The sequence below is a fragment of the Pelecanus crispus genome, chromosome 3, assembly GCF_030463565.1.
Source record: "Pelecanus crispus isolate bPelCri1 chromosome 3, bPelCri1.pri, whole genome shotgun sequence".
In the NCBI taxonomy this organism is placed as follows: Eukaryota; Metazoa; Chordata; class Aves; order Pelecaniformes; family Pelecanidae; genus Pelecanus; species Pelecanus crispus.
The window spans coordinates 132,512,115-132,655,851 of NC_134645.1; the positions used below are offsets into that span (position 1 = coordinate 132,512,115).

The 143,737-nt window shown below is 43.8% G+C and overlaps 2 protein-coding genes across 2 annotated transcripts in view; both read left to right on the forward strand.

Moving 5' to 3' along the window:
- Positions 1-3,006: 3,006 nt before the first annotated feature.
- On the forward strand, positions 3,007-58,417 carry LOC104029298 (dystrobrevin beta). Its single transcript, XM_075708416.1, has 8 exons — positions 3,007-3,073; positions 7,034-7,114; positions 9,105-9,318; positions 14,400-14,485; positions 24,135-24,289; positions 31,620-31,725; positions 45,378-45,544; positions 58,289-58,417. The coding sequence occupies exons 1-8, from the start codon at positions 3,007-3,009 to the stop codon at positions 58,415-58,417; spliced, it is 1,005 nt and encodes a 334-aa protein (XP_075564531.1).
- A 35,049-nt stretch (positions 58,418-93,466) lies between these two features.
- LOC104039232 (dystrobrevin beta) overlaps positions 93,467-143,737 on the forward strand; it is a 105,033-nt gene continuing 54,762 nt past the window's right edge. The window contains exons 1-11 of the mRNA XM_075707759.1: positions 93,467-93,577; positions 93,901-93,988; positions 95,203-95,241; positions 96,310-96,470; positions 113,254-113,354; positions 113,598-113,687; positions 121,217-121,304; positions 123,005-123,013; positions 136,724-136,812; positions 139,209-139,322; positions 143,653-143,737. The exon at positions 143,653-143,737 is cut by the window's right edge and continues 12 nt beyond it. Of these exons, the coding sequence (XP_075563874.1) occupies positions 93,467-93,577; positions 93,901-93,988; positions 95,203-95,241; positions 96,310-96,470; positions 113,254-113,354; positions 113,598-113,687; positions 121,217-121,304; positions 123,005-123,013; positions 136,724-136,812; positions 139,209-139,322; positions 143,653-143,737 (975 nt within the window). The remainder of the gene's footprint in view (positions 93,578-93,900; positions 93,989-95,202; positions 95,242-96,309; positions 96,471-113,253; positions 113,355-113,597; positions 113,688-121,216; positions 121,305-123,004; positions 123,014-136,723; positions 136,813-139,208; positions 139,323-143,652) is intronic.

Here is a 143,737-nt window from a genome sequence, read left to right on the forward strand (position 1 = left end):
GACTGTCCGTCTTCAGAATGTGTAACTGTGGCCCAGAAAGAGAATTTCCTAGGTGTTTGCCCCCTCACAGGTAATAGCAGGAAAGAATCAGCAAGGAGAGCTTGTGAATCTAAATAGTACCATTTGATTATTTTTGGTGAGCAGGTACAGGATTGTTGAGCCGTTCATCTAATGAAAAATTCAAATCTTTTGCTCCCTTCAAGAAAGGCAAGAGGCTTGGAGGAGGTCCTGAGACAACATTCCTCAGGACATGGTTTTCCTGAGACCATACCTGAAAAATCTACAAGATAATTCCTGAGTTATGGGTTAATCGGGCTTTGTTGATGCAGCACTTCATAATCGTGGAGAGACCAGTTTAGTTATTCAGATCTCATTTCAAGGACATTGCTGAACAGATAATTCACTCATTTGCTTTGCAGAGAGCATGAAGGGTAGTGCTAGCTCCTTTACAATTTTAAAAGTGTGTATCTTGGTCAATCTAAGCTATTTGGCCGTGAGTTATGTATGATAGTGTTCTATGACCGTGGTCCATGCAGCTTGGATGACCTCTTAAAAAACTCAAATCCTGACACCTGCAAGGCAGTAGAGATTGATGTCATGGTAATATCATGACTTTAAATGTACACGTTACCAGACAGCAGCAAAATTAATTGCAGCCCTTAATATACAGTATTAGTCTGATAGCCTGCTTCATCTCTGCCTTTAGCCTTTCCCTTTCCTCAGCCCCGTCTGCGCTACCTGCACAGCCTCTGGAGCGGTGGTGCTGAATGGGAGCCTCTGGCATCACCCCACGCTTTTCCTTGCTGGTTGGGAGCCCGTCTCTGCGCTTCCTGTGAAAGCACGCTAGGAAGCCCGTCTCATGGGTTTAGCTGGAATCCATGGGCTCCGGTAGGCAATTGCTAGGAGAAATGATGGTTATGGTATCTCTAGCATCACTCTGTCTTGCCGCTCTGACGTGAGGCAAGTTCCCCAGGGACTGGTTCCCAGCTTAGCAGAAAAATGAGATTGGCTTGGAAGCAGGGAGTTAGGAGCGTGGCATGAGGGACACATGCCCCCAAAGCCCAAGGGCAAGAAGATCTAATATTATCATGATTTTTTTTTTTGTGTGTGTGTTGCAGCAGATTCAAGTGGTATTGTCCCTTATGTCTTGATAAAAGAGTCTTTACTAAAAGCAATTTGAAAGATCAAATAACTAATCTACCCCTTGGAGTCCATCTGTTGTAGAATTTAGAGAGGCGCTAGCACTGGAAATAAAGCTGATTACTGGTGCAGTAACTGGCATTCTTCAAGATGACATGCATGTTTTATGTGATGAGGAAATAAAGAGAAGAGTAATTAGTTCCAAAAACTCTTAAGCTTGGGACAGGGTATGAGAATAGCTGGAAACTGTGGGTGAACAAAACGAATCACACGGGCAAAGTTTCCCAGTGCCCTGCTCTTTGCAGACCGAAGCAGATCTTCAGTGAAGAACAGCTTGAGATAATGCATTGTGAAGAACCTTCATTGAGAAGATAAGACGCTCCGTTTGCATATATGTATTTAACTTAATAAAATGAATTTATTTTAGGAAGATGGGAAAAAAAAGTTTACATATCTGCAAAAATGCCATTGAGGTTTTTTCCTGTTAAAAAAAAAAAAACCCAAAATACAGAAGCACGTTGGTTCTGAGTCTGTGGTCTTCTAAAGTAGGAAAAAAGAAGGAAGTAAAAAGTGTTTGCAGATTACTTTACACCACCATACACTTATTTTCCTTCTATGAACAGTTAAGGAAAAAGATTTTGGTGGCTTTCAAGATGAGTATGTGTTGCAAGATCTTCACCAGAGAATAATTAACAGGCAATGGACAACTGCTGAGGGAAACTGTTAATCAGAGTGTGTGTATTAAGTGCCAAGACACGACTTTCTTTTCCTTGGTTGGCATTTAAGCCTAATGAAATCTGTCCTGCCATGTTGCATGAGGGTGAGCTGACTAACTCCCTTAGAGTTAGATTCTGGTGTAATTGTAGAATAATTGTTTGGTATTTTTGCCTTTTTTTTTTTTTTTTGACATTTAAAAAAAACATATCTAATGAGTTGGTGAATCTGGTAACAAAATAATAATATAAGGTGGTAATTTTAAGTGAAATTTTACACTGGTACTGAATTAAGTTGCTTTTTTTTTTTTCTGGAGTTGACTGAAATTCAGCATCTGTCTTTTAGGACTACATAGTGAAGTAAGCCGTAAGAGGTACTAAATTGTCACTGTGCCTCCTTACCTTGGGGTGTAAGTTCCACTGTGTTGCTGCCGCTTCTTCAATGTGTTTTCCTAAGAAAGGGAGGCCTTTGTGACCAAGCTATACATGTTCTTTTTCTTTCCACCTTAATTATATTTAAGAGCTTTACTTCCCTGGCAAATATGAATTGACCTCAGGCATCAGGTTTCAAAGTTAAATGAATTCTTATGAGTTTTGTTTAAAGGCAACACAGTCCCCACCCCCAAACCCAACATCCCCACAAAAACCCTAGGCAGGGAAGAGGAGTGTTATTAATCGCTGTCAGCCAGGGAAAGGAGTGCGATACGCTTTCTCCTTTTGAACATCAAAGTCTCTAACATGCAAATCTGTAGGGCTCTGCACTTCATTGGCTCCACTGCTCGTGAAGAGGTCTTGCTTGCTTTGTATTTTGCAAACAAAATCTCTTTGAACAGAAGGGAATTCTTTACAGGGTACTGCTATATACATGTATGCAGCTCTGAGTTTTGCAAACTTCAATTAGCAACTAAAATGCTTAGAATTAATGTTTCCTGTACTGTGCACCACTTTGAAAGGTATTAACAAGTCTAAAGTGTATCTCTCTGTTACAGAATACAATTGTTATGAAGAGATGTCTGTCTTTCTACTGGTCTTTTCATTTACCAAATATAATCAAAACTGTTTCAGTTGAGGGATAAAATAATGTTGTTCACAGTAAGCTGCTCTTGTAACATAAATTCTAGCACAAACAGTGTTTGCTATTTTTGTCTTCAGAATGATTGAGGAGAGTGGGAAGAGGAGGAGGACAATGGCAGAGAAGAGACAGCTGTTCATGGAAATGAGTAAGTAAGAAATTTGAAGACATAATGTCGTTTATTCTTTACTGAGAGCTTCGCTTTGATAGTTTTACCAGATCATTTACATCTCATTTCCACAAGACCATTGCCTCATCTCCTGAAAAGCATCCTGGGTGCTCCTGGGTGCTGGTCAGGAGGAGAATACAAGAAGTGGGTCACGACTGCCTAAAAGGTCATTCATTTCTAGGTTTTGTGAAGCTCCTGTTTTAAGGAACATTCACATTTCTCATATATGGCAATATCTAAAGTTTGTGGACAGGTATTAAAATAAATCATGACAACAGGCAGATCACCTTTTACCTTAAAAAAAAAAAAAAAAAAAATTGCACCACGATGCTAGTGTGACCCAGAAGAGAAACAGTTTTGGGGGGCTGGGTTTTGTACAGGACCATTCCCTGAAAGAGAGGCTGTAATTGTTACTAGAAATCAAATGCCTGCCCAGAGATAATATAATTAATATAATTGAAAGGAATGAGACATAGCTTTTTAAAAAGATATGTGCAGTTAGAAGTAAAAGAGTGTATGTTTGTATGACATCATGTTATTTTACTTTCCCATGGGAACACAGGACTGAATGAAATTCCTAGGTTAGGCAAGTGTGTCCTATAATTCCAATTACAGGCTGATGAAGGGTCTGTCTTAAAAAAAAAAAAGTAGATTCATGCTATTTGGTTGAAGGAATTCCACAGTAACAGTCTTACTGTGGTTGTAAGCGTCTTACAATTTCAGGAACAGTTTCATTCCTGGCTATTTTATATCTGCTTCCTCTCATGTGAGACCAGTCTTGGATAGTATTTCTCCCCACGTTCCCAGCTTGTTTTGCATTTGAGTTTATAGTCATGTCCTTTTTGGCTTGCTCAACGTATGGCACAAGCTAACTCCTGTAGCTTCCCTGCTGTACACCTCATCTCCTGTTCTTCCCTGCCTCTGTTCGGTTTTATTTGAGCAAAGGTGACTGAATTGTGCATGGCATACTGGATGAAATCTCATTAGAACCTTTTAAAAGGACAACAGTTCTTCTCCACTAGAAATGCTTTGACTGCATCAGAGTATTACATTTGTCTTACCACTTTAACGTGTTGTAGTCATCTTGTGATCATTTAGTACAGAAATGGACTTGCTAGTTTTTAGCTTTGGCTAAATTGTTAAAAATATTCAGAATTCTTCTGCTTATCTTCATACAAGGTATCTCTCTTTGCAGCTGTGGTTCCTGCTGTTCATTATCGGTGAAAGTGCTGGTGTATAGGCGTTCCAGACTGCCTTTCGCTGTAAGGCTCTTTAGCATATCAGTATGAGAAATCTAAGGTCTTCAAGCTTCACCTGTCCTGTGGTGGAGTATTTCACTATAAAGTGAACACATAAATGTTTTCCTTTCTAGGTGAGCTTCATACACAGGGTACATGTGCGAAGTGTAAAATGGATGCTTTCAGTGACCATTTGTTGTTGGTCAACATAGAGATTTGCTGAAGCGTTTAGATAATTGCTCATGTGAGACAAGAGTAGCCCTTGGCATTCACCCACATAGGACATGCGACCCAAGGATGTGTTTGTTGGTTTTTGTAGTACTTATGGAGCTGTCTGACAGGCAAGAATTCCGTGCAAGCTATTCTAATTTTTCTGAACTGCAGAATGCATACGGAGTTTATCTGATGGAATGATCTAAAGAAGGTGGAGCAAGACTTTTCTCAGCCCAGTGGCAGGATACAAGGCAACGGGCACAAACTGAAACACAGCAAATTCCATGTGAATGTGAGGGGAAAAAAACGTTTTTACTGTGAGGATGGTTGAGCACTGGGAGAGGTTGCTGAGCGAAGTTGCGGAGTCTCCATCCTTGCAGATAGTCAAAACTTGACGGAACACAGTCTCGGGCAGATAGTGGTAGCTGACCCTGCTTGAGTAAGGAGGTTGGACTAGATATCTCCAGCAGTCCCTTCCAGCCTCAACTGTTCTGTGATTCTGAGCTATATGGATTGTCTTGAAAACACATCCCATTTTATCTTCAGATAGTTTAGAAGAATGACCTTGTTGAAGCTTTTGTGGTAACGTGACAGAGGAAGACAAGAACAGAAAATGGATGACTTTTTGTTTTTGCATGTAGCTGTTAAATGACCCTTTTTTTAAAATAGATACGCACGTATATTTTATATAAATCTATATACATATATTTTATATAGACAAAGCATTCTGTGAAGACTCATGATCTGTGGAAGTGCTTTCTGTGGTTTGAAAGATAGAAGTATGCACCCTAATTGAGAGTTTTGAAAGCATATTGTGTAGAAAATACAAAATGAGCTGTTCTGTTGCAGCCTTGGATCTGAATACTCCAGCTTATGTCACCTGGCCAAGTACTTTCCTGAAATATATCAGAGACGAGTTTTCTAAAGATGATGCTGGGAAATAATCCACTTAAGTTTGTTGCATCATACTATCAAGCAGAACGCTCCTCAGATGTTGGCTAGTCTAGTGCCACTCTTGGGTAAGGTGTCAGAGGGAGCCTTGGACTGGGACGTTGGTCAGCCTCCTCACTGACCTTATGAGAGTCTTTTCACCTCATGTTCCACGTCGGTGATGAAGAGAAATAATCCTTGTGTGTCACTTTCAAGACCCAGTACGTAGGTCTCTAGGAATAAGCAGATGCTTTGGCATGCGTGCAGATGCTTTGGCATTGTATTTGCAAAATTGTAATGAAATATCTAAAAGACAAGAATACTTTCTTAAATTTGCAACTGTGAGTCAGTGGGTGCATACACAAAAGTAATTCAAATGAGGTATTTGCAAGTTGGTTTCTGAATTCAGAATGTAGGAGGGAATAAGTTATCACCTTTGAGCAAGACGCCCCGATATAGCGTTCAGATGCCTTCTTCTGGAGGATGTGGGTTTGGTTTCTTGGTTTTGTTTTTAGGTATCTTTTAGAAGTCTGGATTCTGTAAGCCACAGTTATCCCTGTTTCTCAGTTCTCTACTCATCTAGGCTCTGGTTTTTGAGAGGAGTATGAAAGCCTGCAGCAGATCCTGCTCTTATGCTTTTATCCCATGAGAGTACATGAGGCGCAGGAGCCGTGTGCATCCATGCCATTGCCCACGTGCAACTGGATTGTTTCAGACTATGCCTTAAAACTGTATTGATTATAGGATGTAGGCACTAACGCTGTTGAAATGTGGGCCATTTAAAAGGCATTTTGGTTTATGATTAATGGGATTTTTGAGACTTGACTTGTTGGCTGCTTCCAAATTAGAAATGATCAATACTGGACTTTAAGCCAGTATCTTTTATCATCCCCATGTCATTTATCATCTTTGGTCAGTATAGGAGGTACGCAGGTCTGTTTGGCAGAGGGCTGACAGAGCTTTCTGAAATTGCTCAAGTTTGTAATGTTCAGAGTAATCGCTGGAGCTGGTAGATGTGGTACAGACTAGTGACAGATAACGGCACTCAAATCTTTCGTGATGTGGTGTTGTTTGAAGGTATAACACTTACACATCTTGAAGTGGGAGGTTGTTGGTGAAGATAAGATATTTTTTTTTTCTTTACTTCTATGCTTTTTCTGCTGCTTCTTACCTGATTTGGATCCATTTGGGAGCCCAAAAGCATGCTCCTGATGGGGCTGCAGTGCAGATGGTGGTAGGAGTACCAACCCACCCTTTTCTTTGTCTCTTATCTTTTGTGTCCATGTCTTCCAACATCAGTGCAATCCTCTTCCTTGCCCACTTGCCACTTAATTCTTGCTTCCTTTTAAGGTACTCATACCATTCTCAAACTTAGGTTGGTTTATGATACACTCCTGAAAATCACTTTACAGTGAGATACCCAATGAAAATCTTTGTCATGTTCATATGACAAAGATGATGTATGTGAAGAAACACTCATACCATTTTTGAAGTTATTCTCTGAGATAAGCTGAATGTTATAGAGGAAAGAAAAACACAAACTTTTTTTTATTCATAGGAGCACAGAATTTTGATGTCATCAGACTTTCAACGTATCGAACAGCCTGTAAACTGCGGTTTGTACAAAAAAGATGTAATCGTAAGTTATTATTACTCTTTATCTTCAAAAATTTCTCATGCATGACTGTTTCAAATACTCTACCCATGTGAATTTTAAGTATGGCAAGAGTAAGCAAACAGTTGATCAGACAATGGTAGTTGTTACTTAAACTAAACAGAATAAATATATAATTAAAAAGAGGCAGTGATCTTTGTCCAATACTCTATAATATCTTCAGTTTTATTCTTTAATGTTTGAAAAATTTAAAATATGTGGGCCAGCATGATGTATTCAGTTGCCCTAAGTGTTGGATGCAGGCAGTCTCAAGCTATTTGAGCTCCTGTCCCATCACAGTGTACCACAAACCACCCGACAGCTAGGGCACAGGTATGAGTGTGGTGAAGCGTAATACAGTCACTAGCGTGAAAGTGTCTGGATCTGATCGTGGTGGCATATATGAAATGCAGCAACCATAAAGAATTCTTCAAGTTCATACCATATTAGTCAGTGTAAGTTTTCTCATTCTCTTCCGTGGTCCTTTGACCTTGGATAGCTCACCAAAGCAAAGATTAATCCGAGGGTGGATAGGTGATACTGCTTTGCATTCTGCTGCCAGTGTAGAATTGGGCAAAGCAAAAAGCGGAACAGACTGATGTACGCAGGACTAGGTCCCTCCTCGCAGTGGAGTGGAATTAGCATGTGTCTGGTGTGGAGGAGGGCAGGAGAGCGGCTGAGGGGTCCTGCAGAGGACACGTGCAACTGCACGCTGCAAATTGTAGCTCCTCCACCGCGCAGCTGACCCCGAGGGGTGCGTGTCTCTTAGGGCTGCTGTGGCAGTACCCGCAGCGCCTTCAGTTTGATGGATGGCTTACAACTTTTTCATTCCGCTGGGAAAGTGTTAGTTCTTGTCTCTAATTCATGCTTTTGAATTAAAAACCTCTCTTAATCTGTAGAGAGGTATTAAGAAATGCTAGTTACAGTACATGGCACGCTTTGGGCCCAATTCACTGATGCCATGCATATGCCTTGAGTAACCTTTACCACACGTGTACGTATAGATGAGGCTGTGCCTTTGTGATCTTTGTCTGGGCCACAGGGTGATCCAGGGGCAGGTGCTTGGTGTGAATAGGTAGCTTGGCTTTTATCATTGTGTGCCTTTTATGTGAGAAATATAAAGATGAGTTTTATGTAAGAAATGTTAAAGATCACATGCTTACTTCAAACCCTTTTTTGTATTAAGGGAGGTAACAAAAGTTGTGAAGTTAGCAAGTGAGTCTGTCCTTTGTAACTATTGGATCATGTTCAGTTTGGACTGATGGATCGCTGTTGATCCTTAGATGTCTTCTCCCACTATCATGCATACCTTTCAAGCTTTGAAACATTTAAAAATACTATTTAATGTGGTTCTGCAGATCGCTTACTGTGGTTTTGGAAAACTTTTTCCTCTACGTTGTTAACACTTCTTAGATATGCGCTAAGATACGGCAGGGTAATTTAGGGAAACGCTTTGGAGCCCTAGACCTATGTTTACAAAGCATTATGCTTTGGACTTGGCAACTGGATCAACTGGAAACAGTCACAGTTTAACTGGAACATCAAGTTCCTCCTTCAATACTCAACTACTAGTCAGCATGAAGATGTTCAAAATTGTTGTAACCAGTTTGTAGTGGATTTAGAATATGGCTGATGTCTTTCTCAAATGAAAATATCTAACTCTGCTAAAACACACTGCATGATGATCGAAGATCGCTTTTCTCCTTTATGTAGTTTTTCTGTCAGAGCACCCAGATGCTGAAGGGTGGAGTAAAAGGCACGCAAGATGTCTGGGCACTGCTTTGTTACTTTAAAGTAGCTGACACGAACTAGGAGTATGAATATCAAGAGTCTGTCTCTCACTTTGAATACAAATTACAAATAAGTAACTGTTCATTCCAAAATAAAAGCTAACATAGTATTCAGAAACAGTACCATAAAAGTAAGCTTGCATGCATTACAGAATAGAAGTTAATTTTTTTTCCTTTATTTTTAGTTCATCTTGTTGATATCTGGAATATGATTGAAGCCTTCCGAGATAATGGCCTTAACACTTTGGATCATAACACAGAGATCAACGTGTCTCGACTAGAAACAATCATTTCATCCATCTACTACCAGCTAAACAAACGCCTTCCTTCTACTCACCAAATCAGTGTAGAGCAATCCATCAGCCTCCTCCTCAACTTCATGATAGCAGCATATGACAGGCTAGTAACTCCTCTAGTTGTATTCTTAAACTAATTTTCTCTTTTAGTTAGCTGAATGCAGCCAACAACTGCATGAGTCTCTGGCAAACTGTCCGCATGCTATTTCTCAAGTTCATGAAATTGTGTGTTGCACATACACACACACACGTATTTAATATCATAGTAGTGTCTGCAGAGATTTACATTGCCACAGCAGCAATGCTTTGTCTTAAAAATTGCTTTCGTAAGACAGATGAGTTAGTGCCTTCTGGAACTTGCAGACTGCTGTAAGCCGTGTATCTGAACTGAAGATGAAGTGAAACCGTGTTCTGCAGAATGTGGTAGAACATAATGTTAACCTCATGGTGGTATAGCATTGTTTTAAAAAGCGAAAGTGTTTTATTGAGTCTTGATCAACAAGACCATTTTATAATGCTACATTGTTTTGACAGTCAGCTTGGATCCTATTCTAACATGCTGTGACCCCATAAAGGCTAATTCTCATTTCTTGGCTGGGAGGAGCTTGATTTCTTGTCCAGGGTACTGTCAAGGCATTTCCTTGTCTCCAGTTTTATGAGTTTCTTTCACAGCCTCTTTCTTCAGGGTTTGGTCTGCTAATCTTCTTGAGTAGATGTGTCTCTCTGGGTCCTCTGAGTAGCAACTGCAAATCTTTCACTGTTGTTTAGCACTTCTTACTTTTTGTCTTATCTTTCTCAGAGTCAGCTATTATTTCAGTCTTATCTTTCTTCTGCTTTTGCCTTCTCTTCTAGCAGTAGAGAACTGCTTGTGGCCAGGAAGCTGTCACAGAGATGGAGGAGTCTTACCCAAGACAATCTGCAGCACTGAATATGCCAAATAGTTGTTCTGTTTGTAATGTCCAAACTTTGATCCTTTCCTAATGTGACGACTTCTTATTGTCACCAAACAGAAGCTAGCTTTCCCTCCAGAAAAGTCCAAGAGTTCAGAACAATCCCTATCTCACTAAGGACAGATAAAAATAACACAAAGCTCAGAGCAGGAAGACTGCTATGACAACAGAATCAAACATGTATTTTCCTGTTTAGTTCTGATTTGGTGTTAGTTGTGAGACAAGTTGTAAGGGTTAGCTGATGGGTTTAGTTATTCTGAGACAGATCACACTAGAAATACAGAAGTTAAAAATAGAAATGGTTGTGGTTTGGGGGACTGGCTCGAAAGATTGAGGCTTTAGTTAGAGATACGTTTTTCTCCCCCACTGCCCCCAGCCCTGCATGTTCTGCCTCTTCTGCAACCCAAGCAGCACGCTTGATCCCAGCACAGAGCAACAGCTTCTCTTTAGCTTCCTCCATCTGGCATTTAGGATTGAGAGAGGAGCTGGGATGCTGGGCTGCGTTGTGCAATGGGAGAACCAAGAATAAGAGGAGAGGCAGGGCTGAGGCTCCCTCTCCAGGAGTTCGTTAACATGGCAGACATATTTTTTTTTTTTAAAAAAAAGTACCCATCTGCGCTGGAATTGCATCACTGGGGTAGCTGTATGGTTGCTTGAATGCACATAATCCAGTAGCTTCTTACAAGGTGGTGCTGGTGGTAACATCACAAAGTCGTTAGCATTCCACCAAACAGGAATCAAAGATTTGACTAGCGTCTTCCCCGTGGAAATATTTGAGTTAGAGCTTATGTTAGGTAAGTATGAAAACCGCTCCCAACAAACACTTCACTGGGACCTGTAGAACACCACTGATCGTGGTGCAGAAATGAGGGCTCGTACTGCGTCAGTGGTGAGTTGTGAGGAGGAACAGCTTTGGTATGATGTTCTTTGCTGCTTTCTTCCACAGAGCTTTGCGTGGGTGTTTGCCAGTTTGTTCCTGGTCTGTTTTTTCCCGATAGCCTCTCATGGCTTTCCAAAGTCCCAGACACGTTACTGGCACCCCAGAGTAACGGCTCATTCCCTGACCCCATTTGAGTGTTTCAGAGCAGTCAGGTTTTTATTTCATCATTTCTAGACATTGCATTTAATTTGGCGGTGGGTTTAGTTGCTCCAACTCCTTTTTTCTTTTTAAATTGTAGGTATCGAACCACACTGTGTGCTGGTAATAAAGCAGCGTGCAATAAGGGGCAGGGAGACGATGACCAACAAACAAATGAGTTGGCAAGCAAAGTGCGGAGAGATGCGATTAGGAGGAACCTCGTAATCAGCACAGCAGAGCTGGCAGGGGCATGTGTGTATACATAAGGAAATGCCTACGGATCGGCATTATGCGGAAAGCTCTCGTACCTCTTCTGGGAAATCAGCATGACCGGGTGCCTCCCTGAAGTGGCTGCACAGCCTTGCGTGCAGCATGGGGAGCAAACGGGAGGAATCGGAGGCCTGACTCCTCTAGAGGGGACACGGTGGGAGAGCTGGCACAACTGGAGTGCTGCAGCAGGTCCTTGAGGAGGGCCAGCGAGGAGGGGGAGTTGGCCCGGACGTGAGAGAGCGGCTGGAGGGCATGGAGCTCTCCCTGGGGACGGGTGATGAGCCGGCTGGGGGGTTGAGGCAGGATTAGTGGGCGGACTGACACGGACATCGTTGCTGTGGGCAGCTGCTACGGCCCGCCTGGTTAGGAAGACGTAGAGGATGAGGGAGGATGAGGCTTTCTTCAGACAACTGGAAGAAGCTCCATGTACACAGGCCCAGTCTTGTTTAAACAAGTCCCCCCAGTTCTGTTTCCAGTCCTGAGAACTCCTGATTGTTATAGGAGTTTCAAAATCATACGGAAAGTTTTGTCCTTTTTCCTTTTGATAGGGAATTCAGCAGATTGAATAGCATTGGTACAAAAATAGGTTTTGGCAAGTCGCTTAATAACTGCACCTCTACCAGATTGCAGGGGGTAGTTTGGGGTTTTTCTTGATTAATAAACAGAATGTCAGCAGAGGCAGGCCTAATATCTGAAGGCTGTAGGATACCTTTCCAAGGATAAGATTGTATCCACGTGGAGATATTGATGGCTTTAGTCACCTGTTTTTTCTGGAAATTAATTCAAAGCTGAACTCTCTTTTGAGAGAAAATGAGTGTCTATTAAAAAGAGAAAGGGGAGGGGGGTGAGACTGTAACTTATGGAAATTTGAATTAGCTAGTAAGATTTGCTCAGATAAAATTGGAGGTCAAGGCTTGAAGAAGATGAACTTTTCAGACAACCAATTTCAGATGTAGTCAAATCTTAATTTTTTTTTTTTTTTACACAGAGAGAGAGTGCCAACTTACTCCATTGAGAAAGCTGTTTAAGAGAAAAGACAGAAACAAAGCAGGACAGTTGAGATTTACCTTGTTGCTACCTTTATAGCCTTTATATAGCTTGAAATAAATATCTAATGTGGTTAGTTTTCTCCCTTTGTTTAGTTTGTTTAAACAGTGGTTAAAAGGGTACTGGATATCACCACAGTGATGGCCTTTGAGTCACCATTCCTCTTCACAGATCTTCCTGTGGTTTAGCTCTAGGAGACATTGCCTCTCTTTTGTAGAGGGAATATTTGAAAGATACTCTGAGTCTGTACTGGAGAAATAGTATATTATATTTCAGATAATTCTCAGTCTGAGAAAGGTTGAGAGCCTTTACCTCACCATGGAGTGTGTGTTACCGGAAGATACTTGCATATTAACTCTGAATGTAGGAGGGGGACAAAAAGGTTATTTGGTTGCTTCCTGATGTCTCCATCTGGTTGCTCGTCTGTCACTGACATCAGACCTTGTCACTACTTCAATACTCTAAGCCAATACTGACTTCAAATAATTTTACTCTTAACACTTCCCAAGTGCTAGTCTTCCAAGCGCAAATGTTAAACAAGCATCTTTTTTCCACTGAGAAGAGTTCTAGAGTTTTTCTAGATATCTTCTAATGCTCAGTCGTGTATTTTCCCCGTCATCGTATTTCCCATGACAGTACAAATTATCTGCCCAATACATTTAATTACAGTTAGTTGAACATATTTTAATTCTTTTTCTCCTTTTATATGTGACTTTACCTTTCTTGGTGGCTTATCAGTCTGTACCACTGTTTATAGTTAAGGATAATGACTGTACGTTTCTGTTTGGCAGTAAGTCGCTCACAAGTCCAACAGCTTTTACCCATGTTTACACACATTTCTTTTGCCCTATGCACCGCTAACCTAATGTTCTACCAACTTCACAGTAACAGTGGATTTACACCGAGATCGCCACACTGTGGCTGTCTACTGTCGCGTGTTGGAAGCTCTCCGACTCCTGTCTTTATTGCTATGAACGGTGATAGAGAGATCCGGAGGCAGGGAGGCGGGATGCGTGCCTTCTGGGCCAGCACGAAGCTGGGAGAAGCTCTTACGGATATCAGCCGTGCTGTGCTTTAACCCAGCAAGCCGCCTTCCGTCTTCCTGGTGACTTGCTTCCCTCGTAGTTCCATCCTTCTCTTTCTTTCTGGTAGCAGGAATAATACACGTAGCTGTTTCTACATATCATGCCGTGCTGAATGGGCTTTTTCATACTTTCCATAGAGGCAAATTCATTTTCTCTTGCTGATATTAGAAAATGGTTCCCCAAATGTGCCATCTGTTCTGATAGCACAGCAGCTTTTTTGACTTAAATTAGAATAAAACGTTGTTCACGTTATTCCTGTGCTACGTGGTATATTCAGGATATCGTACAACTTCTCCCTTAGCTGTCGATTCCCGTACTGTTTTTAGAATAAAATGTGTATTTCAACATCAGAGTTTAAATCAAGGAGTAAAAATTTAAAGCAACTAACAAGGGGTAGCAGAGGAAAAAATGAGATGTTTTGCAGTGAACAAATGTATTTTAATGGAAAAAAATTAATTACCATGTTACTTTTTTATAGGACAGTTATGGGATGAACAAGACAAATGACAGTCTCTTTAGCTGTGCATTTTTCCTAATTCTGCAAGAAAATTTGATTTGTGATTAGACACTTGTTAACACTTCCAATATATTAAAAATGCTAGTGTTATCACTGTTTTAATGTTATATTAAATAGTTTTGGCAGATCTTAGTAGTTAATGGAGGGCATTTATGCATTTCCTTCCTAGGCCTCAAGTATTTTTCTTGCTTATCATTCTATGTAGTAATTCCTTACCATGTAATTTTTTTTCCACAGCGAGGGCCATGGGAAGTTGACGGTATTTTCAGTGAAAGCTATGTTAGCGACAATGTGTGGCGGTAAAATACTGGACAAACTCAGATGTAAGTATTTTCAAGCAAATCAAACCATTTTATGAAATATTTTGTTTCCATTACTGGCCACATGTTTTATTGTATTAAGTTCTGAAAGCTAACTTTTTTGCTTATTCAGCTATCCTTATACTGAAACGAAATGAAGCTTGCTGCGTTAATGTTTTTGTTACACATGCCATCTGCTGGCCATACAACATACTGGGTTTGTACTGAGTAGGCTTTACATGTACATTTGTGTGCTTTGAAATGCTTGGGCACTTCTTTAAATGTAAAACTTCAGGTCTGATTTTTCCGATAGTAATGTTGAATTTGTTGCCATTTCCCCGGTTCTGAGGATGGTAGGGGGGCTTCTGTACACCTGCTTCACCTGAGGCACTGTCTGCATCTTCGCATTCTGTAATTCCAGCTTCTCAGTTCTTATTTTCTAACTCTCCTTTTTATTATTCTCTTTTCATCAATCTTGCTTCTTTTTTTTTTCTGGTCTCCATGAGCCTTCTGCTGTATCTGTAGAGAATCAGTGATATCCATAAACATTGGTTTTGTCCTTTAGTAGTAATTCTTGTTCTTCTATCTTTCTTAGTGGCAAGGCGTACTGTTGTTACAGGTGTTTTTTTTCTTTTCATTTCCACCCTGAAAAGTTGGGGAGTTAAATCTTACTGTCAGTGCTAGATTTTACTGGTCAGGTCTTATCATTTTCACCTCACCCAAAATTCCGTTTATGAAAGTTATCTCGTAATAATTCATTTCTTCTGATCTCCATGGTTGTCATTCACTGTAAATAATTCTTTAGACTCTTCTACATCATTAAGCTTATTTATTATATTTTCTTTAAAACTAGCAATGTGAAATACTAGTGCGCTGAATTAAACTACATGGCAAGGTCTGAAAAATAGGTAGTGAGAAATGATTGCATGCATGTATTAATATTAAGTCTGCACATGTCTCAGTACCAGGAAATTCCAGGTTTTTTTATCTGGTAGTAACTGTAAAACTCTCCGATTAAAAACAAAGCTGCAGGTGACTAAAGATTAGTGTTAAATAAAGGGGACAGGCCTATATGACAGAGGATATTTAAGACCTTTTCAGTGTTTTTAACAGATGCATTACCTCTGTAAAATACATAAGATCAAACACTGGAGGAAAAAGACAGAGACTATATCTCCTCAGTAAAAGATTACATTTTGGATTTAATTAGGATAAGATTTGAGGAGGTTACAGTAAATGAGCCGTTCAGTACAGGCCTGGGACAGAAAAGGAGCCTTATTTCTAGAATTAGAAAGACAATACTTAAACACATGAAGAAAATGGCAGTGTGACCTTTTAGTGGAAAAGGCAATTAACCACTGGAATTAAATGTTACAGGAATCAGTAAACTTTTGAAGTTTTCAAAGACCTAGATAACGTTCTAGAAGTTATATTAAGCCTCCAGTTACTGACTCAAAAGGTAGCTAGTTAAGATGCTTTCACTTTAAGGACACTTAAGTTAATAGTCCTATTTAACAGGTATATCTAGTCTTAAAACTTAAAATTTGTGCATTTAATGTACTGCTTGCTCTCTCCTTTGTCTTTTCATAATGTCTGCTTTTCTTCATAGCATTTGAAGCTTCCTTTTTCCTTTTTCTTATTCTATTGGCTCTGTTTCCTTTGCCACTGTAACTTTCTTCTTTATAAAATTCTTAACTGATATTGATACATGTTGGAGGAAAGGCTTTTGACTACCTTCAGTGAATAGTGCTGCTGCTTATAGCTTTGTCATATTCTGGTTGTCATGCCTTTTACTTATTCTTTCTTGTATCTCACCAGCTGACCTCTAGTTTGCATTGTACTTCTGGGTTCTTTCCTCCAGCATCTGCTGTCCCTCTTTTCTCAGTGCACTTCTGTTTGGATGTGGAGCATCATTTTCAAGGAGCATGCGACTTCGTATTTGACGTGTTTTGGACAGCAGCACTTCTGTCTTTTTTTTTTTTTTTTTTTAATTCAGTGTTCAAACTCAGTTCCTCTCCTTGCCTTTTCAGTATGTCGCTCACACGGACTTCCCACCATTTGATGTTTCTGGGCTAGTCCTTATGACAGCACTAATTCTTGGCCACGCCTATGTAAAACCTGGTTTTGGTGAGGGTTTTTTTGTTGTTCTGTCAGGTATAATATCTTATGAATCAACTGCGCAAAAAAATTTTCTTTAACTGTAACAGTAATGCTGATTTGCCACTGCTTTGTAAGGTCATGGCACTTTCTCCACATGCACCATCTGCTGGGACACTCCTGTGCCACTTTTGGATGCTCCTCTGTCCCCTCATGTGCTCGTTGTTGTCTCTGCTTGGGTGGAGAGGAAGTTAAAGACTGGAACCAGCTCGCTTATTCTCTAAAATGCTCACAGTGCCATGTGCAAGGCTAGACACAGAGGTAGAGTCTTGGTGTGTGATTATCAAAATTGTCCAGGAAAGGGGGATTTTGGCTAATTTGGAATTGAGATTTTTAGTAGGATAGGAAATCTGTGCAGGAGGCAAAAGCTTTCTCTAAACCAGGATAGACTTAGGCTGTTGACTTTTCAAACAAGGTCAAAGGACAGCTTTCTGTGGAATGTGGGAGAAAATCTGAGAGTCAGGACAGTAGGATCTTGTAAACCTTCTGAGAAGAGCGGAGATGTATCGTATTGTTAGCAGAATAAGTTTCTGAGTATCGCCAGAACTCAAGAAAAGTAATAAAATAGCTGAACTATTAACTGCTGGTTACCTGTCTTTCTGAAGACTTTCTAAGGGGCAAGGGAATGGAAAGAAGAAAATGTCGTGTGAAGTTTGGGAGGGGAGATGTGGGGAGCTGCAGGCCTGTGTACCTGACACACATTCTGGGCAAGCTGTGAGTAACAAAGAATAGAATTAGCTGATGCATGGATAAATGAGATTTTGTTGTTGGGGGAAATGGTTTTTGTGAAGGGATGCTTTATAAAACCCCAGGACATTATTAAAGGGGGGGGGGGGGGGTGCGGAAAGAGGGACAAGGGAGTTCTGGCTGATACAGACTTCTTGGATTTCTGAAAAACATTCAAGAAGGTCCCTTATCAAATGCTTAAAGACATTTAAAAATTTGATGAAAGGTGGGGTCTTCGCACGGGTAGAAGGTTGGCTAAAAGGAACCAAAGAAAAGCAGTAAAGGTCCTTTTTGTGTATTGAGATTGGTAGATAGTGCTGGACCTAAACTGTTTTCAACACTGTCATAAATGATCTGGAAAAATACAGTGGAAGGTGACAATTCAATACAAAGTAAATCAGCGTAGTAAAAGCTAAAATAGACTGAAGAGTTGTAGTATCATCTGACAATGCTGAGGAACTGTGAAATAAAATGGTGGGTGCGATTCAGTGTGAATGTACGTAAAGCGGTGCATGCTGGAGGAGTGAAGTGTAATCCTACTGTGATGCACAGAAAGGTGGGCTAAGGAAGCTGTTGCTCAGATGAGAGATCTCGGAGCTATGCTTCTGTGAAGGTGTTGACACACTGTTTAGTAATGGCTAAAACCCATATGAAATGTTACAGAGGGGAAGGATGTGGAGAGGTACAGGCACTGTATAAATCCATGGCGTCTTTATGCTCTGAATGAGTGCTGCTCTAGTACCCTCGTCTGGTACTCTGCCCTTTCCAGTTCCGATACATCTTTTCTGAGAAGAACAGCAAAGATCATCAAAGGTAGAGAAGGCTTTCTGTACAAAGAATGTCAAGACAGAGCAGGATTCTTCAACCTGGAAAAAATGGTGTTGAAAGGATAGTGTTCTATGAAATGATGAGCAATGTGTTAGTGGTGAATAGGAAGCAGCTGTTCCTTTCCCCTTCCAGTTCAAGAACTAAAGGGCAGTAACTGAAGTTAGCAGTGACAATTGAAACAACAAAAACCAATACTACTTTAAACCTTAGCAAAGGATGTTGTTGGTATCAAACGCTTACACCACTTGATTACTCCTTGAACCAATTTCACTGAAGGCAAATTCATCAAAGGCTGCTGAACGCAAAGATACTCTCAGCGAGTGGAGGAATGTTCTGGGGAACGTGCTTGCCTGAGCCATCTGCTGTTGGGATAAACAGACTTTTGATCTGATCTGCCTCAGCTGTTCTCATATTCTTTATTTCTTCTGATCGTTACGAATATGCTGTCTTGGTTTTTTTTCCCTTTCCTGTCTTTCCCACCTGTCTTTCTGATTACTGACCCATTTCATCACTGAACTTCTGTTCCCAGTTTTCTTGTTCCCCTGATTCCACCCCCACTCCTGCACTGCCTCCACTCCCGTTCCTAAACAGGCTGTCAGCTCCCGAGGCTTTCCGGAAATCCTGGAAGTTGTAAATACTTCCCCCCCCCCCCCCCCCCCCCCATCTCATAAGTTATATGAATGATAGTAACTTGGTCTCTGTACTTGCATATGTACAGGCTTATTTTTTTAAATTCTGAAAATGTGAACAAATGGAGTGGTTTTCAGTCCATACAGCGTCTGACAGCACATATGAAATGGGAGTTGTTCAACACCACCACTTTGCTGTCTCTGCAAAAGATCATTTCCTGTGACATGACACTCTTTGCAAAGGAGTTCCTTTGCGTGGTGTGCAAGGTAGGAGTTGTAAACCCAGCCTACTGCTATTGACTTTATGGTTTTTGTCATAGCCTTTTAAGCCCAAGAAATGGCATATAAAAATGTCAAATTTTGGGGATTCAGATTACTTCATTTTGGCATTCAAGTAGATTCATTGTGAAGTAATTAGCGCTTCCTTCCATGTCATTTCTGCAAGTAAATTGCAAACAGAACTTCAAGTAAATCAAGACTCTGCCCTGCTCATTTTAAGGGCTGTCTGACTTCTCTAATGACTGGTTCTACCTGTGTGGTGCTCCTTGGCTCCCTTGCCTCACTAGCTCCTTTTTTCGTCTCGCCATCTTTGCTCTGATAAGCCTTCAGTGCTTACCGCAGTTCAGCCTAAAAATTCATACAATAAGGTATGCTAAATACTAGGTTTCACATAATAAAGGTCCTGAAAGTTAATCTGCTGTAGATAAATTAGCCTGATTGTGGAGTTTTGATTTTGGGGCGAGGGTATTTTGGTTTTTGGAGGAGTGGGGATGAAAGGGGAGTTACTTGTTTTGGTCCTAATCAGTGGACCAAAGTAGTAGTAGTAATAATAATATGTGGTTTGTTTTGGTATCACATCTATTCAAACTGAACAAGCTCAGTGCATGATTTTATCCAGGCTTGCTTACATCTCATTTGTTTATAACACATGTTAGGAGTTGCCACAACATCTGACCTGATAGAGGAAAGGCTGCAGCAGTGTCATGTCCCTGGTCCACCAGTGGTGAGGGTGGGCACGCGTTCCCGGTAGGAACACACGCACTCAGCCACATGGATCAACACGGACAGAAAACACCCATCTGAACACGAACAGCGCCAGCGACCTGGTTCTGTTCCCCCCTTGGCCTGAGTGGGATGCAAGTATGTTGGTGGCATAAATACATACACATATGCATGTGCCTGTACAACATGGATCCCTCCAGTGACTGGCCTTAGATGCTCATCTCTCTCGTAGCTGGTCCTTGGAGCCTCTTAGATCCTCTGGTCTCTGCAGTATCTGTCCCAGACTTATGACCTCTCTGATACCTAGCTCTCAAACCCTAATCACTAAATTTTCCTCCAAAAGCATCTTCATAATCTCCTTGTAGGTGCTTGGGTGGTTTTATTGGGTATCCTCAGTGTCTTCTCTTCTCCAGGCTGAACAACTGCTGTTTCCTCAACCTGTCCTCACAGAATAAGTGCTCCAGCATGCTGACCATCCTTGTAGCCCTCTACAGAGCTCGATTCAGTTTGTCTTTCATACTCTGTCTTTCATATGCTGTGATTCTCAACAATTCTCTGACTCTGCGGGGTCCCAAAGCTGGACACAGTACCTAGAGGAAGTCTAACAAATGCTGAGTGGAGGAGGATGGTCACTTCCCTCTACTAGCTGAGCTCCTGTCCGTACAGCCCAGGATGCCATTGGCCACCTTTGCTGCCAGAGTGCGCTGCTGGCTCCTGTTCAGCTTGTGACCTTGGAACCCACAAGGACCTTTCCAGCAGAGCTGCTCCCCAGCCAGGCAGTCCCCAGCCTGGATCACTGCCAGAGTCTCTTCCTTCCCAAGGGCAGGACTTTGCATTTGTCCTTTTTGAATTTCATACAGCTCCAGCCAGTCTGGGTCCTGCTGGGTGGCAGCCCTTGCCCTCAGGGGTATCACCTGGTCCCCCCACTTTGGCATCACCTGTGAACTCGATGAGAGCGCACTCTGGCACCTCTCCCGGATCATCAGTAGGCATGTTGAGCGGGACGTGTCCCAGGACACGTTCCAGCAGTAGCGCACTTGGTATTGGTCTCCACTTAGAGTTTGACCCATTATCCACTACCCTCCAAGCCTGATCATCCAACCAGCTACTTCCCCATCTGGCTGTTCACCCGTGCAGCCTGTGACATTCCAGCCTGGGTACTGGAATATTGTGGGGAGAAAAAGTAAAAAGCCTTGCTCGACTTGAGGTGAATGATACCTACAAATTCAGTCATCACGGAAGACAGTCGAGCTGGTCAGGTACGATTTACCCTCAGTAGATCCATACTGATGGATCCCAGTCCCCTTTTCTTTCATGTGCCCGGGAATGTGTGCCAAGAAGATCTGCTCCATGATTTTCCCAGGAACCGAAGTGGGGCCGACTGGCCTGTATTTCCTTGGATTGTCCTTTTGACCTTAATACATACTTTGGATTAATGCCAGAAAAACTTGCATGCACACACACAAGCACAGTCAAACTAATTCATCTGTTAAATTTGTTTTCTTGGCTTTTACTGATATTAAACCTAGTATTTAATAAATATTTTATGAATTTGTACAATAAAAATTGACAACTTCATAGGAATTGTGAGACGCAGGATACGCTCAAGGTCAAGACCCTAGAAAATGAGGGTGCCAGTTTTTGTTGCTTTGTTTTTAACTTACTCGGAGAAATGGTAGAGCCTTCAGCTGAAACGGTACAAAGCATCAGGCAAATGCCTTGATTGGAAAACACAGAACAGCCAATTTTGGCAGTTATAAGCAACTGAAAAGAGGCTCTCGAGGGAACTGTTGGGCAGGTTTAACAGGTGATATTATGAGCTCTGTTCTTAATGTAAAAGTTTTACTACAGGCATTTGAAAAAAGGAAATCGCGAGTTGCACAAGTACCATTGTACGTTGGTGTTTTGGGGACTGAGCAGTGGTTTTTTTGAAGTTCTAAATTTTTTATTTCCTCTGCTTTAAAAAAAAAAATGTTTATAGCATAGTAGCATTGAACTGAAATTTTACATGGGAATTAAACTATAATACCTTGTCATCAGGAAACTCTATTAGCATGCGCCTGTTGTGACCCTGAGGTGAGCTCTTGAGAAATTATGCTGTTAGCCGCTGTTTAGCTTGAGGTTTTCTCTTTGAGGGTAATTTACTGCCCTTTAAAAGGGTAGATGACTATAATTATATCCTACTAATCTTTATCTTTTCCAATTTCACTGGTAATTTCCCATGTGGAAGTTTCCCACGTAAATGAATTCAACTTTACTTTGACTATAAAACCATTTTTTAATGACTGCAAGATATAGGTTAGTGGGGTTTGGTTTGGTGGGTTTTTTTTTCTTTTTTTAATTTACCCTTGATATAGCCTGTTCTATTTTATCTAATTTTCAATTTATTTCCATAGCTTTAATTAACTTTCTCCTTAAAGTCATTTAGATCTTGCATACTGTTGAGTTCAGATTAATGGACTGTATTTACCCAGAAGATTTCTGTCTGTCTTTTAAATACAAGTACTGTCATGTTCCAGTCATGTTCTACCAGTCCCACATTGACAGATTTATTACGAGACCTTCAGTTTTGTGCATGTGCCAGTTCCGGAGTGATTCTGATCTAGAATGGATTAGGGTTCTGGAAGTTTGGCGCTCTAATTATTTTTAGTTGTTTCCACAGTTTTCATTTGTGTGCATTTTGACCTTGACTTTTCTTCCCCATTCAATTTTCAGGTAAAATTTAATTTTTTTGCTTGCCTTAATTTTCTAAAATACAGCATTCCCCCAAGACCCCATTTATCTTCCCCGCCCTGCCCCTTTTTTTCTCCCCTGTTATTCCTAATATGCCTTAGAAGGTTATTCAACAAGGGCTTTGGACCTTCACTTCAAGCTTGTCTGTTTAGCTGGTGATATAAATTCCAGACAGCTTTATCACCCTTAACTTAGATATTGTAGGCTTCTTCATGAGCTCGTTCATTCAGGAGATTGGAATAATTTCTCTAGTTTACTAGAAATATGCCTTTCTGAAATAGTCTTTTTTTAATGGACCTAGTTTTGATCAGTTAAATGAAGCTTATTTTCTGTCAACATATCCTTTTTGATGTTTAATTACTGATGGTGTCTTAAATAACCTCATAGATGACTCAGTGGCTGTTTAGTGGAGAATTCTGGTATCTGTCACATCTTGGAAAATTTTAGGTCTTACTAATGTTAGTGCTCTTATTAGAGAAATCTTCCTTTACAGAGTAATCTGATTCTGCAAGTATATCGGAGACGCAGTTCTGTTTGCGAGAGTTGTCTTTTCCAAAGAGATTTTCGATCCCAGGACGGTTCTGCTTTATCTGCATGCAGCTGTCCTAATATTTTATATGCCATCATTTTCTTATAATGCTATCTATACACCTTCTCCGATACTTCTACCTTTCCCGAGACACGAGAGCTGGGAGCTTTGGGTTGGTCACGTGGAATGGCTGGAGCAGAGGGGTTGGAGGAGTTGAGCCTGGTGCAGGAAGGGGATGGAGGAGATCCCGTACGGGAGATGCCCGTAGCTAGGAGCGCGGCGTGGAAGTACCGGCAAAACTGCCCTCCTCCCTGCCGCCTCCTGGGACCTCCCTCCCTCCCTCTCTTTTTCCATACGTACACAAGATTGCTGAACACCTTGCTCCATCCTTCTTTCGGTTTTAGAAATATATTTAGCCTCACATAGCTAATTAAAAAGCTTACCTCATCTCGTCATAAACATTTGCTTGTGTAAGGACAGACCTGTTCTCGCTCTTCAGCGTGCGCAGCGTCTCTGATACCAAATTAGAGCAGATTTCCTCTTCCCCGTCGACTCAGCTGCATGGCTTCCATGTTTTATCCTGGGAGATGGCAGTCGTCGCACCCCGCTTTCCGACTGCGTCTCTGCTCATGCTGCGTTACTTAAATTCAACATGCCGTTGATGTGCACCAGATTTACCAGGAGTTTTGCCTTTGTGATTCTTACAACTTTTTTAATTCTAGGAGACTTCTCAAAGGATTTTATGTAGTTTTATTTTGAAGGCGTAAACATGAAGATGTAACGTTCTGTAACTTTTATAATGCCTCCTAGCTTCTGCTTTCTTGCTCTCACAGTTAATGCGCTGGCAGAATCTTTTCTCAAGAGTGGGTGAGATGGGATGGAGGAAACGGGAAGATTTATATCATAACACGTTTGAATACATTAATTTATACATTTCATCTTGATAGCAAGTGATAAGAAATGTTCAGAATAAAACAAATTTCTTGAGGTTTAAGCAGATTGAAATAATTTTTTTCTTTTCTGTAGCAAGCATGTATTTACCGTAGGGTTTTATGTTATTTTCTTACAGATATTTTCTCTCAAATATCAGATTCAAATGGACTAATGATATTTACCAAGTTTGATCAGTTTTTGAAAGAAGTTCTAAAACTTCCAACAGCCGTGTTTGAGGGGCCTTCTTTTGGATACACGGAGCATTCTGTACGGACCTGTTTCCCACAACAAGTAAGAGCTGGCAAAGCAGGGTTTTGTGTCGCGTGTTAATGCAGTGCTTGCTTCTAAACCCCGCTGGCTGCTTTGGTTGCAGTCTGTATGGGGTTTGGAGGGAGCGGGGGTGGTAATATGCACTGTAAGAGCTAAGCAGTTTTAAGAAAGTCTGAATAATTTAAAATAGTATGTCTAAGTTTGAGGCAATTAAAGGATTTTGCACAATTTTAGTTTGTTCCCCCTCCTTGAAGGGACACTTCTGTTTCCCCATCAGAAGAACAGCAAGCATGACCTATTTCTTTTCTAAAACATGAAACTCAGCATTTTTACTATTTTCCCTTGTTTTTTTTTTTTTTTAAGCTTTCCCATTGTGTTAAGAGTATTAGTTTCAAGAAATCACTTGCTAGTTGCTTGGGTCTGTACAAAACAAATACCTTGTGTACACAGAGTTTATTTTTAGATCAATTTCACTGTTGTGCTTATTGGTATATCTTTTTTTTTTCAAAAATATTTCCATTACATGTAATGTTTAGAGTAGATGTTGTAGTAATGATCTTAAAAGAGCTTTTTAGTTCTTTATACACTTTAGTTGTAATTTAATTGTTCCAAGGATTTGTTTCTAATTTGAGATAATGTAAATAGTATAAATAATCCTTAAATCAACTGTAAGCATGAACCTAGATAATCTTAGGCCTAAAATGAAATGTGTAGACTCTGGTCATGATTATGTTCCAGAAGAAATATTTCTGAAGTATTTAGATTTAGAATTTATAGTCACTTTTGCTAAATTAAAGTTAATTAGCAATTAGTGTATTTGAAATAGAACACACTATGAAACAGCCTTTGATTTAGGAAAAGATGACATCTCCAGCTCATCTCTGAGCTACTGAGGACAGAGGTTTGCTTTAGTAACAGCGTAACTAATAAATAAAAAAATTTTCTGGTTAAAAAAAAAAAAAAAATCTGTTTCAGCTCTGGCTGCAGCATTTGTGGGCCATACTTGTGCCCTCAGACGGGCCACCCTTTCTGTGATGTCAGTGCAAGCTGTTCGTGCGTGCAGGGAAACCGATCCGACCGAACCACATTTCACGCAAGTGGCACCGCTGTGGAATGTCAAACCACAGCCTCCTCTGGAGCTCTGAAAGTCGGGCATCGGAGTCTAAGCTCTGCGTGCTCTTGCCTTTGCCTGCAAAGGCAATGGGGATGGGGGTTTGTTTGGCTCTGAAGCCTACGCTCTGGAAGCCACCATTTTCTCTCTCACCCATGAAGAGAGCCTAGTGCAGCTAGCTAGACCTTGACTGAGATTTCTAAAACGCTTGACGCAAATCTCACCGTGGTAGCCAAGTGAGGTATAATAACCGCTCACTTGCGCGGGGCTTGCCTGCAGCATGTCTTAGCGATCTTTGACTTCGGCTTCTGTGAACAAGAAAGCTAATTCTTCATATTGATTCACTTTTAGAAATTCCTTTGCTTTAAATTATTCAGCAGAACAAAATCACTAGTGTTAGGCCAGATTTGTAGAGGGTGGTAATGTTTTTTTAAATTAATCCAGATATACACTGTACCCCAAGACAATTCTTTCATTTATTTGAAAACATTGAAACAAACAAGTCCTGGGAAGTAAATGCATAGTCTGTCTTAGATTTAATTTCATTTTCCTATGCCTCCCACGTTTGAAAATAAGTTTCCCAGAGGTACTTCTGTGATACTCTCCTGTTACAGGCTATCATTTGGCTGAAATTCTCTCCAGATGGCATTGGTAAAGCTGTGGGGTTTCAGACTTTGGCATTTACATGACAGACGTATAAGCTACATCTGTACTAGTTAACTAAACAGTGCCAGGAGCTGTTCTGTGGCCCTAAGGCCAACTGGAATGGTCTAACCACCTCCATACCATTAAACTCTCTTATTCCCTCAAGCAGGGTGGCTGTATGGAAACTGTTCATTAAAAATGATTCCTAGCTGATATTAACACCTGATCTGGATGCTGGAATCTTTTGGGAGAGTGAGTGGTTAAACCAGGCGCAGGTTTAATAACATGAAAGCGTGCATGATTGAGTTTTAGTGCCAGGAACATTCCCTGGTGTTACTGAAACTACCAAGAGACAAATCCTTCCTGGCCAGCTGTGGTTCCTGGCTATTTGTGGAGGTCCTGGTTCTGGGAGCCACTTCTCTGAGGTGCAAAAGGCTAGTAATCTGCTGCTGTCTGAGTGGTGAGAGGGCAGAAAGGCCAAGTGTCAGTGGTTGTATACGCTCCACAACTCTCTTTCATTTCTTGGGTCACAGATGGAATAATTCAAACTTGTTGCCCATGCAAAATGGAGTTTATTGGGATGCTTTTGGCAAGAGCTGCACTCTTTGTGATGGCTTCCAGATGTATAAAGAGCTTCCAGTAATAATTTACTATTCTAGGTCAAGTGGGGGCTTCCACAGATGTAAGCTATCGTGTCATACTTCTCTTAAGACTTTTGTTCACTTGGCCGCAGTCCATCTATTTGTCCTAGAGATGTTGTATCGCCATGACATTCCCTGCCTTAGAATCTTTCTGTGTTTATGGCACAGCCTGTCCTGTCATTGCAGAGGTGTGTCCGCTTTCCACCTCATTTACAGGGCAGTTTAACTGCAGGCTTTCTACTGAGCTGGGAAGTTTACTTCAGAGACTTGGGAGCCGGGAGCTCGGCTTCCGTAGAGTCAAGCTGCACTTTATTCTGTTGAAACTCAGGAGCACAAACTCTACAAGCAGGCCTAGCTAGGCGTTGATTTGTCCATACGTTACTCACATAAAAACTGCTACAGCATTGGCTGACTTAGGCTTCATGGATGATGGCTGAACTGACTGCGCAAGCTTAACGGTGTCAGAATGATGGTCAGGACGTGCAGTCTTGTTAAAGTGACTAATAAGGATATATTTATTAAGGACGGGATGGTCTTGTGTATAAAGGATGGTGTAAGTGTACTCTGATAGAGTTGCAGTTTAAGCACAAGATGCAGGACAGTTAAAGATACAGGTGGGGTGTGACACACAGCTGCTTAGATCGGTATAACTTGTTTTGACCACTGTAGAGTTAAAAAAAATCACATATCTCTGTGTTGGCTCAGGAGATGTGGTTTTGTGCCAGTATTTTGTGGGGAAATATATGCGTTAACATCTTGTTGGAACAAGCACGTTGGCAGTGTAACAATAAAACTGGCTGAGTTTTTGCTATTGAAGCAAGCCTATGGTATTCTTCTAAATATAAGAATAGCGTTGGTTTAACCTGCCCCTGCACCCACCTGCAAGAAGATCTGAGGCTGCAGAGCTATTAAGACAAGTAGGTATGCTAACAGCAATTGGTAAAACCAATTATTACAACAGGATAGAGAGTAAGCAGGTGATTACAGAAAGTATCTATGCAGAAATGTGTTTGTTCTCCTGGGGAGCATTTGACCCTCATGACTGGTTGTGCCTTCACATTTACTAATTTTCAGTTTATGTTCTTGGAGTTTGGAACCTGCTGGCAGATTATTTGGTTGGTTTTGCATCACAAATGCTGACTGAGTGATGTTTCTGTGGTTGCTCCATGGTTGGGTTCTGAACCCACTAGGAAGTGTTAGACCAGCTACACGAAGGGGCTTTATCTAGCCGCCTCCTCTGACACATTCAGAATTTCCAGGAGGAGGAGACTGCTGTTTGCTTTCCTGTCAACTCAGCCATTACCGAGAATGCCTTTGCCCAGACAGACAAGATGTAGTACTGATAATGCTGCATGATTCTTTTTGGTCAATTGGTTGCAAAATATCCGACCTGCATCGGTGAAAAAAAAAGCAAAAACCCCAAAGTCTGTGTCCCTAATGCCTTCTTGTGAACTACATGGAAGTTGCATCACTCCATACACAGGCTTTGACAACGCATAAGCTTCTCACTGCTTAAAGGGAACCGGGTGGTTTTTCTTTGAGGAACATCCTTGTCTGTAGCAGGAGGAAGCTTTCCTGCTAGGTTTAGGTGGTTCTGCCACTGTGAGTATCGTATATCGCTGTCTAATCATAGAGTCATAGAATCACAGAATGGTTTGGGTGGGAAGGGCCCTTCAGAGCCCACCCAGCCCAACCCCTGCAGTGACAGGGACAGCTTCAACCAGAGCAGGGTGCTCAGAGCCCCGTCCAACCTGGCCTGGGATGTTGCCAGGGATGGGGCATCTCCCACCACTCTGGGCAACCTGTGCCAGCGCCTCACCACCCTCAGCGTAAAAAAAAAAAAAAAAAAAGAGAAGTCTTCCTCGTGTCCAATCTAAACTTACGCTCTTCCAGTTTAAAACCATTCCCCCTTGTCCTGTGGCTGCAGGCCCTGCTCCAAAGCCTGTCCCCACCTTTCCTGCAGCCCCTTCCAGCAGTGCAGGGCTGCAGGAAGGTCTCCCCGCAGCCTTCTCTTCCCCAGGCTGCACAAGCCCAGCTCTCCCAGCCTGGCCTCAGAGCAGAGCTGCTCCAGCCCTCGGACCATTTCTGTGGCCTCCTCTGGCCCCGCTCCAACAGGTCCCTGTCTGTGCGGTGCTGAGGGCCCCCGAGCTGGGCGCAGGGCTCCAGGGGGGGCTGAGCAGAGCGGAGCAGAGGGGCAGAGCCCCCTCCCTCGCCCCGCTGCCCACGCTGCTGGGGATGCAGCCCAGGATGGGCTTGGCTTTCTGGGCTGCCAGCGCACATTGCCGGCTCGTGTCCGGCTTTTCATCCCCCGTTACCCCCAAGTCCTTCTCCGCAGGGCTGCTCTCCATCCCTGCGTCCCCCAGGCTGTATGGATACCGGGGGTTGCCCCGTCCCAGGTGCAGGACCCTGCACTTGGCCTTGTTGAACCTCATGAGGTTCCCACAGGCCCATTCCTCAAGCCTGTCCAGGTTCCTTCTGGGTGGCATCCTGTCCCTCCAGCAATCAACTGCACCACTCAGCTTGGTGTCATCTGCAAACTTGCTGAGGGTGCACTCAATCCCACTGCCTGTTATCGATGATGATTATTTAATAGCATTGGTCCCAGTACAGACCCTTGAGGGACACCACTCATTACTGGTTTCCAGTTGGACATTGAGCCACTGACTGTAACTCTTTGGACACGGCCATCCAGCCAATTCCTTATCCATCTAACAGTCCATCCATCAAACTTGTATCTCTGCAGTTTAGTGGTCAGAATGTTGTGATGGACAGTACCAAAGGCCTTACAGAAGTCCAGTTGCGTGCCATCCATAGCTCTGCTCGTGTCCACTGATGCAGTCACATCGTAGAAGGCCTCTAGAGAAGTCAGGCATGAGTTGCACGTCATGAAGCCGTGTTGGCTGTCTCAAATCACCTCCCTGTCTTCCATATGTTTTGACATGTTTTCCAGGAGGATCTGCTCCATGATCTTAACAGGCATGGAGGTGAGGCTGACTGGTAGTTTCCAGGGTCCTCCTTTTTACACTTTTTAAAAATGGGTGTGATGTCTAATGGATCCTGAGTCTTGTCTCCAGAAAACTTGTCTGTCTGTGAGCGGTATTTATTATGTGGCGTAACCTTTGTACTCTGGTACATGAAACGGTGTGAGAGATGAGGGCCAAGTCAAAACTGGGAACCTTGGAGGCATATTTATATAAAGTTGTATGATACCTATACAAGTAAGCAAGTAGGAAATTGTATTCAGATTTGAAGCATCAATCTGCACATCAATTAGAGATGATGCTGCCGATTAACATCATTAGCACGGCAGTTCCTCGTTACATGAGCAGCCCTTTGTGGTCTCAGACATCGCATACCACGATCAGTTAATTCCCAGTTAAAAAATGTGGTTCTCCTTCTATCAGAAGGCTTGGTTCAGCTTTTCTAGAGTGTTTCATATCCCTACTAAGATGTGCATTTGTTAAAAGATTTTGGATTTTTTCACCCCCAAAGAGAGGAGAAGGCAGGTTGACCTTGTGTTGTTATTAATAGCCCAAAGGATGACTTAGCTTTGAGGCAGAGGGAAGGCTGGGATTGCCAGGCAAGATCCAGGCGTTCAGTTTTTTTCCAGGTAGTGCTCCTGATGTCGTGTCTGGCAAAGGAAATTCTTGGACTCTCTTGTAGCAGCAGTTAACTATTCAGGAAAAGCTTTTCATTTGCTAAGCAGAGAGACTGGAACAAGGACACCTTATAAAAGTTGGAAGAAGTAAGATTAAGTATTTCTTAGAATTTTCCTTAATGGCAACTGGGATAGATAATTATAATTCCATATTATCTCTCCAGAGTAGTTAGCTGCAGAGGTATTAGATGTTTTGTGATTAGTGGCAAATATATACTATTGATGCTTTAAATAAAAAATTCTCTTTAATTAAAAAACAAAACAAAACAAAAACCCAAACAACCCACAACCAGGGGAAAAAAAAAAAAACAAAAACAAAACCACCTCAATTTTTGTCATGATAGTTGCAAGTGAAAGCTACAATTAAGTTCACAGCTCCTAGAAAACCAGGCTGGCTTTTCCTCTAGCTCTGCTTACCCTCCCTGTTGTGGATGCTTTTTGGAGTAACGGTGCCATATGCTAAGGTGAGAAAAAATTGCCGTCTGACCAGCTGCTCTTCTGCCTGTGAGACGTTCTTAAGCATCTAGCTTATTGTATGCAAAAGCCAACATATTCTTTCTTTGTATCCATAATATTCTTAGCTGGTTTTCTTACTAGTTATCTCCATCTGTTTGTATTTGCAGCAGAAATTTTCTCTTGCTCACTTGAATTTGAAACCGTAGAAAATATTACTCTTAACATGCCTGACTTCCTTCTCCTAATGATTTTATTTCAATTTCTTTTTCACTGAGAGTTTTTTAAAAATCTTAGCTGAGTTCTCCCCTTGCCTCTTTTTTTTTTCCTTATTTTGCCTTTAAAAAAAATCATTTACAGTATGGGTCATGTATGGAGATTAGTTGTAATTACTCTTTTTTGTCTGTGTCTACTTTTTTCAGCGTTGTCTGTATGTTTGAAATGCTGTTTTCTACACTGTTAAATAACCTCCGCTCACATTTGTTGTATCCCTCTTCAAAGTAAGAATCTTTAACTGCAGCTTGGGAGCCAATCCTGACTGACTAGTCCTCCATTTCTTGGAGTTTTCTGTTCATCTGTTTATCATTTATTTTTGTATGGTTATATTGTGTCTATACTAATACCTTCCTTGTGGTGTTACTGTTTGCCTAATATAGACTGAAACTCCCTGAGCAAAGAAGTTGTGATTTTTATCTTTTTATAGCATATGAAATATTCCTGGTAGACAGAATTGAGTCACAGAGATATTTTTAAGGCTGAAGTACTTTTTGGTATATAAAATTGAAATTTTTCTTACAATTAAGTTGTATTTCTTTTTTTCTTTTTTTTTTTTTTTTTTTCCAGAAAAAGATCATGCTAAACATGTTTTTAGACACATTGATGGCTGATCCACCTCCTCAGTGCCTTGTGTGGCTGCCTCTCGTGCACAGACTTGCCCATGTTGAAAATGGTAAATGGAATATTTTCTTGTTTGAAACATCTGGTCAGAGCAGGGTTTCTGTTCAACATATGTAAATATGCTGTCCTTTCTCACGTAACGAAGCACTTAATGCTTTCATCATTCCCACTGTAACAGTCTTAGCCCAGACTTTTGTTGGAGTGAAAAGTGTTCTACGCTTCTGGGATGAAGACTGATTCTTTATGAATTCATCAGCAACAGTGCAAAACAAGATTAGTTTTAGAGTTCCAGCATCACTGGTAGTGGAAGATGAAAAAACAAGCAGCAGAAAAATGATATTATCTAAATGTTCATGTTTATTCTGAAACTTCTAAAAAAAACTTCACTTGAACTATGCTTTAACATACGCTTTCAAGTGCTAACTCCCGAAGATTTTGGTACCCGTTCAAATGTCTGTCTTGAGTAGCAGTTGAGCGCATGAGTCACTTCAGTGCTCACTATGGGAGGTAAATGCTGAGCTCTTCTCACTTCCAGACCTTTTCTTAGCTAAAATTTCCAGGGTTTATTGCCTATGGAAAGTATTTAAGGAGCAATAAGGGATGGAAAAGTGAAGATTAACAGTGAGAAAGAGTGATGAAAGACTCATCTGGCTGAGAGGGCTTTATGGAGTTCAGGGAAGCAAAAAGGTTTCCTGCAGAAGGTTGTGCAAGTGTATCGAAACTATTTGTTGGTTTTAGTGGCCCAAAAGGTGGTGTGTTTAATCTATTGTACAGTTGCACACAGTGTATGTGTATGATGTTTTGTATGTGAATTCTAGGGAAAAAAAAAACCAAACCCTTTTTTTTCTTCACCCATAAACTAAACTTCATCTTTCGTTTCCTTCCCCACAGTAGAATCATGTTATCATTCTTCAAAACCCCGGCCCTACTAGTTGTTACCTCTTCTTCCGCTTAATGCATTTATAGTCATTTCAAGGTGTATGGACTTCTTCCGTTTAAGACACAGGTAGATAAGCTCTAGACGCTTGGTTTTGCCTAGTTGTTTACCGGCACAGCTTGGCAGTCTGTCTCTAGCTAAGTTTTCATGATTTATATTCCATTCTCTGTTTCTTGACATTTATGCCTGTGACATGGTTAAGTACCGCTGTGGTTTTGATATGCTGGGGTTTGGCATTTTTTTCATTGTCTTCTCTTGATCTTCTTGCAAAGTATATCTGGTTGTGAATTTAATCTGCATTTGTTCAGCACTTGAACAAGATTGGAGCTGCGATGCTCAGTGGGCCTTTTCTTTATTGCAACAGAAGAGAAGGTGAATTTCCCAATTGCTCTATATGTTTACAGGCATTTCCTGACAGCTGTGTGTCTCATTAAAAAAAAGTGATTTTTAAAAGAATTTTGAGGGGAGCAATTTCATGGAGACAAATCATACGGGAAAATTGACGAAAAAGTGGGGAGGCTGATCTCATTAAAATATCAGGTAAACTACAGTACTGCAGTGTCTTTCCCATCCTTATGTAAGAGATTGCACTAACAGAAGGGCAGCAGCGACTTTTTGCTTTCTTCTTCTTCCTCTATCCTCTTATCCTTACAGACTCATACTTCAAGAAAAGCACTCGGGGTGGAATAAATACGGTAAGGAAACAGGCAGTAAAAATGCTTACATCAATTACAGGTCAGGATAGAATTGTACAGAGCTTCATAGGCAAGGGTAAAATGTTTAAACATCATGTTTGGACAGAAGTGAAATGGTGAAAAGATCTGGGGATAATCCATAGTCTGATCTTTTTCTTTTTTTTTCCTGCTTGAAAGTACCTGGAGGAAATTACTGGATACCCAGATACATCCTTATAGATTAGTGCATGCATTCCTATATTATCTGACAGCTTCTGTTGCCCTCGTGGGATATGGCTGCTCTAGAATGCGCAGATCGCAATCTAACCGTCTTCATTGGGAGCAGTTGCGTAAGTGCCCCTTTTTCTGACGCTTTCTTCCAGGCAGCCAGAGATTCTCCCCATTCATCTGTTCTGCCAACCCATCTCCAGATTTAATCCCATGTTACACGTAGGAGTCTTGTTACACATAGGTTTAGCATTCAGATAACTTGATAGGATAACTTGTAATGTTTGTGGCATTAAAATTATGTTTCTAATTCTTATCAGCCTCTTCTACAGCTCCCTCCCAAGCTGCTTGCTGAATTATGTTACCATGAATAATTCATGCCAGTGTTCTTGCCCTCTAAGCTACTATGATTTTTTTTTCCTCAGAAACTTTTTATTCTGTTGCAAGTGGTATTTTTGCTCCAGAGTCAGGCAGCAGTTCCTCTGCTTAAAAGCGTTGATGAGAAATCATTGCAGCTGGTGTACAGAGGTATGTGGCAAGCCACAGCAGGCTTAGCAGGTAGGGGAGATCAAGTCTGAATTACGTCCCTACAGTAAAAGAAGTTAAGGGAGGCTTGGTGTTGGGGGCCTGACTATGGGAAGGTAAAAATAGCAAATCTGAAGGATAGAGACAGGAGAAGGAATGAGTTTGGGATTACAGGGACATGTGGTAGGGAAAGAAATGTTGAGAGAAGACACAGCTCTGGTTACAGATGTGCCCGCTAAGGAAAAAGCAAGCCAGAAGCTTTTCTAGTTTAAAGTCTGGCACAGGACATATTCAAGAGTTCATTGTTGCTATGGATCTGGATTGAATATCTCCTATTAAGTGGTCATTTTCAAGGTTTAAAAGGCAGAAGATGGAAGACGTGAAGCTTGTGCTGACAATGGCTACTGCTGTGGATTCTGTGACTGACTAAATATGAAGTTACTTTGTAAGGGTTGTGTAAGTTTTAATATCTGTATATATTAAAAACCCATAAATTTTGTTGAAATAAATGCTTGTAGGAGGTTACAGGAATGCCTGTCTCCATTCAATTGAAAACTTTTCCAGAACGTAGGCAAAGCCATGAAAGAAACGGAGATCAATGCTGATTTAAAACAGGATCATTTTTTATTTGGGTATGGTGGTATGTTGTACTAATGCCTTCAGCTGGCTCCTTGTCAGCCTTACAAGCCAGCCAAAACCAATCCTCTGATTTAGAAGAAAGAGTTGGCCACAAAGTTTCTCTAGTCTTGATCCATTACTTGATAATGGGCTACTGCCCCAGGTATGTACTTCTTTGAGACATTGCCTCTGCTTCTGATCCTGACCAGTCATTCGGTGCTGTGTGTAGGACTGCCGTGTTCCAGCACTGGCACGGTGGCAACTTCAGCACTGGATAGGGTAGGAATTGGCATCATCTCCCTGTAGTGATCTTGGAGCCGACATCTGAGGCATTAGGTTCCCAGACAAAATACTGGAGTTGTTTCATAGTGCTCCACAATTATTTAAAGGGCTTAAGTTTCAGACATAGATTTGGGCCCTTAATGAATTTGATACAGTCAGTTTTTAAATTTTAAGCTACAGCTGGCACTTATGTGTCAGCACTGTGCAATTTCTTAGCGACAGGTTCTCACATCCAGTGTAAACTAAAATCGGCAGCAGTCACGATAGGGAGACTAACTCTGATATCCACCCAGATGCTGGCGCTTGCTTTACTAGGGTTGCTACTCCAGGTCTCTCTAGCCGATGAACCTCTGTTATGTCGTGATGTGATACTAGAACTTGTGAGAACTGTGAAACCTTTCCACCTTTACTAGTGGAAATTGTAAAGGCAGATCCTTTAGGTTCAGAGGCAAAACTTGGGCAAAAGGACAGCTCGTGATAACCTCCCTGCTTAAGGTAAACGTCACTCTCTAGTCTTCCACAGGGCTCTTTTTTTTTTTTTTTACTGCAGATGCTTTACTAGAGGTACTGAACTGTTTCTTCAGAACAGATTTGCAGGGCTGTAAGTTGGGTATTCTGACGTGTATCAGATGATTCCCCAAGTGCAGATTCATGAGAATGTGAGGTCTTAAAAATAATTTTGCCTGCCTCTTTCCTCATGAGCCTCACGAAGTTCTACACTGGGAAGTGCAAAGTCCAGCACCTGGGAAGGAATAACCCCATGCACCAGTGCACACTGGGACTGACTGGCTGAAAACAATTTGGCAGAAAAGGACCTGGGGGTCCTGGTGGACGCCAAGTTAAACATCGGCCAGCAATGCCGTCTTGAAGCAAAAAAGGCCACCAGTGTCCTGGGCTGCATGGCTCGCAGGTCGAGGGAGATGTTTCCTGCCCTCTGTTCAGCACTGGTGAGAGCAAATCTGGAATGTTGCGTCTAGTGCTGGGCTCTCCAGCACAAGGGAGATGTGCACTTACTGGAGCGAGTCCAGCAAAGGGCCGCAAAGGTGATGAGGGGACTGCAGCACGTGTGCTACGAGGATAGGCTGGGCGAGGTGGGACTGCGTAGCCTCGAGAGGAGAAGGCTCGGGGACCTTCTCAATGTGTGCGAATAATCGGTGGGAAGCAGCAAAGAAGATACAGCGGCAGTCTTCCCAGCGGCACCCAGTGGCAGGACAAGAGGCAATGGGCACAAATGGAAATACAGGAAATTCTGTTTAAATGTAAAAAGAATTTTTTTTTTTTTTTTTATTGTGGGGGTGCTCAAACTCTGCATCAGGTTGCGGAGTCTCCATCCTTGGAGATGCTCAGAACCCGACCGCACAATGGCCTGAGCAGCCTGCTCTGGATGACCGTGCTTTGAGCAGGTCTCCAGAGGTCCCTTCCAGCCTCAGCTCTTCCGTGGTTTTGTGATTCTAGGTATGATTGCAATGAACATCCCATGAAATCATTCCCTGAAGTTCTCCTCTTCCACCACTAGTCTGTAAACAATGTTCGTCTGATAAAATGGGCTCAGTCCGTACAGTTCCATCCGTTAAGTTTGTGTCTTTGCTACTACTATCTTGAACACGTTTCCTTGTACTATTTAGTCGTAGTCTTGTTCTGGAGTCAGTTGTTGATTTCCACTGCGAGTTAGTTTTCTCTGGATTGCACCTTGTCAGAGTGTAGTGCTTTTGTTCCCTAACCTTTCCTCCCAGCCAGATGTTTGTCTCCTTCACAGCTTGTAAATATTCTCATTAATTACTCCGGCAATCACTGCTGAGTTACTTCAGAGGCACTTGAACGCCTTAGTTGACACCTTTAAAAAAAATATAATAATAATGCTGCAATTTCCTTGGTTGTCTTTTCAACTCTGATATAAGCAAAAGGCAATTAAGCTCTGAACTGAGCTTGTTTTATTGGAGAAATAACATTTCAAGGTAAAAAATAACAGATCTTCTTTCTCAAGGCATCAAATAAACTCCATGGATTGCTCGTATTAATCTAAACAAATAGGCCAGCACGTTATTTTTGAAAGCCATCATCTCAATTTGCATGCTAATATGCAGCGTAATAACAGTGTGCTTTTGTGCAGGCATTCTAATCTGTTTAGTTATGCTTTTGTAGAAATAGGAGCCTTTGTAAATGCAAGTGGAAGAAGTCTTCAGGCTATGTTGTGGGGTTTTTTCCTTCTCCCATTTATAACAAGGAATAGAATAGAAAAGAATATCTAGCTTTTAAAATTGCCACGACTCTTATCTTAAGCTTATATTAACATTTGTAGAAATGCTTTGCTAGCTCGTACACTCTCTGGGGTAAGGATTGCATCTTACCTGAAATGCAACAATCTAAAAAAACCAAATGTGTGTGGTAGGGAGAATGCGGTTCCTGTTTAGGAGCTTCCAATGAAAAAAACGTTCATAACTTTTTTTTTTTTAACCTTATCAGGTCGTTCTTCAGTCAGGTATTATAACTCAAGCTTTGCCCGCCTTCTGTGACAAATAAATCTTTAACTTTCCCAGAAGATCAGAATAATTTCAATACTTTCTGAATGGGGTTGAGAATTTCTGCCTTTCCTAAAATGACAAAATTTGTGTTTAGCAGCTGCTAAGCAGCCTTAGCAGGGGTAAATCTTTTACGTTTCACAAGGAAAGATAGAGCCTCGCAGTGGGATTCATTTTCGACTTTCTTTTGAAAAAAGGAAAAAAAGGAAAAAAAAAAGCTAAAAAAAATCCACAGAACTGCGGTGATGAAAAAGCCAAAACCCAAAAATGGCATCACATTTCTTGAAAGGAGGAAGGCCATTTCCTAGGAAGACGTGCCAGGGATGCTGGTGTTTTGGCAGGGATGCTGAAGTGTACGGACCATCTTTAAACTGCCCTGGAAGGACGTTGTTCCCCGCGCGGGAGGGCGCGCTCGGCTGCTGCAGAGCCCCGCCGCCCCTCGGGGCTCTCTGTCCCATCCCGCCCCCCTCCTCGCCCCGGCCGGCCGGTGCCCGAGCAGTGTGTTCAGTGGCTGGGTGTGTGCTGTTGCCACTTCTCTGCCTTTCCCGAAGCACAGGGGAAACTTCCTTTCCAGAAGCGGAATTGCCTTATTTTCACATTTTTCTTTCTTTCTGTGCTTCCCCAGGTTTCTGTGAATTCTAGCTTCCATTAAGAATTGTAATGTAAGTTTACAGACACACTCAGAGTTATTTCAGAATTACCCTGACGGTGGTAAAGGAGTTCCAGTGACAGCAACTCATGCTTTCCATTCAGTCTGTCCTTCGCTGCTCCGAATGTATCGCTGACATCCATCGAGAAACTAGTGTCTCTTTTTTCCTTATTGTGATTTGGGCGCAATGTTTTTATGAATACTCGAGCCAAAATTTTTTTCAGTTTTTGCTTTAGAGGATCTGGATGTTTTCATGGGGTCTGCACTGTCCTTGGGTTGTCAGTAGGTTAAAAAAAAAAAAAAAAAAGGCTTAATAAGAAAAATGTAGCATTAAAATCTTCTGTACCAGCAATAGTTGTAAGTTGTTGTTAAGGAAGACTCTTCTGATTGCGAACTCTCGTCCTTAAAGACCAGTTGTAAACTCTTTAGGTTCTCCAGCTGATTGCTTTAAAGAAAGGAAAAGGAAGCTGCAAAGTGCTGGAGATGTTATAATTAGGAAGACCGATACCCCTCTAAGAGGCACAGCGTCACTTGGACGTGCGAGTGGTAACAAATTTCTGGAAGCACGTTTCAAAAAGAAGCCTCCGCAAAGGTATTTCAGTCTGTGCAGCCCTGGTATGTTAATTCCTGTCTGTGATAATCTGGGTAGCGTAAGCTAATCGTTCTGGGGCGCATTTTTGCAGAGTACAGGAAGGTGTTAAGCTCAGCAGAGTCTTTGCGCAACTTCGGCTGGGTCTTGCGATACGCTTGTGTTTTTCCATGCCCTGGTTAGAGCCATCATCTGACTTGGCACCTTGGAGTGTGTCCCCGTGGTAGCATTCTGTGAGTTTTTAAGCCCGTCATTTCTTTTCTCGATAAAAATTCTGCAGCGCACTTCGGCCTTTTCTGTTTCGCTGGTCCCTAAGCTGTCCAGCGGAACGTAGATCATTTGAAAAGGTTCTTCTATGCAGGCTGCTGTATAGCACGGGCCAGGTCGCTTCTGCTCATCATAGCCTGCTGATGCCGGGGGAGGAGTCCGTCAGATCCACGTGGTCCGCAGATCACAGGTTCTAAAGCAGCGTTCCACTGCAACGAGTGGAGCAGAATGTGATTAGTCCTAGAGATTAGGTTTTGCTTAGCGATTTGGCAGCAGAATGCAGGACCAGCGAGTATTTGGGTGTATTCACAACTGTTAATTTACACCAAGGAGGTCAGCTTGCTGCTTTGCTCAATAGGAAGGTATCGATTCCTGCTCCAACATGCCACCTCAGCAGGCCTCTATTCATTGATTTTAGCTAATTGATTAGTCTCCCAAAAGAGTTCTTGTCCTGCTCATTTGAATACTTTCCGTGGAAAAATCTGAAAGTCAGAGTTGAAACCTGGAGCTTGGCATGTACGTTATATACTAGACATGATTTCTGGGGTAAAATTACATACAGCTTTATAAGGAATGCAGGATTTGGAGTATTTGGCTTTTAGTGGTATGTATTGCTCAATTAAGCAGATGAGTGCATTTTTAGCTCCTAGCTAACAGCATCGTTTGTATTTTACATTGGAGTAATAGAATTTAGAAGTTATGGATGCTGGCCTGTGTCCACCAGGACAAAACAAAATCTTGTAGCGGTATGTCTGTTTACAGATGCCGTTATTAGTACCACATGTAAAAGAATACTGTAATAAAAGTTTGTATTTATAGTCATGGCAAGTTCTTCAAAGCATTTCTCTGCCGACATTAATTCTGTCTTAGCCAGAGTTTTGAACAGCGGGGTTTTTCCAGGTCTTCCTTGAAACATTTTTATGTGAAAAATGTTGAATTATTGAATCTTCATCATGCTTCAGCTTTCTACTTTTATTATCTCCTCTTTGATTTCTTTTCTTGCATTTTGCAGCTGTCATATTTTCATTTTCCTTTAACTGCTAGTTTTTTAATGTCTTTGGGAATTTCCCCTACACAATTTAATAAAGGTTCTGTTCTCTTCCCCTACTTATTTCTATCTACATTTTGTTATTGATACCATTCTTCCTATGGAAATACACTGTCACATGTAGGCAATGTGGATATGCTTCTCAGTTCCAGACCGGTCTCTGGTCATTCAGTCCTGCATCTCTCTTACCTCTCTCATGTACCTTTAAAATTAGGGTACTTTGAAACAAACATATGGATCCCAAATATGGATCCACAATTTTCCTCTAAAACTCTTCTTCATTATATCATTTATATCGTATTTTGGAAGCCCTAATCATATGCCTCCATGGGAAAGGCATTGTTCAGACAGAGCGAAGACTGGTTTTTTGGCATCAGCAGCCAAAATATAAGATAAAATATGAACACATGGAACCAGGGCAGTATATGGAGATTTCAAGACAAGGAGGAATATCGGATTTGGGGTTTGCAACTCAAAAAATTGGTGGTGGAATAATGATACCTACATTTGTGTGGGAAACAGTAATAAGGGATTTTGACCGGAACGGCTTCTGTGGAATTGTGAGAGGCAGAGGGATTTCTTAAGATCAGAACTGAAGGAGAGGGACATCAGACAGTAAGCGTGCATTCAGTAAGCTTAGAGACAAAAGGAACTTGGAGTTAGAGAAGAAAATATGGTCAAATTTTTTTGTCTTTGGAATCTGAAAACCTAAATCATTTGTATATTTTGATGTTGGAGAGCAAGGGGAACAGACCCAAGAAAATAATAATAAAGAAGGAATGGCTGTGAGGAGTCTGAGGTAAATCACAGCACAAGATCTTTGAATAAATGAGGTGTTTGTAGAAGAAAGCAAATGAGGAGTATCTGTGTGATAGAGGGAGGAAGAAGAGGAAAAGGAGAAAGGACACAGCACATTCTTCCAGTTTTCATTTGGAAGAATTTCCAAGCTTTGATGGGTGAGGTTAGTTTTGCGATGAGATTTCTTTCGAGGACACTGCAATGCAGGAGCCCGAGCAGAGTTAGTGCTCAGTTAGTGGGGTGGATCAGATGGGATGGGAGGTTGAAGGACGCATCCCACAGGGGCAGAACACTTGCGAGGGAATTGAAATACAGTGACAGTCACTGACTGTATCAGTTGAAAAAAAGAAGGGAAAGCAAAAACTTGCTGAATATAGATATACAGATTGGGAGTCAGAAAAAGGAGGAAAAGCCAGACATGAGAATTGGGTTCATGGTCCAGTCTCTCTAGCTGCTTCCCTCTCCTGCCCTTCTGCACCTTCCGCAGGGAGCTGGTCCGCTGGCAGGAGCGAAGGGAGGAAGGAGCAGGTTGTCTCTCTCAAGAAAGATCCAGTAGGAAGTTTGAGTCTGGAGTACTGGCAGCCAGAAAAGGGAATGACTGAAGACTTGGATGCAGTGAAAGGTGGCAAGAAGCTTAAAACTCCCACTCCCATATGTGGCAGGGAGCTTTGGGTAACGGGACACCTTCAAAAGAGAAGGTGTCAACAACAAAAAACAGTTCAGATCGTGGAGGCAGAGAAATTGAAGCATGAGCATTTTGATTAGAACGAGTATTTCAGAGGCAGAAAAGGAAGAGTAGGAAGGAGAGAGGAAAAATGGATCGGGACATGAGGTGAACTCTTACAGTCCATAGGCAGGAGGGGCCATGGTGGTTCAAGTGTGACTTGGAGTTGGGCATGTCAATAATGTGAAAAACATTTTCAATTGACCGCTTCATGGCAACTTCAGTCCAGTTGCATTTCTGCAGGTGGGAGCATGGAAAGCGATCTGAACAGGAGAGAAGAGAAATAGTTTGCAACACCATATTTTATGGCATTCAAAAATGCACAAAACAATGGGAAAAGAGTAATATCTACATTTGATCATGGCATACCACCTTGCCAGTAAGCCAGGAAGGGGCAGACAGCAGGTTGGTACTGGGAGGAAGCATCCTTTTCCACTTCATTTATTTGTTTCCCATCCATAGCTAAACTTTGTCACTTTCAAAAAAAAAACAAAACAAAAACCCACAAAAAAAACCCTAAACAAAAACCCCAAACAAACCAAAAAGTGCACCTCTTTGGTTTCTACCTTGATGGCCAGATACCTTGTCCATGATCTAATAATCTCTGATAATTGTTCCAATCTTCTCTTTACCAATCATTTTTAGAGCATGCTTTTTGCAGTACATTGAGTGCTGTCACCGTTATTATTTTGCCTCATGTATTATTTTATCAGAATGTTGTTATTGCTTTCCTAAATCAAGCACATCAATTTCAAGTTTTTGATTCTTTGGTTCAGGACTGTGTAGTACTTCCGTCCCCTTTTTATCAATGGTAATCTCTTCTAAATGCATAGAGTCAGAGAAGATAAGAGACATTTTTGAAAAGGTGGGGAAGAAGAGACAAGATCAAGGGGTACGCAGAGGTGGACAGAACATGCTGCGATCGGCCGATACCAGTATATCGGCTTTCATTACGGTAGTGACCTAATGCTGTAGCTTAGCAGGAGACAGCAACCCTGCCACAAGCAGAAAGGATATTGCGGGAGACAGATATTTGGGAACCTGTGACTTGATCTGCCTCTCTTTCCAAAGGCAGACTTGAATGTATGCAAACATTCTTGAAAGATTTGCCTCGCTGCTGCTTAAAATCCTCTATCAAAAAGTTTCGACACCTCCTTGGACTTGAAGCTGGGGCGAGGTCACTGTTTAAGTATTCTTAGGGTGAGAAAGTTTTTTCCTAATGTTCTAGCATGAGTTTTTTCTTATTGCAGTTTAAACCCTTAAGTACCTGGCTTTTGGCCACTGGCTCTGGAGAATGTATTGCTATTTTTGTAAGTACCTCTTGCATGTTTGATGATACCTTCTCACAGTCTATTCCTAGCTAAGATGTCTACTAGATATTGTTCAGACAATTCTACTGCTTTCTCCTGTACATAGAATTAACTCGCATCTTCCTTGAAATGTGATGCCCCAAATCAGACATGTTTATGAAAAATATTGACCGGTGCGTGACCTGGGATAAAGCCCTTTGCTCTTTAGATCTTTCCATTTCGACAATTAACTGCTCTCTGGTCTTTTTCCAGGGAGATTCACATCCAAGTTACATTCCTTTCATCTATTGTGTATTTCCCCTGTCATGAGAATATCGTGGAAGACCAATTTTGTAAGAATTACTGAAGTAAAGTGAAAAATTGATGGCATTTGCCCGTTTCCTATTTTCAAGGTCAATTGTTCTGTCACAGGAAGACATTAGGTTGGTTTGGCAAATGTTGTCCATGGCTCATTTCTCTGTTGTTCTTCAGGTGCTTACAGTACTTTGCTTTATTATTTGTTCCAGCATGTATTCTACAAGTTAAAATAACATGAGAAGTCAGTAGTTACATACGTATAATTTCACACCCTTTTAAGGATTATCATTACAATTCTTGTAATGACCCTTTTAAATCCCCTGCTACCTTTCTCTCGTTCCATTTTTCTGACTTTCTCTCTGAATATTTGAGTTATTCTTTTAACCCTGATTAATAATTTGTCCCAGTTTTTGCTTCTGTAGGCTTCCTTTTGAATTTTAGGTTATTGAGGAGCTCTTAAAAAATTAAAAGCCATGTTGGTCTTTTACTACAGTCTGCTCTTTTCTCTGCACTGAGGTCGTTTGCTAGTTTCTTTAGCATAATTTCTTTAACAAACTGTCAGTTCTTCTAACTCAGTTTTTCTGTTGAATTGTTTCTTCATGTAGCTTACCTACTAATTCTCATGAGTTTACTGAGATGTGCTGCATTGAAGTCATGTTCTCTCTCCTCTGCGTCCTAAAATTCACAAAATTACTCTGTTGGCATGTTGACTTAAGGTCGCTTGTCATCTTTTTCAACCAGTTCTTTTCTACTCTTTGATACAAATCTAGAAGTCTTTCTTTTCATTGCCTTCTCTACCTTTTCCATTTAAAAAAAAAAAAAAGTCACCAGTCCATTCCTACTGGGTATTTGTATATTGAACACCTACCACGATCAGGTCCTTTGCTTTATACAGTGTTGCTACATGCCGCAATAAAGCGTCATCCTCCTGATGGTCTTGGCTTCATTATCCGCGGCATTCCTGACCAGGTCAATGCTCAAGTTGTCTTTGCTTTAATTGTTACCCATGTGTTTCAACTGTTTTGGCACATGCATCCACTCTTCAGGTGTCAGGCACTTCTGCACTGTTTAACTGGCCAAACCTTCCCGTAGAAGCTGTTTCTCTCAACGTTGACTTCATTGCCCTGTGCAGTATTGCACCAAGTCTCAGTTAGAACAGCTAAGTCATAATTTTTATCATAGATCAAAACTTCAGACTCTTTCTAATTATTTCTCTTGCATCTTGTGGTAGTTTATAATAGGCATATCTAAGAATTTCAGCTGACTGGCCAGTGAGCTGCTCTTTTTTCCTGTGGCCTTCTCCATAGCGCAGTTATTTATACCTGTCTGTAATTACTTATGCTCTAGACCCACAGCAATGCTAGCCCATTTGCTCCTGTAATTCACCTTCACCTTCATCCTTCCGTTCTGTTTCCTCTGCCTCACCTTTTACAATGCATTTGACATAGCAAGATAGCTCCTTTACCTCATTCTCACATTCCTCTTTCATTTATTCTGAAGACGTCTCTCTTAAATGGAGCAAGTCTGTGATTGTTTGTTTATGGGTAGAAAAACAGGGAAGAAGCATTTGGGTTTTTTTAGCCTGCTTCTGATGGTGACTCTGCATGTCACGCCTAATTTAATTTTCCAGTTCTCGAGATGTTAAGATTTAGAGGTACGTTGGGGATTTCTTCAGTTTAAGCTACAGAGGTACAAGAGGCAGCTCACGGTCGGGGAAGAGCAAGGGAAGTTCCTCGGTGAGAGGTGATTGAGCGCAGAAGCCCGTTGCAGTCGTCTGAATTTGCCTCTTCTGTGAAAAGCTCTCTCAGCTGGCTCTAGGGCACAGTGATCACCTTGGGCAGAAATTAACCTTTGTGAATATAGCCTTTGTGCTTTCCCTGTCCACTCGTGTATGTGTTCAGTGGTGTTGGATTTTCATGGAGACTTCTGGGTCTGAGTCAATCTGAGGAGGGAGAAATCTGAAGAAGAAATATTGAACTTGTCAGACGGAACTGCTATGTTATCATCAACTTAAATTTACAGTTAATCTTACTGAAATTACTGGCTCTGCAGTCAAAACCCATGACCTGCCCAGAAAAACAAGTTGGTTTAGTGGTTAAGAACCTGGGGGCGGGTTGTGGAAGCTCCAATGAAATTTGATGGTCAAGGTTTTCCTAAAGTTCGCTTATTACTTTTCTTTTTTTTTTCTTTTTTTTTTTTTTTCCCTTTTGTTTTCCCCTCTTTCCCCATCTCCACCAAGTCTTCCATCCCGTGGAATGTTCGTATTGCCGGTGTGAGAGCATGATGGGTTTCCGGTACCGATGCCAGCAGTGCCACAACTACCAGCTCTGTCAAAACTGTTTTTGGCGTGGCCATGCAAATGGTCCTCATAGCAACCAGCATCAGATGAAGGAGCATTCCTCTTGGGTAACTCACCTTTGTTTGTCGTGCTGAAACAGCCACCTCTGTACTAATTTATTGTGAAAGTTAAAGTTTTTATAGTAGAACTGCACAGTAGGACTTTTAAAGGTTTTCAAATAGCAAAAGTGTATAAATAGGTAAACTGTACTGGTTTTATTACAAGTGATATTGTTAATTTATTGATGGTTGTCACTGTATTCAGTGCTGTTTAAAGCACGCAAGACAGCACCGTTCTTCTCAAGGCCTGAACACGTGTGTTTTCTTCCCCTCTTCACATCAGACCTACTTTTCTTATATTTTCCTGTCTTCTAGCTTAAAAAGACTTAAAGGTTGCAGTATCTTTCCTCCCCAGAAAGGTAAACTGGTTAGCACAAATGCTGTGCTTATCCAAGTGGCATCTTTAAAGACAGTATTTCTTTAAAAGAAAAATTCAGTATTTCCATTGTCTGACAATTGTAAATATGTGCATTGAAAATTCTTAACTAAAAAACCTTAAAGAAATTATATGAGAAATAACATTCAGTTAGATGACTGTATGATAATCACATCTCAAGAAATAATAGGCAATTTTAGATTGTCTATTAAAAACATTAAAAACCTATTTTATGGCAAAAGATTAAGCCCAACCTTTTTACTTATTCAAAGAGAAATTCAAATGATGATTGGATTATAATTAGTAATTATCTTCATGAGGAAGAGTCATTATAGTATTACTGTTTAATTTAGAAAATTGGGGCTTAATACCATCCAGCAGTTGGAAGGCAAAGATAGGAAAATTCGGACTCAAGTATTGTCCTTCTTTTAACTATGTGGGTAGTAAACTTCTGGAATGTCTAATCTGAACTAGATTATTATCCCCTTAAGTATATATAAATCCAGTCTGCATTTTTTTAATACAAAGACGTATCTAACTAGTAGCTCTAACTCTAATGCCGATTTTTCCTTCTGAAGTCTGAGCGGTGTTTGCAGCGAGTCAGTCAGATGGCCTGTGCCCCGTTCTGGCGCTAGGACCTGTGAATCTGTCGTCCCACTTTGTTTCAGTATTAACTTTTGAGACATTTGACTCTTACTAGGCTGCACAGAATAAGTTGATTTTAAGATATAACGTGAATTGGAGGAGTGGGAAGTGACATAAATGGCGGAGGAGGATATTCAGACTGTCGCTCTCCTGGTAAATGAAATGGCGCGGGTTGTTGCGCGATCCCGACTGCAGGACTGTCAGAGCTATCCCTAGCTTGAGCACGGACCAAAGAGCGCTCTCCCGAGCAGCTCCTAAGGGGAGGCTTAGGTGTTGACACAGGCGCGGAGCCAGGCCTACTAGGCAGCCTGGGTGCAGCCACCTTGCCTTGGAGATCAAGAATTCAAACTATCTGCCATCAGAACCAGGTTTCTGGAACGGTTTCCTTCCGTGCTTTTCATGTAGAAGGAGAAGAGGAATTGCATGTACAGAAGTGACACTAAAAGCACAGAACTGGAAGTAGAAGATTACTGGAAACAGAGAAGATCCTGGGAAACAGAGCTTTTACAGAACAAAAGGAAAGAATGTATGAAAGAAAATAATGATGGTTGGGAACCTTGAAAGAGACTAGATTTTAAAATCTTACGTAACAAAAACATTGATACATACATACATTGATACTCAAGAGGCAAGCGCAGGTCAACCAGGAGATCAGGCCCAGCCAGCATGGGTTCATGAAAGGCAGGTCCTGCTTGACCAACCTGATCTCCTTCTATGACCTGGTGACCTGCCTGGTAGATGATGGAAAGGCTGTGGATGTCATCTACCTGGACTTTAGCAAAGCTTTTGGCACCGTCTCCCATAATATTCTCCTTGGGAAGCTGGCAGCCCATGGCTTGGACGGGCATAGTCTTCGCTGGGTAAAAAGCTGGTTGGGTGGCCAAGCCCAGAGAGTTGTAGTAAATGGAGTTAAGTCCAGTTGGTGGCCGGTCACAAGCGGTGTTCCCCAGGGCTCTGTTTTGGGGCCAGCCTTGTTTAATATCTTTATCGATGATCTGGATGAGGGGATTGAGTGCACCCTCAGTGAGTTTGCAGATGACACCAAGCTGGGTGGGAGTGTCGATCTGCCGGAGGGTGGGATGGCCCTGCAGAGGGACCTGGCCAGGCTGGACCCATGGGCCGAGGCCAACTGTGTGAGGGTCAACAAGGCCAAGTGCCGGGTCCTGCACTTGGGTCACAACAACCCCATGCAGCGCTGCAGGCTTGGGGAAGAGTGGCTGGAAAGCTGCCTGGCCGAAAAGGACCTGGGGGTGTTGGTCGACAGCGGCTGAACATGAGCCAGCAGTGTGCCCAGGTGGCCAAGGAGGCCAACAGCATCCTGGCTTGTGTCAGGAATGGTGTGGCCAGCAGGAGCAGGGCAGGGATCGTCCCCCTGTGCTCGGCGCTGGTGAGGCCGCACCTGGAATGCTGTGTCCAGTTTTGGGCCCCTCAGCACAAGAAGGACATTGGGGTGCTGGAGCGTGTCCAGAGAAGGGCAGCGGAGCTGGGGAAGGGTCTGGGGCACAGGGCTGGTGGGGAGCGGCTGAGGGAGCTGGGGGTGTTCAGCCTGGAGAAGAGGAGGCTGAGGGGAGACCTGATCGCTCTGCAGCTCCTGACAGGAGGGGGCAGGGAGGGGGGTCGGGCTCTTCTCCCAAGGAACAGCGATAGGATGAGAGGAAATGGGCTCAAGCTATGCCAGGGGAGGTTTAGGCTGGAAATTAGGAAAAATTTCTTTATGGAAAGGGTGGTCAAGCATTGGAACAGGCTGCCCAGAGAGGTGGGGGAGTCCCCATCCCTGGAAGTGTTCAAAAAACGGGCAGAGGTGGCACTTGGGGACATGGTTTAGTCTAGTCTACCCTTGATTGGTTTAGTGTGGACTTGGTAGTGTAGGTTAATGGTTGGGCTGGATGATCTTAAAGGTCTTTTCCAACCTAAACGATTCGATGATTCTATGATAAAAACAATTGGTCCAGAAGTCTGTAGAAGGAATTTTAGTAGCAGCAAATTTGGCTGTTTTGCACAGAAACAAGATGTAAGTCATACTAGCAAGAAATTGCAGGGGTAGGTGGAATGGAAGGAACACTTTTGAAAGGTGTGCTTACGTAAATGTCACGTTTATAGGAGGTTTGTGCAGTGCAGCTATGGAGTTATGCCTGGGCATGAGCCACAAGAATATAAGGCATGAAGAGCGAAGGAGATATTTACATTTCTTGTTCAGCATAGTCAGAATCCAAATCAAAGAAAGATGAAATTAAGAGGCTAAAGGTTACCTAAAGGTGAACTAAAGAGAAAAGACGGAAATCGAGGACAAAAATGGAGAAATTTGAGGGATTTCAGTAAACAATAAGGCAATCAAAAGGAGCATTTATGTTCGTGGTCTAAAGCAATGTTTCTGGCTCTAGCTCTAGAAACTTATTTCCGAGCCTTTTCACCATTTTCTGTGGTTTTTTTAAGCAACAAAGTGTTTTAAATGGACTGAAAAATTCAGGGATACATAAAATACTGCTACATACTAAACAATAAAATACAACATTAAAATACTACTGCATACAATGCTAAAATAGTACTATAGACTGGGTAGTCTCCTATAAACTGAGCATGGAAGAGGGATTTTTTTAAGAGAGAAAATCTTAATTCTCTTACATTTTTTTAATCTTTTTTTTTAACTATTGCAAGTCTTAATGTGTGTTAATTTTCTGAAAATTGAAAATTAGTCTTAATTTTAAAAAATTTATTTTAGTTTTGGAGTTGGACTGTATTACTGCTAGGTAAATGACAGACAATGAATTCTGGCAAGTGGTGAGGCCAGGAAGTCTGAAGTGTCTTCTTCACGTCAGTCTTCAGTAGGACACTTCTGCCTTCCCTAGCCGGGTGACTGGTACTGCTGGTAAAGCAGCAAAACTGAACCTGGTAAAAAGATGAACATCCAGCAAAGGGAATGAATTTGAAGGTGTCTATTCTGGATCACTTAACGTTTCCAAAAAAAGATGCAGTTCAGTACGGAAAATTGCAAAGTTCTCAGGTGGGACTAAGCAGCCACAGAGTTTCATGAAGGATACGTGGCTGGGGAGCAGGTCTGCAGAAGAGAGCTTGGGGAATACGGTTGCTTATGAACTGAACGTGCATCCGCAATGTCAGACTGTTGCAAAAACTCTGTATCGGTGCCTAGAAAGGAAGACGTGACTGCAAAATGCCCATCGTAACTCTTCCGTTCTGCTCAGCACTGGTGCAGCTTCAGCTGAACTAGCGTGGCTGACTCGTGTGTTTTCTCAACAAGAATTTCTTGAGTGAAGACCCAAAGACTCCTGCTGACCAGATCTGGAGATTAGCTGGTACTTTGATACAATAAAAAAAGAAATTTATTTTTCCTGGGGTTTCAATCCAGCCAGATCTAGTTCAGTCTTGTATAGTGTATTTTCAGAGTTTTGGAGGCCTAAGACCCAGAATAAGCATTAATAATAAGTGTTTTCTTAAGGTTCTTTTTCCTGAAATTCTGAAGTGCCTTTGATAATTTTTTGATACTATAAGTCACATAGTATAGTGATTTTAAAAAAAATATATAAAAGAAATATATAAAGATATGTATATATTAGTAGAGTGGGGTTTTACATGTATGCATGTAAGTTCTGGTAGAAGTGTTATTTTGAAAGAGAGGTTTTGCTGCGTGAACGCACTGCTTGTTGGGGCCTGTTTGGGAGGAAAAAAAAACTTCAAACACTTTCCAAATTTTTCCTTCTGGCCTATTTCAATTTTGTTTTTATTAAATAGACTTAAACACTGATTCATTAAGTTATGTACACGCAGCAGAACTGAAAATCAAATTGTTCATTTTGAAAGCGTGTAGATTAGTCATTGTTCATTCTGTTTGTTTATTTTTTTGTTTAGTCTGCTAAACTTAAGCAGTCTGTCATCCATAAATTCCAGGTAAAATGTTAAAAGAGCCGAATTACCCTCAAGGCTTGTACCCTAGGGTATGAGTTTTGATGGCTTGTTACCAACTGTAGTTGAGGTAGAATGCTCTTCCTGCTATAAATAATGGAATGTTTGTTATTTATAAGCACCCTGAAGGTGGTGGCTTTGGAGTATGTATCAACAAAGCAAACAAATGTTTAGTTGTTTCTATAGTGATAATATCTATGGCTTCCGCTGGGAAGTCATTATACTGGGTACTAATCGAATCCAAACCAGAAGACAGACCCTTTTATCTACTGAGTTAAAGTCTAGCAATACTGTAAGTAGCTGTTAATAAGATTTTGTTCTCAAAATTACATCTCTTATCTTTCTGGCTCATTTAATTTCCCATTTAGACTACCTTAAAGTTATTAAAAATTTTTGAACATGTTTTTATTCAGTCCCCCAGAAACAAGCCGAAAAGGAACACGGTATTAAATAACGTGCTCTGCATCCCTGTCACGTTGCTGTCGACGTGTGGACTTTCACCATCACATGGGCTCCTGTTTTCAAATGGCGTGGAAAAAAAACCAACCCTCCTTTCATAATTCAGCGTTTTCCAGTAGAGGGCACGCTGCCCTCGCACAGCGGCAGAGGACAGCCCTGGCCATCTGGGGTGACCCAGCACCTTCTCTGCTGAGGGCTGGAGGCAGGCGTGTGCGCTTTACCTTCCTGCTCGCAACGCCATTTCCGTATACGCATTATACGCGCTTCGCTTACCGTGTTGGCTTCTTTCTGCTCAGTCCGCTTGGCTGCTTAGTACAGTTCCTCTCCTGGGAGAAGAGGGAAAGTCCTCTGTGCGCTGACTTGGAAAATTTTTTTTGCCTGTTTACCCATTTTCAGTATAGAAGAAGGGTGGATATGCTGCCTTACTTTGTGTTTACACCCTGTGGAGTTCACAGTGACGGTATTACAAGTGATACCAGCAAAATGAGGCAGATATTGGCGGGGGCAGAGGGAAAAGAGAGAGCGAGAAACAGATAACTTTAAAGCCTCATTTTCAAAGAAGTGTTCTTGCCAACCAAGTTTCAATTCAGTTTTTATTGCCTACAAATTTCTAAGCCCATTGTAACGAGTGTTTGGTAGACCCTTTTGGTAGGGGTGGATGTGATTTATGAATAGAGAATTAGCAAAAGGTAGAAAGACAACCTCTGGTGAAGTAGTTCGTAGTTTCTGGCTTTTTAATTCCATGATGGAAGTTGGGTGTTTGTTTTTTGGGTTTGTTTGGGTTGGTTTTTTTTTAACAGATGTAGCCTTTCATGGGAAGGCAGGTGAACAGAGACAGGATCTATAAACCATTCTGAAATGAAAAGGATCTGGCAATACACAATACACAGGCAATGGGTTTTCAAACACATGGAACATCACAGTTGCATTTTACTGATAATTTCTCACGTCTTTTGCACATACAACGCAGTTTTTCAGTGGTATCTGTCAAAGCCATGCTAGTTTTCCCCGCAGCAAGCGGTCAGTCCATTCGCATTTGATGGACGTACCTCAGCCATGTTTGTGTGGGTCTGGGCAGCTCCAAGGGTAACGCTTGTCCGCATGCAGGCGCAACGCAGCTTTGCCTACGCTTGGTTAAGAACGTACGCACTCACCACTTGCCGTTTTCTGGGAGGTCCCTTCGTATTATTCCTAATCTCCCAGGATAGTGAGCTGGATCCCCGCTATCGGAACGCAGCCGCGAGCAGTGTGTGTGTCTGGCTGGTCAGGCAGAGGCAGAGCCCGCGCGGTGCAGCTACCTGCTGGCATCTGACTTTGGGTCTCTGCAGAAAATTAGTTGAATAGTTGTTCCTAGTACTTAAAATGACTTTTATTTATAGACTCATTGCGCACTTATGCAGGCGTCGCTACAGAAGTTATATTTTAGAGGTGGTGGAGTCCCCATCCCTGGAAGCGTTCAAAAAACGGGCAGAGGTGGCACTTGGGGACATGGTTCAGTCTGGTCTACCCTTGATTGGCTTAGTGTGGACTTGGCAGTGTAGGTTAATGGTTGGACTGGATGATCTTAAAGGTCTTTTCCAACCTAAACGATTCGATGATTCTATGATTTTCTTCATGCTTTGTTTATAACTAAGTTGGGTAGAAATGTGATTGTTTATTAAATAAAAATGTAGAATCCAGGGCAGCCCTTGACTAATGTGTCAATGATACATTTACTGAAATAACCAAACCCCGAGTGTTTGGTTTGCATTTGATTCTAACTGGGGATGAGTGCCATAGGGAGAGTGATTCAATGGTTAATAGGAAAGGTATTTTAACCTTACCTTGTGGCTATACAAGCAGAATGTCAGATCACCTGAAGAGCGTACAGTGCAAAGCAGGATCTCCTTCAACTTTTTTACATTACAAAAGAGAACAAATATTCCAGCCTCTCAGAAGTATTTATTTTACTTTTTTTTTTTTTTTTTTTGAGCTTTCTCTGAAACCTGGAGAAGCCAGGTATGCTTGCTGGTAGGTAGGCACTGTTTTGGGTCATGAAAACTGTGTTTGCTGCTACTTATGAACTTAGGTAGCACCGCTGAGGAATGTGGTTTTGCAGCTTACTGCTGCCGTCGCCGCAGAAAGCGTGCATGCCGGCCAGTGCTGTGCCAGGAGAAAGACGGCTTTTATAATATTCGCCTGATCTGTTCAGACCTCAATTTCTTGTTCAGCTGAAAAAGTTATGAAAATGGATCACCTAGGAAGTGCTGGTGGAAGTGGTGTTATAGAAACAGTTCTGGAATATCTGGATTCTTACATAATTCAGTAGCCCGCCTCTGGCTCTGAACTTCATGGGTGTTTCAGACAACAGGAAACCTAAAAATGTGAATCTCAAATAACCAGCTCAAAAGGAAGGGGATCCATTGGGATGTCTGGTAACCACGTACTGAATTGTAACTACGTAGAAGCTTCATTGATTCCTTAAACACTTACAGTAACTGGTGGCAAATGTTTCTCACAAGTTTAATTATTCTGTGCATGATGAAAAGCAGAAACTGTTTCTTTTGAATATTTATTGATAGACTTGGGAAGAAGGTAAGTATACTCCACTGATAGGTCTAGATCCGTAAAAGGCTGAGGGAGTTTGCTGAAAAAGGAATCTCAGAAAGGCTGTAAAATTTAAAAAGATTTGTTGTGCTGAAAAGCAGGAATTCTGCAAGAGAAAGCACTGCACTTGTTCCTTACTAACGCACTCAAAACTGTAAAGCGGTGCTGGCATATTGCTACAGCCAAACTGATACCTGCGTCTCGTGAACCTTTTGGACTAATGTGGAGAAGCAGCCTTTCATGAATGCCTTGGCAATTAAATGATCAGTGAAAGGGGAAAGAAAATTGCTATATGACTTAACAGTTTGGAGGAAAACCAAAACCATGAATACCTGTGTCCAGGAAGGTTGCTGAAACTTTGTGTCCGGATAAAGAGCACGTGTTTCATTTGTGTGCCTGACTTCTTTGGGATCATCAACCACACTTACCATCAGACTGCTATAATAGCCACAGCAGTGCAAATCCTGCTGAGTCATGTACCGTGCCCATTTAGGAAGTAAAGCAAAATGCATTGCCTGCTAGCCGTTCCCAGGAGAGCGTGTGGGTGAAGCTGAAGGCAGAGCAGCGCGCTGTTGGCTGGCTTCTACGGTTAGGCTTCTGTACCAGTGTCCTGGTTTCGGCTGGGATAGAGTTAATTTTCTTCCTAACAGCAGGCATAGTGCTGTGTTTTGGATTTAGTAGGAGAAGAATGTTGATAACATGCTGATGTTTGTAGTTGTTGCTGAGTACTGCTTATGCTAGTCAAGGACTTTTCCAGCTTCCCATGCTCTGCCAGGCGCACAAGAAACTGGGAGGGGGCACAGCCAGAATAGTTGATCCAAACTGACCAAAGGGCTATTCCATACCATATGACGTCATGCTCAGTATATAAACTGGGGGGGGTTGGCCGGGGAGCAGCGATCGCTGCTCGGGAACTGTCTGGGTATCGGTCAGCGGGTGGTGAGCAATTGCATTGTGCATCACTTGCTTCGTGTATCATTATTATTATTATCATTATTATACTGTTACTATTAGCATTACTATTTTACTTTATTTAAATTATTAAACTGTTCTTATCTCAGCCCAGGAGTGTTTCTCACTCTTACTCCTCCAATTCTCTCCCCCATCCCATCGGGGTAGGGGGAGTGAGCGAGCGGCTGCGTGGTGCTTAGTTGCTGGCTGGGGCTAAACCACGACAACCAGAAGGAAATGTTAAGTGGTTGAAAGCCTTTGAAAATAAAGGCACACCAGACTGTTTTCCAATTTAAATCTGAAGATAAATAAGACCATAAATTGGACTCTAGGATGTGTGAAACATTTTTCAAAGTCTGAAATCCTTTATTAGTTTTAACTACTTATGTGAAGTTGAAATGTATTAGTCCTGGGGATTTTGCAGTTGTACATCCAAGTTCCGAGCTGACTGAGGTCCTGTTGTGATGGAAGTTACAGATACTTCATAAACCAGAGTTTGCCCCCAGCTATTTACAAATACAGATTAAAGTCAAGAAGAAACAGGATGAACAGCTAGGGAGGAAGAAGGTGGTAAAAATACGGTAGTGCTAGTGATGGGCAGGTGGATGGAGTTACCTGGGGAGGTTGGCAGCGGTTGGTGGCGTCAGCGATGGGGAAGGGGGTTGTGTAATTTGTGGGCTTGCGGTGGCGGAGGAGAGGCTTATGTTACTCCAGGGCTTGCTCTTTGTGGTTTCTGCTTTTTTGAAGGGAAGAGTATCCCATCCTTGCAGAATGCAAAGGTGTTTACAGATGATACCAAACAGGTAGGAGGTCAAGATTAGTGACAATGATGAGAGAGGTAGTTTTTATTAGAAATTTCTAAAGTAGAGCTCAGCTAATTGGAAGAAAAAACAGCTATTTCTCAGGGAAACGAGATACCCGTAAGAGGTATACTTGCCCGTGAAGTGGCATGCTCATTCAGCCTGCTGCGCTCTTTTCACTGTCAGCTGCACTGAGAAGCATTATCAAAAAGTTGGGATCAATGGAAATTATCTTTCCCCTATAATTTTCAGAAAGTGAAGCTGTAGTGGTGGCTCGATTGTACAGCATTCTAGACAGCACTGCATTTGTTTGACAAAATAAATGGTGGGGTAGCACAATAGGATATAGTGTTTGTTACCACAATGAAAAAAAAAACCAACAACTTTAAAATGGCCTAAAAATACTGCAAAGAGGAGGTCACAGAAAAGGCAGGCTGAGAACAGGTGGTCTGTGCAGAAACCAAAAGATGAACAGGGTGGAAAGTAGGAAATATTCTAAAAGGAGAAGAAGTGGAGAACAAATTGAGAGAGAAATGAATGTGGAAATTTTCAACATGTAGAAGAATTCATTTAGGAAAACTAGAGTTTTACTTTCGGTATCATCACATTAGTGTGCACAATTTAAATGTTACTGTGGACTTAGTAAGAAGAAATATAAAGATCAGATTGTGTTTTTCATAGGATTTCAAAATAATTAAAGGCTGATGGTCATCTGTAGAACCTTTCATAGTGCGAGTGCCATGCGCTTCAACACTGTTTGCAAGGGTCATCCATGGATTGCAATCTACCAGGTTTTCTCAACACATGGAGAAAAAAAAAAAAAAAAAGAGAGAAAAGCAACCCATCAGCTTACCATCAGAAAGTGTTTTCAGCACTTACTGTTTAGTGAGTTAGTAAGCTGGCGTGCTTCTGAACGTGCTGTTTTACAGAGCTCCCTATAGGAGACTCACCTGAAGCAGTTAATTATCTCGACATCCTTCCTACGGAAGCCCTTCTTGGTGAGAGGAGATAAGAGTCTTACACACATCACAAGATTTCTGCAGTGGTACTTTGATAGGGCCAAGACTTTCTGTCTGCAAAAGCCAAGGATAATCTATTGGGAAGATCAATTGCCTGTTGCACCTGGTATCTGAAGGTGGTTTAGACGCCTTGCTCTCCCCGGCCTTCATGCATTCTGCTGCGTCATGGGTTGCATCTGTGGGCCGATGAATAAAAATTCCAGAATCTAAAAGGAATTAGGCTGCAACATATTGAATAATTGGTTTAATTTGTGAAACAGTGTGGTGTCAATATTGTAACCAGGCCAGAGTACACGTCGTAAAGCGGTATTAGATGCTTGTGGGGGCATGTGACTGGAATTTGACTGTAGCTGCCGCTTGGATCTTCCCTGACATGTACGCCAGGGAAGAATATGATCATGAGTAATTCTTTTTTCCCCAAGACTACATTCATCGTGAGTTCAGAGGCAGCCTCCATTCATGGGTTTTAGAGTTCTCAGTTAGCGTTGACTTTGAGTTGTAAGGTAGTTGAAGGAGGATAATAAATCTTCAGTTAAGAAGCAGCTATCCTAATATATCCTCACAGGCATCCAGCTCATCTTTCTTTCCTAATTTGAAAGGATTTTTTCTCTTTTTTCATTGTTTTACGATTGATATTAGTATTTTACTTTATACTTAAAATGCATCCCAATCTACTACAAGCCATGTCAATCTGCAGAGGGAATAGCTTCCTCACACATAGGTTCTCCGCTCAAAGAAGCCTTTATTGCCTGTTTTATATTGCCAAAGCCAAGAGGCCCAGAGCTGAAGATTCTCACTGGTTTACTAATTACTAATTGTTTATTTCATTGTTAGTAAATATTAGTAATTGTAAGTAATTGCTAGTTACTAATTTATATTAACTGTAACTATATGTGTAACTCCTGTCCTGGGTAGCCTGGCCTCCTATTTAAACCAGTGTTAATGTGAATTTTAATTTGAATGTGCCTTGAGAATTGGCCCTAATTCCGCTTTGGAATGTCTTACAGGAGTAGTAAAAAAAATTACATAGGAGTAATTAGCCACTAGGTTACACATACATGGACTGTTCGTGAGTTGGATCAGAAAAAGAGAACTGCCAGGTCACTTCTGAGCTCTCATAAAAGCATTATCTGGCCGCCCACATCACTGGCGTGAGTTCAGTGGATGTAATAACATTTTAAGACTTAATTTTGTACATCAACATTGGACTTAAAACACATTTTAAGCGCGTGACTCAGGCCGGATATCCATTCTTGTGTGTTTGGCAACACTTGTCACCAGCCTTTCAGTTTTTCTTAGATGATCCTCGGACAGTTGCTCCTGTGAGATTAGTTGGCACGACCAAGCAAATTTGTGAAAGAAAATAAGGAAACCGGTCATTCATATCTATCCTAATACATGGTTTCACCTTGGCTTTGCCCATAAGGAACAAAAAAGGTGAAAGTTGTCTTTCAAAAACAATTGCCTTTGCAAAGGACGGAGGGAGGGGGGATAGCGCCAGCCGTCTTGATTCCAGTAGCTGGGAAATGCCAGCGGTGCTGGCAGTGGGTACGCCTGTGCGTGCAGGTTATTTACCGGCTCCTGCACCGCGTCCTTTGTTCTTCCCCTGCCCTCCCCCCAAAACACAATGCCTGCGTTCAGGAGACGTTGGGAGTAAGTATCAGAAATCCCTTAATTGGCTATGATTGCCCCTTGATTGAATTCCTGATAGAAACGCCAGACAATTGCTTTATTTCTTCATCTTACATCCTTTTGTTAAGCTACTTTCATTTTTCAATATTATAGCACAACCCCCCCCCCCCCCCGAACTCTTTCACCTGTGTAATGTCTGTACTAATTTCTCAGGTATGGTATAAAGTAACTGGATATTTCTGAATATTCTAGTAGTGTGCATTTTTTACACTTCTCCGTTATTTACACTTCTGCATTAATCTGATTGCACATATTACCCTGCTCTTCATAACAGTCAACTCATTTTTGTCATTCTTTTCAAAAACAGAAATCACCTGCGAAGAAGCTGAGCCATGCAATTAGTAAATCACTTGGTTGCGTACCAAGTAGGGAGCCACCTCGTCCTGTATTTCCTGAGCAGCCAGAAAAGCCACTTGATCTTGCACATATAGTGTGAGTATCTATTTTAATCTATTTTTCACTTAATCAGTGACGCAAAGCAAGGTATTTGTGGCTGTATTTGACTTTGGAATAGGCTCGCAGAAAGGAGCCCTTAGATGAGAATTATAAAGTTGTAATGCCGTAACTGTTGTAAGTGTTTCTCTGAAAAATTATTTGAAACGTACTGTTTTGTTAAGAATATCTTGTTAACAAGGAAGGAGATAACGGAATATGTTTATGTGCAGTTAGACTAAGGCCTGACTGTATATTCTACTTGCATCTATTCGCGTTTCAAAGTACTAATCAATCTTACCTTTTGCACATCACCATATTGAATCAGACTCTATTTTCTCATTTATTGTAGATTAAAATCATATAAACAAAACAATGTTAAACATATTTACTTGCAAGTTAATGTTGCCTGGTGCTAGCAGTGGCCAGATACTAGGTTTAGCTTGTTGCTGCTGCCTGGGAACATTGGCTTCACATTCTTATTTGTCTCGCTGAGAGGTTTGCTGTGTTTTTCTGCTCAATGGCATTATTGTTACCCTTTCGTTCCGACCTCACTGTCGAACCGATGGAATGATTTTAATGAAATACCATTGTACTGGTGTTGGTTTGAACGGACTTGAAATCAGTCTGCTTCCCCAATTTGCCAGTTTTCGCATCAAAAGCAGAACCTGAGACAAAAAAAAAACCCCAAACAGATTCTGTTGCTGTATATGTATAATAAACTAAGGCTCCAAATAGATCTGTTTGTGTCCTACAGAGTCTTGAGAAAAAGTCTCGGTCTTTTCATATATCTAAATTCAAGCAAGTGCTGTAGAGGAGAGAGAGAGAGAGGAGCAAAGCAAACGGATATAATTTATGCCAAACAGAGGACTTCGTTTTCATGAGTATTGAGTAATTTGCAGTTCTGAGAGTAAGTGGAGTTGATGCACTTCTGGTTTTCTTTTGACGTCATAAATACCAGATTCTTCTTGAACTGTTTTCTCTGTCAAAATTTCTGAATGGAGAACAGAGGTATTCAAATCTGAGTGTCTTATAACTTCTGACAGTTCAATATTAGGATGTGCTGCTTCGACCTTTCCTAATGCCATATGACTTTGGCTTTTCTGTACACTCCTTTAACAGTCGTGGCAGTCATTAAGAAAAAGCTGGCAGCTAGCTTGTCAAAATATTGGAAAGGTGAGAACTGTAAAGCTTATCGTAGCGTGGTAAACCACTCGTGTGCCTTACTTTTGTGAAAAGCATAGAAGATCCATAACTTGGCATGGAAGAGTAGTTGCAGTGCTAGACTCCTTGACAACATAGTTTTGAGCTTTACCAATTTCTGCTCAGCTGTGTGATTGTTTTTTTCCAGATCTTGCATCACTGAATATTTACCAACTTTTATAATGCTTGCTTTAGTCCTGTGCAGTGAGGGGAGTTGATCTGATTTAATGAAATATAATCATTCTGATTGTGTCTGTGAAATTGCACTCAAACTTAAAAAAAAACCCCAAAAGTCTGTTATGCTACTGTTCGGTTCAGAGCTGAAGTCTGTGTTCTCCTAAATGGATGGCTTATTAGACCCACAAGGACAAGGTTGTGCGTTGTCCACAGAAATAGCTCCACACATTGGCCGGGGTGTCTTGTGGAGCTCGTCGCTTAGCTTTAAATCTGGATTTTCTGTAGTAAGTGTGCTGCTCAGCCTCATAGAAAACAATTTCATGTTTGCAGTCTTATCAGATCATGAATCCATTCACGTTTTTCTTTTTAGACTTTTCTCTGTGCTGCTTCCATGTTGAAATGCACTAACATTCACAAGAGAAAATTAGTTACAGTGTAATACTTCTGTAAAAAATAAAAAAATATGTGATTGTGTAAGCACAGTGTATGAAAATAATTACAGCAATGGTATTGTGACTGCTCGCGTGTGAAGGAAGGCTGCAGAAACTGGTCCCAAAACTACGAGCCAAAGTTTTAGTTCTGACAGAGATTACCAAGTTTGAATTACTTCTGTCTTTTGCTAGGACTCATTAATTTGTTAACAGATCAAACACGTTTCATTCCTCAGCTAGACGAGGAATGGTAAAGGAAAAGCGGGTGGCTTGCTTCTGTGTTTTGGGTTTTTCATCCATGCCCCATTGAAGGTGCTGGTAGAGAAGTGCCTCCAAGCTCCCTTTTTGCTTCCAATGAGGAACAGACTATCCCTCGACTTACCAGCCACGGCATTGCCTTTTTCCTGAGGCGGTCGCGGACGGCAGCAGCGGTGGGAGCCAGCTGGGGAGCTGCTGGCTTGGGGAGATGGACAGGAGGGTGCCCAGGGCAGCCCGGGGAGCCTGGCAGGAGCGGTGGCCCTGGGGACGTGCGGGTGGGGGCACGGCACCTTCTGCAGTGACTGGGACCGCTGCCCGGACACTCTTGGCAGCAGCGAGACAGCTCGGAGACATCCGCTCTGTGCTGCCAGCTTTAATTTAAAAAAACAAAAACAAAGTGTGCCCTAAGAAGCCAAAGTATTGGGGGACACTGCCTAATACTACATGAATGACTGCGGGAACAACAGATAATGGTCTGGTGCAAAAATAATGTAAGCAGGTGATTTATATCAAACACTAAATCGCATGAAAATAAAATGAACATAGGACTAAGATGACCTACTGCTTTTTATATAAGTGATATAAGACCTTTGGGATTTTCTGTATAAGTGAGATAAAATAAAAATCTTTTTCAAAAAAAGCACACACACGCACATACACACAGTTTTGAAGTGTGAAAAGCGACTTAGCCAGCAGAGATTCTTTGATAGAACTCAACTTATAAAGAGGAATTGCTCAGGGCCGCAGTGAGTTATTATTTAGGTGTCAGGGATCATGACTTGGTTACATTTTTTTCATGTAAACGAGGTGCACATCAGCATCTAAACAAATGCTTTAGAGGAGACTGTCTCGCAAAGCTGAAATAAACCTCAACTGAGTAAATAACGTGAACGTAAAGATATTAATAATTAGGAAGAGTTTACAAATACTTGGCTAAATGTTCCAGGGAGAACAAGGCTTGGAAGGGAAGAAAAAACAGCTGTACTTGTCAAGGGAAGGAGAAAGACAAAAACTGGTAGCAAAGAGTGTAAACTCGTGGTTTAAAAGTTATTGCGGAATGGTTTTCAGGTTGTGGTTTGGCAGGGGGGCAGCAGTTGTGCAATACGCTGGTGGCGAGGTACTCGCCTTCCAGAGATAATCCAAAAGGACGTTGAATTGCACCGTCTACGTTTTCAGTCCAAACTGCATTTTGAAAGAATTTCTTAATTTGGATACTTGCTGCTGATTGTTGATATGCCTTGGAGCATTGGAAAGCTCCCAGAGGACTGGAAGAAAATTCCTATGATCTCATCTCTTTTTTTTCAAGGCGGAGGAGGGGGACGGGGAATGAAGTCAAACAGGGCAATCTCTGACATGTTATGTTTACCAACATGACTTTGATGGCGAATAAAATAATTGAGCAGTAGATAAGCTATTTTGTTGATCGGTAAATAAAAAGGTAACTCGTGCCAATCAAGCATAGGCTTTTGGCGGTTTGGTGTAGTCAGACTCGGTTTGTATCTTTTTTTTTTTTTTTTTTTTGTGAGACTAATAAAGTGATATTGCTGGCATAATGCATTTATTGTGAGCATTGAATAATTTAGAAAACGATAATCGATACGGCGCATATACAGCCGACTGGAAAAAAAAATTGTTTAGCTCGATGTCCTCAATGGAACTGCAAAAAGAAGGCTGCCGAATAGGGGGTGTTTTCAAGTGGAGCCCTGCAGAGATCAAGCCTAGCTCCTCTGCTATTAACATTCGTTTTCATGACCAGGAGGAAAACCTATAAAATCACTCCTGATAGGCTAGATAGGCAAATGAGAAAAATATTGGAGGAATAAAGAAGATTAAAAGGACGGTATGCTGGGCAGAATGACTCCAAAAACATTTTTGGAGGTCATGGTATGCAATTGGCTGAATATGCATTTTCAGGGTGATTTTGTAACCGAGGATGCTAACAGGATCTGGGAGTGCCAACGGGAGAGTTCAGCCTTTGTGCTTGGTGGTGGCGGGATCCTTGTCAGAAAACTCTGTAGCTACGGCACCCACAATCGAGACAAATGTTGAAAGAGCAAAGGCTTTGAGAAGGTCAATGAAAATGATTAAAGGGCTGGAAATAGATGTGGGAAGATGCATAGCTTTACATCCAAAGACTCAAGTAATGTAAGTATAACACACAGAGGTTAAGGAATGATTTGATATTTCTAAAAATACCTATCCTAGAGAAATTACTACAATCCCAGGGAGCTTTAGCAGCTGGGCTTAATGAAAGGCATAGACCAGAACTGGAAGCTAGACAAATTCAGAATAAAAATATGTTTCTAATAGTGAATGTAAGTAATTAATTGTTAGAATAGGTTACCAAAATCTATTGATTCAGTGGAATTTCCACCACTGAAACTTTAAAACCGAGGAGAGTGGTTTTAAATCAAATAAGAATTCCAGTCAGTCTTATGTTTTGTGTTTGACAGAAGTTCAATTATTACAGTGTTTCCTTATAGCTTTATGAGATAGGAAAAATGCATACAAAAATTTTAATGTAGTCTCAGAGTCACGAATTTTACAGAATCCACTGCTGGAGCACCGTACAGGTGCTCCATAAGGCAGTTATGGATTTGCTTTGCTTACATTTCCAAAAATAAGCGAGTGTTTCTGAAACTACCTCTACCTCTCTTTGCCTGCATTCCTGCAGCCGTGCTGGGTCAGTAATGCAAAAAATGGAAATTCTGCCATTTCCTGCTATTTTGGTGCATTCTGCTACTCTCTCCCTGCATCCTCCTCCAGATTGTAAGCTGTGTCTAGGTGGGAGTTTCCTGGCTGCTACTGAGTAATTCTGCGTGAATCATACTCTTCGTTAGGTGTTGGGTTTCTGAATACAATTGCTGGAACCCACGGGCTCCAAAGGCTCCCCTTTTTTAAGGAATTACAGTCCATATGATGGAAAGAAATGAATAGGCATTAAAAAACTCTTCTTAGTTTATATTTGATTGTCGTGGTTCAGCCCCAGGCAGCAGCTCAGCACCACGCAGCCGCTCGCTCCCTGCCCCTGCCCCGGTGGGATGGGGAGAGAATCGGAGGAGTGAGAGTGAGAAACACTCCTGGGGTGAGATAAGAACAGTTTAATAATTGAAATAAGATAAAATGATAATAACAATAATATAATAATTATAATAGTAATAATAATATCCAAAGCAAGTGATGCCCAATGCAATTGCTCCCCACCCGCCGACCGATGCCCAGCCCGTCCCCGAGCAGCGATCGCTGCTCCCCGGCCAACCCCCCCAGTTTCCATACTGCCCATGACGCCGTATGGTATGGAATGGCCCTTGGGGCAGTTGGGATCAACTCTTCTGGCTGTGCCCCCTCCCAGCTTCTCGTGCCCCTGGCAGAGCATGGGAAGCTGAAAAGCCCTTGCCTGGCATAAGCAGCGCTGAGCAACAACTAAACATCAGCGTGTTATCAACATTCTTCTCATACTAAATCCAAACCACAGCACTGTGCCTGCTACTGGGAAGAAAACTAACTCCATCCCAGCCGAAACCAGGACATTGATAAAGGAGAGATTGTATTTGACATGGATCGTTTTTCCTGGAAGAAATCATTTAAAGTTTTCCTTCACTGCGGTGTTATTTCAGGTTATAACTTGATCGTTTTCCCCTGGCTCTGGACCCATTAAATGCAAACCCCTCCTGTTAAAGCCTTTGTTTTAAACTGTTATCCGAGATGGATCCTTTCAGTGACACAACCCTGTTGCACAGGATGTGAAAAATTACCGTTCTTGGTTGAAATAAGCCTGCCAGCAAAAGCTACCGCTGCCGGAGTCGTCCTGCAGTAAACACGATGGCACTGAGGTGTTCTTGTGCTGTTGCTAAACGCCGCCATCCGCGGCTGCCGCTGCGGTGACAGATGGGCTGCGTCACGCTCAGCTATGGCAGTCGATGCTGCTGCCCCGAGCTGCTCCTCTCTCCTCGCTGCGAGAAATCGGTGCCTTGACGGGAGAGGCGGCAGAACGTGGCGCGTGTCACCTCCGCAGCCCTTCCTCTTCACGGCTCGGGGGAGTTCGGCGTGACGCTGGCGAAGGTGGGTTTGTGCTGATGAGCTATGCCGCGGTCGCTGACGGTGGGAGGAAACGTACGTCCCGCTCCGGTGGCTCGCAGAAAAGGAGGCTGGCTGCCGCGAGTCTCTCCAGGTGACAAATACGTGAAGCCCCGGAGAGATAAAGGACTACGGGTTACTTCAGCTTCCTTATGCTAGAGGACCGGAGATGCTTCCTTAAGCCTTCAGTAGATAAGTGAAAATGGGATGAGGCAGCATTTGTAGGCATTCACAAAGCATTCGTGCTCCTACTGGCAGAGCTGACAAAAAATAAGCCGTTCCGTGCCTATGTTCACGTGCTTGCCTTGTGGTCAGCCAAGGCCGATATCGTAAGGGAGCAATAATCTCTGGTGTATGCAAGTTGCCCCCCAGCAGGGAAGCTGGCGGCACGTGCGTTTTGTTGCCCGCCCCAGCTCAGCTGGCGAGCCACGGAGCTACGAACCGCCGCAGAGTGCAGCAGGCTGCCGAGGCTGTGGGTCCGTTCCTGGCTCCCTTGTGCCAGCCTTCGCCATCCCCGGCTGAGTGAGCCGTACTCGCCCGGTGCTCAGGGCTTGGCGGCTCTCGGGGCGGTGCAGTTGCCAGCCTGCTTCTAGATTCCCCCCAGCAAGTCCTGGACCTGGACGCTGCAGCCAGGTCTAGGCTCAGCCCCTCAGAGAGCTGCCTGGTAATGGGAGGATGTGTACTGGTAGCAGTAATACTTACTAATATTGCTAATATTTACTTCAATACAGTGAAGAAGGGGGAAATACTCTGCTCTGTATGCATAGATGACGTGGCTGACGTGCCAGCCGGCATATATATTATACATATTGTATACGGTGCGATGTAGCCGTGCCCTGGCTGTTAAGAAAATCCAATTTCTCTTTATGATGGAAGAGTGGTGTAGCAGTGGGGTCTAAATGGGGAAAACCGCCGACGGACTGGCTTCTTGTTCTTCCCTGTTACGTTATTTTATTTATATGTGGCATTAAGTTAGAATGTGAATTAAATCCTGTTTCTAGCAAAATGGCACTTCAGAGATTTACCCGAGTTCGAAAGACCAAGGCAATAGGTTTAACTCTCTGAGAAAGGCAGAAACTGCTGAATTTAAAATGGTTCTGCATCGCCTGCTTCCCATAAGAAACCACAGTGACCTTTTAGTTCTCTGCCAGCAGCGGTATGACCGATTTGGGAAGAGATTTGGGTTTGACACTGAATACATTTCCTCCCAGAAGTTTGTGCGATGATATTGTGTAAAAGGCTTGCCTTTGCACATGAAAATAAATTTTCTAAGACCTTTGTGAAGAGTTATGGTAAGAATACCGGTTTGCAGGTTACAGAGGTGTTTCTGGACCATCAGATGTACGTGGCCAGAAGTTTGATTTTGTTTGACAATTAAAAAACTATTTATTGACCGTTCCCTTCTTTTCCCCACGAACGCTTTCTCAGGCAGCAATGACTGGGGTCTCTTTCAGTGCTTCAGCTCAAAACCCGGAGGGAGCAATGACCTGTCAAAAATCATATCCCTTTATCTGCTGCTACTGCTATAGAATCATAGAATGGTTGAGGTTGGAAAAGCCCTTTAAGATCACCCAGTCCAACCATTAACCCAACACTGCCAAGCCCACCACTAAACCAATTCAGGGGAGAGTAACAGTTTCATGTTTCCTGGCTTGGTGGCTGGATTATTTTTTAATGAAAGTAAAAACTATGGACAGCTCTACCGAAAAGCTTGAAAAATACGTGGATTACAGTGGAAACCAAAACCTGCTGTGCTTACAAAACTGCCTATTCCTTAGCCCAGGCTGCCTATTGCCTCTGCAGTGCTTAACAGCGGGGCTAAAACGTCGTTAGCTAATTTAGTGAGTCTGCTTTTGGTGGAAAATTGTTTCTTCTTGCAGTTGCCAAAAAGCTCAGAGGTTTTGAGGTGTCAAGACACCTCGTTGTCTGAGGTAAGGTACACCGGAGATGCTCGCATGGCTCAAAGGAGATGCTTGTGAGCTGCCCAGTGCTCTTTCCCCAGGAGAGAGAAGGGAGAGGAACGGACGTCGGTGATGCTGGCCACTGGCTCTCAAGTATCGTGGCCCCCGGCTCTCAAGTATCGTGGCCCCCATCCCTGCGCATCATTCGCTGTGGCTACCGCCCGATCTTTGGCTCCCAGGTTCATGTCTTAACTTGTGCATTACTCTACATCTGTTCATCTTTTTAAACTGCTCTGTTTGAAATAGCTCAAAAAACCAATATCCCTAGTAAGAAAAATAATGTTGTGTTGAATTTTGATTAACCGTACCTAACTGCCAGACGTGCCCATTGCAATAAATTATAGAGCAAAACAAAATGCCTCGCTATTGTTTCCTGCGTGGAAACCCTCAGGAGCCCGACCCCACCCTATTTTATAATAATTTTTGTATATGGCAGCTGTGATTACCTAGGGTTCCCAGCCTCGCTCAGTGACTGGACGACTTTGACAGTGGCAGTCCTCTGTGGAGGACCACGGATAGAGGGAATCCAGTGGATTTCATGTGTTGGGATTTTCAAAAAGCCTTTGAAAGGATAATTTGTCAAAGGCTATTAAAGAAATGAAGTTACCGTAGGATTGGAAAAAAGGCTTTTTGATGTACTGAAAAGTGTTAAAGGTTAGGGAAGCGAAAGGTAGAGGTTAATGGTGAATTTTCCGGGTGGAGGAAGGTGAGCGCTGGGGTCCATAAGCAGATCCGAAAGGGAGCAGGCGGGGATGCCTCCTCGGGTGCTGCTGGTACAGCAGCGCTGGCGTTTTCTGGAGAGAGCGCGGCTTTGTGAACTGCTGTAGAGCCCTTTGCTGCTGAGAGCACCTCGCTCTGGATCGGAGCAGGCTGATGTGACGAGCGATGTCTTTATACTCCCTCATCCTCGGTATGCGGCTTGTCTGTCCGACTGAAGGCTGGTGAAAACGGCGAGCAAATCACAGGTTTTTCTTCCAGTTAAGGAAGTTTTCTGGAAAACCTTCCTGTAAAAGCTTTGTGGCCTCCAACACCTCCAAGAAAATATAGATCGGCTGTCTCCAAGGGGGAAAAGGATTCTCGCCCAAGAGTTGGCGGGACTCATTGAGAGGGCTTTAAACTAGGTTTGGAGGGGGAAGGGGATATAAACAGGCCCGCTAGTAAGGAGCCCAGGGGCGGCATGGCAACATTGGGGGCAAAATCGACAGCCCAGCTTAAGTGCATCTACACCAATGCACGTAGCATGGGCAACAAACAGGAGGAGCTGGAGGCCCTTGTGCAGCAGGATGGCTATGACATAGTCGCCATCACGGAAACGTGGTGGGACGACTCTCATGACTGGAGTGCTGCACTGGAGGGCTATAAGCTCTTCAGAAGGGATAGGCAGGGTAGGAAAGGCGGTGGGGTGGCTCTGTATGTTAGGGAGTGTTTCGATTGCATAGAGCTTGACAGTGGTGATGACAAGGTGGAATGCTTATGGGTAAGGATGAGGGGGAAGGCTGGAAAGGCGGATGTCCTGTTGGGAGTCTGCTATAGACCACCCAACCAGGAGGTGGAGGTAGATGAGGCATTCTATAAGCGGCTGGCAGAAGTGTCGCAATCGCTAGCCCTTGTTCTCGTGGGGGACTTCAACTTGCCAGACATCTGCTGGAAATACAACACAGCAGAGAGGCAGCAGTCTTGGAAGTTCCTAGAGCATGTGGGGGATAACTTTCTAATGCAGCTGGTAAGCGAGCCTACCAGGGGAGGTGCCCCGCTTGACCTGCTGTTTACCAACAGAGAAGGGCTTGTGGGAAATGTCGAGGTCGGAGGCCGTCTCGGGCTTAGCGACCACGACATGATAAAGTTCTCAATTTTGGGTGATGCTAAGCGGAGGGGCACCAAAACTATTACCATGGACTTCCGGAGGGCAGACTTTGCCCTCTTCAGGACCCTGGTTGGGAAAGTCCCTTGGGAGGCGGTCCTGAAGGGCAAAGGGGTCCAGGAAGGCTGGGCCCTCTTCAAGAAGGAAGTCTTAAGGGCGCAGGAGCGGGCTGTCCCCGTGTGTCGTAAGACCAACCGGAGGGGAAATCGACCGGCTTGGCTGAATAGGGAGCTTTTGCGGGGACTCAGGGAAAAAAGGAGAGTCTACCGCCTTTGGCAGAAGGGGCGGGCAGCTCAGGAGGAGTACAGGGATCTTGTTAGGTCCTGCAGGGAGGAAATTAGAAAGGCAAAAGCCCAGCTAGAACTCAATCTGGCCAGTGCTGTAAAAGACAATAAAAAATGCTTTTATAAGTACATCAGCAATAAAAGGAGAGCCAAGGAGGATCTCCATTCTTTGCTCGATGTGGGGGGGAACATTGTCACCGAGGACAAGGAAAAGGCTGAAGTACTTAACGCCTTCTTTGCCTCTGTGTTCAACAGCCAGACCGGTCATCCCCAGGGTACTCAGGCCCTTGAGCAAGAGGATAGGGATAGGGACCAGAATGGAGCCCTCATAGTCCAGGAGGAAGCAGTTAATGACCTGCTATGCCACCTGGACGCTCACAAGTCTATGGGGCCAGATGGGATCCACCCGAGAGTACTGAGGGAGCTGGCAGAGGAGCTTGCCAAGCCACTTTCCATCATCTATCAACAGTCCTGGTTAACAGGGGAGGTCCCTGATGACTGGAGGCTTGCCAATGTGACGCCCATCTACAAGAAGGGCCGGAAGGAGGACCCGGGGAACTACAGGCCTGTCAGCCTGACCTCGGTGCCGGGGAAGATTATGGAGAGGTTCATCTTGAGCGAACTCCACAGGCAAGTACAGGTCAACCAGGGGATCAGGCCCAGCCAGCATGGGTTCACAAAAGGCAGGTCCTGCTTGACCAACCTGATCTCCTTCTATGACCTGGTGACCCGCCTGGTAGATGATGGAAAGGCTGTGGATGTCATCTACCTCGACTTTAGCAAAGCTTTTGACACCGTCTCGCATAATATCCTCCTCGGGAAGCTGGCAGCTCACGGCTTAGACAGGCATACTCTTCGCTGGGTAAAGAACTGGTTGGGTGGCCGAGCCCAGAGAGTAGTGATAAATGGTGTTAAGTCCAGTTGGCGGCCGGTCACGAGCGGTGTTCCCCAGGGCTCTGTTTTAGGGCCAGTCTTGTTCAATATCTTTATCAATGATCTGGATGAGGGGATCGAGTGCACCCTCAGTAAGTTTGCAGACGACACCAAATTGGGTGGGAGTGTCGATCTGCTCGAGGGTAGGATGGCCCTGCAGAGGGACCTGGACAGACTGGATCGATGGGCCGTGGCCAACTGTATGAGGTTCAACAAGGCCAAGTGCCGGGTCCTGCACTTCGGTCACAACAACCCCATGCAACGCTACAGGCTTGGGGAGGAGTGGCTGGAAAGCTGCCTGGCCGAAAAGGACCTGGGGGTGTTAGTAGATAGCCGGCTGAACATGAGCCAGCAGTGTGCCCAGGTGGCCAAGAAGGCCAGCAGCATCCTGGCTTGTATCAGGAATAGTGTGGCCAGCAGGATCAGGGAGGTGATTGTCCCCCTGTACTCGGCGCTGGTGAGGCCGCACCTGGAATACTGTGTCCAGTTTTGGGCCCCTCACTACAAGAAAGACATTGAGGTGCTGGAGCGTGTTCAGAGGCGGGCAACGAAGCTGGTGAAGGGTCTGGAGAACAAGTCTTATGAGGAGCGGCTGAGGGAACTGGGGTTGTTTAGCCTGGAAAAGAGGAGGCTGAGGGGAGACCTTATCGCTCTCTACAACTACCTGAAAGGAGGTTGTAGTGAGGTGGGTGTTGGTCTCTTCTCCCAAGTAGCTAGCGATAGGACAAGAGGAAATGGGCTTAAGCTGCGCCAGGGGAGGTTTAGACTGGAAATTAGGAAAAATTTCTTTACGGAAAGGGTGGTCAGGCATTGGAACAGGCTGCCCAGAGAGGTGGTGGAGTCCCCATCCCTGGAGGCGTTTAAAAAACGGGTAGATGTGGCACTTCGGGATATGGTTTAGTCTGGTCTACCCTTGATTAGTCTAGAGTGGGCTTGGTAGTGTAGGTTAATGGTTGGACTGGATGATCTTAAAGGTCTTTTCCAACCTAGATGATTCTATGATTCTATGATTCTATGATTCTATGATCCTTTCTCTTAGAACCAAGGGTTGCTGATCCAAATCGGCTTCTTAAATGTACTAAATAGTATCTAGATGAACACAAAGGAAAGGAAGGAGAAATGTGCTTAGGTTGCCAGTATTTATTGCACACATACATCAAAGATGACTTTTTATAGACATTAAGGTCAGAAAACATTAAATCAGCTGGTCTGACCTCCTGTATCTCATTGATCATTAAATGTCACCACCTTCCTTCTCTACTGAGCCCGGTAATTTGTATTTGGGAAAGGTTGCCCTCCATAAAGGCACTCAGTCTTGATTTCCAGAGGTTATAAATACCCAGTTTCTCACGTAGTAGTTTGTTTGAATGGACAGTCTCCCTTCCTCTTTAATTTTTGTGGTTTATTGCCATTTTTTTCCCTCTTAAACTATGTTCTGTTTCCAGCCCTCATTTTGTTTTGGTTTTTTTTTCCCCTCTACCTAAACGCTAATACATTTCCATATATATATGGCCAAGGATCAGATGAGCTCTGCTTCCAACAAATTGCCGTCACTGTCCACTGTGGGCTAGAACCCTTTTTTGTAGTCACTGCTTTTGGAAATGGAGCTCAATTCCCTGAATCTACTCTGCTTTTTTTATGTCCCAGGTGTATAATTTCACATTTGGCCTTACTTAAATACAGTATGATATTAAAACAAAGTATGAATACAGCTTACCAAGGCTCACTTTCTGTGTACTTTGAACCCGTAATTAAAAGTCTCAAATCTTTTACAGGGGCTGTAAAACCCCACGAAGATCATTTAACTTCAAAGATTACAAACCGACAGATGTTTTGGAGCTCCAACAGTTCTTAGTGCATTCAAAACGACTCTGTTGATATTACGTAGTTCATATTTTCAGTTTTGTAGCAGCAAGCCACAAACTTTACGGCAAATTCCAGCGCCTGTGGTTAGCGGGTACCGCGGCAGCGCTCCAGGCTGGCAACAGAGCACAGGTAGAAGGTGGCTCATGAAGGGGGAGGCTCCGGGTGGGCAGCAAAATTGGTGAAGCCGCTGTCGCGGCACCCGAACCCTGACGTTGCACTGGGGAGCTGTCGAAGCCTCCGGCGTTAAGCGAAGCAGCCAGAGCTTTCTGCGATCTACAGCAGCTTCCCAAGCGTTGCCTGCGCCAGCCGGGGTGGCCAAAGTGGCGCCCTTGCCGCAGCGGGCGCGCAGCTGCACCGGGAGGGCTCGGTGGATGCTGCTCCAGGAGATTGCCACGGCTATGAGATCGTAGCCATCGGTGCTATGGTGTATTCTGGGTTTAGGATGTTTTTCCCTTACAGAAGGTAGCTGAAAGCATGCCTGCCCTCCCCGTAATGCTCCAGCACCCTTAGTGTAGCCGTGATGCTGCTCCGGCCGGAGGAGGCTGGAGCAGCTCCAGCGTGGCGGTGGCTGGGACGGTGTGCCAGGGAAACGTCCCGCAGGCGTCCCGTGGGGATGAGGAGTGAGGAGCGAGGGCAGGGCTGAGCGAGCACCCACTCGCCCATCAGAGCTCCTCAGTCTCTCATCCCATCGCACCTGGGGCATCAGGGCAGCATGTTTGGGGGTGTGGGTAGCACCCTGCATCAGGTAGAGTCAGACTGGATAGAAGGAAGAAATTGTTTACGCTGAGGGTGGTGAGGCAGTGGCACAGGTTGCCCAGAGCGGTGGGAGATGCCCCATCCCTGGCAACATCCCAGGCCAGGTTGGACGGGGCTCTGAGCACCCTGCTCTGGTTGAAGCTGTCCCTGTCACTGCAGGGGTTGGGCTGGGTGGGCTCTGAAGGTCCCTTCCCACCCAAGGCATTCTGTGATTCTATGATCCTGCCGGCGCCCACCTGCGTCCAGCTCAGCAAGTGCCTTCCCACGCTTGCGCTGAAGCCGCCGAAGGAGGTTGATGCCACTGAAGGAGGTTGAAGAAGGTGATGTGAGACACTGAAAAGCACGTCTGAATTATCGCCATCGATTAGCTGCTCGCACACTTGGGAGGTCTCAGCGTCCTGTTGTTTTTTGAAAATTGCTGTGTTTTCCTAAGATCCATATAAGCATTTGGTATGAATTTATTTTGCTGGAATACGATGGCTTATTTTTAACTTTCATGCTCGTTCTGTCACTGCTGAGGAATGGTGTCTGTTTCTGTCACATCATAGGCATTTTTTACCAAAATCACATAAATATACATTTTAAAAATGTAAAGATGTTTAATAGGAGACAGATGACATCTTTTTTTATAAAAGGGTTATGAAGTCAAACATGTTTGAAATGCATATTTTCCTCGATTTTGGTATTCTGTTAGGTTTTGCATTTGAATACACCACCTGCTGCATTGAATTTGCCTTCATTTCCCAGTAAAGGAGGCATGTTTCTACATTTTCTGTAGGCGTCTTGATCATTGCTTCTTTGGAATTAATGTGTTTTTAGGTATCTCCACATGGGTGGTTTCATTCGACTGATAGCCCATGCACATTTTCTTAATAGACTTAGGCTGAAATTCAATCCCGTGTGGAGCAGGTTGGACTCCGGACTACCGAAGAGCCCCTCACGTGCGAGAGATCTGCATCTCGCGCCGGGAGAGGGATTCTTGCTGGGTTTGCATCCTTTTCTTGAGAGCGAGCTATTCCTGGAGGACTCGGCGGTTTCCTAGTGTTTGGTTCATAAATGGGTTTGCTGCTCTACGCGGGCACAGTGTTCGTCCGGATTACCGCGCAGCGGCTCTCCACCCAATTTTGTAACAGCCTTTAGTGCTGAGGACCAGCAGCCCTCGCAGCCCGATGGCCCCGTGAAGGGCGTTGGTATTGACTACGGGCTTGCTTTTCTTCCTGAAGCATTTTGGCCGCTGTTATAATTGAAGAGTTCAGAGACGAAAGGCTTGGATGACATGCTTGTTTTGACTGCAGCTGTCCTTATTCTCCATGACAGAACAAAATTTTTCTTTATTTTGAAGTCTTTTTGTTTGTTTCCATGGTAGGCTGCGCGTACGTGCATATTTTGCTGGCTGAGAGAAAGGTCCTCTTGATTTCAGGCTGGTAGAAGGTTATTATGATATGCATAGGAACGTCCAAGTGGTGGGATTATAATTCTGGTTTTTATTTTGAATTCTTCTTTATTCATATGGTACATCAATCTTGCAATGATCTTTTTACAGTATTAGTAAGCATCTCCCAACTGTTCCTCAACAATGCGATATTGTCAAGGTGCTGTGTTATGTCATCACGTTATGGGATATTGTCAATATTTGTTTAATAATAATTTCACATCTTATAATACTTGTATTCACAATCGTCGTTCTGGAAATAACGCTGTTATTCTGGGACAGAAAATGGAACGTTAGTTATAATTCCCTTTATACTTGAAAAAGGAGCTGAGACCTTTTTTTAATTCTTAAGCTATTGATGCTGAAGCCAAACAAATTTCACTTAAGAATCTAGTTTTTACGATCAAGATAGTAACAGAATAAACAACCAAGGGAAGGTGTTGTGACTCTTTCTCTTTGATGCCTGAGATCCAAACTTGTTGCAATTAGGCTTTAAACAAACCTAAATAACTTGTCGCAATGCTGGAGGAAGTGGGGGAAATTTAATTTTTTTTTTTGTTGGTTTTTATATGTGGGAGGTCAGATTACGTGGTAGAATAATCTCTATTATACTTACAATTTATGAATCCTATATTATTTTTTCTTGTAGTTCGAAACGCACAGGAGTTTGCATTTTAGCATGTCTATATTGGTTCGCTCTGTGCTTGTGTTCCAGTCGGTGTTCATTTCTGTTCCTTCCTCTCTGCTGCTCTTCCCTTTCTTCCTCCCTTCCTTCCTTTTAAATTTCCGTAGCTCCTCGGGGCTGCAGAGAACACGATGTCAGTGGCTCTTCTGGGCGCCTTTATCTGCGGGCAGTAGGAGATCGGTTCCTGATGCTGCGAGTGTTAAAGTCTGAGATTTACTGACGTTGCTGAAGCCCGGGATCCTGGTGAAATAGGAAGAAGTTTGATCCCCTGAAGACTTTAAAATCACAAATGCCTATATGGCGAATAACTAGGGGACCTGGAATTTTGCAAAGGCGAGAAACGGTTCTGCGCTCTCTTTAATCCACGTGGGACGTGCCGTAGCTGGCTGCGAGCAGCCTCGTTGGAGCCACAACAGCGTTCTCCCCCTCAAAGCCAGCGTTTTCAGCTCAGTGTGGCATTTCCTTTGTTATGCTGATGTTTCTCTTGATGAATATTGTGTTTTGAAGCGTGAGTTTTGCACTTTTGTATTAATTTAGTCAAGGGGAAGAATGCAGTGAAATATCAAGTGCTGGTTGTTTGTTAAAGAACTTCACGTATGCGTCGGCGCTGCTTCTGGCTGGTAGGGCACGTCTGTCCCTTCGCCTTCAAACAGATCAAAATGGGTTAAATTAAAAAAAAAGAAAAGAAAAAAAAAAAAATCCCCAGTCCTTTTGTAGCTGGGCAGTTCATCCTTGACTGCCTTATCCAGCCTAAAAACATTTGTCGGCTAACATACCTTGTGCCCAGGAGATGCTGGGTCACGTGGCGGCTCCGTTTCCTTAGAGACGGCGGCGCATCGGGATGCCGCGCATCGGGATGCCAGCTCGCCGGAGGACCGGAGAGCCGTTCGCCTCCACCGCAAAGGTTTGCTGGGTTTGCGTTCCTCGCCGTTTTGCTGCTTCTGCGTGGGAACGTGAGCCGGGTCCTGGCATGCTGTCGGGATCCAGGAGCGCGGCGTTAAGGCAGAGTTAACTTCTCTGAATGCTATTTAAAATGTAACCCTGTTTGGGTTTTTTTTTTTTGTGGTGGTGGTTTGCGGGGAGCTGTTGCGCACTAGCGAGAGGGGTGCCAGTGAGGAGCGGTAGCGTGACCGTGCCGTCAGGTTTTAGTTGTTTCTGGCTGTTGTAAACAGATCGTAGGAACGGCTCGGAGAGGGACGCGGCGCGGGGTGTCTGAGCAGCCTGGAACGGGTAACTTGCTGAATGCTTCGCTTCCATCTTCCCTGTCGGTCATTTTTGAACAGGGCAAGAACAAAGTCATGATGAACTAATAGCTCACTTGATGCCTTGTTTGCAATAAGAATTATTATTAATAGAGCATTCGTACCCATGTGACAGTTTAGTGGAAGACAGTAGAATTTACCATGATATCTTGTCACAGTAAGTAATACGTGTATTGCAAATTACTGGAAATAAATAGGCATAATAACGAGCTCATACTTGTGTCAGAGTGTCTGAACAGTTACTGCTATTCCATTTACATGCAAGGGATAGCAGCCAGCTGAAGAATGCTCTTTAATGTTTTTGTTAGAGACGTTGCATGCAAATAAATTGGCTAGTATATAAAAAAAAAAAAACCAGTGAAGACCTCATTTTAAAATTGCTCAGAAACAATACATTGTATATATTTGCAGTAGGTGTTACTATAGTGCGCAGGGATTTATTTTCCTCAGTACTCATCCCTTTGTAAAATCTCAAATATCTGCCTGTATTTTCAGGTTTATGATTGGGTTTTAACTTCTTAGCATGTTTCATTTGTTTCTGATCATCTCAACAGAAGCATGCACCTTAAACTATTTTTTTAAATTACTACAAACCCTGTAAAATTAAAATAGTCCGTTTGTCATTCCTGCTGCTAAAATAACCTAAATCTGCAGTTTTCCAGAGGACAGAGCAAGAAGATGAAATCCCTGAGCCCCCTCGCCCAGGCGCGTGGTAATGCAAAGCCAGGCTGAGGGACAGGAGGTTGTTATCCCAGCTTTAGCCCCGAGTCAGGCAGTGAAACATTATCGTATCCAAACACGTTTAAAATGTTTCCCTTTGGCAAATATTTAGGCTGCTATTTTTGGATTATACCTTTTTGGCCTAAATTGTTGTTGGATTATACGTTGGTAATTGTGTTTTTTCTGCCTGCCTTTGCATCAAGATAGCTTTTGGCTGGTTTACTACTGAGTGGCATTAGGAAAATGAGCCACGGTTAAAAAAGCGATGTAAAAGCTCCACGAAGGCACGTAGAAAACTTAGTTGAATGTTTTCAAGGGAAGCAGAGACCACATTTCTCGTTCCTAGCCCACAAATAAAAACCCACTCTTAAATAGTGTAAGAACAGGAGTTGGCTCTTTTCTGCTGTTTAAAATAACAAAGAGAACAAAGGAGTAATTAATCTGTAATATGTACATGCACATTTTCTTGAAAGTTGTTCACATGATTTGCACCGGAATGAGGTGCTGAGATGCAATTTAATACTACAGTTGTTATGTTCCCTTTTTATAGGAAAAAAAAATGTTGGCTCAGCATACCCCGGGATGTATTTGCCCTTGGTGTTCTCATTGGAGAAGTGTTGGTAGCTATTTTTAAACAATTCCTAATTTTTTCTTATAAATACACTGTCAGAATGGAGTACGTTGCAGTGAGGAACTGCTGACAGTCATCCTGCGCTTGGAATTTTACAAAAGTTTGTGCGGCGTGAGTGTTCGGTGCCTTCCTGAAACTGCAGTCATGTACGGTATTTTAATGACAACGTGGTAATTCTTTAGAATTGCATGTCCTGTAAATTCAAGGTACCTCTGCTTGGGGGTTTTTTTGTTCCCTGCTCAGAACAGAAACTGAGTAAGTACCAGAAACTTCGATCTCTCTTCTTTACTGAAAGTGCACTTTGACCTTAAACAGACTTTCTTTTTTATTTAACAGTAGAAATAACGGGTAACAATTTCCCACTTTTTGCTGGAGTTTTTTGCTATTTTACTGGGGCATCTCAAAGGTAACATCAAAGCTCAAGACTGAACCTGACTAGCTGCTCTCCCTGGCTCCCCGCGGAGATAAAATAAGCGCTTGAATAGACTAGAGATGAGGTCAGAAGTTATATGAATTTTTCATTGCCCTGTGGCCATGTCTACACTTGTTTGGGAGCCGTGCGCCGAGCCGGTGGCGTTTTACCTTGAACGCGGCTGTCTGAAGCCTTGGCACCGGGACTGCGGCTGCTCCTGAGGACGTGGTTTCGTGAACGGGCTCACCCGCGGCAAAGTCAAGCCAACCGCTTTTTTGAAAAGCTGCATCATGGAATCCCCAAGTGCAGTTCAGCTCTCTTTCAACAGCAGCAAATTCCCTCTGGATGAATTGGAGCTAAATTTGTCGCACTTTTAAATGTCTTTTTTTTTTCCAGTGCAGAGTCTAGCTTTTTTTCTCATGTTTCCTATGCACGACCTGCTCATCTCCATGACGATAGCACAGCGTTGTGTACTCCGAGTCTGTGCCTTCAGCTTTTGTTGCCCCATTCATGCAGTCACAGCTTCCAGTGCCGGTACAGCTGTATCTGTTCACTTCAACAAAAATAAGTGTTTATAGCCCTTTACTCCTGTTAGCTCGATGCAGCCACTACTTTTGCAGGGAGCGAGTCAGGTTCTGCCGGGGCTCGTGCGTCGCTCACAGCACCGCGGTTGCACACGCTCGCTGGAGAAAACAGTTGTGCCGCTGTCCCTAAAAGCAGAATCGGTCTCTGTGCAAGAGCACAAATCGGACAAAACTGAGGCGCTTTGGTTCCGAGTCTTGCCTGCCTGCGCGACAGAATGCCCTTTTCATTTGACATGGAAGAAATCTACTCTGAAATAGTTTCAGGATAGAAATAGAACTCCGACAATTCAACTCCCTCTAAAATTTTCTCATTGTAGCAGCATATTTTAATTATCAGGACTTCCTGATGTAAAGCAGAGTAAGACTTTTAAACTATTTATAGAATCATAGAATCTGGAAAAGACCTTTCAGATCATCGAGTCCACCCGTTAACCTAGCACTGCCAAGTCCCGCTAAACCACGTCCCTACGTGCCACATCTACACGTCTTTTAAATACCTGCAGGGATGGGGGCTCCACCACCTCTCTGGGCAGCCTGTTCCAGTGCTTGACAACCCTTTCGATGAAGAAATTTTTCCTACTATCCAACCTAAACCTCCCCTGGCACAATTTGAGGCTGTTTCCTCTCGTCCTATCACTTGCTACTGTCCATCCTTCCCCTCCTTTATCAAGAGGGAAGAAGTAGTTTCTTGTTTCTTAAACCAAACTCCTACCCAAGATTAAAAAAAACCACAAAACCCACTGAGGAAAGATTTATTATATCTCTGGTTTGTGCATAGTACCTCTAAAAAAAAAAAAAAAAAAAATTAGTTTTATCAAATATTCTCCTACAAAAGTAGCCAGAAACCCTCCTCTGTTTTCTAGGTGTAAGTGATGTTTCAGCTCGGTTTTCAGAGTACAGCTGAAGCGCAGTCAGCGTTTTGAAATATTGCCTCCTACATCCCCCTGCCAAGGGAAATCAGGAACCTTGGGCTTGATCCTCCAGTGCAGCCGGGCTGCGCGCGGTCAGGGTTCAGTGAGCTTCCCGCTCGGCTCGGGCCGGAGGCGCGCCCTGGGAGCGACAGCGGCTGCCGCCAGCACGGCTGCAGACCTGCCCCTGAGCTTTCGATGTACAGATGGTGAAAAGGAAAGAAAAGCCCAAAAGAAAAGGAACAAACCCTTCTCCAAACGCAGCGATTTTATTTCTGAGATCTGTTTTGCACGCTCCGCAGCATCTCCCCACTGTGCTGTTCAAACCTTATTTTGTGACTCTGCAAATTCGGTCGTTCTGAGATTTTATCGTACGGTATAGCCCATGAAGAGAAAGCACAATGTAGTAGGAAAACCACAAAGAGCGTACGGCACTGACACGTCATCTTGAAGGGACCCGCTCCCTTGCAGCGTCTCGTGGTGGTTGTTGGCTGTTTGGGAACGTGGGCCTGAGCTGCCTGCCAGGGGGTAATTTGGAATTTGCATATTTTGCCTCTTGAATTTGGCTGGTAATTATTACCTTTCTGTCTGATGGGGTTTTTGCGTCATAGATTTGTCTTTAATCGTTGTGAGAAATCACATGTATATATATGGCAAACAAATGTTTGCAAAACTCTTCCTGCTGTGAAGTTTTTCCCTCACATTTTTGGGCAAAAGAGCTTAAAACACATACACAGATGTTACTACAGTTATTTCCTAATTCGGTGTTCGTGAAGTCCAGGTGAATCATCACAGGCGTTTAACCTGAAGCTCAAATAAAACAGAGAGAGATCGCTTTGAATTACTTCCTGCACCAAGTAAAAAAAATCAGGGGTTTTATAAAAAGCATTCAAGTTTCCGGCATGAAGAGGGGGCCGCAGCCATGGGAGCAGTTCGTGTGCTTTGTTGCACGCTGTTCATTGCAGTTTCTGCTCGCTGGATTTTGTTATGACTTTGCTTGTGTACTGCGGTTTGGTTTTATTAGAAAGAAATCAAACTTATATCTAGGTTGCCATCAAATCAGCACATAATTGTCCACTAAGTAGGAGGTTTGGAATTACGATTCTCTCTGTGAAAAGCGTCTTTTCCCCCTTTTAGTTGTTCCTGTGTTTCTTTCCTGAACCATCCCTGCTTTTCAGCCTCCCCCTTGAACTGTAGTTCCTAAAATTGAATGTAATTCCATTAGTACTCTTACAGAGCCAAATGCAACAGAAACCCCTCAGTTCCCAGAAACTGCTCTCCTACTTTTGCACATGGTTATTGCATTTGGCTGTTTCGCTGCAGCGTCTCACCAGGGATGCTCCTTTAGCTGACTGCCACGAGCCCTCGTGCCCTTTACAGTCATTTTCCCAAGATGAAGCCTATTTGTGTCCCCAATCTGTTAATTCTGTGAAAAAAAGGTAATTTTAGGACCCCCTTCTTTCCTTTCGGATGTGAACTTTTATTTTTCATTATCAGCTATTGCATTTTTAAATAGGTTTTCCTTTTCTTCATTGGTCTGCCTTCAGTGCCTCCTGTTGAACAGATGTATTGATCTTACATTCTACTTACTCAGGCATGTAGTCAGAGGGAAAAGGCAGCAGGAGATCATCATTTAGATTTGAATAATAACTAATGGGCCTTATTTATGGGTTTGGTTATATATAATACACTGTGCAAAAGAAGTCATTCTTCCATTTCCGCCTACTTAATGATAGTTTTTGAGTAATTAGAGGATAAGGGTTCATACAGCAAACAACAGTAAAAGAATTACCCTCTTAAATAGTCGAACAAATTTGTTCAGTAGAGAGAACATTGGACAGAAATTTCGCCCATCTAGTGCTCACTGTTATCAAGCGTGTGGTACGACCTACTAACGTCGGAGCAGATGAAGCAATTAACTTCCAGAAGTGTTTCAAGTAATTGTTGAACTCTGCAGGCACATGGAGTGGAATAGCAAGGACAATGTTTAAGTAAGAGGTCTGAAGCCATTTTCACCTAATCTTATTTAAAAGTAGCTCTGTGGACTACTGCTGATGCTTCGGTATCCCGCAGCATTCCACAATATCTCTGTCTGCTCATGCCAGTCCTCCTCTTTTAATTTAATGGATGTCCGTATTGCACAGTTAGCCCATGTTATGTACATTGTCCGCCCCAGAGTCCTCGCCGTTTGCACGCAAAGCTCTGAAATACCTATCAGTGTGTTCACTGAAACTATGTTCTCTTGCCTAGTGTGGGTTAAAGCTTTCACTATTAGACAACCTTTCACCTGTACCTATTTTGGATAGCTACCAGCCAGTCCTTGTGTAAAGTCAGGCCTGAAAGGCCATTGCAAAGTGCATGAACCTTCTATGTTCTGGTGTCCCCAGCTGCTTGCTCACCACCTGCCTCCTGAGCACGTGTAGGTTTATAATCTTAGTGTATCTCAAGTTGGAAGGGACCCGTAAGGATCATCGAGTCCAACTCCTTTGATGTTAGTGAGTACCTTGGTGCAGACTGCTCTGTTTCTGTATATCATCCCAGATCAGACTGATCAAAAGCTCTGATGTAAAAAGGAAAGGCTGCCTGATTTGGGGAGGTTTAGACTGGAAATTAGGAAAAATTTCTTTACGGAAAGGGTGGTCAGGCATTGGAACAGGCTGCCCAGAGAGGTGGTGGAGTCCCCATCCCTGGAGGCGTTTAAAAAACGGGTAGATGTGGCACTTCGGGATATGGTTTAGTCTGGTCTACCCTTGATTAGTCTAGAGTGGGCTTGGTAGTGTAGGTTAATGGTTGGACTGGATGATCTTAAAGGTCTTTTCCAACCTAGATGATTCTATGATTCTATGATTCTATGATTTGGGATGAAGTGTGTGAGGGTAGTTGAACAGTGGCATAGGTTGCTCAGAGAGGTGGTGGAGTCTCCATCCTTGGAGCTATTAGGAACCTGACGGGGCAACCTGCTCTGGTTGATCCAGCTTGGGCAGGGAGGTTGGACTCTCAAGGATCTCAAGACGTCCCTTCCAACCTCAACGATTTTGTCGTCTGAAATACCCAACTGCAGGAACCAGCTTCAAGATGTTGGGGCAAGGTGATCAAGCAGTGCCAGAAATCGTCGGGTAATTCACAATTGTCAGTTCCCTGTCTGCTACCACTGATGCGAGGGGTTTGCCTGCATCATCGCTGCTGATCAAACACCATCCTCTGGCAGATTTCTGATTAAACACCATGTGGCTTTGATATGAGAGGAAAAACTGAAGATGCAAAGTCAAAGGAATAAGCCCTCAATCCAGTCATAGCGCTGCGTATACTGTTAATTTGAATGTGCCTGGGACCATCCTTTGCCAGTGAAGCCAGCTGGCTCTGAACCGTCACATCCACTCTATTAATCTTTCCTACCTTCCAAGAGCGTCTGGCCACATCTGAACTGCTTACTGGGAGTCATTCCTGGCTCCTGCTAACTCCCAAACTACTCCCAGGAATTGTTTGGGAGAGAGCTGTTTGACTCAGGCCAACGCTGCACTAGGGTCTGCTAACAATTTAAACGTACAGATGATCCTGTTCCAGGATACTGGAAGAATCCCTGGCATTGTTTCGTTTACTAATATAAGTGGGGCCAAACTGGCTCTGGATCAGGCCATCAAACGATGTTCTTGAAGAGTTCTGGAACATGAACTGTAGGAACAGCTCGAAAATGAGGCATGTTGGAGTGGGCTCTAAATCTTTAACTTGGTAAATGGTATCTCCCATTGTTGTTGTTATTTTTGGAGAATTTGCAGTGCAAGAAGGGAAGATTTCAATTGTATTATCCATATCATCCTTACAGAGCATTTTGCGTATAGTAAAATGGCTTTATCCTTTTTCAGCGAGGGAGGAAGCTGACTGTTTCCTTGCCCCCTTGAACCTTCTCCCCCCACTCCACCCTTCCTTTTGGTCATTTAGATCCAACGATCACTTTGCCAGAGTGAGTAGACTTGTATAGTTGCTAGCACTAGACCTCGATGGCCAGGATATGCTTTCTTTTCATGGTTGTGTCTTGTGCCTTTTTGTCCTGTTGCAGTGGCTGGCATCATACCCGGTAGGGGAGAGACACTGTTCTCCTTAGAGCAACCCAGTATCCTTGTACTGCATTGAACGTCTGCCAAATCTTGTCTTATTTGCGACAGATGGGAAGATTTCAAACAGGAGAAGTGGTGAGGTTCTCGGGCAAAGTGCATTTCAGGTGTTTGTCTCGATATCTGTCTTCCTTTGCCACTGCTTGGTAGGGTCTTCAGTCAGCTAGTAAAACAAAGAATCAATCTCCTTTATACCCTCGCCTGGAAGAGTGTGTCCTCCTTTGGCTTTTGGATTATTAGAGAGTAACATTGGCTGGAAAGGAAGCTTAAAAACAAACCAATAGAAATAGATCCTGTGTCTTGTCATCTTAAAGATAAACAAGGCCTGCTGGAGTAACAGGAAGCACAGGCAACCCACTGATCATCTTTGATGTAATGTCCGTGTTGTCCCAGTAAAATAAATGAAGTATCATCCCAGCATCAAGCGTAATAATGCCTTTCCTGGTGTTGATGAACCTACCAGTCTATGCATAAGGACGGAAGAATGAAATGTGCACGTGCGCCTTCTGACAAACAAACAAACCGGCAAGCTTCTGCGTATCAAAACCACATTATCTGTTTTGTTAAATGTACTAGTTATCGTCTGTAAAAAGGTTATAGTTTCTCATAAATCAGTACTATAGCAGCATCAACTGAGATGCAGTCACCACACTGATGTGCCACAAGGTAGTAGCACTATGAAAGGCAGCTCCTGGTGGTAACATCAACCTGCTTTAGAATTGATATTGCCTCATCCTTATTTGCATCCAGATAGTGAAGGGGCAGGATAATCTGTTTGTACATCTCAGTAAAACACTCTCTCTTCTTGTGAAGGTACCAGAATTGCCATTGCCTCTTCCAGGTTGGTGTCACAATGGGATTCTTCCACATTAAACTGCCCTTTCTGGTTGTCCTGGTCTAGAACTGCTGGTCCTCCCACACAAACCCTGAGTAACTGCAGCTTAATGCATGTCTCCACCCTGTGAACTCCCCTTCAGGAGCCATCCCTGCCTGCCAGCGACCAGAAATTGCTGCTGAAATGCTGTTCGTCATATCGCTGAGTCTTTTCTCAGTCCTTCTGCAACAGTAGGACCATCATTAAGCAGCGGTAGATCATCTGTGGTTCGGCATTGTGTGAAGCAGGTACAAGGAAGGAGCACTGGCCCTGAAGTTCCTCCGCCAAGTGCATTAAGAAGCCAAGAACAGTGCTGCAGAGGATCTCATGGAAAAGGAGCGTTTTCTGCCACAGCGTACTGTAGCGCAAGTCCTAGCACGGCTTGAGCTGGTGACGCTGTAAGAACAGTGATGGACGTTCCCATCAGTGTTGGCACTAAGCTTGCAAAATAAAGGGAGGGAGACGGGCAGGACAATGGGCTCTGTCCATGCCTGCACTTTAAGATTTCAGGTGATATTCTTGGGAAAAATAATAATTTCCCACGCACACAATCCTGGATATAGTATACCACAGTGAGCTCATGCCCACGGTATTTAGGTGGTTGTGAGGGAAGGAGGTTGTGATTGCAGTAGGTAGTAGTCCAGGATTATTGAAATTTGGCCTGAGCTCTTAGTATGATAAACTGGTGTAGCGTCCTCAGTGGCATGGCCTCAGATGTGGGTGCAGTTCATAGAAACATAGGATCAATTAGGTTGGAAAAGACCTTTAAGATCATCCAGTCCAACCATTAACCTAACACTGCTAAGTCCCACTAAACCACGTCCCTTACGAACCGCATTTATACGTCTTTTAAATACTCCAGGGCTGGGGGCTCCCCCACCTCTCTGGGCAGCCTGTTCCAGTGCTTGACCACCCTTTCTGTGAAGAAATTTCTCCCAATATCCAATCTAAACCTCCCCTGGCGCAGCTTGAGCCCATTCCCTCTCGTCCTATCGCTTGTTCCTTGGGAGCAGAGCCCGACCCCCCTCCCTGCCCCCTCCTGTCAGGAGCTGCAGAGCGATCAGGTCTCCCCTCAGCCTCCTCTTCTCCAGGCTGAGCACCCCCAGCTCCCCCAGCCACTCCCCATATGACTTGCTCTTCAGCCCTTCACCAGCTCCGTTGCTGTTCTTCGGCCACGCTCCAGCCCCTCAGTGTCCGTCTTGTCGTGAGTTGTTGGCTCGTGAGAGTTTAGGGGCTAGCGCGTGCCTCCATCACACCCCAGCAGCATTCCTTGAGGAAATGCTAGTACAAGGTTGACTGCAGTGATGTACAGATTGCTAAAGCGTGTAAGTTAAGGGAAGAAAGCATCGTGATTCGACTCACAGTTTCTGTGACATGTGTCGTGTGTTTGCATGTGTATGTATTGAGCAAAATGTGGGTTTGCAACCTTAAGTTTAAATAATCAAAACCTTGTATATGGAGTTACCTAACTATGGCTACCAGCGAGTAGCCTTGTTTTCTAAAGAGAGGTAATCTCTTTTATTAAATCTGCTGTCGTAACAGGAAAGAAAGAATGAAGATGTTTCTGGGGGCACAGCCTTGCTTCTGTCACTTCAAACCATCACAGCATTTGTCTTTCTGGGAGAACTGGGTGGCACGGCTAACAGACAAGGGTTGTACTTACTGTAGGTAATTTCAGTCATGACTGTGCTTTGGAGGAATCTTTTTGGTCTTTCTGGGGAACCAAAGCTAAGAGAGAGCAGGTAACATCATTGTGGTACTATCAAAAATGTATTGACATAGTTCTTCCAGGAATAGGATGAGAGAAAAGCAGGTCGCGCTTCTGTTGCTTTGAATCCTTCCTGGTATGTTACGATAGGAAGAGATTCGTTTTCACATGGTTGTTCATGAAAGTCTCCCACCGGACAACCAGATAGCTGTTCAGGCATTTCTTTGCTTCTGTGGAAATGCCGTGCCGTAAAAAGCAAGAATTATATTAAATCGGGTTGCACTTTATAGTCAATGTCTTTCTCACCTGGAGGGAAGTGCTAAGCAAAAAAGCATTAATAGTGCATGTGGTGTTAGGAACAAACAATTCTAATGAATTCTAATGACTTGTACTTCCTAAACTGCTATGCGAGAAATAATAAAGTTCCCAGAAAAAGGGTTCAGTCTCACCTCATTGCTTTTTCCAGTTGACACCTTCTCTGAGAAAAGCAAACAGACTATCACGCCAGCCGGGATGTTTTTATTTTTACAGTTTTATGCGACTAAGTTTCATCAGCCATTATTTATCATTTATGGTGGGGGTTTTCAGTTAATAAACGGAACTAGGATTCCCTATGGATTTGGTTGCTATTCCTTTGTTACAATCCCTCCGTTTAACTTCTTCAAATCCCTCTTCTGATATCAAGGTCTTGACTACAGCGCCTGCTGCCTGTGATGCCAGCCTGCCTGGCATCAGAAGCGGTTTATGTTAACTTAACCTACAAACATCCACAAAACTCTTCTGCTTCCCTTTAAATCTCTCCTTAAAAGTCGGTCAGCCTGCTTGTAAAGTAACAATAATTATAATTACAATAATAATAATAGACTATGGTCAACCACTGGCTGTAGTGTGATGTAATGTCAGTATGATTTTTCAGTTCCATGTATCGAATATATCTACCTTTGGTTTGTGCAGACCTTCATGTGTCGGTCCAGTTTTAGTTGTAATTCCTTGTAATTGTTTTTGCACGAAGAAACACAGCCTGAACTGTGAGTGGGGCTCCTAAGCAGTGTCAAAAAGACTGATAATATATGTTATAAAATCTTACCAGTTTAGAACTGTTCCAGGTTATAGAGCAAAACCCAGCCCTAAAGTTAGCAACTATATGGCCGTTCAGTTTGTGTCTATATAAATGCAATAGCTACAGTTTTAGAAAAAAATAACAAAGATGACTGACGGATCTCATGAGGTTATCATCAACATCATCTAGCTGAAGGTGTCCCTGCCCATGGCAGGGGTTGAGCTGGATGGCCTTTAAAGGTCCCTTCCCACCCAAACCATTCTGTGATTCTATGATCCCCATTAATTCCATCCCTAATTAAAAAGTAGCTTAATTCCAGTCATTATTATATGATAATTAAACAAGTACTGATATTTATTACAGTGCTAATCAGTGCACATGGAAAATACTGTCTTTTTTTGTTATGTGTGACCTACACGCTGGTTCTTGCCCACAAAACACTGAATAACGGTAGCAAATGTTATCTGTCACACTTTTGACATGGATATACTTTTAACTTCTGCTGCTTGAAATCCTTACCTGGCTCAGGACCCTTCAGACCCTACGTAATTGTCCTTCCTGAAATTTTTCCAATTTCAGAATTTCAGGTGTCAGCCATTGACTTCAGGCTCATCAATTCCAGATCTGACTGATGGAGCATTCTTTTTTCTTTTTTTTTTTCTTTTTTTTTTTTTTTTTAATTGGCTTCTGTGACAGCCCTTAACCCTCAAGTATAGATTGCTTTTCCTGAGCTCTGCATTTTCCATGTCTCTGTACTCTGATGGAAGCAAATAAATAACATTGCTTTGCCGCACGTCAGCAGTCTCAGATAGGAGAACTGGTTAGAGCAGAAGGCAGTTTGGTAAATTTTGTTTACTCTTGCTTTTTTGTAAAGGTCCCTTTACAGGGTGATTGTCCAGCACAGCAAAAAGTCTCAAGACTTAGTTCCTTTTATTTATTGAGGTTTATAGACTTCTGAGGTCTCAGAATTGTCCTGGTTTTGTTCTGGACCTTCATCAACTAAGTCTGAAAGAAGACAAGCAAGTAATTAGACCTAGGCTTAATGGTGCTTTTCTTCAGAATGCGTAACAGTTGATTTCCCTACTTAGGAAAACTGTTGACACAAAATCGCAGTGATTAATCTATTTCTTATTTCTCATTTTTAGACAAGATTACTCTCATATCTAGACAAGATTACCGAGAACAGATGTGACAGCAACTTCGGTTACATCTGGATCTCATAGGTTTTACTACAGGTAGGAGACAGTTAATAAGAGTAAATACTATCGATGGAAAGAAGTCAAGATCTTTGCTGATTTTATTAGAATCATGGCAATTACCCATAAAAGCTTGTTGACATGTTTAGGAAGATGATGGGGAAATCTAAGAACAGAATATCATCCGTCCTGGGTTAGACCAAAAAGCTGTTTAGTCCAGTGTCTTGTTTCCAGTAGTAGCCAAAACTGGACACTTAGAGAGGGAGTTGGTCGTGGCAGAAGAGGCCGAGGTAATATTCATGCATAAATATGTTTTGAAAAAATAAAGGAAGATAAACAAGTGCTAGGGCTGGCAAGCTCAAACTTGCGATACCTTCTATAAAGACAATTTAAGGTATTTTAGCTTCAGAATTGACTTTATGACATTTCTGGGAAAAAAAAAAAAAAAACGTGGGTGAGTAAATTGTTTAAAATGGCTCCTAAGTGACGGCATAGCTGCGTTGTGCTATTGCGTCTTTATTCCTTTCTTCCAAGCGTGTGCTGAATGCAGAGGACGCTCAGGATCCCTGTTTCAAGCCTTCCACCAGCGTCTGCTGTTTGTGTTCCGATAGCATCTGCTGCTGCTGCACGACGCTTCGGTAGGTGAGAGCGGGCAGTCCCTGCTTGGAGTCTGACTGAATTAAACCCAAGGAGACCTCAGTAACAGAAGTACCCGCAGCTGTGAGTTTTCTTCTACGGATCCCTGGCATCATGAGATGCTTCCCCCCGGCACAGTTGTCAAGAGGAGTCCTTGTCCTGGCTTCCAGCCTACGGTGCTGTCATTTCCTCAGTTATTTCTAGGTCTAGTTACGCAGCGAGGGATGGCATTTCAGACGTCATGGCTGAAGGAGTTAGCACCTACTTCGGTGCTAACCAGCAACGTACTAAGGAAAACACGCATTTTAGTTTTGCAAAGGACACTGTCATGTGTTTCAAGCTACTAAAAGTTCATGCGATGTGCGCCTCGGAGCTCGCGTGGAATGGGAATAAAGATTGCCGATATCTTGATTTGTGCTCTCTGGCATAGGCTGATCTCTGACCTCCCAGCTGCTTGGCTAATGTCACTTTTTCTAAGCATTGTGAAAAAAAAGAGAATTTAAGCAGTTTGAATTCTCGGCTTCTACGGCTGCCACGTTTGTCCCAGCTCCCAGGTATCTGAGGTTCCTGCTTCTGAGTGCATCTTCTGAGTTTCTCTGCCAGCGACGGTTTGGGGATTTCTCCTCAGGTGTCTGGATAGTCACGTTTTCTGGTGAGATTATGGAGGCAGAAGAATCTCTCCTCAGTAGCTGATTCAAGAATATTTGTCTTTTTTTCTGTTAGGTTGATGGGCTGTGGCAGATGCCAGCTCTCACGAGCATCTCAGAAGGGGAATTCAGTTACATTCCTTTTAAACTAGAAGTTTTGGTAAAATAAGGTTGATCTGCCCTGGAAGTCCCAGGCTCATAAAAGCAGCTCTTGTTACTCCGGTGGTGTTGTGTACGTGGTTACAGCAGCCTCCTGGCTTCAGGAACAATCCCATTTTTCTGTCACGGTTATACAAGGAAATGTAGTGCCATCCACACAGAGTTACAGTTTTTTGAAAAGATATTCCCTAAAAATGTATAAATGACCTCAAGAAATTCCCTGGACGGGGAAAGGCTTTATTGTACGTAATAAAGAAGACAGAATTGTGCTATTAAGAAATCTTTTAACCAGATGTTCGTATTTAATGTTTTTCTTTGCCTTTATCACTGTCAGCAAGGATTTAGCTGGAAAATTGAGGACACTGGTATTTACAGAACTGGAATGAACTTGTGGAAGCGTCTCATAACGACACTAAAACCAGATCGCAAATGGTGAATTGCATCCACTTTCTTATCAGAAGAACAATTTGTACAAGTTGTTACTTACAGTAAAATTAATTCGGTGAAAACTCGTGCTGTTGCATATGTCCCGTGGACGTATGGGATACGTGCGTGCTGTCCTCTGTGGTCTGTACGCTCCGTGCACCACCCGGGCAGTCCTTAGAGGCTGGCAGCACGCTGCGGTCTGGGCTTCGCATCTCGGACACGCTCCGCCGTGAGCTTGCCTTATCCCCTCCACCAAAATGCAAAACCGTGTGATTCATTCACTTCCCCTAAAATTGTTCAGAATCCTGAGGTGGTGTTTGTTGTGTCTAAGCGTTTAAGTCACAGTGTTTAAGGAAACCGTTTGTCCCTCCCAAAGGAAAAAACCCAGCTGACGCGCACAGAAACTGTGAAACGAGCTGTTGCTGGTCAATACGGTTCTGGTTGCAAAAGCTGCCGCTTCTTGTCGCCGTTTCTCTCACAGCTGCACGTAGTTTTCTGGCGTGCATGGCAGGAGAATGCAAGGCTGGTAAGTGAATCTTGAGGAAAAAAGGCGAGTTTTGCAGTGTAGATGCGGACAGAGCATTCCTTGCATTCGGTCAAGAAGAAGTAAGTAGGGAGATAAAGGGGCAGAGGGAAAGCGCTGTTAATTAACCGCTCGTTACCACAGGTTGTGTTTGTATGTTCACTAGCAAAATTAACGGCTTCCAAAAGTACCGCGGTCTGGCATGTCCATTGGCTTTCCAGTGCATTCTCATCCTATTTCTGCTTTTTTGTACAGTAAGAAGTTCCTTTTCCAAAGGAGCACATTCATTAAATATCTTATGACCAAATCATTTCTTGGTATAATGTTATATTTAGAGCAACGTTAACGTTAAACGTGCAGCATAATTATTTCTGGGCAAATCTGTCCTAAGCGAGGACTGAGAACTGAAGTGCTTTTGCACTCAAATCCTACGTGGAGAAGGAATGCAGTAAGACGCACAGGGACTGTCGTCTTTGTGATTTTATATGTTTGACATCCAGGTCATTTTTTTTTTTTTTTTTAATGGTTGTTTGATTCTCCGGATTACTGGGCTCTGAAAATTGTTGACTGGAATAAGCTAATGAGTCTCAAGGCAATTCCCAGTGTTCACGCATCCGGAAGAGGAGCAGGCTCCGTGCAGCTGCGCTGGGAATGTCAGGGAAGGCAAAAGCTGCGAACGCCGTCGGGGCGAATGCCTTCTGCACTGTTGTGCTGTAGAAAACTGAAGTTGGCAAGAATTAATTTCAGTATTATCTGCGGTAAATCTTCCTGAAAGTGAATGCTAAGATGATGGCAGGTGCAAACCTGTGAATAATCCATGTTCCAAGAAAGCATGGAGGAAAGTGTGGCATTTTTCTCCATTAGGATCTGCACAAGCAGATGTTGGATGTTGGATGTTGGATGTTGGATGTTGGATGCTGGATGTTGGACGCTAGATGCTAGATGCTAGATGTTAGATGTTAGATGTTGTCTAACGTGCAAACTGAGCTTTTACCTGTGCACGGACGACCCTGCGCATTTTTGCGAGTCTCATTTTAAAGGCTGATGGATGTATTTGGATATCACTGGAGGGTAAACGTAGGCAAATATTGATTCTGTGATAGCAGCTGCTGTAGTTGTTCTCTCCCAGCGGCTTGGATTCGCCGGCAGAGCTGTGCGGGGCCGTCCCGCGTGGGCTCCTCGTCTCCTCCCACTCCCTGCACAGCCACAAGCGCACAAAGCCTGGGTGGCTGCGGCAGCTTGGCGTTGGGAAACTCTCAGCGTTTAAAAATGCCAATAATGGCAGCGTCGGTCCGTGGTTGTATTTTATAGGGCAGTAAGGAACGCGAGGCTCTATCAGTTTGTTTCTTCCAACTAACTTTAACTTGTTAAAATAAAAACCAAACAGATGGTGTATGTGGTGGCTGTATAAATGATTGCTTGTTATAATACATCTTTGCTTAATTTCTTTAAACATTTCAAATAGTTGCCCTAATTTGAATGGTTCCTACGTTTGCTAGCACTACTAGGCAATACCAAAATTTAGTTTTATCTTTATTTTCATGTAACAGACTGTGAAAAGCAGTTAGACTGGAGTAGAAGCAGCTCTTCAAGTTTCTTTGTGCAAAGCAATTTCTGCTGCTGCTCTTTGACCTGATGTTGTCGCAGAGCACGGTGATGTCCTTTTCCCTAGTGTTGGTTTTGTTTCCTCTTTTGTTTTGTTTTGGTTTTTTTCAAATCACTAACTGGAATAAATATTTCTATTTCAGTCCTCCTCGGCCTCTGACTAACATGAATGACACCATGGTGACCCACATGTCCTCTGGAGCACCTACACCAACAAAAAGGTATGCGTGCCGTGCAATAGTGGTTGTTTATTTCCATGAGAGGTAAAAAACCACAGAGTATGGATTTTGTATCACTAGGACTCTTCTAACAGATTTCAAACAACCCTGCCACTTCAAAGTGTGTGTGCAGCATTCATAATGTAAGGAATTGTTTGCAGCGCTTCATTTTCTTCTCTCTGAAGAGTGATTTTCTTTTATTGGAATAGATGTTATTACGTGAGTGTGACTGAAGAAATATCTAAAGAGCGCTAAAGAGATTTTTGTTTTTCTTTTTAAATAGAGCATTACTTCCAAAGCTGTTCTGAGAAAGGCTGGTCTTGTTGTATCATAGGCTCCTCTGCTTACAAAGGATTACTCTGTTCTGCTGGAGACATTTCACATAACAAGTATACTGCGTTGCTGTTGTTAGCACTTGTTCTCCACACCAAACGCTGCTGAGCTGCCAAAGCTCTTTCAAGTTGCCCATGTCTACTAGAAGCACTTAGGTTTGAGTTGAATTTGGGTTTACATTTACTTAGTTATATATACGTAAATTGATGGATGGATGGATGGATGGATGGATGGATGGATGGATGGATGGATGTAAACATGAAAAAAACTAATTGAATCATGTATTTGCACTTTTCTTTTTTGCTAAGATATGCTAGGGAGAATACCAAGGTGGTTCACTGGAGACTTCACTTGTCCAAAGCTGTGAATGAATAAATGTCCTCTGCAGGGAATGAGAAACTGAACTGTCACTATTTTAGTGACAAGGCGGTACTCAAAAGGCAAACCAGATCCCTCATTTTCAGCAGCAGTCCTTCAAAAAGAACTAAGCAAAGATCCATGTACTTTCCTTCTACTTTCCCAGACAAAAAAAAAACCAGTTGTGTGTGCAGGTTTGAGATGGCTACATTAAAATTATTTCAAACTGTCTAAAAATCATCCCGTGTAGTGCCTACAAACACTACACAGCATGCAGTACACTGTATGACTTCAAATATGAGATATGGTAGAGTCCCCATCACTGGAGGTTTTCAAGATGCGTTGGACGAGGTGCTAAATAATCTTATCTAGGCTACCTTTCCCACGAAAGGCTGGACCAGATGACCTTGTGAGGTCCCTTCCAACCGCGGCTGTTCTATGATTCTATGAAATACACCTTATACCATGAAATACGCCTTTTGCTGAATTAGAAGCAAAGAGGCTGAGAGAGCAGACAATTCCCAAAGCCAGTGCTTTACAGAGTATTCATATATGCAGTCCTTAAACACATGACCCGTAACATCTCATTTATTGGGTTGCAAGCAACCTGGTGGGCAAGGTCTTTTGCATTGTCTCTGCTTTGGGGTCCAAGTTTGTTCGCTGTAGCGCAGACAATCGTCTTCAAATATCAGGGAAGATCCTGCTTTAGGCACGTGTGTCCTCTCTGCACACAAGCTTGAAACATTGCCTGAGTAGCAATGTCTGCACGGTTCTCCTGCGGCCTCCTCATCTTCTTGCGTAAAAGGTCTTACAGAATGGAATGGTACAACCCGCTGTCAGTTCTGACTCAGGAGCAACAGTTAATTTGGGTAGTGATCGCCTAGTTCCTTAGTTTCTACTTTTTGTTTAACCAGCTTTTCCCGTTTTCTCAATCCAAACTGGATAATTCACATTTAAAAAATCACTAATTGCACAGTCATCAAGACCATCTCGTCTGTCTGGTAGGGAGAGCTTCCTGATGCCATCCTGTCGTGTTCTGGCTCACCAGCATTTCACCATTTTCCAGTATGTGATTAGTTTCTGTGCTGGTCAGTGGATGTGATAGGTGCCTTTTTGTGTCATGGAATAACGTAGTCCCAGGAACTATTAATTCCTCTGCTTCTTTCCACTTGGAGATCTCTCTCTTTCTCAGATTGTGTCTACTGTGTTGTCTATAAAAATCATGTCTGATCTGGAAGAAGAGGACAGAGTGAAACTTGAGTCAAGATTATCCACAGCAAGTATCTCTGCATTTCTTGCTTTGCAAAATACCAGGAGACAGACTTATGCAAAATACAAGCTTAGCACTGAATATTCTGCAGGATGGTCTCTGAGGGAGGAGGTGAAGCAATCCTCCACAGATGCGCTTTTCAGTTGCTGATTTAGTTCAAGCACACGGAAACAAATACTTTATTACTAAAAGAGCAGATGAGAAGATGAAACAAGTGTTGGCTTTATTGCCAAGTACCACTATTGATCCTTAAGTAGATTTTACCTAAGGAAACACCTTTTTTTTTTTTTTTTCCCCACGCCAATATCCAGAAATTCATTCAGGATATGTCTTTCAGATCATAATCTACCAGCTCTGTTTCTGTTCTTCTGCGGGCAGGGCCTAGCCTACCTATTCCCTTAATTTGAGAAGAGGGACACCACAGAAGATGCTAGGAAAATACCATAGCAAGCACTAATCCAAAATAAGAAGAAGGCTTGATATTACGACCTGACCCTTCAACTTGTTTTCTTGGCCACATGGACCTTACAATATGCTGTTAAGATAAGGAATAGCAGAACAGCATTTTTGTATGGGATAATGAAGGGAAAGAAAATCAACAGCTTGTGGTAAGTAGGTGTTAGAAGGTAAAGTAGTGTTGAAGGTAAACACTAATTAGATTATGACAAGACCTCTACCAATGACAATTCAGAGGTTTTAAGGGTACAAGAATTTTGTGCTGGTATTGTATCCTGTCACCCATGATGACAAGTAGCTGATGCTTAGCTAAGACGATAAGCAGCAAGTCATTCAGTCAAGTCAGTAAGTCAAATTTTTCTCTTGGTTTTTGCATTTGCTCCCATCTTGCAACACTCATCAGTTTACTTCCTGATTGGCAGTATGTGTAGAGACCAGTGCTTCATAAATCCAGCATCCAGAAGTGAGTTCTACGATTATGACCTGTTTAAGACAGCTCTTCCTTTTTTGTTCTAATATTCACCTCCTTCATGCTATTGAAAGTTGGATGTATCCCACCTGCTTCTAGTCTAAGAGTTCTTGTCTACTTAATTTTTCCTTGCACAGAAGGTAGTCTGTAATTTGGATCATGCTCGTTGTCCTTATCAGTACCTCTTCTTCTTTCAACATTTCTTTTTGATGTGGGGTGACCAGAACCACACCTAATAGTCAAATCTGAGCGCACTTTGGTGTTCCAGTCCCATGTTCTTCTGCTTGTGTGAATTGCAGGGATCCGTGTACCTCTTGTGAGCAGAGACTGTCCCAAAGGTACGCAACTAAAGAAATCTTTCTCTTCTCTGATGTGGGCAAGGATATGCATGGATCTGGAGTTCATCACAAGAATCCCAGAAATACTGGATGTAGAAGCTGCAGTGATCAAGGGCTTTTCAACAGTGCTACCAAGATTAGTATTGTGACTAATGAGAACATGATAGAATCAGCAACAGGGCTTTAGAATCAGCAACACCCTTTGGCTTGGAGCATTTTTGTATTTATAAAGGAGCAAGGTCTCTGCTGCTGTCTGTTGTCCAAGACAAGATCAGGTAGACCAAGGATAATTCAGAAATAAAGATTTGAGAAATCAGACCTGTTTGGACATACAGATGTCATCTACGTCTACGCACCCTGCAAGTGTCAGCTACCAAGACTTGCTTAAAAAGTTCTTCATAAGAATCAGTTGTCATTTGCTAACTCAGACCTCATACATCTGTAGAAGGGAGCTGAGTGAGATCATCAAGAAAGCCTGGATGGTAACAAAAATGTCAAGATAGGCTACTTCAGCCATTGGGGCCGATTCTTGGACACAGTTATTACCGAACAATGTACCAGTTGATTGCAGGCAGCTCATATTTTGAAAAATGTGCAAGTAACTGTAGGTGACTTCCCATTTAAAAGCACAGAATTTTTCTGTACTCTGATAAATAAGCCATTTCCTCAGCGATTCAAAGGTACACTGAGGTAACTCAGGACAAAGACCCCTATAGCACATATGCTTTACAGATACCATCCCCAGCAAAGGCTAAGAAAAGAAGTTGGAATAAACATGGAATAAACACCAAAGAAACAACCTGATTCTGCAAAACGATCGTTGCGTCATCCTTTGTCCACAGTTTGCTCTTCCTGAGAGGCAAGACATTCGCAGAAGTGTGGAATGGCACTAGAGCAGTCCCGAGCATCTTTAGAAAGCTGAAATCATCTTACTTCCAAGTGTCGTCTTCTGTCAGGCATCATGAGAACTCACAGGCAGCAAATACATGGTGGATGCCATCATCTGTGATCACCCTACCCCTATTAGTGCCTGCCTCTTACCAAGGTCCTGGCTCATCCCTCTTCAAGGATCCCACTTCCAGAATTCTGTTAGGAAAGGTTACTTCATCGAGCAGATTCTGCAAGAGTTCATGGGAAGAGGCTTCTTCTCTTTATACTTGCTTATTCCAAAGAAGGCATGGGGTATTTATCTTTTCCTGGACCTGGGGGGAACGGACAGGCTGCCTCAGGTACAGGTAGTAATGTTTGCCTCCATCATTCCAGCTCCTCAGGCTCTCAGCTTGCAGAACGCATACTTCTCCATAACCACTCAACAGGCCCCTGGGGATGTACCTGAGGCTCGCAGTGGGACCCAAACACATCTCTCGAAAGGTATTGTCATTCAGACTCTGCTTCGTGCCTTTGTTCTTTGCAAAATATCTAGTTGTGGTGGCTACGTACACCTGTCCAAGTCTAATCAGGGTTGGTTTGGTTTTAATCACGTAATAATGAGAAATGCAGGTCTTCATCAGAGCTTCGCTGTTTCTTCAGCTGAGGTTCTACAAGGAGTGACCGGTGAAAGCCATTTCAGATTATAGCATTTGTATGATCCAAGCTGTTCCATCTCTGCAAGGCTTGCTTGCTGGCATTACTGAGTTGAACTACGCTGAAAAGTACTTCTGAAGTAGCATAGATTATCTTAATCTGGCCGTGTGCACAAAGAAATGCTGCTTACCAGGTTTTACTTGATACCGCTAAAACTTTGGCTCAGGTCAAGCATACATATTTCAAAAAGAATATGGAAACACTGCAAAATTAATTAGAAGAGAGCTATAGAAATACCTGAAAGCTGGAAATGTGATGCTAAAGGAGCGTGATCCGTTTAGTTTATTAAGGGAGGTAGAGATGTGAGCTGGTTGCTGGTTTACAAATATTTATGGAAATATATCCAGTAGCAGGGGTTTTTTTTAGCCTTGCATAGAAGGGCATTTCAAGGTCCACTAACTTCTACATCACCCCTGCATACAGCCAGGCAAACTGGATGCTCACAGAATCTGTGCATTTAGTAGTAAGCACGAAAGCAAAAATACTTGGCTCTTGCCTCGGTTTGAAAGAGATTCCATATTTGTCTCAGCATATGCCCATCCATATATGGCGTAAGATTTCCCAGTATTTTGAGACTTTTAGAGAACTGGCTGAACCACTGCATACGTTGAAGCATTATTGGTTATGCAGAAACACATTGGGGTGCTGGAGCGTGTCCAGGGAAGGGCAGCGGAGCTGGGGAAGGGTCTGGAGCACAGGGCTGGTGGGGAGCGGCTGAGGGAGCTGGGGGTGTTCAGCCTGGAGAAGAGGAGGCTGAGGGGAGACCTGATCGCTCTCTACAACTCCCTGACAGGAGGGGGCAGGGAGGTGGGTGTTGGGCTCTTCTCCCATGTAGTTAGCGATAGGACGAGAGGAAATGGGCTTAAGCTGTGCCAGGGGAGGTTTAGGTTGGAAATTAGGAAAAATTTCTTTACAGAAAGGGTGGTCAAGCATTGGAACAGGCTGCCCAGAGAGGTGGGGGAGTCCCCATCCCTGGAAGTGTTCAAAAAATGGGCAGAGGTGGCACTTGGGGACATGGTTTAGTCTAGTCTACCCTTGATTGACTTAGAGTAGACTTGGCAGTGTAGGTTAATGGTTGGACTGGATGATCTTAAAGGTCTTTTCCAACCTCAACGATTCGATGATTCGATGATTCTATGATCATCTAGTTTGTCGGGGCATAGAAGCACGGGTCAGGGTTGTCTTTGTCTCCTCCATTTCTTTAAACCTGGAAAATGTGCAGGTGTCAGCAGTTAATAACAGAGTGAGGTAAGGAGGAGAAACAGGGTTTTCCCCCTTCAAAAATTTCTTATATTTCTATTTTGTCGGTTCACATATGTCTGATTACAATGTTTTCCCCAAGATTTATTACAGTTACTATGGCTCTAGGTTAATCCATGATGTAAAAGATCATCGCTGACTAAAATTACGGGCCTCATTTCCCTAGCTGGAGGCACTGTCACATCTTGGCAGCATGAAATAAAGATAGCAGGGTCGCTGAGGCTGCTTTGTGTGAGCCGAACGGGGTTCGGGTCCGCATTTTAATGTGCTGGAGCTGTTCAAACTGGCCACTTTTCAGTGGCTTGGCTTCTTTTTGAAAGCTGAATTTGTTCCTGAATTTGACTGTATTTTATATACCTGGAAAAAAACGATGGATGAGAATGTTAGAAGTTACATGTTTGCCCGTCTGTGGACGCACAATTCATCCTGAAAACGGGAAGGATAGGGCTCAACCCGACTTCGAATGCCCTCAGTGCTGAAAAAGAATGAAAGGGCATCAGCAAAGCACAGTAGCATTTGCTAGAAAGAGATTTGATTTCTGTGGTAGTGATATTACAGTGTGAGCAAAAGGTAGTATCCTCCCTAAATCCTTGCCATTCTGAAGAGCATTTTACATTTGTTTATACCTTCATCAAACTTTCTTCCTTCACGCTAATATATTCCAGCTTCCACAGGTAGACCAACCCAAGAGTAAGGCTTTTTGTTTTGCTTTGCTTTCTTTCCCCAAAAGATGGAGCAAATATGGATCAATTTATTTGAAGGCAGTTGGAAGGAATAGTAAATGGATAGCTATACATGATTTTGTTGGAAAAAAGAGAACTGCTTCTGCAATTTTTTTAATTGCATCCACATACTATGAGGAAGCTGCTGTCCGCGAGGTTTCCTGTAGATATGGATATAACTAGATATAGCTGTCCAGGTAGGTGTAGCTAACGCAGAACCTCAGCGGAGGTCTGTACTGAGTAGCGTATATAGTGCGGAAAGCCTTTTTCATGTGCTTCCTGGTGATGTTTTTAATAAGAGAAGGAATTTAGTCATAATTGTGGATTGCACTAAATTATTTGTGAAAACCGGCCTCATTCCAGCTGTAATGCGTTTGTCGCAGGTGCACACGCGGAGGGTTTGGGTCTCTCTAGGAGGCACACAGGTTTTCTGCTTTGTCCCCAGGCTTCTCTGCGACCAGAGCTCGGCTGCGTGCCACGGCTCCTCCATACTGACCACCGCAAAAAAAAAGTTACGCCAGTCTGCATCCAGAAAATACGTTATCGCCCACGGGAGAGAGGCCGAAATCAGAAACTCTTGCTGGGGGAGAATGAGAGAGGTCTCTGGCTTGTGCTTGACAGCTCTGGCCTCGAGAAGCCGAGGCACCGGTTTCGTTCCTGGAGGCGGAGTAGGCAGCCCTCATCCTGGGTCTCGAGGGCTGTGGCCGGCGGGGCGAGGGAGGGGGCTCTGCCCCTCTGCTCCGCTCTGCTCAGCCCCCCCTGGAGCCCTGCGCCCAGCTCGGGGGCCCTCAGCACCGCACAGACAGGGACCTGTTGGAGCGGGGCCAGAGGAGGCCACAGAAATGGTCCGAGGGCTGGAGCAGCTCTGCTCTGAGGCCAGGCTGGGAGAGCTGGGCTTGTGCAGCCTGGGGAAGAGAAGGCTGCGGGGAGACCTTCCTGCGGCCCTGCACTGCTGGAAGGGGCTGCAGGAAAGGTGGGGACAGGCTTTGGAGCAGGGCCTGCAGCCACAGGACAAGGGGGAATGGATTTAAAACTGAAAGAGGGGAGATTCACACTAGAGATAAGAAAAAAATTGTTTTTGCTGAGGGTGGTGAGGCAGTGGCACAGGTTGCCCAGAGCGGTGGTCGATGCCCCATCCCTGGCAACATCCCAGGCCAGGTTGGACGGGGCTCTGAGCACCCTGCTCTGGTTGAAGCTGTCCCTGCTCATGGCAGGGCAGTGGAACTAGATGATCTTTAAGGTCCCTTCCCACCCAAACCCTTCTGCGATGCGATGATTCTACGATTCTTGTGATGGTTCCATCCGCTCGTTGCCCACGGGCTGCCAAAAGACGGGACAGGGGCCAGCGGCACTGCGGAGCTTCTCGCTCTTCCAGGACGCAGTGAACGCCGCCATTCAGCGGCAGGGCGGGATGGGAACATCTTGTTGTGATTTCCTGCTGTTAAAAACATGAAAATAACCTCCCTTTGACAACTGTTTTGTTGGGAGTAAGACTGAGCCAAAAGAACAGGATTTTAATGCTTGAGCTCACTTTTTTGGTGGCCTAAAAAGTGAAAAACAAACCAACCAAAGGAGCCCTCGTCAGTGCTCCTCTTCAGTCCACGCACATCTCTCAGAGGAACCGCGGTCGTTTCCAGCCTCCTCATCCTCTGCCTTCAGTGGGAAAATATCCAGAGGGACAATGAACTCTTCAGAGCCCACCATTTCCATAACGATATTTTGCACGAGGCAGGGAGCTTTTGGTCGTCCCTAAAATACTGTAGACAGAATGAGGTCAGAGAAAGTTTTTTCTAGTAAGCAGGGAGTTCTGGGAACAGCAGTGTAGCTATGGCCATGCTCAGCTGTGGATTTTTTTTCACATTTGCCTATGTAACGTTAGAATTTTGACATTTTTCATCTCGCAAAATGTAAGTTTCCAAATGAAAAAAGCTGATCGATTCGATGGCATGTTTACATTTGATAGTGTTGCATCAGATGTGGGAGACAGATGTTCTGTACATTTATTGAGACATTTACAAAGGGGAAATTTTAATGCAACCCTGTCTATAATTGTTACCTATGATACAACAAAACACAGTATTTCTCTGATCTTTGCAGCCAGCAAGCCTTTCTAAATAAATGGAGGTGATTATGTCTCTTCTGTAAGACTAGGCCAAGCCCATTAAACGTTATTTGGTTTAGCTAATTTATTTTAAATTACTTCAGGAATAACATTTTTTTCCTCCTGCTGTGGTCAATGTGCACTATTCTTTTTTCAGTAATTCTGTTCTCAAAGACAACCTGTCCTCAATTAGGTTAATGACGTGTATTTCCCTCTTTAAATACCCTTCTGCATCATTTGTTTTCTCAGCAGCCGTGGTCAGTCTGTAGGTTATGCGGCATCTTTTGCATTGCAGATCCGTGTTAGAATTTAAATGCATTGTATTTCGTTCTTGTTAATGTATATACTATGTGAAAAGATGGATGGATCATTCTCTGTTTTTTCCTAAAAGGCTTGTCTACGTCTCTTGCCATTATGTGTCCTATAAATGTGTAAGAGTGACAATCATCTCAACTGCTCGGTTGTCTGCAGCGGAGACATTTCCTCCTCAGCTAGCTGCAGTAGGCTCCCACGTAGCTTATGTGGACAAATCAACTCTTCTGGAATGTGATAGAGCAGACCTGATTTAGATGTCCACTGTAAGACGAGAACAGTCTAGCAATGCCTGTTTTCCTTCCCGTTGACCGTAAAGGGAGTGCAGACAGCTAGCTCATATTAAGAAGCCTCTAGTAATGTGTGTTCAGGGAGGCAAAAGTTTCTCCCTTGGACTGAGAAGGGTCTTCACAATAGAAGTCCTTTTCAACAATGTAGCCTATAAAAAGTAGTCACCGTATTTGCTACCCATAATACAACAAAACATTGCATTCTTTTTTTCTGATTTCTAAGGAGCCTGGAGACTATAGACGTTGCATTTGGTCAGGTGAAACATGTTCTTACAGCCTAAAAAGAAAACGATTTGTAACTTAAGAACTGAAGTTGAAAGGGATATGGTCACCTGCCCAGCCAATATTCAACAACCTTCTTTTCTGAGAGGTTTCATTTCCACCGACTCTAACTTGGATTGTTTTTCAGTCTTCTGCTCCTAATGTCACTGATTATCTGTTCTTCCTAGTCCCCCATACTCCTCCTGCCTTTATTTTTGTTTGTCCTTGTTTAACATTGCTGTCTCCAGTACCATCGATTACCCCGCTGAGTTCTGTCCTTCTCTGAGTTTGCAAAAATCTGCACAACTGGGTCGTTTCCAGCTTTTTGATCAGACCTCCAGAAACGTTCCTCTGCCATCAGCTCTGCATTGATGTATTTCATGTCTGTCATTGATGCTGTCCCTTGGGTTTTTTTAAGTTCTGTAACCCAGAGTGATTTTTATTTGCTTGGCTAGCTTAATTTATCTTCTGACAATTTCCAATGTGCCTTTTTTCTCCTTTGTTCCCATGTCCACATTCATCTCTCTGACATTTCCTTCTAGCTGTCCAGTCACCAATTCCACCTGAAAGTGACTGAAACTACTGTTATTGTCCGCTCTGCCATTTTTCTTTGACACAGGTGGAGTACATTCATTTTCTTATATTCTGCTTCTTAGACCTGTGTGACCTCTAGAGATCCTAGATCCATTTTAGCCATAGTTTCAGCCACAAAAAGGTTTTGGGGAAGAGAGTTCAATAGCACGAGCCTGGGTGGGTTGTGGCAGCTGGCACTGTCTGGATCGCTGTTATAGATATAGCTGGGGTGGTTGGGCATGATTGCACTGTAATACCTTACATTTAATACCAAAATAGACTTTCTTTCTAGAAAAGAGCTAAAAATATCTCTTTGTCTAGAGACAAGGGAGATACCAGCTCACATGTAACCTTGCTCAACGAAGATGTGACAATACTTTACAAGATGGAAGAGAAAGGGACAGCGAGGAGGAAGGAAGGATGAGGACCAGGGCCAGCATAATGAATCAGCCTAACAATTTCAAACAAACAAAAAAAATCTGTGTTTTATTACTTACTATTTAAAATGATATCTAGATGCCTATAGGTATTTATTTTTCACCTGTGGTTTAAAATCCTCCGGGTGCAATTATGAGTCTGTGGGATGTGGGTTATGGGGAAGATGCATTAGGTGAGAGTGTGGAGAGATTGCTGGGGAGGAAAAAATGGTCAGAAGGCATCTGCAAGGGGAGTGGTTGGGAGAATTATACACTACTCTTAAGTGGCTGTAAGATTCAAGATCAAGAGGAAAGCATCTGAGTAAAAACAAAAGAAATCTTGGGTTTGGAACCTAGACATGAAAGACGTTTCTCTCTTGCTGTTGGCATGCGGACGGTCTGGGGCTGACAAACCTCGGAGGGCGTGCGGGTACCGTGCTCTGCAGTCTCAGCCTGCAGTCAGCAAGCGCCTCGTGGGACCGCTGGGTAGGAGCAGGAGACACAGGACCTGCGGGCAAGCCAGCTGTGCGTAATCCTGGTGCTGCTTTGATGGCATCTTCCAACCTGTTTGTGTGGTGAAAGCTTTCGCCTACCTTTACACAGCTTCTCACATCAGCTGCTTTCACCTTTTCTGTAGTTGTCTCCTTTCTCCGGTAGTGCTGCTTCGGTTTATCTTGTATGCTGCCGCTGAAGTAATATTTCTCCTCCATTCCCGTTCTTCCTCCCTCTGGTTCATGATGGGTTTTTAAGTGTAGTGCAATCCAACTGCTGTCGCAGGGCTGTTGGGTCCAACAGAGCGGTGGTGATAAAAACGCCACGCCAGACGGGCAGGGAATGGGGTGCAGGAGCGTCCCGCAGCAGCACCCTGCAGGCGGAGCAGATCCAGAGTACTGCACTCTTGAGAATTTGGGTTTGCTCTCTATCACCTTTCTCATCACTTTCAAACACTTAGTTTTTTCTTTAATTTTTTTTTTTCCACTCCATTTTGCCTACACTTTTTTTTCCCTCTAGCTACCTGATCTTTGTCTGCACCGAAGTTTGTCAGCCTGGTTCACCTCCATGTTTATATACCGAAGTCATAGAAATCACAGGCTGGTTGAGGTTGGAAGGGACCTCTTGAGATCGTCTGGTCCAGCCACTGCTCAAGCAGGGTCACACAGAGGAGGACCATGTCCAGTTGGGTTTTTAATCTCTCTACAGCCTCTCTGGGCAATCTGTGCCAGTGTTTGACCACCCTCATAGGAAAAAAGTGGGTTTTTTTGGTATTCAGATGGAATTTCTTATTTTGTGCCCGTTGCCTCTGATCCCAGCACTGGGCACCACTGGAAGATCCTGGCTCCCTCTCCTTCATCCCCTCCCCGCAGGTATTTACAGACATGGATTCAGTCCCCTGAGCCTTCTCTGCTCCAGGCTGAGCAGTCCCAGCTCCCTCAGCCTCTCCTCACAGGAGGGATGCTCCAGTCCTTCAGCAGCTCGGTGGCTCTTGCTGGACAATCTCCAGTCTGCCCACGTCCCTCTTGCACTGGGGAGCCCAGCACTGGGCCCAGCACTCCCGGGGTGGCCTCGCCAGCACTGAGCAGAGGGGAAGGATCCCCTCCCTCCACCTCCTGCCAACACTGTGGTGCTGAGATGCTTTCATTTTTGTTCAAGTCATGTTTTTTTACACTTCCACATGTTCTTCCACATGTTTGGTATAAGCTTCCTGATTAAGATTTTGATTTTTTGTTTAAAGTAACTTAACAGCAGCATCCATACTCAAACAGTTTTTATCACTGCTGGCCTTCTGCAGCCACTTTGCTGGGTCTTCATTCCTCCCTGTCCTGTATCTCTTTAAATTCAAGAACACAGTTTTTCCCTGTATTCTCTGCTTTAATGATGGCCATCCGGCATGCTGCTGTTGTTGGACTGCATTACATTTCCCTGTATAACTATATCGTGTGATTTGCAGCTCGGATATACACCCCATCGTCTTTCCTGCAGATGATAGCTGGAGGTAGGGGTCTGAAGAAATTAAAAGGTTGTTTAGAGCGTTCAAGGAAAGTGGTGGCTTCCCCGTGACTTCAAGTCTCTAAGCCAGATTACATCACTGCCTGAACAGAGCGCTGCAGGTCAGTCAGAAGCACGGCTTTGATTCAGAAATTACGGTGCTGAATTTCATAGTCTGTATTACGCGAAGAATGGTGGTAATTATCCTTTTTGACCTTAACGTCTATTTAAATCAATCATGGGGGAAAGTAATGTGACAGAAAACAAGAGATCCCTCTAGATTACGTCCTGGCAACTCTTTCAAAAGCTCTTTCCCTTCTCAGTAGCCGGAGCAGCAGTGTGCAATTTTGTAAAGATTTACAAGGTTGTGAGCCAGCATAACAGAAATTTGCAGGGATTTTTTGCTGTAAATTACAGGATTTAAAATAAATTGTCTATTTTACTTGGCTTTCCTGGTAGATTTTCAGAACAGAAATTAATTTAATACACCAAAAGCACTATTTAAATACCTTCATAATTTATTGAGTTGCCTGTAAAGCTGCAGAGCCAAGTCTTAGTGTGTAAAATTTGGGGCAGGAGCCAACGAACCTTTCAAGCCTGGTCCTCACTGACGTGCAGTTACACGTTCAAGCCCCAGGCTTGACTGGAGCACCCAGACCCAAACCTTCAACCATCACCGCTGAGAAGTAGGACAAGCAGGAGTGTCCTGCAGCTCTGTGCAGATTCCTCTGACCTCATTTTTCTCTTCCCACTTAATACTGCTTCCCTTCGTCCCTCAGAAGGAGCATGGTTAGCGTTATTTCTTGCTATCTTTTGACTATTGCTTTGCACGGTGTAACCTGGTTTTGCGTACGGTGGCTGTTACATGAAAAGTGTGGTAAACATACTATAAAATCACATTTTAATGCTGCTTTGAAGAATTCAGTTGCAGCATGTGGCTAATTTGGGGGGAGCAGGTGGTATTTTGTCTTTGATACCATCTTCTGAAAACTGAAAGGTTCTGTGGTTATAGTATAGTTCTGAGTTTCTCTACCAGTGATACATTATTTTTTTTTAAAAGCAGAACGAAACAAACCCTCAGCAGCGTGTCTGACCGCTGTCCAAATTCAGGCCACATTAAGGGCCAGGCGTGATTCTGAGAGATGTCTAAAAATTTTCTTGGCAGATGTAGATATGACTCGAAGTGCCAGATAAATATAAAGTAACTTTCTAAAGGCATTTTTTCAGCAATGAACTTTCCCAGACTTCAGGTTTTAAAGGCAATCTCAGAGAGGCACAAATACAGCTGTGGCTGCATCTGCAGCAGGAACACCCCGAGGTGTCCCTGTCCCCGCCAGCCGGCCATCCTTCCCTGGTCCAGGCGCCATGGGCTGGGGGCCTTTTTCCGCAGAGTCAAGGGACCGATCCAGTTATATTTTAATCATGAAAAGAAAGGAGAACAGGGAGGGGATGGCATTGCGGTCTCAAGAGACAACGTTGCTGTTTCTCTGCTCTCGGGCTATATAAAGAAGCATTTTGCTGAAATACGTGTCTGGAAGTCAAAGGGATACCTTCAGATTCCTGAACACGTTATAAAACAATCGGTCCGTACCCACGCAGAGGGGTAGGGAATAAAAATAGCTGACATATCTATGTTGAGAACAAATCGTGTCAAAGAATGGGAATTGGGTGGTTCTGCCTGGGTGGGTGGCCTCGTGAAGGAGGGGGAAGCACTAATTTAAAACGTATTGACTCATAAAGCTCTTGACACTATCCCATATGGTATTTTCATAAATAAACTAGGTAAATGTGGACTGGTTGAAACTGCTGTTATGTGGGTGCAACAGCAGTTGAAAAATTACAGTCAGAGAAAGAAAATATCAATATTTTCCTACAAAAGAGGGAGCATGTGCCAGGTGGGATCCCACAGGGTCTGTTCCCAGCTCAGTGTTACTCGGTTTATTCCTTGGCAAGCTTGCACGATGAAATAGGGAACAGGAGTACATAAATTTCATACCAACACTATGCGAGGGAGGTGCTGGAGATTCTTCAGAGGGCAAGACTAATTCAGAATGGTCCCGTAGATCAGTAAGATGAAATTAATAAAGACAGCTTCAAGTGACAGAAAATAAAATAAAATGCATGAATAAGAAGTAGGGAATGACTGACTAGATGGGCCTATTGCTGAGAAGTATCTGGGAAATTGTAGTGGATTAGGAGCTGAATGCAAATCAACAAAATTCCTGCAAAAAAGGAGACGATAATGTGATTGGGGTTTGTAGTAAGAGGAGCACCATATCTAGGACAGACAATGATTCAGCAGCGGTGGCTTCCACCTGATGTGCTGTCTTGGCTTTTGGACAGCAGATGCTAAGAAGGCTGTAGACGCATTGCAAGTCCAGAAGCAGCTGATGGTATTGACAGCTTGACCTTCCAGAGAAGGAGGGTCTTCTGCTTTGGCGGAGCTCTTACAGCAGTCCCCGTGGGCAAGGGATCGGTGAGAGGGCTCCGTGTCCACCTGGGGAGCAGGGAGGAGAAGGACCAGATTCCATTCTCAGCAGTGAAGGTTTCAGATGAGTGGTAGAAACTCTAGGTCTAGAGGTTTGTTAAGTTCTGCAGATCTGTTTCAGACCAGGTTACACAGTACAGCAGTACACTTTCTAAGAACAACAAGCAACAAAGCTGGGGAAGGGTCTGGAGCACAGGGCTGGTGGGGAGTGGCTGAGGGAGCTGGGGGTGTTCACCCTGGAGAAGAGGAGGCTGAGGGGAGACCTGATCGCTCTGCAGCTCCTGACAGGAGGGGGCAGGGAGGGGGGTGTTGGTCTCTTCTCCCAAGGAACAAGCGATAGGACGAGAGGAAATGGCTTCAAGTTGCATCAGGGGAGGTTTAGATTGGATATTGGGAGAAATTTCTTCATGGAAAGAGTGGTCAAGCATTGGAACAGGCTGCCCAGAGAGGTGGGGGAGTCCCCATCCCTGGAGGGGTTCAACAAACGGGCAGAGGTGACACCTGGGGACATGGTTTAGTGCGCATGGGGGTGTTGGGGTGATGGTTGGACTTGATGATCTTAGAGGGCCTTTCCAACCTTAGTGATTCCCAGTTTTACTTTCATTAAAAAATAATGCAGCCACCAAGCCAGGACACATGAAATTCTTCCTCTGCCCTGAATTGGTTTAGTGTTGGGCTTGGCAGTGTTGGGTTAATGGTTGGACTGGATGATCTTAAAGGTCTTTCCAACCTAAACGATTCTGTGATTCTAACAGTTTAGGAAAGCATCTGCCATCCCATCCCTTTGATCCCCCTTTGAGGAGGGGGTGGACTGGAGACCTCCGGAGGTCTTTTCCATGTCACAGGTCTAGTAAATAAATTACCAAGCCGTAGAGCTATTCTGATTTTCTTTAATTTAAGGAGTATATCTAAGTGTGTTAGATGAAATAACTTCAACAGGAGGCTAAACGTCCACATGATGTTCACTAGTAATATGGCTTGAGCAATATGGAGAAGTGATGCCTAAGTTTTTGATATTTTCATTTTGTTTAAAATTGTTTAGCAAATTCTATCCAAATTCACAATGGGCTTGGGCTACTCCAAAATTGCCTTTTGACGTACAAGTGATTCACTGGGAAAGAAAAAGAATAGAGAAGAGAGGGTCAGGACTGCATTCATCAAGGCCAGAGAGGAGAATTTGTTCTAGTCAACACATGTGATTATGGGAGCGTCCTTGGGAGCTGTAACTCGGTGGCTGGTGACCAAGAGCCGTGTCGTGGTTGCGTGGTGCAGCAGGGCTGGGTGAAGCTCGGGTCTGGTGAGATGGCGTTCAGGAAAGAGCCAGGGGTAGTGAAGAAGGGCGGAGCTGGGTGGAGATGAACAGGGATGTTACAGGGCTTTTTCTCATCCAAGGAAATGAAATGCCTCAGAACATTTTTAATACAAAGCTAGTTCATCAAGGGTATGTAATAGCCTTCCAAAATACAGACTGACTACACTTAAACCTCAAAACACCAGAAATGCATAGGTAGAGGATTATATACATTTAAACATCTGAAAGCAAGTGAATACAGAATTACGATGTATGACATCCCTGGATGAGGTGGGGAGAGGGAAGGAGATGAGTCAGCAGCCTTGGGGTGCGATGGGGAGAGGTGAGAAGCCGTCTGGGAGCAGGGAGGTGGCGATCCCTGGCTCAGCCCAGGCGATCCCGGCTCAGCCCAGGCGATCCTGGCTCGGCCCAGGAGATCCCTGGCTCAGCCCAGGCGATCCCGGCTCAGCCCAGGAGATCCCTGGCTCGGCCCAGGCGATCCCGGCTCAGCCCAGGTGATCCCTGGCTCAGCCCAGGTGATCCCTGGCTCAGCCCAGGCAATCCGCGGCTCGGCCCAGGAGATCCCTGGCTCGGCCCAGGCGATCCCGGCTCAGCCCAGGAGATCCCTGGCTCAGCCCAGGCGATCCCGGCTCAGCCCAGGTGATCCCTGGCTCAGCCCAGGTGATCCCTGGCTCGGCCCAGGCAATCCGCGGCTCGGCCCAGGAGATCTCTGGCTCGGCCCAGGCGATCCCGGCTCAGCCCAGGAGATCCCTGGCTCGGCCCAGGCGATCCGCGGCTCAGCCCAGGAGATCCCTGGCTCGGCCCAGGCGATCCCGGCTCAGCCCAGGCGATCCTGGCTCAGCCCAGGAGATCCCTGGCTCAGCCCAGGCGATCCGCGGCTTGGCCCAGGAGATCCCTGGCTCGGCCCAGGCGATCCCGGCTCAGCCCAGGTGATCCCTGGCTCAGCCCAGGCGATCCCGGCTCGGCCCAGGTGATCCCTGGCTCAGCCCAGGCGATCCCGGCTCGGCCCAGGTGATCCCTGGCTCAGCCCAGGCGATCCCGGCTCAGCCCAGGCGATCCCTGGCTCAGCCCAGGCGATCCCGGCTCAGCCCAGGTGATCCCTGGCTCAGCCCAGGCGATCCGCGGCTCGGCCCAGGAGATCCCTGGCTCGGCCCAGGCGATCCCGGCTCGGCCCAGGCGATCCCAGCTCGGCACACACCTTGCTCAGTGTTTCCAGCATGTGAGTGGCCTTCAAGTAAATAAATCCCTGCCTGGGAAGCGGGCACGCCGCAGCCGCCAGCGCCAGGAGCGGTTCAGGTGCGGTGACGTTACCAAGGTGCCGGTTGCTTCATGGGCAGACGAGAGGAGGTAGGCTGGTGACGTTGCAGATTTGGTTACCTGCAACGGGGAGCTGCTGGGGGACAGGGAAGCAGAGGGACATACCAAGCAATTTTGCACCTTAACTGAGGCCAGCGTCAAATAAATTTCTAAGATATAGGTGTATATACTAGGCTTGTGATTTCTTTTCCTGTCCTGTCGATAGCGCTGTCATGTGTTGCTTCTACTTTTTGCCTTCCGCGCTGCTGCTTAGCTGTAAATTTGCATGCTACAGCTGCTTTGAATGGGCGCTAATTGCTATACAAACCTTCAGTAGGTATTATACTGACAAAGTTTACAAAGAATTAAGCTTGTCCATAGTTATCTCAGGCTTTCCCAGAGGAGCTGAATTCAGTACAAGGCGAGCCCTTTGGAAATGAGAGTTAAAGGTACGTGTCCGCATAACTTAAATTCTGCTTTCTTTGAATAATGCGCCAGCACTGCCGTGATGGCTCTGCTTTAGGGGACAAGCGCAGTCTGCAAATAGAGCGGCACGTTCAGCCAGGAAGGTACTAGGACAGTGGATACGAGTTTAATGCTTTTTTCTGAACCACGAAGCTTGTGTCTATTTGAGTTTTGCAGATCAGGATCACCTGCACTAGCTGCTATATTTTAACGCTACTTTTGCTCCATGAAAGCAACACGCATACCTGCAAGGTTTTTACAATACCCCGGCGCAAGGCACAGAATGCCCCTAAGCCCTGCGCTTCCTCCTGCCCACCACGCTTAGATATTCTCCTCGATGAGAAAACATCTGTACGCCTGCCAAACACATTCACAAGATAAATTCTTCCCAGGATGCAGCTACTTCTTTTGGTGATAGATTTATCAGGAGGAGTGTGCTTCCCCCCAGGGTGACCCGCTTCCTCCAGCTCTCCTGTAACCAAAACCCCGATCTGACCGTATCTTTACTCTTTCCATGATTCCCGAGAGCCACACCTAACGAAGTCAAGCAGCCAGAATACACGCAGGTGGTGCCTGCTAGCCTAGTGCCATCCTGGGAGGAGGCAGAGAGGAGGTTGTCAGCAAGCACCTTAATTCTGCGCCCATGCACCTTAATTCTGTGCCCATGCACCTTAATTAATTCTGCATCTGTGCACCTTAATTTTGTGCCCGTGCACCTTAATTCTGTGCCCGTGCACCTTAATTCTGTATCCATGCACCTTAATTCTGTGCCCATGCACCTTAATTCTGTGCCCGTGCACCGTAATTCTGTGCCCATGCACCTTAATTCTGTGCTCATGCACCTTAATTCTGCACCCATGCACCGTAATTCTGTGCCCATGCACCTTAATTCTGTGCCCATGCACCTTAATTCTGTGCCCATGCACCTTGATTCTGTGCCCATGCACCTTAATTCTGCGTCCATGCACCTTAATTCTGCGCCCATGCACCTTAATTCTGTGCCCATGCACCTTAATTCTGCGTCCATGCACCTTAATTCTGTGCCCGTGCACCTTAATTCGGCGTCCATGCACCTTAATTCTGCGTCCATGCACCTTAATTCTGTGCCCGTGCACCTTAATTCTGTGCCCGTGCACCTTAATTCTGCGTCCATGCACCTTAATTCTGCGTCCATGCACCTTAATTCTGTGCCCGTGCACCTTAATTCTGTGCTTGTGCACCTTAATTCTGTGCCCGTGCACCTTAATTCTGTGCCCCTGCACCTTAATTCTGTGCCCCTGCACCTTAATTCTGTGCCCGTGCACCTTAGCTCTGTGCCCGTGCACCGTAATTCTGTGCCCATGCACCTTAATTCTGCGCCCCTGCACCTTAATTCTGCGTCCTGTGATTTTCTGAGCTTTGAGGCTGCTGAGCGATGTTCTGGAGGGGGCAGGGGTACCACCAGGCAAGCTTACCTGTGTCCACAGATGTGAACTGAAAATCAGATACGTGCTAGGAACGGTCTTCAGACACACGTTAATTTAATCTAACTCTTATTTTTCTTGCAAAACCAGGAATGCTAATCGCTGTTAAAGTTATGCCCGTTTAGAGTTAAAAATGTGGTCATTTCTGCTGGGCTTTTTCTTTTTCAAAAGAGCATGTGTAATGTGTTATAATGAAAAAGGTCTTGGAATCTTAATTGTTGTGGTTGCAGCAATGTGCCGGCTATAAAGCATATCTAAAATAAAGCTTTTCAGCACTTGCCCGTAGTCAGGCTGCACGAAGTGTAGATTGCTTAAAAATTCTTCCGTGCAGTGGTTAATGTTAAGTCTCTTTCTTATTCCAAACCCATTATTACAAAGGTTGCTCATTGCCTGGAGGGGTTGACGTGGGTAATTCCATTTTGCCTCTTTTTTATAAGGTCTTATTCTGCTCCTGGCAGACTTCTCTGACATGTTGCTGCACGTAACAGAGAAGAAAGGAGTTTGTGTTTCTAAAAAAAATGTGAATTCTGTTTTCATAGTATCAGTATATTGATGCTGAAAGCCATAAATGCCATGTTTATAAAAGCTTCTGAAACAAATACTTCCTGGACACGTGTGGAGAAGGAATTAACTGCAGCTTATAAATGGAAAGAGTGGTTTGAATACCTGACATAGAAACGAAAAATGGAATTTCTCATACCCTTATATTCTAGGAAGAAATGCATGTTATGCTAAAATAGTAGCGATACATGTTCGAGAATAATTTTTTAGGTAACAGTCTGGTCTCGTATCTGCATCTTCATCTCCCAGTAGAGAGTGGTGCTCTCTCCGCGTGCACCAGTACAGCAGCCTGGAGTCCCGCAGGCAAAACCGCGCGGAGGAAACCTGGCCTAGCAGAGCTGGCGTGTCGCTCCTTTGGGCTGGAGAAGAAAGTGTCGCTGCCGCTGCGTGCAATGCCTGCGATAAAGAAAAGAACCGTTTTGCTGTGTTTTCTCAGCGGTTTTGAGATGCTGCTGTCGCAAGCGTGGTAGAAAGCAGCACGTTTGGATTGGACCATGTGGCCAAATGGTTATTTACGTGGGATTACTTCTGACAAATATTTCTTACATTCAATCTCTATTCGTAGAAATATTCGAAACTGTAGTAGCTTTATTTTTATGAGTCCTCAAAACAAAAAAAATATGACGTCGTTTAATGGATCCCTGTTAGAGGGTAGTTCTGTTGACACCAACCGCTAATTTTTTAGTTTTTTGTCACTTTCCTCGTATTTTCATTTATTATTATGAGAGCAAGAGAAGAGACTGGATGCTTTCAGTTCTGATTTTAGACATAGAAATAAAACTGCAACCCAGTGTGGTTTGGGTTATTTTCAGAGCTGTTTGGCAGCAGAAGGGTAAGTTCTGGTCAGGTGGGAGGCTCCGGTCCCCCCAGCCGCGGTGGCTCCGGTTGTGCTCAGCGCCCTGTTCCCGCTGGCTCCCCGAAGACCGCGGATCCCGGCGGAAACATCACCGCCGCGGGCGGAGGCTGCCTGGGGCTCCTGGTGGCGATGCTCAGGGCAGCCCCGCTCTCCCCGGGCGACCGCAGGCTCGGGGAAGCGCCACGGCTCCATTCATTCCATGTTTAAGTACCCAAATGTTTCCCTAATCTGTGTTTTATTAACTGCAGAAGGTATCCTTTTCATGTGACGTGCGGAAACATGTTTGCCTTTTTAATTACTCATCTGTTTGTTTTAATTTTTTAACCGCTTGTTTCGTTAACATTCATTAATTATTTGCTTTGTATTTATGTTATGTTTTGTTTGCTCTCTTTTGCCTTCGTTGCTACTAGGTCACAGTGCAACCCGGACGCTGCCAGCCGATTAGCTGACGAGCATGCACTGATAGCAACCTACGTGAACCGGCTGCAGAGCGGTGCACGGTTAGTGTTAGGAAAGCGTTGCTGGAGCAGGGACGGGTACAGTAACGCTACTTCCTCTGGGGAGTGATGTCCCAGTCCAAGGTATTTGGCCTCCGTTGGCAAATAGAGGGAAACGTGGTTAGTGTTCTCCGAAATCTTCTGAAAATACACGGATATGCACGCACGCACACACAAATAGGCACGGGGGGAGAACGTCAGGTGGGAAGGGATTGGGCTGTGTCCAGTCCCACCCCGTTGCATTCCCTGTGTCACAGAATCCCCTACATGACCTGGTTAACATCCTTCCCAACAGCTTAGATAATTTTTCTTTCCATGACCATTCTGGAATTTCGTCTTTCACCAGTAGGAAACTGTCTAATTTCCACCTTAAATTTTTTCACAGCCAGCTCACACCCGTTAGTTCTCACGCCAACACTGTCCTGTAACCCTGACTGTTCTTCTTTTTATTGCCTTCACCTCTCCACCCCACACGCAGCCGCAGACAAATGTCCCATCCTGCCACCATCTTCGTTACCTGGGCTAAACAAGCAAGCTCTTTCAATCCCATCAACATGACCTGCTTAATGTGACTGTTTCTTTCTGTGCCTTTCCAAAAAAATGTTAACGCTTTGAAGAATTAATTTCTTTTATCTCAGCTTTAGTATTTGTGCACATTTATATTTCATGTCTGTGTCTATGGAGAGAAATTTTACCCTAAATTTGCAGCTCTCCTGTTTCGTCACAGGACAGAGCTGGGAGGTTTTCCGTATTCCACTTTTGGACCTGATTAAATCATGCCTTTATAGAGCCAGAGCTGTGCTGGAAAGGAAAAGGAGGTTTAGTGATCTGGAGGCTTTATGTAAAGGCCTTGCTCCATCCACGTTGTCATCGTCTGAATAATATTTTTAGAGTCCTATTTCATCACTGTGTCACATAGAAATTTGTATTCCACTGCTGTATTGATAAAGTGCATTCTGGCTGTCTAGATCTCTGGGGAAAGTCAGGTTTTTTTCGTGGTAGTGAATCACTGTTGTCTGCTATCACCTGCTATGAACTGAAAGCCCGAAATATTGTCCACAAGACAATAAAAACCAAGGAATTTCAGACTCTCACCTTCACTCAATTACTGTAATCATAGGATTTTGAGATACGAAGGAGTGCATCTTGAAGAGTGTATGACAGATTGAAATGCTGTACGTAGCTCGTAGCTGCCATGTTACAACCAGTTGGAGTAGAGGTTCTCAGTCCTTTAGGTCTTTAAATTTAAAAAAAATCACTTGGTACTGTTACCGGAGTGATAGTGTACTCCGAGAAGGAGCCAAACGCAAAGAAACTAATTTCAATCCTAGTTTCATTGTGCCTGGGAGTGTCTTCCAAGTCAGCATGAGAGCCTGATGAAATCTGCACTCCATCGTCGCTTCTTTTGATCTTCACCCCTCACCCCCCCCAAATCTCATATAACAGTATATCCTTCTGCTTTTGGCAGGCCGGGCGGAGATTCTCAGTGCGCTCCAGCCAGCCCTTGCAGACTGTCTCTGTTTCTGACTGATTGAGATAACAGTAATCTCACTTACAGACAGCATTTCCTGTAATAACCATCGCTTGCTCTCGCTCTTCTGTTCTGTTTGCATCTGCTTTTGGCTCCTCTTGGAGCCAAGGTACAGGACTGCTGTTCTGGCCCTTCTGCTGTCCTCATCCTCCTCACAGCCCCTCTCCTGTCAGGGCAGCATAGCCTTCAGGACCAGAAGAGACCATTAGAGCACCTTCTCTGTCATCTCACACCAGTGTCCAGGCATTTGGACATTTAAGAGTCATTTGGACAATGCCCTTAGTAATATGCTTTAAGTTTTGGTCAGCCCTGAAGTGACTGGTCAGTTGGGCTAGATGATTGTTGAAGGTCCCTTCCAACTGAAATAGTCTGGTCTGGTCTGTTCTATCCTATCTTATCCTGTCCTGTCCTATCCTACCCTACCCTACCCTACCCAACCCTACCCTATTCATATAATCATAGAGTAGGTTGGGTGGGAAGGAACATTTAGAGGCCACCCAGCCCAACCCCTGGCGTGAGCAGGGACAGCTTCAACCAGAGCAGGGTGCTCAGAGCCCCGTCCAACCTGGCCTGGGATGTTTCCAGGGATGGGGCATCTCCCACCGCTCTGGGCAACCTGTGCCAGTGCCTCACCACCCTCAGCGTAAAACATTTCTTCCTCATATCTAGCCTGAATCTCCACTCTTAGTTTAAAACCATTACCCCTTTTCATCCATGTGCTGAACCTAATACCTTGTTTCCCTAAAGATGTAGCTTTCAGAGCACACCATGATGGAGAAGCCACTCGTTTCATTGCCAATATGTCCCAGTGATTAATTGTGCGGACTCTTTTAAAATAGAGCCCTACTTCAAATGTGGACTTCTAGTCACTGATTTTGTGTATGCTTACCTTTGCTCTTTATTGCCCAGCATCTTTTCATGTCTTTCAGCCAAGCTTTGAGACCCTTTAAGCCATGGCTAGCTGGGTCCCTGAGATTTTTCACCATATTAAAAATTATTTAATTCACTGATGTCCTCCAACCAAAAGTCTATCCAAGCTACATAAGGGATATAGCAAACAGAGCTCAGTGGACTTCATTTATCTTACAATAATACATTTTTCTTTTTTTTACCTACTGTATTATAGTGGTAGCAAGCCAAATTGATTAAGTGCTTTCCAAAGAAATAATAGAAAATCCCCACCCTAAAGGATGTGCTGCAGGCAAAGACAGCTGCAGAGTGCAGCGAGTTATACTGTGTACAGTTAGAAAGCTTACGGAGCTGATGAGTTGTGTTTTATTACTTGGACAGTTGTTTGTTACATATTTCTTAGGCTCAGCATTCATAACTTAGTTCCGCATCATTCAGCAAGCCTGCTTTTCCCCAGCCCCCATGAAGCCTCTATTTCAGCTCCACTTTTCACCATAAAAATTAAGTAGCCCTACCTGGAGTGTCATTATTTTTATGTATTATGTATTCTGCTTTCCTGCAGAAGACAGCTGGCCACAGGATTTATGTGTTTTACTTTTGGCTGGTTGATCTAGGTGGATCAAAAAAAGGAGGTTGTAGTGAGGTGGGGGTCGGTCTCTTCTCCCAAGTAAGTAGTGATAGGACGAGAGGAAATGGCTTCAAGTTGCACCAGGGGAGGTTTAGATTGGATATTAGGAAAAATTTCTTCATGGAAAGAGTGGTCAAGCATTGGAACAGGCTGCCCAGAGAGGTGGGGGAGTCCCCAGCCCTGGAGGGGTTCAACAAACGGGCAGAGGTGGCACCTGGGGACATGGTTTGGTGGGCATGGGGGTGTTGGGTTGGTGGTTGGGCTGATGATCTTAGAGGGCCTTTCCAACCTTAGTGATTCTACTCTAGTTTTACTTTAATTAAAAAATAATGCAGCCCCCAAGCCAGGGAACATGAAATTAATTCTTCCTCTGCCCTTAATTGGTTTAGTGGTGGACTTGGTAGTGTTAGGTTAATGGTTGGACTGGATGATCTTAAAGGTCTTTTCCAACCTCAACAATCTGATGATTCTGTGACTGGATGGATGGGTGGTTAGCTGCTTGGCTGGTTTGATTTCATTTCCTTTAAATTCCTGACTCTCTGAAACTGCAATTGTCTGTGGCACTCCTGATTTTAAAGGAGAATGAAAGGAAAAAGTCACTTTTCTTAAAGATATTCTGTCCCCAAGAGCCTTCCTCTTGGCTCACCATCAGTTGACACCTGGGGCGTGTGGCCCTTCAGGTCCGTGCTGGAATAAGCCATGCCTTCTTTTGCTGTCCTCTGCCACTTCTCAGCATCAGGAATTCCTAAGCAGTTTTGGAAGGAGCCTAAGATCTCAAACCTCCCCCCACGATGTATTATCATCTCTTACATCCTTTGCTGACCACCCCTCCCTAGCCAATACATTGGTTGTCCAAGCTCATTTTTGTGTTAGTATTTGACAACAGGGCACTGGCGTCCCGGCTTTCTCTTTACAGACCGCATTTGCCCCCATTTTGCTGGGCATGGTTTCATGAGAGCCTCAAGCCAACGTAAGTGCAGGGTGCTGATTTTTCCCCCTGCCCCATTCATCCTGCCACTGCACCCGCTCTTGCCTTTGTGTTAACTCCCGCGTTTACGCAGCCACCTGCTGAGCTGGCTCAGGGAACTGCCCTGGCAGAAAACAAGTTATTGTTTCATCAGGCCAGCCTTAAGCCAATTCAATTTCCTTCGCTGGCTCATCGCATTGTCCTGACACCACTGCCAGCGCAGAGGCTGGGAACGTCCCTTTCGGTGCCTGCGCACGTTTGGGTCAGATAAAGCGTCTGCAGAAGCAATACTTCCTGCACGCGTTTATCACATTGTCTCAAGCATTCCCGTTGACACCTAAAAATCAGCACCGCTTCACCCTCCCTCTCTCCCCTCGGGGTGCACGCGTTCTGTGGCTCCAATCAGTTTGATTCTGTCGCGTTGTCGCGGTGCCTCTGCGACAGACCGGGGCTGTCCCGGGGATGACGCTTCCCTGTGCGTGTCAGAGCCTCCCCGGCCAGACCTTTCCATCTGTGTTATCCCTGTGCCAGCTACAACCTGCATCTCCGAAGGAAGAAGCAGGAGAGCTCACGGATTGACTCATCGGTGCTGTAGAAGTAGCACAACGTTGTCAAAATAGACCAAACCACCCAGCACGGTATTTTTAAGATAGGGAAATCTATAATATTACCTTTCCAAAATTCTGCTCCTGTGAAAATCTCTGAACTCTCACTCACGTACCCTCCTCCCTTCTGAGCTCTGCGCTTAAGCCAGGCTTATTTTTGCTACCTTTCCCGTTCTTCTTGAGCTTCTAGTTTGTGTGTTGGCTGTCACTCCGGGACCTTTCCACGCAGGCAGCGCTGGATACCGATGGGACCCCTTTAGGCAGGGGCAAGGTTCACAATCTGCAGTGCTGCTGCTGTCCCAAAGGACAGGGAGCTCCGCAGGACTCCTATCGAGGAAGGGTTTTCAGGGTAGGAATCCTTTGCAAGGTCTCCACAGAAATTCAAACTAGAAAGAAGTGAGTTTTTCTTCATGAAGCAACATAAGGAATTCTGTGGCATTTTGTAGATTGCGTTTAATGCCCTCTCTGTTAATCCGACAGAGCTGTTGGTTGCAGCAGTGGTTCATTTGTTCAAACTGTTTTATATTAAAGAATACGCAGGAGGGCCGGGAGATGTACTTGAACTCCACTTCCTCTCCATCTGTAAGACATTTCTAAAAGCAAATGCAAAAGGATTTTTTTTCTTTTAAATTACAGGTTTTCTTCAAGAAACTAAGAAATTGTCAATAACAATTTTCTAATTCACTTAGATAAGAAGAAGTAATAGTTCCAGGAGCTGGGAGAGGTATTAGGAGATACTGGATTATGGAAAGGGTAGAAGGGATAGAATGATCTGCATTCCTATAAAACCAGAAAAAAACTTGTACAGACAAAATTGCAGAGGAAAGCTAAACAAAACCAGTATCAAATTCAGAAAGTGGGATGGGAAAGATTGTTCTCTTCAACAAAAAAAAAAAAAATCAGAAAATGAATTAGCGTGAAGGCATGCGAGAAGTTCATCAAGCCTAGCATAAAGGCTGGTTTTTTTCCTCTTAAATCTGTTTTCCCCTGTTTTAACTCACCTTTCAGCAGCTCCTTCCTTTGCACTGTTCAGCTGAATATCTTCAGGTCTTAATCCAGCAGGCCAAATGCAGAGGCAAAATACTGCAATTTATGCTCATCGTAGACCCATCTGGGTAAATTGCAGTCGTACGTCTATTAAATTCAGTCCAATGCTTCTATGCCATCTCAAACACATCATCTGGCAGACTCTCAGAGTCTTAAAAGAGATCAAGTTGTTAAATTCGGCGTTACAAAAAAGAAATTAAACCTACATTTTTAAATAGATGTAATGTATGCAGTATAGATTGGCTCTTTAAAGAAGGTGAACATAAATCCTTGACGTTTAAATAAAGTACACATCAATCTGTGACATTGAGGTTGAAGAAATGTAAATGCTCCTGGGAAGTGGTAATGTGGACTGGAAGTAGCTTTTGCTGTGCACTAGGTGTGTGTCTCTGTCCTTGCTACTGTCTGCGGCGTGGTCCTGATCCTGGATGTCGCTGTAAGCGCAGGCAGGCGCGGCGCCGTGCTGTTTATGGCAGCCGGCGCGGTGTTTGTGAATCCCACGTGCAACATCGAGGAGAGCATTAGGAAGGCTATGTTGCAATGTGAAGCACATTGCTCATTTCCACATTAATCCTGCCTGGTTTCAGTTAGTAGTGGCTTGGTTTATATAGCTAATTCCGCGGCTTCCCTTTTAAAGGGAGACTGTGATGAGAAATCTTTGTGCAGCAGCAAGGCAACAAGCAACTGTTGAATAGTTCGGCTGGACGTTGACTTAAAAAGTTGCTCTTTCATTTGGCTTTCCCCTGCTGCTTCTTTGTGGCCAGGCCACTGTGCCACCAAAACCGAGCTGGTAATAGATCTTAACGCCGACTGGTTTCAATTAATGCAACCTGAAAATTATCGTTTGTCCCCCTGTGCGTTTCTAGTTAAAAAGATAATGATTTGTGAATAGTAGAAGCTGATTCAGCACTCCAGGCGCTAACGGGGTTACCAGACTAGATGTGTTAATGATTAACGTGCGCAGAGGGGATGATGCTCGTGTTAAATGTGAGAACCATCCAGGTGCTGCCTTTCACTTCCTCATCTTGGGGGTCGGTCCCGTTTGCTGTCGCTACTTTTCCTGTTTCAAAATTCGATGTCCCTCCTTCCGTCACCTCGTGGTGCCGTCACTGTTGCTGATGATTACTGGAAATGTTTTTTAATACCTCTTTCAGCAACATTTCCGAGGCAGCTACAGCCTGTCTGCATGAGGCAACACGAGGCAGCTGGAACTGTTTCATCCTCTGCTAGCTGAGGTGTGAAGGACCGAGTCTCAAATTACCACGTGTTGTACATTTGGGTGTTGTAAGGTGGTAGTAAGTCAGGGGTAAGTCAGGCTGACTTACAAAGTACTATTTGCATTTAAGTTGATGGTGTTCAGTGACAGAGTCCGTTCTCAGGTCAGCGTGGTTCCCCCCGCTCTTCCCCCTGGAAATCATCCTGACTTTTGACACTTGTCATCCTACGTCTCCTGAGGACAAAGCTTTTCTCCTTCCTCGATCAGCTATTTGCCCCTCTTTACCTTGAGTAAACCAAAAGGGTTTGCAGAAAAGCTCCTCAGAAACAAATTAAATTTGTTCCTAATGATACGTATTTATGAATTGTTGAAAACAAATCATTTTAATCATTTAAAACTGGAATGCGTGAATCCCGGAGAAAACGCTACTAGGCAGAAAGTCGTGAGAGCAGTCCCCCCTTTGGAAGTGGAATGAAAAAGGGAATGATCTAGATTATTTCCAGTGTGACTCTTCTATTTCCCATCACCGTCTCTTTGCAATAATACATCCTTTTCTCTGTCATCCCCCGGTATGAGTAATATCTAGAGGCGGCGGATATTGACGGGGTGTTTTGGCTTTTCCCCGGCAGTGTCCTGGACAGCCCCGGCAGGCTGGATGAGGAGCACAGGCTGATTGCCAGATACGCCGCCCGGCTGGCTGCCGAAGCTGGAAATGCAGTAAGTGAATATTCATCCCTCTTTCCCGACCGTGGAATATGGAAGGTGTTTTTCAGAGTCTCATTAGTAGCTTGATGCTAATAGCTGCGTGAAATTGTCATTTTTTGTTTATTCAGCTGATGCGAAAGAGCGGTATGCTTTCCTCGTTTTCCGCAGAAATCCTGTGTTCTCAGGCAGCGGGGGAAGAGCAGGGAAATGGGAAACGACAATGCAAATTATTAGAAATGAGGTCAGAGGAGACAAGAGAATAAGCAGATTAGTCCTACTTAGTCTAGAGAAGAGATAAATACATAGATACCTGAGGAAAACAAATCATGGAACAAACATTATGGAATATATTTATTCCAGAGGGAAGGAGCTTGAGAGAGAGAAAGGAAGGGGTTTTTTATCTTTGCAGTCTCTTGTAATAGAAGAAACTAAAGGAAACACCCAACTGATCTTAAATTGGTAAAAATAAATACTGCTTTAACAGAAAATTGCTATAGGCGGTCATGGCAATTAAGAATTTACTGAAATTCCAGAGAATAATTGCAGTCTAGCTGGATGGGGAGATACCCATCTTTGCTGGTTTATCCTTACGAAAGAAGAGCAGTGTTTGCAGGCACAATCTTCCACGTTACTGAGCGGCAGTGGATCTCCCTCGAACGATGGCTGCCATTTTACAGCATTGCCACCACGAGCGCTGCTTAGAAGCAGCTCGGCTCGGCCCGTACTCAAAAACCTGGCTGCTCTTTCTGCGTATCGGAGGTGCACGTCCTGCACCGACGTCTCCCCCTCATTGCTGCTCTACGTGTTCGCCATTGCAAGACGTCTTATTATCCGTATCCCATTTCAGAGATAGCCCTTCCCCAACCTCCAGCAGTAGCCATGACCTCTCCTAAGCATCTTACCGCGGTGGCAGAGTGTGGTCCTGCCAAATCTTAGCGTGGCTAGAGAAGCGTCTTAACATCAGTGTCCTCATTCACCTTTTCATTGCATATTTGTCATATAAGTACTTCTACGTCCTTTCGAGCAAGGTAGGCTTATGCCTCCTCAGCATTTCCTTCAGTGTTCAGCCAAAAACCCGACTTTGTCATATAGATGTGACCAGGTATTTCCCTTTTGTAAAACTTTAATAAAAAAGAATTATGCTTTTTAAATGTTTTTTAACTGTCAGTTCCCATTGTCTCTGTCAAATGGTATGTTTGTATTTCTGCTATGTTCATGTTGAAATATTAAAGCAATACAGTGCAAACTTTCCAGTTTAGATGGAAAAGGAAGGATTTCTGTGTAATCTTCATGTAAAATTAAAGTTGTTGAGACAGTAAGTGCTGAATCAGTTTCACTGTGGAAGACAGTGGAAGAATTCTTGCTCATGACTTGACTTTTTCTGGTAGTAATAAAGTAGTATAATTAGAGAGTCACAATATTGGTTCTGAAAGAACCTGATTGTTTAAAAATCTGTAAATCACCTCAACCTGTTTCCCTGTACTTCATAGTTCTGAAAGAGGTCAAAAATGAAGCAACTTCCTTGGATGTAAAGAAAGCAGCATTTAGAGTTTACTGAGACTTTTCAAAGACCTGTGACAAATTACTGCTTTCTTTTCGCCCAAAGAAGTCACATCATAGGGTAGACGTCAAAGTGCTGCCAGGGATTCAGATGTGGTAGAGAAAGGATGTAAGGGTCATAACAGCGTGTTTCCATTGCGACCGAAGCTTAGCAGCAGGGAATCTAAAGGTTCTTTACTGGGTCCGCTGTTTATTCACAATCCAGAAACACTGATCAGCTGGAACAGGTATATTTTTCATATTCTGAAGGAATCAGAGTTTAAAGTGCTCTGCTTCGTAGCAGGTTCCAATTATTTCTTGCCAACAGGAGATCCCCCTGCCCTCGCCAGCACTTTGTACGACTAGTGTCCAAGCTGGCCATGGCAACTCGGCGGAGGACCGCTTGCCGAGCTCTGGGGCGGCGTGCCGTGCCTGCGGGGCTCGCTTCTGAGGAGTCGCTGCTTGTGGGAAATGGAATATTTGAGATTTGTCAGCCACAGTCATTTTTTTTAATACTCTTCATATAACATTAAAACAGAGAGACGGGGTAAATTAGAGGCTGGGAAATTCAAAACAAAACAAACAAACAAAAAAAAAGGAACAATATTTTCTTCCTGTATGGAACTAAAATCAAATCAAAACCCCAATATAATGAACATCTCTGAGATCCGGTAGGAGAAAGATGCTCATTGAGTATATGGCAGCCAGGCTGCCAGCTTTACAGGAATGATACAGTAGGATGTGCAGGCAAGGGAATGGTATTGTACATAAAGGAAATACACAGCGTAGCAGCATAAAAATACCACAGAAAAAGAAGAACTGCAGAATCCTTGTGGGTAGGAGTGCCAAATTCTTAATAATAGAAAAGAAATACTGACCCCCTGATTAGATGGTGGTGATCAGGAAACGTTAAGTGAGATAAGACAAGCTGTGAATTTAGGACAGGTAAGCAACGGTGGGAGATTTCAGCTACCCACACAGAGACTAAATCAATGCCTTTTCAGAGGGAGATGCAGAAACGCTGTGGAATGCAATAAATGATGCTTCTTTGAATAACTAGATTTAGAATCCACAAAAAGATGCGTTCCTGGGTTTGGTCCTGAGCGGTGCGGCAGGACAAGTTTGAGTAGTGTTAACCGTGCAGGCTGATCCGTAGTTGTAACCTTCCCACACTTAGCTTTAACAGCAGGGGAGGGCACGCCAAGTAAATCCAGTACGCAGCTCTTCGGTTTCAAGAAAGGGAACTGTGTAAAAATGAAACTATTAGAAAAAATCCTAAAAGGATCAGTCCAAAAAGCAGGAAGCCTGTAAGCTGCCTGGAGGCTGTTAAAAATCCTGTATTAGAAGCTCAGGAAATCTGTGTGTCAGAATTCAAAAAGAAAACAAAACCGTACAAAAAAACTCTTTTCATGGGTCAATAAGAAAGCTGAGGAGGATGTCACAAGGACAGGATGGCATTCAAGAAGAAATGGAGAGCTTGCCCAAACAGAAAGAAAAAGAAAGCCTATAAACATGGCTGGTTAAACGTTAACAGGAAATTCAGAGATGGGAAAAGAATTTGAAGAACACTTCACAAGGGGTGCTGAAGTCTGTGGTAAAAAGATTTTCAAGGCCATCAAAAGTAGGAATCTAACTAGGGAATCGGTAAGGCCTTTTGGTGACCAAGATGTACAAAACTCCAGTCTACCCTTGATTTTAGTCTAGTCTACCCTAGATTGGCTTAGAGTAGACTTGGTAGTGTAGGTTAATGGTTGGACTGGGTGATCTTAAAGGGCTTTTCCAACCTAAATGATTCTATGATTCTATGAAAAGAGTAGTCAGGAATGAAAGGACCATAGCAAAGAAGCCCAATGAGTTGTTTGCATCAGTCTTTACTGCTGAAGGTGCATCATGTAATGTATTCCTGATAGCTGATAAGCTGGAGGAGTCGGAGCAGTTAAAATAAATATACAGGAACTTTTAAAACAGGTGACACAAGTCAGTAAGTCACTACAGCTGCGTGGCTTTAACTTGAGAGGCCTCGACAGGCTGGAGCATGAGCTGACAATTAATTATAATGAGGTTCAGCGTAGCCCAGTGCCAGTCCTGCACCTGGGGCAGGGTAGCACCACGCAGCAGTGCGGGCGGAGTGCCCACGGGCTAGAAGGCAGCTTTCCAGGAGAGGACCTGGGCGTCCTGGTGGAAAGCAGGAGTCGGGAGCGTGCCCTTGCAGCAAAGCAGCCCACCACTGGCAAGAGTGCAGCCAGGAGAGTGGGGGTCGCTGGCCGAGGGAAGTGACTTTGTTCCTCTGTTGAGAGCTGGTGAGGCCACGTCAGCAGTCCTGTGTCTGGTTTGGGGCTCCACAACGCAAGAAAGACGTGGACATATTGGAGCGAGCCCAGCAGAGACCACTAAGATGGTTGGCTGTGGTGCATGACCTGCGAGGAGAGGCTGAGAGAGCTGGGTATGTTCAGGGTGGAGAAGAGAAAGCAAAGGAGGATCTTAGTGCTCTCTGCAGCTACCTGATGAGCCAGACGTATGGGGAGCTGTCTGGCAGCCAAGGACAACCCCCCGCAGAGGGTGCGCAGTGAAAGGACAAGAAGCAACAGGAACAGACAGAAGTTGCAAGAAGGGAAATTCCAACTATATATTAAGAAAAACTTTTTCACCATGATAACGGTCAAATATTATTGTCCAAGAGGTTGCCTAGAGAAGAACTGGAATCTTCCTCCTTGGAGACATTCAGAGCTCAATTAGACAAGTTCTTGAGCAACCTGCTGTGAATTGGCCCTGCTTTGAGCGGCACATGGACTAGAAATCTCCAGGGGGTCCTTCCCACCTATATTTTTCTATGAATCTGGACCTTAATGGAAGTGGAGAATGGAAACAAACCACCATAAAGGAGTTATGGAATATTTGTCAATGGAGATTTTAAAACCGAGATAGACCAGTATCTGGCGGGAATACTTGAGAGAGGTTGATGTGAACAAAATTATTTCTTGATGTCTTCTCCAGCCCTACCTCTCAGACATAATGTGCTTTACTTTTTAACATGCTCTAACTGCTAGAAATTAAGAGGATCCCAGATACAGACTGTTCATACTACAACAGCCTAATGCAAAGTTTCTTACTCTTCTCTTTGACGTAGTTGGCAGTGGTCACTGCTGGAAGTTGTACGTTGGACTATGAGGCAATGGATCTGACTCAGTCCATCAGTTTCTGCTTTTTCTCAAATTAGATAAAGCGTTAGAACTGCCTTCTGCAGGCTTGTTACTATAATAAATGTCACTCGCCATATGAATGCAAATACATTCCATTAACGTTTTTAGGGGAAATGCCTTTGCTTGAAGTCTTACTGGGACAAAATAATTGCAGATCTCAGGGTTAAATTCTTGAAATCCACGTCTGTTTCTTCTTAAAGAAGAAAAATAAATGGGGAGGGAGGAGAAGAAAGGAGAATGCATCGTTTGTCACTTGATACATGTGAGTTGCTCAGTAGTGCAGGCCAGGCTGATGGCATGCCACCAGTGCAATTACGCACTGCTAGACAGCAGCTTAGTCTGTGTTCGCTCAAACAAGCTCTGACTGGGGCTGCTCTTGTTTTCCTCAAGCCAGTCTTCAGAAGACAAAATCCCTTTCATTGAACTGAGGTTGCTCAGGGCTATGCTTGGCCTGCCAGTTTGGTCACAGGAGAGTGCTGTGCATTAAAATAACTGTTGGCTGGCTCCACTAGACCGGTTAGCTGGAAAGCAAAAGAGAGAAAAGCAGAAGGTGACTAGATGAATAAAGTGAAGAACTTAATGGAAAGCAAGCCAAACTTCATTTAAAGCACAACTTTCAAGATCACAACCTCATCTGTTTGTCTCCCTCTGCTGATCTGTTCAGATTATCAGCCTGAGGTAAGAAATAATCCGGTATTTCCTATCAGCCATCATCTTTTTGATAAAAACAGAGACTGAAAATGACCTCCTGTCTCCCCAGCCCCCTTGCCTACTTTCCCTTACAAAATCCCTTCCACATACGTATCAGATCCCGCCTCAATACTGCCCTATTACTTGACTATAGGTAATCCTGCATGTAAGGTGACTGCATGCTTTTAAGAGAAGGGGTGATTATGTGTATTTTAGGTGAATATATGTCTATATAGCCATATATATATATAAAGCAACCCTAGGCCCTCTGTTATCAGTGTCCTACACAACACCTCCCTTTCTCCAAGCAGATACCTCCTTCATCTCCTCTCCCACCTGCTCTACCTCAGCTCTTTTTTTTCCTCATTTTCTGCTGTTAGCACATTCCCAGGTCCTCCTGAGTTTCTGCTGATACACCTGGCTAGGTTGATTCGTACAAGCACAGGTCAGTATCTGGTCTGTGAGCCAGATGTGCCTGCTGCTTCCCGATGACTTCTGATGGAGAGTGACCCACCATGGCAGGCAGCAGCCCGTGGCACTCGGCAGGAGCAGGGGTCCACAGGGACCGTGCACTCTTGGAAGGACTCTGCTGACTTGTGCAGCCTCACTGCTAGGCAAAGCACGAGCACCTAATAAATATGAGATAATACTCAATTATGGATGGGTGGATAATTAGGTTGAGCTATGTGGATGAGTTGCGATAATTAGGTTCTTGCCCACGTTGCTCTTTTTCGAAAACGGTGTGTGGTTGCTCTTCTTCCCTCAACATTAAACACTGCTAAAAACCTATCATCATCTCATCTCGTTAAAGCTACCTACAACCTAAATAATGTTTGTAATATTCCCTTCATGTCACTTTTCTTTTAGGCTTCAGGCATTATTTAATGAATAGTTTTTAAATAAAGAAAGAACAAGTAAACCAGATTTCCTGTTGTACATCTGCAGGATAAATCTGCAGCTTGGTTCTGGCACTCGGGATGTGGTTTAGTAGGCATGGTGGTGTTGGGTTGATGGTTGGACTAGATAATCTTAGAGGTCCTTTCCAACCTTAATGATTCTATTCCATTCTATTCTTGGATCATTTCTTCTTCTCCTGGATACACCAGTTGTATGAACCATTTTTGTTATTTGTTTCCTCCCCCTCTTTGTCTGTTGATCATAAAGAACACTGTGATACTACAGCGATGGGAAGGTGAAGTACTAGTCCAGACCTTCCATGACACCATGACATTCTTGCACCAAGGAACCTGGCATCTGATGCCCATGAGACGCAAGGTTTACTGTTCTTTGACAGTTTCTTCCAAATCAGGGTGATGGAGGAGTGCAACGGCTTGCCAAACGGGCTTTTTGGGGCTTGATTAAATGTTGTCGTTAAATCTTCTATCACCCAAAAAAACCTATACTGTAGGTGAGGTCTGAATGCTCCTTATTGCAAATACCAGTCTGACAGGGAGTTGGACTCGATGATCCTTACAGGTCCTTTCCAACTTGAGATATTCTATGATTCTATGACTTGAAGCTCCAGCATGGCGCTCTCTCAAGTTTAATGGCTTATTCATAGGAAAATTGTACTACAGTGCTAGAAGGTTTTACTCTTCCTATATGATATTAAGGATGTTAAGTAGATTTTATGATCATCTTATGAATTTTCTTGCTGAGAGAAAATGGGGCTTGCCATTTGGATGATCTTCTCAGAACTGTTGAGGCTTCAACATTCCTGCTGAGCACTGGCAAAGCAGAAGACAATGGTAATCGTATCTTCAACTGTGTTGGATGGTTTATTTAGCTTTTAAACTTTTTTTTAACATTTTAACTTTTAAAATGTTAGTCCTCAGCTCAAAAAGCTTCAGCTTTGGTCTTGCTGCTGTTTGGTATAAATCAAGAGACCTATGTTACAATTCACTGTCAAAAAGTCTTTTTTCTTTTTGAGCTCCACCATACTTCAAAATCCTTTTATTCTGGATAAGCTCTATAGGTGGTTTCTGCAGGGGTCTATAATGTTTTGGGGTTTGGTCACACTATGTTATTGTCAGAAAATTGGGAGCTGCATCCCATAGGGCCAAGAAAATATCTCCACATTGCTTCTATGCCATAATAGTTATGACTGTTCTCTTCCTGAGATATTTACTCCTTACTGAGAAGGAAGGCTACAGAGGACAAAATAATATAAACTCTGTTCATTTTCTCATGCACATGCAAAAATGGGGTTTGGGGTTTTGTGGGGTTTTTTGCAGTAATTTTGAAGACCTTACGTCTTAACCTGTTGACTCCCACCAGGTCTTTGCACTCTGTAGTAGAAAGCCTTTGTAAGAGTTGAGTAGAAAGGGGGTATGTCCGTAGTGTTCAGTGCTGCTGAGCAGGTAGGGAGCTGAACCTGCTAGGCTTTTTAAAGAAAGGAATTACAGTAATAAATCTTGGAAGACACAAGTCGTTCATACCTGTCCAGCAAGATGGAGTGCAAGCGTAGGAGTGCTGACTAGTAAATGAATGTTTTGGGTTGTTTTTTTTTTTTTTTTTTAAGTGCAGAGGTTTTAAGAACCACATACAACTTCATAGAGAGGACAGGTGCCTCTCATCAGAGTAAATAGTAGCATGCAAATGCTCTAATGAATTCTGTCCCCCTGGATTTATGAGAAGAATAGGATTTGCCATGGCAATCCTATACCATATACCCAAAACTCTTCCAAAGGCGATGACAGTAAGAATTTGGTGTTAATAAAATGCTGGGCAGAAATGAGACCAGCAACTACAGTTGGGTTTCCTTCCATGTGTTCCAGAGGAGTTCATTCACTAAAGAAATACAGGCTGTCCTACCAGTGTCCAACCTGAAGCCCAGAATGCTATTTGCACATTTGAATGATACCTCATACTTTATAATTATCTCCTAATAGTCGTATTTAGAAGATGCATTTGAAATACTCGCATCCACAGGAGGTAATGCGATACCCATATGAATTTAATTTGAAACCCTTAGATCACTAACAGGTCCCACGCCATGTCCATCAGCTTCTCAGTCATTCTTCAGAATCCTTGTACCTCAAGTAATACTTCACACCCATGAAATCTGATGTTTTCAGCAGAGTAAGGGCATCCTGAGATCACTGCAAAGGATGAACCAGGGTTTCTTAAACTGTCTGCTCCATAAAACAGCCTGCAATCATCTAGGCTTGAGAAAGGCAGCGACAAACTTTTTCAAATCCAGGTGTCCATTGTAAACTCTTTCATTATGACATTGTGTTTTTATACAGGCTACAGCAAGATGCTTGCCTGTCACAGAGAAAATAGTTACATCTCACAGCTAGGTTGTAAAGGAACTTGGGGGATTATTGATCAATGATCAGTCAGGGAAAGATTAAGGCTACTGATCCTGTGAGCAAAGTAACTGATAAGAAGTTTTCAGTTACTTAAATGACTTCCAGTTTGTGAGAAGAAGTGAATACAGATGCCCAGCACACTGGATGCTAGGAACTCACGTGTGGTTTTGTGGGCAGAATGTCGGATTTTGTACAAATGCTGCACAACTGTGCTGCGTAAGACTACCAGGCTCTTGTACTTGGAGAAAAAAAAGGGTTGAAATAGATGCGATGCTTGTGCTACTAGAAAAGCCACCCAAAATTGCAATGTAAACACAAAGACTTCTTTCCATCAACAGAACTGAAAAAGAAAAAAATCTGAGTTCTTGGTTAATCTTACTTCTTTGATACTGAGAATGTGATGGTCAGTCACTTCATTAGTTTCTATGAAATGCTGTGGTTTTTCTCCCAGGTTAGAGGTTCATAAAGCAATATGAATGAAAACTGGTAACAAGAACGATAAAAGAAAAAAGAAAGAGTGATAGAGAAAACCTAATCAAAGAGCTTGAGAGGTGGTGTGAGCAGAAAGGTGTCTGGGAGTCAGATTTTGGGGGCTTTAAAGGATAAAGAAAAAATCTCCCTCAGTCAAAGCAGAAGAGATGGGAAGTTGTTGATCCAAATAACTGTGTATCTAGTTCACAAGCCTGAAAATAGTGCGGATCTCCAATATCTTTAGATTTGATAGAAATATGAGTTACAGGACATTCTGAGGGTATTTTAGAGGAAGGATTACTTTTTTTAAAAGATACGGTGATGACGATGATGATGATGATGATGATGATGATGATGATGATGATGGGGGCAGGGGTGAAATGTTCCCAGACATTGCCATTTACCACACCGCAGGAAGCAATGCTCAGGGAAAGTTTCAGCTGTGGAACCAGAAGGTGACGTGTTTCCACACTAGATCTAAATAGAGACAAGCAAGCTACCTAGCGTTGTTTATTGATGAGAGGAAGGTTTTCCCTTAGGTTCTTTGAAATGAAATGGTGACCTGCGAGGAATCAGCAGAGGCTGGAAATGGCCAACCAACCAACATCGCGCTCTGCAGTATGAGAATGGAAGTTGGCCATCACTTTTGAATATTTGATCATATACCTTATCTCTGTGCGAGTAATAGATTGGTGTAAATGTGAACACCCTACCTGCAGCCTGCGCCCGCGTTATCAAAGGTGAAGTGCCCTGACAGTTTAGTGGTTCCCCTGGTTCTGAATAGTGCCAGGCCAGCTAGGACCTACCTACAGGCATTTTCCACTGTAGGCCAGCTCGGCTATGCACAAACCGTTCTTGGGCAGATGCTTATCCAAATTATTTAAAAAAAAAACCCCTCAGTGGCTGGAGTCCACTCCAGATGGAGTCCATCGAGGAAATTTGTTCCAATGCATAAATTCATCTGCCAGTAAAGTTTTCCCTGAATCCTAACATAATGCTTCCTTGCTTGGTTTGAGCCCGCTACTCACTCTCCTATCCCAGGGATTATGGAGAGCAATATATTACTTGCCTCTTTGCAACAAGTGTTGTATATTTGAAGCTTCTTATGTTGTCTTCTCTCATTCTTTTATTCTCTTCATTCTTTCAGTCGTTCCTCCTTGTAATGATTTACAGACCTCTGATCATTCTTCTTCTTCACCCTCTTTCTCCCGGTGACCCTTAGCTTTTTTTAAATTGTAATGCTCATGCTGGAAACAGTAGTTCACCTGGGTCAGAGACCAGGGAAAAGTCATGCGCTGTAGTACATAGCATACCGTGCTTCAAACAACGCGTTCCTGGGCTCTGCAACAGCGTGAGGTTATTGACTCATGTTTGGGTTGTGAATTAAACTCATCTGCAAATCAATTTTCGCAGAACTGCTGCCTTGTCCACTGGGTGTTTATGTAGTTGACATGTCAAAAGTAAATATGAGAGTTTGCACTTGTCTTAATAGAGTGCAACCTATTTTTTCAAGCCATTTCTCCAATTTCTCAAATCATTTTGTATTTTAGTATATTTTATATTTTACCTTGTCCTATAAAGCAGTAGGAGCTCCCCACAGTGTGATACAGTCTGCAGATGTAAGAAGTAAATACTTTATTCCATCATCCGTGATATTAATGAAAATATTGAATCGTACTAAATCTAAGAGAAAAGCTGTGAAACCCCACAAGAGGATGTCAAAAGCATTGCTGAGGTGGAAGTGTTATTGTCTTAACAGTTTCTCTCCTATACATAGGGTTTGATTTTTTACTATGGAAGGGAAGTAGTTTGCTTTGGCATGATTTGTTTTTAAAAACTCCATGTAAAGTATTTATTAAATATAAAAAACTCGGTGTAGTATTTACAAGCGGTTTTGGTTTGTGTTTTTTCCCCAAGAACTGAGGCTAAGCTGACTGGTCTGAGTTGGTAGTTCCTTCTTACGTTGTTTCTAGGTGTAACCTTTATGGATAGCCTCTTCTAGCGTCGGGAGTGCCACCTTGTAAAACGTAGTGCTTTCAGAGATGAACACAAAAGCTCTGAGAATGTCTCAGGTTTATTTAAGTACCAAGGTCTAAGTGCTCTGATGAATCTCCTCATGCCCCAGCTACTTGAAACACCTGTCTGTGTTGTCTTCAGTCTCTTTTCTCTTTTCTAATCTGAGTTTTTACCCCAAGGCTGTAAATTCCATGTCCTGGGCAGTTAATATTTTTTCATATTAGACCACCAGTGGAATTTTTTTTTTAATAAAACCTAACCCAGAGAGCACGAACCAGAATCCCAGGGCTGCCTCCTGACCACCACTGCATCTTGCGCTGCTGCCTGCGGCTGGGCTTCGGCAGGGAGGATGGAGGCTGCTGCCTCCCAGGGTGCCTCTTTCTTGGGGAATGTGGCACAGGGGCTGTGTCTTATTACCCATTCAAGGTCAGATATATCTAGAACTGGTGTCAGATATTGTCTGGACAAGTGCAGTAGCAATTAGATACGTACCTCTGTTGTATTTTCAGCAGGCTCAACACTGTCTCAGGTGACTGATGCACTTGAATATGCAAGAGTTTAGACACCTCTCCGCCTGAGTCCACGCTGTAGTGCAGATTAGGTGAGAGATAAGTGCTATATCTCAGTAGCTGAGTGTACAGTAGACACTTGGGCTTTGTGTATAGCAGTCATTAAAAACTTCTGGTGCCCACATCTATAATATTGAGCACTCTCACCCTCCAGAACAGTGCAGCTGCATACAAACCACCTGCTGCGGATAGTTCTCGGCTTAGGGTAAATCCCAAACCATGCTGAGAATTGCTTGAGAGAGCTAGTTAGTCTGGGCTAAAAATAAGGCAGGGGCCATACTAAGTATCTAACAGTACGGGTGATCAAATTCCACTGCCTCTGCCTGGTGCTTTTTATTTCACCAGCATAGGCATCCCCTTTGCAGACTTGCAGACTGAGCATCAGGTGCCTTTTAAGTTTAAGAACCTGGAAGGTCTAAATGTTGGTGGAGAATCAGCAGCCTGAATTTTTTTTTTCTGGGCTTGTTTAGCCTTGAGAAGACTTGTGGGGGGTCTTTTTGTGTATTAATACATGATGGTTGCAAGTAAGGTGGTGGAGCCAGACTCTCTTCAGTGGTGCCGTGAGAGAACAAGAGGCAATGGGCACTGGCTTACTTCCATTTAAACAAAAGGAAAAACTTGCTTATGGTGTAAGTGCTCAAACGCTGGAACAGGTCACCCTGGCAGGTTGTGGAGTCTTCATCCTTGGAGGTATTCAAAACTCAGCTGGACAATGTCCTGAGCAACCCGCTGTAGTTGACATTACTTTGAGCAGGGGTTTTGGATTAGACCATCTCAAAAGGTCCTCGCCAACCCCAATGACTCTGTGATTCTGAGTTACAATGAAAAATTAAATGGACTGTTGGAAGCAATAGAACAAATAAGAGAACATTGAATTGTCATACAAAATAGCCGCTGTACAGTTTCCAAAAGACCTCTTGACTAGCGGTGTTTGAAAGCGAGCAGCATGAGGGATGTGTCTCCTCTAAGTTCTCTACAGCGTTGTGTTTGTTCCTGGGGACTTGAGTACTTTAGGTCATGAGGGTGATTTCAGACAGGATTTCTGAAGGAAGGGATTAAGGACAAGATTGTGGTTTTACAGGCACAGTCCTGCTTTGCAGCAGAACAAAGGTTCATGTGCTTTGGATGGAGCCCAAAGAGCCCCAAAGCCTCAGGAAGCTCCTGAGGCTGGAGGTGAAACACGTCACCTGCACTTGTCCTCGTAGCTGATTGTACCGGGACGCAGGGAGAGACCATGGGACCTCGGCTTGGTGACGCACTGTTTCGGGGCAACCAGTAGGTCGTATCAGTGTTATCTACACCAAGACGATTCAGGTCACTCCAAGAAGGAAAGAGTGGTGGCAGTGCTGCTGCCTATGCTGTGCACCTACCCCGAACGTCCAGATGAGATGGGAGATGAGAGCTGGGGTTTTGCCCCGGCTGTATCGGCAGGTCCGTCCCAGCTCCTCGCCCACACCAGCCCCATTCCTCGGTGCGAGAGCAGAGCCCACCCTGTGCCGTCAGCTCCTCCGCGCTGCCTGGGGAAAAAGGGGGAGTTTCTGACCCTGCTGCAACGAACTGTGTTTCTGCACTTCGGTTTCTGGGTTGATTTCTTTTTATTTTTCACATGGTTCATTTTAACTCCCAAGATGTTTTGTTTCTTGCCGTACAAAGCAGTTTTTACACAGGCAATTTCCACATCATTAGGAGACTCCTGATGTGTCCGTCAGATCCCCCAGGAGTACACAGAAGACCAGCTTGTAGGCACGTCTTTCAAGCAAGCCTCATTTACCACATGCAAGCCCACCCACCACATGGGTTTTGCCCAAAGAAGAGAACTGCTATCTGCAATTCAAGCCTAAATAGGAAGCTCTAGATACCCACAGCGCAATAAAACTGAAAGCCTAGCAGTGTCTGTCCCCTTCGTCCTGGATCTGTCACTCTCCACCCTGTCTCCAGGAGCACTGATGGATACCAAGCTCTTCCATCCGACTGCTGTTTTTCTAGCCAAATAGTTTCCAAATATGGTTGTGAAAGTGTCTTCCGAAACCAGGATCCCAATCTGAGGTCCTTCTGAAAATGTTGTGGTAAAACTCTGTGCAGTCTTGAGATCAGATGAAAGCAAAAAGGCAAAAGCAGAGCACAGAAGTGGCTCTGCTGTGTCAGAAGACACCCCATTTCTCCAGTATGTGGTAAAAGGCAGAGGCTCCATGGCCTTAATCATCTTCCTACCAATATGAACACACCCTCCCTGCACGGGACCCAAAGACCACCGGAATAAGGAAATTAATTTGGGGACTGGCGCATCTCTGCTGTGAGGAGAGGCTGAGGGAGCTGGGACTGCTCAGCCTGGAGCAGAGCAGGCTCAGGGGACTGAATCCATGTCTGTAAATACCTGCGGGGAGGGGATGAAGGAGAGGGAGCCAGGCTCTTGCCGTGGTGCCCAGGGCCAGGACCAGAGGCAACAGGGACAAACGGGACCACAGGAGGTTCCCTCTGAACATCAGGAAGCGCAGTGTGAGGGTGACCGAGCGCTGGCACAGGTTGCCCAGGGAGGTTGTGGAGTCTCCTACCTTGGAGACACTCAGAAGCTGTCCGGACACAGTCCTGGGCAAGCGGCTCAGGGTGGCCCTGCTTGAGCAGATGACCTCCAGAGGTGCCTTCCAACCTCAACCATTCTGCAATGACCTGGTGTCAGAAGCAGACCCTGCGTACCATCTCATTCCTCAGGCATTTCTTAGGCAGGGAGACCTCTCCATGATAAAAGATGTCTTCCCAGCTCCGAGTGGACAACTTCTTGTGTCTGATGGCCAGAAGGATAGTTTTGAGTTGTACTAGATTGTCTAAGCAGCATCTTAGGATTCCATTGGGAAAATGCACTGAACCAGTACAAGACCCTGGAATTCTCCTCTCTCTCTCTTCTTGGTCCTTATAACTGTCTTCTTCACCATCCAACCCAGCTGCCAACAGGTTCTCCCAGAAGCCACAGGTTTTTGGTTAATTGCCCAGTCCTTTTCTCACTAGTGGTGATGGTTGCTGGTGAAAAGTGTGCCAAACACCAGGATCACAAAGGTCAGGACTCACTGGGAAAACACATTTATTCAGCAACCTCCCTTCAGTTGATGCTTTTGAGGGGTTGAGAAGAATTAGATTTTCCAGAGGCAGTGACCATGCTTAAATTTAATGTCTGTGAATAATCCTGTTCATAAGCTCTAAGTTATTCTAACTTTTCTTCACTAGCTGAGATATGGGAAGGTCAATGTTTCATTAAAAGACTTTTTGATACAGGTATAACTGCACCTCTTCCCAGGGAAGCCTGTCGGTGCTTTAGGAACAGATAGGTATGGTGTATTTTTTCCTGAACGTCTTTAAAAAAAAAGGCAAATAAAATTCTTCAGACGGATAGTGAGGACGATGAGCCAGGTCACCCCTTCAGCAGCCGCCCACCCTGAGATCAGACCAAGCCAGCTGTAAAACCACACCTCGACGTGCCCCCGTAGTCCATCCCAGCACAGCTATTTTCATAGTTTTGCAGCCTGGGCTGTAAGTGTTGTACCACAGCCTTGAGGAAGTACGGGGCTGGATCCAAACTGTGTCATGTGTGGTAACAGGTAATGAATGTTTTGCCTAATTTTTCTCTGTTCCTCATCCACCAGCCTCGCCCACCAACAGACCTGGGTTTCAGCTTTGATGCCAATAAACAACAAAGACAGCTGATAGCAGAGCTGGAAAACAAAAACAGGTAAAAAGCAAGCTTTGATCAGTATTGTTTTAGGAACAACATTTGAGGAGAGAAGAGCCTTCAGTCCTTGTGCTTTGTTGTTTTTAACCTTTTGTATTATATCAACCAGGTTGTTTTCCTAGATCTTTTGTTGAAAGGTGTAGCTGCCTCATTAACCAATTAGCTCAGTGCGGATGCAGCTGCGGTGCCCTTATTCCCCAGGGAGCAGATTGATCTTCTTCACTGATCTTCTTAAAATCATCTTAACTGATGCTGAGCATCAGGAGCTGCATTGCTATCTCGTATTGCTATCTGCAAACCCAGCAAACTTCTTGCAGCAGGGTAAGCCGTTCAGGTGGCAGCAGGAAAATAAATCAGCTGCGACGCAGTGGAGTGAGCGGGGTGAAAAGCTGGGGTGGGTAAATTCAGCTTGAGAAGAATGAGCGGGTTTTTTTCCTTTTGCTGGAACACAAAAAAATCTGAAGAAACTGGGAGTCCTGGAAGAAGCAGGAGATGGGATGTAGGAGATGATTTCCTTCTTCTGGACACAAGCCGGCAACGTGCGCTGGCAGCCCAGAAAGCCAACCCCACCCTGGGCTGCATCCCCAGCAGCGTGGGCAGCGGGGCGAGGGAGGGGGCTCTGCCCCTCTGCTCCGCTCTGCTCAGCCCCCCCTGGAGCCCTGCGCCCAGCTCGGGGGCCCTCAGCACCGCACAGACAGGGACCTGTTGGAGCGGGGCCAGAGGAGGCCACAGAAATGGTCCGAGGGCTGGAGCAGCTCTGCTCTGAGGCCAGGCTGGGAGAGCTGGGCTTGTGCAGCCTGGGGAAGAGAAGGCTGCGGGGAGACCTTCCTGCGGCCCTGCACTGCTGGAAGGGGCTGCAGGAAAGGTGGGGACAGGCTTTGGAGCAGGGCCCGCAGCCACAGGACAAGGGGGAATGGATTTAAACTAAAGAAGAATAGATTTAGACTGGATCTAAGGAAGAAACTGTTTACGCTGAGGGTGTTGAGGCACTGGCACAGGTTGCCCAGAGCGGTGGTCGATGCCCCATCCCTGGCAACATCCCAGGCCAGGTTGGACGGGGCTCTGAGCACCCTGCTCTGGTTGAAGCTGTCCCTGTCACTGCAGGGGTTGGGCTGGGTGGGCTCTAAAGGTCCCTTCCATCCCAAACCATTCTCTGATTCCATGATTTTTCTTGCTCCAGAGGGACTCTTAAGAAGAGATCGCTCTGTTTTTATCATAATATTGTCTTTGCACTTGCCTGCTTCTTCAGCACCCACAGTTCAAGTTCATGTTTCACTAGCTAAGAGAAGCTAAGAGGGTGCAGCTCTGACAAGCGAGCCGTTGAGCAGTCGCAAACCCCATGTGCCGTACGGCACAGGCAGCCCCGAGTTTGCCTACGGAGCCTCTCCGGCTGCCGATGATGTGCTGGCCTCGTAGCCATGCTCGGTTCTCCCCGCGCTCCAGCTGCACCTCGGCTGGCACGCGTGCGCTCGCTGCCTGCGCAGCCCCTTGCCAAGGCACCCTCAGCACACCAGGTACAAATACTTCTTAAGGTTAGTCTGGAGGAGAACCAGTTCCTGGAGAGCACAGGAACAGCTCGATCCTTGCACCGTGTGAGCATCCTCGCTTCGCTACGCTACCAAGAGACCTTGCAGGTATTTGAAATTATTCGTCGAGATCACAGATAAGGAAGATCTCAATCAGTGCTGGTATGAAACCTTGCAAGGAGAGCAGCTCAGCAGTTTAAAAAAAGAGCAGGGGAGAGAGTTAGAGATTATAATCTTCGCTCTCAGAAGGATTTCATTTCCATTTCAATAAGTGAGTCCTGGGCCGTCAGTCCTACGTTCCCTCACCTCTGGCTACACAGAACACAGCGACCTTAATCGGGCAGCTGGCTGATCACCTTCCGTTTCTGAGACCTCCTGAGTTTGTCTCTATTACGATGGGCTGTTATTTTCCTCATTCCTGCTGACCTGCCAGGAGCCCTTGGAAAGGTGAGTGGGAAGCTAACTGGTGCCAGCCCGGCTACGGATGCTGGCAGTGCCGCTTCAGAGCCCTTCCTACGGCGTGTGCAATGCAGGTTACGCTGAAAATGGAACTTTTTTCCCTCTTAGAACAGTCTTTTAGCCCATTCCATATGAAAAGTTTTGGAGAGACATTGCCAGCGTATGGCACATAAGTGATTTCATACTACTTCTTCTTAAGTAATACATTTTCTATGTGTATTGCAGCAATTCGTAGGACTGCGCTAACTTACCTGTCTTGGGTTTGAGTCTGTGCCAGTCATACGTGAACAAAATTGCTGTACTTAGGCCGGGGACTGACAGAAAGAGTGCTTGAAGGGCTGTAACAGTACTTAAGAGCAGCGCGGAGGCTGACCTTTTTCCTCTTTAATCCTCCCTCTGTCATTTCTACAGAGAGATACTCCAAGAAATTCAGCGCCTCAGGCTGGAACATGAACAAGCCTCGCAACCCACCCCTGAGAAGGCCCAGCAGAACCCAACTTTGTTGGCCGAACTCCGGCTTCTACGGTAAAAGAAATACCTAAAGCCCGTGCGCGTTCGGCACCAGTCAGCCCATGGGCTCTGCTCTGTGGCACGGGCAGCGCTGGCTGTTGTTGGGGAAAGGGTGATATCGGCAGGTCTTCGGCGACCTTAAAGGGTTATTTAAAATGCTGAATTCCAAAGACTGACAGCAGATTGCAATTTGCCCTTTTTAAGTGGGTTTAGAAGTAAATAAAAACGTCTCTGAAAATGAATTCTGTTTGTGTAGTTCAGAAAACTGTAAAGAAGAAACTGATAGGAAAAAGTAGCAGAAATGGCATTAGCTGCTTATCATTTATTGTGCAAAGGAGTGGAGTTGAAGGTAAATGTCAGTTATTTTATTAGTCAGTGAAACTCCCAAAGTTCATACCTACAGATAGTCAGACATACATCCAAAGCTGGAGAACAATCTTCAAAGCCTCTTTGATGAAGTTTGCATTTTGAAGTGACAGGGAAAATTTGTCTGTACTTATAGAATAAAGTGTTTCATAGTTTGGGTAGTCACAAGGGCATTCTCTGGCCATATTTTATTTCATCTTCTATTACTAGTTAATTCAGGGCTCAACCTTCAAAAATGCCATCTGTAATCTAAAGTAGGTTCTAAAATTTAAGCTCTTGGCGGCAGCAGCTCTTTGCAAAGTGCACTGTATTTCATTCGTTGGGGTAAACTTTTCCTGCCCACTTCGGAACTGGTGCAGTTGTTGTGCTTCCCAGGAACGCGTGAAGGTTTTCCATGAAGCGCAGTGCTCTTGCGATGGAGCCACTGCAACTGCCCCAATCCAGCCCCATGTTGCAAGATCTAAGGCTTTCAACGTCTTTCATTACTTTTTCGAAAAGAATTTGCAACATTATAGCACATTTTGGTATTTCAATGATATTTTTCATTCCATTACCTTATGATAATAGCTCACAGATTTTATAACTTTGTACTTTACATAGCTATGTATATATATTTTTTTTTTAACTGTTTAAAAAACTGAAGAGGATGCCAAAGATACCCGCAAATGTTATGCAAGAGGTGGAGAAGAAAGAGATTGCGGGGCAACTTGATGTGCTGTTTGACCCAACAAAGAAAGGTCTAAGAACCAAGAGCGTAAACTGGAAACCAGCCACATTCAGACCACAAATGAAACAATATGCTTTTTAAAGCGCGGCAATAATCTCAAGAGCGGTGATAGGGTTTTCAGTCCCTAGGTGTCTTTCCTGAAGATGTTCTTCCAAAAATACAGGTTATTGGGAACAAAACAGAGCTAACCAGGAGGAATTAGACAGCCTGTATTTTGCTAAAGAAAAAAATGCTGAAGGAGCATTGCAGCCATTTCTGGCCTTCAAATATGTAAACGCCACTGGCAAATAGAAGAGTTATGAAAGAAGAAGAAGGTTGAATTAAGCGTGTAAGCCTGTCAAGTCATCATGATGTCCAGTCTGGCCTTCTGTGAAACACAGGCTGGGAAATTTCTCCCTGCAGCGCTCGTACAGAACCCTTTTTGACTGCATCCATGTGAGACAGACGTTCAAGCTTTCATTGTAGAGATGGAAAGAATACCACGTCCCCCGATGCTGTTAATGTGCTCATCAGTTAATTTCTGTGCCTTGTCTGCGCTCAGTGGGCTAAAAGTGTGCATGTTATCTCTGACCTCCATAAGCCTAGTGCCATTTTCCAAACCTTCTCTTTCCCTGTGCTTTAGTCTACTGGGCTAAAAAAGTCTTTTTCAAAATTCCTCTTTGTGTGTGAGTATTTAGAGATTTTGACTCCCTCCCCTCTTAACCTCATCTCGCGTATATAGCTTGAACTTCTTCAGTTCCTCCGTAAAGCAGGTTTGCCAAATCTCCAGCTATCCCTTTAGCTTGCTGTCAAGTTCTCCAAGTCCTCTGCATCTCTTCCATCTACTTCCATCTCAGCCACTGGCACAGGTTGCCCAGAGAGGTGGGAGATGCCCCATCCCTGGAAACATCCCAGGCCAGGTTGGACGGGGCTCTGAGCACCCTGCTCTGGTTGAAGCTGTCCCTGCTCACTGCAGGGGTTGGGCTAGATGACCTCTAAAGGTCCCTTCCAACCCAAAAAGGTCCCTTCCAACTTCCAAAGCATTCTATGATTCTATGATTCTATAGGCTGCAGTATCCCGGGCTGCAGTATCCATACGTAGTCTCACAGCTGCTATGGACAGAACTAGTTGTTAGCTTTCTTACCACCAAACGTCACTCTCATTAATAAATTCAAAGTGCACATTAATTTTCTCCACTGCATAGCATCACGCTGGAAGTTCACGATCAGCAGGTTACCTGCGATGTGAAATTACTTCACAAAGTCACAGCTAACGAGGAGACGTTCCCCAAGCCCGCGTGAGCAGGATGCGATGACCTTGCCTTTGAATATATGTTAAGCACGTTACCATGTTAGCAAATGATCTCAGTTGCTGTGTCAGATTTAGGCTGTGAAAGCTTGAGAAAGATAATCCATGGAAAATCAACATGTCCCAGGTTTAAAAATCTGCAGACGACACAGCCCGTAGAGATGAGTCAGCTCTACCATGCTGCTGGCAAACGTAACCTTGGAAGAAGCACGGCTGGATCCGTCGTCCTTACCGATCCCTGCCTTGACATGCAGACGTGCTCGGCTGCTTCTGCTCATCCATTCACAGGTGCCGAGGACCCGTTTGTCCCGGGCATGTGCCTCAAACTACGTCTCTCCATTTGTCCCTACAGGCTGTACTATCTTTTTGGTGGGTTTTTGTGGGTTTGGTTTTTTTTTTGAACATTTAACACCCTTTTGTCACTGACAAACAGTACCTCCTCTTTCTTCACTGGAGGTCATTGAAAAAGAAATTGAATAACGTCAGCCAAAATCAGACATACACATTGATGTTGATTCTTCATTAACAACTACATCTGGAGAGCTATACTTATTTAATATGTTGATTTTTACATTATTTGTAGTTGTTAACCAGACTGATATATTAAATAACCGTAGGATAAAAGCTTTGAACTGACGTAGAGAGAGAAAAAACACCATATAGACGGATACAGCTATGTCTGTGGTGGTTTTTTAACACATTCTAGGTGACCAGGCATGTGTAATCTTCTCTTTATTGCCTTGTTTTTGTGATATGTTTCAGCATGTAATAACCACAGTCTTCAAAATGCAAAAAGGTGTTGAAAGAAATACCCAAGATAGTTAATACTTCACAGTCTTTTCTCCTTTTAAGAACCGGTATAGAAACAAGTTAATTCCGTTACGTAGTTTTAGCAGTTTTCTGGTTGGGGTGTATGCTTATGGAACGCGATTCTCACCATCACCATAATGAAAGCAAGCCATACTCAGCAGATTTATTCAGTCTAAGAAAATGGCCTGTTTCTTTTCCAGATTCTGATGTAACCAACTAGTTGGTTATTAAAATTCCCAGAATGATTTATGCACAGTATATCGCGTGAGAACACAGATATAATCAAAGACATTTAAAAATTCAGTCTATAATATGTGGTGCCTTTAACTTTGGATTAAGACGCTATGATGTCCACAAAAATAACTGCAGATGAATAAATAAGCCTTTCTAATCTGTTTTTTTCTTAGTTATTTATCGTTACCTAAGATTGGGATTTGTGGGGCCCAGCATTTCTTAAATCGTATAAGATACCTGAACTCCTGACGCGTTGACGTTCATCTTTGAATTTCTCCTTATATTAGTCACTTCTTTTTTTTAAATATAAAATAAAACAAAACGGTCGTATTTCCTTAAATATCTCACGGATAGATGTCTGTAAAAATACAGTGGGTTTCTGATGCCAAGGAAAGGGAAGGTCACTTATTATCTCCTTTTCTTGGTACAGCAAATATGTCAAAGATTATACGTCACACTGGGGGACAGAAATAGCTCTGCCGAGTCTCCATCCAGACAGGTGATAGCTTTTCCTTTCCAAACATCTGCAGCCTTTTCTCCTCTTGTTTTTTCCTCTCTGTCTTTCCTCCCATACTTCATTTTTGCTTGTCTGAAAGCTCGGCAGGATGCCTGGCTCTGATGTTAAGAGAGTTCTTAAAATGAAGAAAAAAGCCGGCTTTTTTCCTCAAAATACAGTGCTCTTGGAAAGGGCTTCCTACTACCAAGGTGCTGAGTGCAGATTTCTGGATTTTAAGTGAAAAGCCTGATTGTTATATATAGGTTTCGTGGTCGTTGTACTGTGCTTTGCTCTATTTTTTTAAACTGGAGGCGGGGCGGGGGGATGAAAACCAAAGACACGGTTATATGGGTGAATTTTCTGAAGTGGTTTTGAAATACCCACCGTGTATTTTCTGACTCTCTCTTTCATGTAACTTGAACAGACAGAGGAAGGATGAATTGGAACAGAGGATGTCTGCGCTTCAAGAAAGCAGAAGAGAACTGATGGTGCAGCTTGAAGGGCTGATG

What these genes read in the sequence shown, in the direction of transcription:
- LOC104029298 (XM_075708416.1), top strand. Translation starts at nt 3,007, where the DNA reads ATGATTGAGGAGAGTGGGAAGAGGAGGAGGACAATGGCAGAGAAGAGA. An exon ending in AATACTGGACAAACTCAGAT is followed by an intron (nt 14,486 to 24,134) that starts GTAAGTATTTTC and finishes ATTTTCTTACAG; the next exon opens with ATATTTTCTCTCAAATATCA. An exon ending in TGAAGGAGCATTCCTCTTGG is followed by an intron (nt 45,545 to 58,288) that starts GTAACTCACCTT and finishes TTTCAAAAACAG; the next exon opens with AAATCACCTGCGAAGAAGCT.